At 47.4% G+C, this 129,211-nt stretch overlaps 1 protein-coding gene and 2 pseudogenes across 1 annotated transcript; all 3 read left to right on the forward strand.

Moving 5' to 3' along the window:
• The first annotated feature begins 8,463 nt into the window (after positions 1-8,463).
• Positions 8,464-96,665, forward strand: ATP11A (ATPase, class VI, type 11A). The gene is made up of 29 exons (XM_012637928.1): positions 8,464-8,475; positions 28,891-29,013; positions 37,196-37,285; positions 38,127-38,207; positions 40,541-40,648; positions 41,925-42,053; positions 44,726-44,829; positions 45,331-45,381; positions 48,107-48,171; positions 49,372-49,453; positions 50,865-51,015; positions 51,861-52,058; positions 54,819-54,992; positions 56,207-56,370; positions 57,986-58,057; positions 59,496-59,569; positions 65,839-65,942; positions 72,579-72,760; positions 75,436-75,687; positions 76,780-76,954; positions 78,668-78,770; positions 78,951-79,096; positions 80,634-80,693; positions 81,507-81,634; positions 83,282-83,417; positions 89,343-89,408; positions 90,169-90,272; positions 92,291-92,456; positions 96,467-96,665. The coding sequence occupies exons 1-29, from the start codon at positions 8,464-8,466 to the stop codon at positions 96,557-96,559; spliced, it is 3,393 nt and encodes a 1,130-aa protein (XP_012493382.1). The 3' UTR covers positions 96,560-96,665.
• On the forward strand, positions 59,805-61,140 carry LOC105805117 (annotated as a pseudogene).
• Positions 96,666-120,351: 23,686 nt separating the features above from the next.
• The window catches only part of LOC105805112, a 34,004-nt pseudogene continuing 25,144 nt past the window's right edge, over positions 120,352-129,211 (forward strand).

A 129,211-nucleotide genomic window follows, 5' to 3' on the forward strand; every position in this document is an offset into this window, starting at 1 on the left:
AGTTGTCCGATTAATTTCTTTCTATTTTTAGTAGAGACAGGGTCTTGCTCTTGCTCAGGCTGGTTTCGAACTCCTGAGCTCAAACAATCCGCCCACCTTGGCCTCCCAGAGTGCTAGGATTAGAGGCGTGAGCCACCGCGCCCGGCCTGGTTTTCCACTTTTGACACTTACAAACAGGCGGCTCCGGGATCGCCTGTGGAAAGGTTTCATGTCTGCTCTGAGCTTCAGTTTCTTGTTAGTAAAATCCAAACAAGAAGTATCTGCCCATCAGAGTTGTTGCAAAGGTCAGAATTCGAGGTTTCAGGCTACCTACCAGGCATTCAAACATGGCAGCTAGGTTGTTACTGTTTTAGATTTTGTTCTGGGTTTTTAAAGCTGGGCTAAAAACGGATGTGTTGTCCACACATGCAACTGCTGTGGCATCCACTCCAGACACCCAGCTGGACACACGTGTGTCAAGGCGACCAGAACACTCCCTGGTGTGCAAGACTGTGGAACTTGTATGGTTAGTTTATGATAATAAAGGCTACTGGCTACCCTTCCTGGACTGTTTCTCAGTTTCCTCTCGGTGAAGCAAAGTGACATCTGTCAGGGCTGTCACAGGTGCAGATGTGGCAGTGGGCATGAAGGAGCCACCGAGGCTTTTGTCAGCGTGTGGGGTAGTTATCGTCGGTGTTGCTCGTGAACACCCCTCGTGTAAACCTGGAGCTAGTACCTCCCTTAAGACCCCATTACTCTCTCAAATACTCCATTTCCACCGTGGGATAATTGTCCAGTTTAGTTAAGGCATTAATTTACCTATATTGAGGCAGCATACGTGTATTTATTCATTCAGAAAATAATAATTGTGCACCTACATATGCCAAGCATTATGCTAGACACCTCAACTGTTCTATACCTCGGGGTTCCTTTCTTTCTAAGTGCAAGGGATTAAAAAATGTACAAGCTGCAGATCGACCTTCAAGGTAACCAAGCATATGTATTGTCACAGAATTTGGCAGTCATCAGTAACAATACTCCCAGAGTTATTTCCAACCGGGGAAGCATTGTCTAGAGCAGCACAAACTTCTCAGACACCCCCAGTATCGACTTGTTTATTGTCGTGACACTGATATCTTTATAACATAAAGCTGTCCTTATGCCATAAAACCAAAAACAAATACAAATTAAATAAAACTTAACCTTTAAGACAGTTAAATTGTAGATGAGGCCCAGGATTTTGGCTGTCTGTACAAACGGACACCTGACCGAAAGACAAAGCGAGGACTTTGAAGGACATTCCTAGAACAGGAGCTGGGACCGAGCACTGTGGTGTGGTTGTGCCTTAGGCAGGCACCCTGGAGGCACCAGCTGCGCCAGGCCGGTGCCCTGTGTGTTTAGGTCAGAGAGGAATTTCATGTCGAGGCTCCTGCTATGTGCTGCTGTTCTTCAATGGCGTCCTCATTTTTGCACATGGGCTCGTGGAGGCCCAGTGGGGAGGCCCACGTTCTGTTCCTGAAGACTCGGAGAGATTCCTGCGTGTGGTGTCGTGTGACAGATCTGCAAACATTTCCTCAGAGTAGCTTTCACCTGGATTGCGCTTGGCGCACGGGCTCTGTTCCCAGAGGACCTGCAGGGATTTAGTCCATGGCCGGCGCATGTGTCCACCGTCTGTTATCCTTTGCAGAGTAACAGCTCGCTTCCCATGGAAAGCCCCTGTGTCTGTCATCTCAATTCCCGTGGGCCAGGAGTCCGAGCCATGTTAGTGGGGGCCTCTGCTCAGGGCTGCTTTCAGGGTTAATTTCTTATTTTAGTAGCTTTGACATTTAATAATTTACTGGTTTAAATTATTACATACTAGTTACATTGTTTATAAAATGGTCATATTTCAAAAATTAGCTTTATGTGGATTTATTCCACAACCACACAGGCACCTGCTGTATGTGACATAGTATATTCAATGGCTATTGTTTAAGCAAAAGGTAAACAGTTATTTATTGCAGTGGAGCTGTGCACGCTCACGGAGTTCAGCGAGTCTGGCCTCTGGGGGCTGTGCCCCTTACAGAGAGCAGGCGCGGGGAGTCTGGCAGTAGAACTGTACTCGTTACAGAACAATGAAGTTGTGTTTTTCTGGTCTTTGTGTCCTCTGCAGTGGTGAGCAAACATAGCAAGCTTTCATTTTCAGAGAATAAACAAGGTAAAAAAATTCCTAACTCATCCCATGCAGCTTTTTCTTGACGGAATGTGTTTACTCCTCCTTGTTTTCTGAGCGTATTACTATCTTGTTGACTCTCTCTTATGTCTACTTTAATTGTCTTCTCAGATATTTGTAAAAACAAGAAGGTTTATTCAGAACAAGACTACTTTCTTGATTCTTTCACATTTTAATTTGGTGTTTACAAAAACCAGCTGATTCTAGCACTCTGAGAGGCCGGGGCGGGATGGATTGCTCAAGGTCAGGGGTTCGAGACTAGCCTGAGCAAGAATGAGACCCCCGTCTCTACTAAAAAATAGAAGGAAATGATCTGGACAACTAAAAATATATATATAGAAAAAACTAGCCGGGCATGGTGGCACATGCCTGTAGTCCCAGCTACTTGGGAGGCTGAAGCAGAAGGATCCCTTGAGCCCAGGAGTTTGAGGTTGCTGTGAACTAGGCTGACACCATGGCACTCTAGCCCAGGCAACAGAGTGAGACTCTGTCTCAAAAAAAAAAAAAAAAAAACAAAAAAAAACCAGCTGATTTTTTTAGACCCCTGGAGAGAACTGATGAGTCAGGAAAGCTACAGAGCTGGATGAGACACCACCCTGTTCCTTGGATGGGACCCTCCAGCCCACATACTCCACAGCCTGCAGCCCCTGTGGGAAGAGCCAGTGGTGCTGACCAGCAACCAGTTGGTAGCTGTTCGGGAACCTTACAAGCCATTTTAAAAATTAAATTATATAGGTGAATAACTAAATAAGTTATGTTACAAACAAGGTAATGAATACTCAAAACTTATTACTTCCTAAATGTTTACTACCTCTCACCATAATCCGTGCTTCTGTGGATGTCCGTCAGATCCGTACAGTAGAAACGATACAAGGGTGTGTGGCTGCAGGTCCCACACAGCTCGTGTCCGGGCAGCTGGAAACCAGCATGGAGGGTTTTCCAGAGAACGGTTCTGAACCTTCCCACATAGCCCCCGTACGAGAGTGTCCGGCAGGAAGCCCACGTCATGGGCCCGTTTCTGGGTTAGCGCCGGTCAGAGGCAGTGCACACACTACTTAGATTTCATTCAAGTCTCACTAAAGGTATTTGCTTTTTACGCTAAAGATATTTTAATAAAAGGAGTTGCTCAATACACAGTTCACATTTCTTAAATCTGTCATGCTAGCTCCTCTCACACATGAAATCAAACGCTAATAACTAACACTCGTGGTGCAGTTTAAGTTTTCACATACGGTGTATCAGCTCTGTTGGTTCCTTGCTGTAGGGTGTGTGCTCTTCATAAATGCACACCGACCCAGGTGCAGCAGTCAGTGTAGAAACTGGCGTTAGAATTTTCAGTTTTGCAGGAGGGGAGGGTAAAGAAGCAAAAGAAAAATTTTAAAAAAGAAAAAGAATTTTCAGTTTTGTAGTTTTCATTTCATAGTTTACATTTTCAGCTAAAATGTAAACCAGTCATTGAACAAATTCATTTAATAAAAAAATTGAGCAACACTTATGCTTTATCACTTCCACGAGTACACGTAATACCAAAAGCTTTTTGTTGTAAAAATGACAACCAACGTGAGCAGGGTACGGAAATTCATCCTTTCACTGCTTTGTTTCCTCCTTGCCCCGTGTGAGGTCTGAGTCAGAGCCGAGGATTTGTTGGAGGGAGTCAGAGCTAGGCCCTGCCTCAAGGAGCTGGTAGTCAGTGGCAACACTGAGAAGCAGGGCTCAGTGATGGGGCAGGAGCAGGTGATGTGTGTTACAAAGAGGAGGCGAGAGCTGCCCCCGGAGAGACGAATTCGAGACTGAGATGCCGGCAGCTTTGGGAGCAGGTGCCCTCGGCTGGGCCTCGCAGGTGAGGAGGAGAGACTCCTTACATTTGAGAGGCAATGACCACCCTCCTCTCTGCCAGAATGTTCACTGATTCTACACAATTTAAAAGGATATGGTGAGAAATTTACATATAATGTTAAGTTTGGATACACTGTAAAACACAAGAATGGATTTTCAATTCACATACTATAAAAGTCACTCTTTTAAAGTATACAGGTCAGTGTTTTTTAGGATATTCACAGAGACATGCAAAGGTCACAGCTTCCTAATTTTAGAACATTTTCATCACCCCAAAGAGAAGCCCTTCGGTGGAGCAGTCACTCCCCATCCCCTCCCCACAGTAGCCCTGGCAGCCTCGGACGTGCTGTCTCTGTGGACTTGCCTGTTCTGACGTTTCATACATGTGGATCACTCACTATGTGGCCTTCTGGGTCTAGCGTGATGTCCTCGAGGTCCATCCATGTAGCTCGGATGCTGTGGAAGTCAGTGCTGCGTTCTTTGTCACAGCTACTAATACTCCACTCTGTGGACAGTGCCACGTTTTGTTTGTCCATTCGTCAGTTGGTAGATATTTGAAAGACTTATACTTTTTGGCCACAGTGAATAATGCAGCTGTGAACATTGGTGTGTAGGGTTTTTTGTGGGTCTATGTTTCAGTTCTTTAGGGTGAGTATCTAGGAGTAGAAATCATACAGTAACTCTTACGTTTTGTTTAAGTTTTTAAGGAACCACTAACTGTTTCCCAAAGTGACTCTACCATTTTACATTCCTGCTAACAAAGAGTGAGGGTCCCGGTGTCTCCACAGCACCCAGCACTTAAACTATCTTGATTTTTGTAGCCATGTATGTGGCATGTCGTGAGTCCCTCTGGCGATGTACTCAGGAGACCTACAGTGATATGACTCAGCTGATAAAAATTTATTAAAATTGTTGAAATTCTAACTTTAATATATTAATAGTTAGAGTGTCCCTAATCTGAACTTCCAAAATCCCAAATGCTCTAAAATCTAAAGTTTTTGAGCACTGACATGACACTAAAAGGAAAGGCTCTTTGGAGCATTTTGGATTTCAGATTTTTAGATTAGGGATGCTCAGCTGGTAAGTATGTAATGCAAATATTCAAAATCTGAAAAAATCCGAAGTCCAAAGCACTTCTGGTCCAAAACACCTTAGATAAGGAGTATTCGACCTATACGTGTACATGATGCCTATTTTAAAAAGCTTTTTTATCAATAAGTGAATAGGTGTGTGGAAAGCACAGAGTTTTATATAAGAAATGGGATTGCATTTGGACCCCTGGAACACATCTGGGGAGAACGTTGCTTATTGAAACTAGGGTGAAGAGGTTTCTCTAGAATGGACACAAGTGAACAGAGGCGATGTCTAGACCAGTGTGTGCTGCGGTGCTGATGTGCAGAGAGGGTGCGGCGGAGCTTGTCCCGGTGGACAGGGCTTTCCCTGTTTTCTGAGAGAATCCCATGGGATGGCACAGTGCTCATTTCAGGCCTTGGGGGGTGACGCTCCTGTGGGTCAGCCTCTCTCTCTCTCTCACTCTCGTGCTCTCTGTCTGCTAAGCCCGTCCTCACAGGCTCTGCGCTCACCCAGCAGCTCTGAGGACACTTTCCCCCAGCTGAGGTACCAGGTCTGTTCCTGCCGCGGAGCAAGGCTCTGACTCTCTTGTCGTCTCCTACTTCTCTCCCTGTCAGTCCTTGAGAAATCAACATGGGGAGAAAATCGTGTGTACACCAGCACAATTAACCAGTTTCATTAATAGCGGCTTGCACCATATGACCAGTCACACACACAGGAATCTTCTCCACTGTACTGCCTTCAGAGTAATGGTATTGTAAGAATTCGTAAGAATGGAAGGTACATCAGGTGTGTTGGTCATCCTGAAGGCTCTTTGAGGGGTGTAGACGTGTCCATACACAGAGTACACACAGCTGGCTGTGTAGGCGTCTTCTCTCTGGTGACCGTGGCTTTAGCTGATTCTGTAGAGCCTGGAGTCAGGAGCAGAGATGGGCGTCTGCAGCACCTTGAGAGGGTCTCCTCTCAGTGCCTCAGTTTCCTCACTGGTAACGGGCTAGAGCCCCGCCTCACAGGGCAGCTGCGAGAACTAAATATGTTAGCATAGATGCAGTGCTCAGAGTAGTTGCTATGTGAGTGCCAGGTATTGTGTGAAACTGCAGTTCTTACTCACTTTGAAACTGGAAGGTTCTTGCAGGGGACCCAGACCTGCCATGGAGCGTTGAGTGAGGCTGTGTGAGTGCTGGTTATTGTGCCGTGGAACCCCAGCTCTTGTTCAGCATGAAGCTGGAAGGCCGTTGTGATGAGTAAAGCCATAACGTTCCTGAGTGCCCTGTGGGGCCACTGCCCTGAACCCCTGGCTTTCTGGAGGAAGGACTTTCAGCCCAGCCGGCTATGAGCATGTCTGGTGTAGGGATTTGCAAAAGAGGACAAGGGTGACTCACTAGAGGTGAACTAGAACCGTGCAGGATGCCTGAGCTGTGGGGTCTGGACTCATCCCGGTCCTGCCTTCAGGGAGGATGGCTGGGGTGGAGGGGAGGCCAGAGCAGCACGATTCCTGCTGGATAGCAGCCCACCCCATAGCCCACCCGAGGGTTCTTCCTGGCTGGGTGCTAAGACTCAAGCTTGGGTCTGAGGCAGAGGTTCTCCTTGAGCAGTTTTGTCACCCCGCCACGTCCCCAGGACACTTGTCACCATGAGAGCTCAGGATGCCCCCACTGCGGAGGATGGGCCCCCCAAATGTTGAGGGCACTGAAGCCAAGACCCTCCCCGAAGACTGTTTTCAGCCTCTCTCAACGAATCATGCGGACATATTTTAACCTGATCCATGTAACACAGGCTGGGACGCTGCTCTTCCATCTGTGTCAACAGGTCCTTGAACTTACACACCAATAAGGCTTCTCTGTCATCAGGAGGGCTCAGCAAATTCACTTTCCCTTACTGATGCAGAAATTGGAGGTGAGCATTCTTTATCTTTTGTTTGCTGTGTTAAAGATGTTTCCAAGATTATCTGGAAGGTTTTCAGTGACTGTTTTGTAAACTTTTGATTTTTTTAACATTCCTTTTAAAAAAGATTATATCTCGGTATAAACATATTGGCCTAATTTTTTTCAGCTAGTTCACACAGATATTAAATCCATGTTCCAAACTGCAACTCTTCTCTCTCCTTGCCCAGAGACTGAAGAACTTTCACTCCACTAAATTGCATTTGTGTAAACATGGTTACGCGTGTAGTTGTGACAGTAGCCAGTATTTATTGCATTGGTCTGAGTTTGATAATCAAGCTGAGGTTGAAAATGCAGCGGTCCGGAAGGACAAGAGGTGTCTTTTAGCAGTACATTTTGTATGTGTTCATCTGCAGGTCTTCTGTGGTCACTGGCCGCTGGTGTTGGGGTGACACAGTGGTCCCCTCATCCACAATTTTGCTTTCCACAGTTTCAGCTACCTATGGTCAACCTTGGTCTGAAAATATTAAAAAGAAAGTTCCAGAAATAAGCCATTCCTAAGTTCAGTGGCATGCCTTTCTAAGGAGCCTGATGAGATCTTGCACTTCCCACTCCATCCCGCTGTCCATGGCTCCCACCCGAGAATCACTCAGGAGCTGTCTGGGTTACCAGATCCCCTGTCTCGGGGTCCTGTGCTTGTGTTCAACGAACCCTTGGTTGACTTCATAATGGCCCCAGAGCACAAGAGCAGTGATGCTGGCAATTTGTGTACCCCAGAGAGAAGCTGTAAATTGTTCCCATTGAATCAAACAGTGAAAGTTTTCAACTTAATAAGGAAAGGAAAAAAATCACATGCTGAGGTTGCTAAGATGTAGGGTAAGAAAAATATTTTTCCATGAAATCGTGACCAGTATATTGTTATATTGTTCCATTTTATTATTGTTAATTTCTTACTGTACCTGATTTATAAAGTAAAATTTATCAAAGTTATGTTTGCATAAGAAAAAACATAGTGTGCATAGGGTTCAGTACGGTCTGTGGGTTCAGGCATCCGCTGGGGGTCTTGGGACAAATTCCAGTGGGTAAGTGGGGACTGCTGTGCCCACACCAGCACACACCTTACACCACCTGTTGGCACCTCAGCCAGACCTGGCCCAAGGGCCAGATGCCATGGCTTATTTTAGTTCTGTTTTCAGAAAAGCCTTGAAACTCACCTGCTAGGCTAAGCTGCCCTGTGGACCTACAGCTGGGGTGGGGGACTCCCCAGGGACACAGCCTGGTGGGGCTGCAGGGTGTAAGAGGTCTGCCCTTCACTGCCCTGGGAAAGCTTCCCACACAGCATTTACTTTTTAAAAAACCCGTATACTTTTCATAGGTGTGAGTTTTCAACTAAACCCCCTTGGTAACAGGGATGCTGTTTACTGCTACTGTCTGTCCTCTATCAGTTACAAGGTCAGACATCTGCAGGACAAGGTGGGGACCATGGGGGAGGCGGTGAGTGTGATTTAAAAGGCCACTGTTGGAAAGAATGCAACAAACTGCTAGATCTTCATGGGAAGGGACTACATAACAGAGCCAGGAAACTGGTCTGCACTTGACTTGGAGACATTTATTGGGAGGATGTTTCTTCACCCTGTAGCTTAGTTGAACGTAGATCATGATAAGCTCTTTCAGAATGTCCCTCAGTGGTTTTCCTCACCTGAGGATAAGAGAAAGCTACCGACAGGCCTTTTGGGTGTGACACAGGCCAGAAATGGCCCTGAGTGGTTAGTCTTACTTAACTCCTGCGTCCTTGCAGTAAAATTCCATCGAGGTAAAGTAGTGACCTCCAAACCCTGTTATGCCCCAATGATAAAGTCCATGAAATAATCTGACTCAAGATCATAAAACTTAAAACATCAGAAACAAAAAATACCTGTTTAGAAACGCTCACGTGTGATGGGATCTGCAGGCTGAAGGAAGCTGATGGGTGATGGGCCAGGAGCCGCCCAGGCTGGGGCAGAGCTGTCCCCAAACCCGGCTTGCCCCTCTCCAGCCTCCTCCCTGCCCACTTGGCTGCAAGTGGCTTTGTCTTGAGGGGAAGCTGTTGTTTGCCCATTTCCCAAGCTCTTGCTCATTTCCTGCTTGTGTTTTTCCTCCTGCCTTCCAAGCCCAGCTCCCACTGGGCAGAGGCGGGGAGGGAGTGGAAGGCTGGGCTCCCGGTGGCGTGTGTGGCGTGGTGTGTTGCACAATCCCTATCCTCACCAGGGTGCTGCTTGTGAGCCAGGAGTTAGGCAGGAGGGGATGGTGACCCATCCCTTCCTGATAGCTTCTTACAGGAGAATAAAAACATGCTTCACTTTGCTCCATTTTACACCTATAAAAGTCTTTGACACATAGCAGAAAAAAGCTGTGCATACTTTTAATCGAAGATGTGTTCTGTGTGCAGAAACCATGATTATCGTTATAGGGGAGATGCTGAAAAGTAGGAGCTACAGCCAACCGCTCCCCTTGAGGGAGTCCTAAATTAAATGCAGAGACCCTTACAATGAGCATCACTTTGGGACAGGAGCTGTGTCTAAGATCTGTGCTCACCTATCTGTGCCAGCCAGTCCTGTGACCTCTGTAAGTCTCTGGGTTCCTGTGTCCTCTGCTATAAAAGAAAGGGTTTGGAGGTGCCACAGCTCTGGACCAACAGGTTCAGGTTGAACAGGGCCCCACGCTGGGGTCCTGGACACCGCAAGGTGGAGTGGGAGCTGCTGGGTCTAGTGTTTCCTTTGCCAAGAACGCTGCACCCATTCTAGGCTCCCAGGTAGTCTATCCAGATTGTAAAACATTCTAGTGTTTATCAGAAGACACGACAGAAAACTCTTGGCCTTGAGAGTGATTCTAATCTTGAGGCTGTATTTGCTGTTTTAGTTAAAACATTTCCTAATAACTCTTCGGTAGCATAAACAAATGTGAGTCCACACACATGTGCAGGCCATTTGCACTAAGCGCAGCATTCAACTGTACCCCCTCTCCTAGGGCTTCCTCGAGAAGAAAGCTTTGCAGGCGTGACCCTTTCTAGAGGGAGCAGCTCCTTGTGCCTAGAGGCCAGTCACAATGGGAGGCCACTGGAGGCATCCCATGTGGCCTTCGTGGGGTGCCTGGGTCAGGCCCACTCTCAGCCCGGGCTGTGAAGTGGGGAAGGTACCTGGGCAGGCTGTGGGCTCCACGTTCACTAGAGTCTGGGGAGGAGGAAGCAGGAACAGAAATGCCTTTGGGTCGGGCACCTGCCCAGGGAGGCTTGGGGATTTGGGGTGTTTGGGTTGTTCAGTGGTTGGGGTACTGCTGGCATTTGATGGCAGAGCAGAGAGGTGTGGCGTCCTACAGTGTGTGGGGCAGGCTCGGGGGCCCGTCATCCTAAGTTGTGGCTGACTTAGCCTTTCCACATACAGATGCAAAGTTGTATCCAACTCGTTTTAATACAGCTGGTTTTAGTACATGCAGGAACGCGGCTGTACAGATCACACTTTCGATATTCTGTGTTCTGATGCTTTGACGTGGAGTCCCCGCTGAGCTCGGAGGATGGCCTTTCCTGTGCTCCTGCCGTCCACAGCCCACACCCTCCTCCTCCTTCATGGGGTTCTCACACTCGGGCCACTGTCTCCCGGCCCGGATCTCCCTAGGGCCAGGTCCCCAATAGCCAGGGACAGCCAGTGACAGCCCAGTGCCCCTGAACCCCCTGAAATCTCCGCCTGCACCTTCTCTTGCACCCACTGCCTCCTGGCTCCCTGCTGCTCCCCCAGTGACCTGAGTGGCAGCTGTGCCTCCTGCTTCTAAGGAGCTGTGAGTATGAATCTTCCTTCATGATAATTTCTGTGTCTGCGTGTCTTACCTACCTGATACGACAAATCCAGATACATTTTAAACAATAGCTGTTAAATGGATTGTGGGGAGATGGCACACACTTTCCTGGTGCTACCTACCGTCTTGGGAGGTCACAGCCTGCACAGCACGACGTGGCCTCTGCCCAGTGAGAGCAGGAGCGTCTGTGTTGGGTGCAGCAGCCCAGACCTGGGTGTCCCTGTGCGGCTGAGCCCTGTGCTCACACAACTCTGCTCCTGGGACACTTTGCCTCCTGCCATCTTTGGGGGAGCTGTGTGCTCCTTGCAGGGCAAAATGCAGGTGTGTTGATTGCATCGTAGCTTCCTTATGTCTGTCTTCACACACAGCACATGCAGGGGGGAAATAGTTAGGAAACAGTTGCTTCCTGATAAGGGAGTGCTGGGTCTGGTGGAGTCAGGGTGGGGCACAGGGAAGTCTGCCTGGGGGGCCTGGCCGAGCTGGGGCTCCCACCCAGACGGGCCCCAGGTGGGCTTCCTGCAGCTGCTGGCTGTCACGGGCCCTGCTGCCCTGTGACCAGCTTCACTCTGTCCCCACGAGCAGAGTCTGTGGGACTGAGCCACTGACAGTCCAGACAGCTTTCCCCGACCTGAGGACAGCAGTGGGCTGTGGTGGGGGCCTGATAGCTACTGCTGATCTTCCGGGTTGAGTAACCAGGCTTTGAAGCTACCATGTGAAGGAAACGCTCCCGGAATCTCTTTTAACATAAACATAAGACTCTTCTTTGGGGCCCAGAGAGGAAGCCCCAAAGCTGGGTGTGAAGTTGTGGCTTTTGCGGTTCAGAAGACTGGTTAGGTGTCCAGGGCTGTGTGGGAAGTGCCTCCCTCCAGCCTTGTCAGGAGGCCTGCGACATGCTACCCCTCCTACGCAAACAGAATGCCTGCAAGTGGCAAAGGTGACAGTGGCTGGCCCCCTCCTAGCTCTGGAAGGTCTCTGCCTGGATGCAGACCTGACAGGGAGCCTGCCACTGCCCCGGGGAGAGGGAGCCACCAGGGCCTGGGCCGTTGTGTGGCCCGAACATGGGGCTCTGACAGCCAGCCGGGCCACCACAGGATGTTGTCTGGGGACATCTGCTCCCCTGTTGCCAGCCAGGCACTGCCATGGGGGCTCCTGGGCCTCCCCTTCCCCCTACTTTGGTCCTCTCCTTGTTTACTGGGTGTTCTACGCATACTTGCAACAGTTAAGATTAAGAAATGGCCTGAAGAACAAGGAAGAAAACACTGAAAGTTCTTAAGTGAAATTCAAACACAGGAAGAAGCATTGATTATATTTTTAAGGTGAGAACAGGGTCGATCTTTTGAGTGAGTCATGGGCTTTGAGAGAGAGCTGAGAACCATTCGTTTGAAGAGTAGATTCACTTTGAAAAATCTTGGGTGCAAAACACTCGAGTTGGTGTCAAGAAATGCCTTTGAGAACGGAAGCCGACTGGTGAGGAGGAGCCTGTGGTAGCTGGTAGCAGTAGAGCTGATGGATTTCTCATTCCTGCTTCCTGGTGCTGAGTTTAATTAACCAATAACACAATTTATTTCATTTAACAGACCAACGTACTGCTGCCTGCGTAGCTCACAGGATCGAGGGGGTGTGACCACAAAGGCCTTTGCCATCCTGGAGCGATGGTTTTTGGTGTTGAGCCCTGAGCTTACAGTGGTTTTGGTTCACGGATGTGGGTTTTAGCAATGTGGTCCGAGCCCCGTTTCTGGGGAGGAGTGGTGGGACAGTAGGAAAGGTAGGGCAGGCGCACAGGTGGGTTGCTCTGTGATCCTTAGAGGGAAGCTGTCCCCGGGGCATCCTGGGACCTTCTTCCTGCAGACGCTCCTTCCTACAGAACAACGGGTGTCCTGGCAGAATATCCTCGTGTGTGGGGTCACAGACTGCCTGGCGTGGCATCCAGAGGCCAGGGTGCAAGTGGGGAGGCCACCATGTTTGCGTCAGCTCCCTGCCACGGATGCGGGGCGTGGGCTTGAGGGAGCCCAGTGCTGAGAGCAGGTGACAGTTCTGTGGACAGACGCTGTGGGAGCCCCTGTGGGGTTGAGGGAGGATAGTGGGGTGCTCATGCAGTCGCCATGGAAGCAGGGCCCAGTCACCCTCACATGGAGGCAGCGCCCAGCCTTCAGACTCGCCCTCAGCACAGGGGAGCATTGGTGGCTGGATGCCCGGGTGGGGAATGTGTAGCCAAAGTGGGCTGGTCCCCTCAAGGGAGGCAAGTCCATAGTCCCAGAAGGAGAGAGTGGACAAAGAGCCACCCCTGCCACCACTGAGGGGACCTGGGGGCACCCACACTATCCACTGCAGGGCGTCCCAGCAGCCAGGGCCACGTCCCTGCTCAGCAGAGCCACAGTAAAAAGCAAAAAGAAACATGCAAAATTAGTTTCAATACTATACTTTAACACAATATATTGAAAATATTATTTCAGGATGTTATCAGCATAAAAATTATTAATGGATAATTTATGTTCTTATTTTCATCTGAGTCTTCAAAACCAGTGTGTGTTTCACACTCTGGCGCATCTTAGCTTGGCTACTCGCCGTGGGCAGCTCCTGTGGCCTCTTCATGGACACAGAGGACAGACAGACAAACGAGCGAGCAGAGATGGTGCTGTGAACCCTGCAAAGGGGACATAGTGCAGTGAGAGACATCAGTGGCAGGGAGGCTGCTTGGCTGTAGGGCTTGGGGCTCAACCAGTGGTCCCCGAAGTGCCGCCTGTCTCTGCAGTGTCAGCCAGTCTGTGGGACATCTCCCTCCAGTGCTCATCACAGCCCGCCACCTCCCCACGGGATTCCCACGTTCCCGTTCCAGCCACCTCTGTGGAACCAGCCTTCCCAAGACGCACATGAGAGCGGCTGTCTTCTCTTGCTCTGAAGAGGGGTCTGCCCTGTGTCCAGTCTCGTCACGGAAAGTGGGCACCTTTCCTCCCCTGCACGGCCCATGACGTCCACAGCGACACTGCAGAGTCTGAAATCCTTCAAGAGCACGGGTGAACCTGCAGCAAGAGGGCTGGATGTCACACTTCTGTCTGTCAGCTGTGTGTGGGGGGCACTTGTGTGTGGAGCCCACTTCTGGCACTCAGGTGTGAGCTCTAGGGGTTGCGGTTTCCTGCTGGGCTGGGTGACTCGCCAGCTCCTCGCCTCCCAGCAAGTATTGGTTCTTTGGGCATCCTGAGGATGAGCGTGTTCCCTCGGGTGTGGGGGCACAGAACTGGGTCACTGAGGGGCAGGTCCTCGGCGAGGGCCGGGGTCCAGCTGTCTGTGCCTCTGGTGCACTCACATGGGCATCCTGTCCAGTCTGTGTCTCTGGCTGGACTGAAAGGTTTGCCGTGTGCAGGGTGGAGACCAGATTTCAAAGCAGACTCCCCATCTTCAGGAATAACAGCGAAGGGGACAAGAGAGTGGAAAACGGCCGTGTGTCCCACAGAGCAAGCACCAGCCCTGTCCAGGGATGGAAGGTCGCGGCAGACGTGGTTGTGTTTTTAAGACAAGGGAAGGCTGGTGAAGCTCGAAGGACAGTTGTGGGTCATAAAATGCAAACTGCAGAGTGAACCGAATGTGCACATGCACAGGAACCCAGCACTGAGGACAGTGGAGAAACAGGATCCGGAAAGTGCTGGCACCATTTCTGCCGTAGCAGCAGCCACAGGCTGTCTGGTTGATGTCCCTTGGAGGTCCATGGAGCACCGGTCTGAGCAGGCCTCACATGTCATAAGCAGTGTGAGCGTGAGCCTGGGCATCGTGTGGCTGTCACTTGCCCGCCACGCTGGTCACACTCTGTGGCCTGGCTCCGTGCTGACTTCAGGAGCAGCCCCTCCACCCCTGGATCTGCGCTCTGGGATTTCTTTCCTTTCTTCTGGAGGGTTTTCTAAGCACATGTTCGCTTTTGGGAACATCCCTCTCCACTTTCATCCTGGGTCCCCGTATCTTGTCAATTCTGGTCGCCAAGATGGCGAGTGGCCCAACCACTGTTCGCACAGCCTGTGTTAAATAGCTTCACTGACCCGCCTCTGGCAGGCGGCATCTTCCCTTCTCACCTTTGGTCTCTGCAGCCTGTGGTGTGGCCACAGGTCTGAGCTTCATGGACATGGTCTTGTCTGACTCTCACGGGCCAGGTGCACAAACCTTGGGGCCAGCTTCAGCCTCTTGCCCAACAGAGTCGTGTCTCCAAGAGGGAGTCACAGCACCGGGGTTGGTGATCCATGCGGGACTGCAGCAGCTTCTGTTCTGACTGCAGCCAGGTGAACCGTGATTTCTGATGTTGTTCTGTGTATGTTGTTACCCAATTTGCCAGTATTTTCACTAAACAGTGTGCCGTAATTACTGACTCAGTCCTGCAATTGTCTGCATTAGATATATAGTCAATATTTTGAAAATATGCCTCCAAAGCAGTTGGAAGGTATATAATTTCAGCTTTTTAAAGGCCTGCATGTATACTAGCATTTTTTGTCTGTGAATTGGGATAAGTTTGCTTAGTTTTCTGGCTAATTCGTCTTTCGAAGAAGGGACTCGGTGGTGGGAAATAAATGTAGCAATCACTTGGTTTTCATGCCAGGCTCCTGGGTAACTTAGGAAGAATTTGGAGGGTAGATGTATGATCATCTGAGCATCTCTCCACAGACTGGTTTCTTAATGACAGTCTTCTGTCAGCGTTTTCTGCTGATCCGTGCTCTGGGGCTCATTTTCTTTGAGTGTTGGTGTTCGGCTGCCTTTATCCACGTTTTACTATGGAGAAGTGATTGAGGTAGCATTGTAATTTTAATAAATGAGTACCTACCTCGGTTCACTCTGTCTTGGTGAGCGGGCATAAATGGGAGGTGTCTGTGGTCGGGAGCTGGACAGCTTTGGGTGCAGGTTCACCAGTTGGGCTAGTGGCAGGGCCCACCGGCTGTCATCCCAGCCCTCCTCCCCAGCCCTCCTCCCCTGCTCCTTCCTCTCTTGCTCCCTCCTCCCCTACGCCCTCCTCCCCCCTCCCCAGCTCCAACCTCCCCAGCTCCCTCTTTTCCATCTCCTTCCTCCCTGGCCCTCCTTCCCAGCCCTCCTCCCCAACTCCCTCCTCCCCTGCTGTCTTCCCCAGCTTCCTCCTCCAACCCTCCTCCCAGCTCCCTCATCCCCAGCCCCCTCCTGCTCGGAGTCTGGGCTTCCCCTCATGCCTTTGTCATCTTCTTGAGGTGGCACCATCATCCACACTGCCTGGGGAGCACACTGCAGCTGCAGTGCCCACCCTGACCCACAGCATGGCACGGGGGCTGTCCCCCAGTGCCCACCTCCTGGACTCCAGACTCCATTTTGAGGCCCGGCGGCACAGCTGTCAGTCCTGGTGTATATGGCTTTTGCCACAGTACTCACAGGACAGGCACCAGGTGTCAGTGGCTCTCCATCCTCTGCCTTTCTGTGTTTGAGGGTGAACTAAGGAGCCCAACAGCTATGACCCCCCTCCTGGGCCACTGTGGCCAGAGGCCAGGCAATGTGGCCTCCATGCTGTGCTTTCCTCTTTGGCACGGCCAGAACTAGGTTCTCTTCTGAATGCTGGAGGGGGAGCTTGTCTTTACATTCTAGCGCCTGAGTTTGCAGTTCTCACACCCCAGAGCCAGAATGAGGCTCATAACGTGAATGTCAAATATCGTTGTTGCCCTGGCTTTTCAGGTGTGTCGAGCCTCTGTGTTGTGCACAGAAACACGTGTCCAAAAGTTCATCTACACCAGTTTGGGGGGAAGTGGTCAGTTTCCAGCACCTGTGTCCGCAGCTTGCAGTGCAAGCCCCCAGCGCCCCGTGGTAAAGGTGCCACATCTCCATCCCACAGTGGTGATGAAACACAGCTGGTATGGACAGCCAGGCCATTTGGTTACTTCCTGCATCATTGCACGTTTTTCTACATGAAATTAAGCCAAAGAGCATCAAAGATGACTGCTTCTTCGCAGGTAGCCTGGTCAGGAACGACTTTATGTCAAAAATGTGCGATGGATTGGATGAAATCAGTTCTTCTTTCTGCTCCTGCTACCTTTCACAAGAACTGGGGAGTCTGTTTTAAATGCATCCTCCCCATCCAAGACCCACTTCCGGCTCTGTGCGGCTCTGGCCACGGCTCCTCCCTCAGGACTCAGCCCGAATCTCAACTTTTCCATGAAGCTGTGTTTCTTTTTTGTTGCTGTGAACTGTCAGGATTAGGCAAGTCCAGAGTAAGCCAAAAGTCATTTGGGGTTAGAATTTGTATTTGTATTTTGGTTCAGGTCAGTTGGCATTTAGCATTATCCAGATTGACAGTTCCCAAATCAAGTGGACTGTCACTGTGCTTTTGTGGATCTTTGCGATCCAGGTGACTTTGTGTTTTAAAAGTATGTGCACAACAGATAAACACCCACAGGAGCCTCGAAAATACCCAGGATTTGTCTGGGAAGGAAAAACCCCAGTCATGACAGTGAGTATGGCAAGAGTAGCGAGATGGTGGTGAAGGTTTGATCCTGTGCTCCCGGCAGACACAGAAGGCCCAGACCCGGGGTGGGGGTGGTCCCCACGTCCCACATGAGGCTCTGGGGCCTGGTCCAGACCCTGCCTACTGGGCCCTGGAAAAGCCGGTACGATTCACGAGAGAGGAGGTCCAGTCTCATCAGAACAGTTGAATAATTACAGTCACTTAGGAATATCTGTTTTTATTTATTATACCTGAACAAGGCTGACAGCACAAGAATGGAAACCACCTCATGCCGGCAGACGGAGAGAAGGTGCTTTCTGGGGGCTGGAGGTACAGATGCGGGCATGGTGGTCCTGCCATTGGAATGCGGAGCTGCTCGGGAATAAGGTACAGGAGGAAGCCTAATTTTAGAAACGCTAAGTGCACACTGTCTCCTGACCCATTGAACAAGACATTTTGCTGTTTAAAACTATAAACAGACACAGAACAAGAAATCACTGTGTCACTGGATACCTGTAAACTTGAAAATGGCCATTAGGAATAACCACTGCTGTGGACATCGATCTGGTGTTTCAAGGCTGGTGACATGCTCCTGTCTGTCCCCATCGCGTAATTCGGCTAATAGGCTTTGTTCGTGTCAGCTGAAATCTGAAACTTCCATTAGGCGACTAACACTGGCTAAAGCTGGTTTTCAGAGTATTGAAGAACATCTCCTTGTCCTTATGTTTTCTGACCTTATGCTAACTGACTCTGGCAGCTGTAACCCAAATCCTTTATAAGGATGATGAAGGTGGTGAAGGCTTGACCCACCGTAGAGACCCAGTTCTTTCTGGTAATTGGGCCATTTTCTGATTGAATTTTTAATTCAGAAACATCTTGCCCTTCCTGGTGTAGCAGGGAAAGAATTGTGTGGGTAAGACAGAGACACCTGCCAAGTCCCCCTGCCTTGCCTGGGTTTGTCCTCACAGTCCTGGGAGGGACACAGACACCTGAGACAACAGTGCGCCTCCACACAGCCCCTTTGGATTGAGTTCATTTCCTTGGTTACTTCCAGGGCGCGCTGCTGCATGGTGGTTACCCTCCGCAGTTTGTCCTGTCTTACTTTGGGTACAATCTCTCTCTATTTTTGGCTTCTCCTCTGTTAGGCATACTCCTGTTGAAACTCACTGGACTTGATTTTACTCACCATGAAATGTTATGTATTAAAAACTAAACTTTAAAAATGTTTGCCTTTTTTTACAAAATCGAGAGAATTCTACAGTTAAGGGAGGTAAAAGGTAGGTTTAGCAGAGTGAGGGGCTGAAGCGAAGCAGGCCGAGGTGGGGGCTGCGTTGATGTAGAAGGAGAACAGCGAGCACTGTTTAAACTCTCATGGATTTGTGGGGAGGAAGCTTTATTAAGATATAACTTACTCATCATAAAACCCACCTGTTTAAAGAGTGCAATGTAAGGATTTGTAGAGTATTTACCAAGTTATGCAACTGTTACCATGATGTAATTTTAAAACGTTTTTGTCACTCGAAAAGAAACCTTGTGCCCAGGACAGTCACTCCCTGTGCCCTTCTGCTCTGGCCCCTGCTCCAGCGCCTGGGCAACCTCTGATTGACGTCTGTCTCTGAGAGAGTGTGTGGCCCTGTGTGACTGGCTCTCCCACCTGGCCGAGTTCGATCTGCATTTCCCAATGACGAAGGGGCAGCACATCTTTTCACGTTCCTATGGGACGTTTGTAGATCTTCAGAGGAATGGCTCTTCAAACCCTCATATTTGTCCTTTTATGTTTGAGTTGTCATCATTCTTTATACATTCCAGGCACCAACCTCTTATTAGGGATGTGATTAGCCAGTGTTTTCGTAGAGGACGGCTCCACCGTCAAACCCGGGGGACCTCGGCTGTGTCCAGTGGCCGTGCACGCAAAGGCTTGACCCGTGGTGGACCAAGTATGGGCAGGACAGATCTTACCCAGGAGCCCTGGGGATAGCAGCCTGTGAGGTGCTGTCCGGGGCCACCCCCACAGGCTCCCTCCCTCAGGGCACCCTGAAAGCTCCTCATCGCCACAGGGTCCTGACTAGCAGGGGCTTCCAGCCCGCACCCCCTACCCCCAGAATGGCGCTGTGGGCTGTAAACTGCTCCATCTGGACTGGCTTCTGACAGTCTGCCTGGTGTCACCTGTGCTTTTATTTCAGTGCATTTTATTTACTCACTGATTAACCTGAGCAAAGGAAACATCACCACCCTCTGTACTTAGGACTGATCCCCTCTTGTGGCATGCCGTTCTCCCCTGGTGCATAGTCTTGTTTTCCTGAACCCAAAGGGATCTGGAGCCCAGGAGACCATACCTGGCATTTAGCAGGTGACAGGAAGTTTCCACTCACTCTCCCCTCTCCCCTCTCCCCTCTGAAAAAAGCAAACAAAGGGCATCTTTCACTCCTGGCAAACTGCAGCACCTTTGTATATTTGCTGCCTGAGGCTGACTTGTGACCCTGGGAAGGGCCAGGATTTGTCTGCAGCAATGGTCCCTGGTGCGTTGTGAGAGACAGACACCATTTGGGCTTCCCTGGGCCTTCTGCAGCCGTAATCTGTGGTGTACATCCTGCTCAGCCCGAGTGGGAGTGAGTGTACTTTCCACGTGGCCAAGCCCTCTGTGTGGCAGTGCCGATGCTTCTGTGTAGACGCACTCCCACCCACCCGCCAGGGCCCCTGCTGTGGGTTTGTGAGCTCCTTGGCTGCCTTGGGAGAAGGGGTCCCGCAGGAGCGCATGAGTCGGGGGAGGAAGACCCGGGGTTATCAGTGCCTGGGGGCCGGGGTTCCCCAGGTCAGCCCCTGTCATGGGTTCTGTGGTCAACCAGCCTGGCCTTCCCAGGTGAACCCCACTTCTTTCCTGGTTCTGTCCCCTATCCATGAAGAGGAATAGCAGAAGCTGCGTCCCCTCTCCCACCCATGGCTTGTGACGAATTGCCCAGTCTCAGGGGTCTTGTGCGCCCACCTCCTGTAAGGTGAGGGGGGCTCAGCACAGCCCTGGCTTCCCCTAAAGCCTGGCTAGTCTCCACACCTCATCTGTTAAGGTTTCTGCCTGGTTTAGGACACTAAACTCCCCAAACTCTTGTTTGGGGGAAACGAGTAGGTAGGTTTATTTATTTTTGATAGTTTGTGGATTTAAAATTAGCTGCAACAGCTCCCCATTAGTAATTAGAACACATTATCTGTTATTTGGACTCACCATCAGGATGTATTATAAATACCCTGGAAATATTGAAATTTATAAAAAACATTAAAAAAGTCTCTTGGGAAGACGTGACTAATTGTCTTAATTGCAGGTTAGGTGGACGGTGCACTAGGGAAATCAGATTGTCACAGGTGATGCCTGTGGTTCATTCTTCCCGTTGATCTCTGAAGAGGACAGAGCCTGCCCTAGCAGCTGCCAGAAAATGCCCAGTGCAAAAAACAGGCCACACGCATTTTGATTTTATTCATTTTTTTTTTTAACAGAACTTTTATGAAAGCGAGTTTGTCTTGGGTCTGATTCTAGGATTTTCCTTTATTTTTAAAAACTACTGATACTCCCAAGGTCCCATGTGTCATCTGCCATAAACTAGATACCAGATGTCTTAAGCTCAGAGCTTCTGGTATCTCTAGGCACAGAAATGAAACCACAGCTGGGGACCGTCTTCCTGAGGGATGACTTGTGGAGACCTGGATGCCTGGCTCCCCTCTTGTTACATGTGGAGAATTGGGGATGATGATACTTTGGCAGAAAGGGGATCCCATTCCAGGAATTGTTTTAATCAGGGACTCTCAGGGGAGGCTGGATTCTGACTTATACCTCTCAGACACGAGCACACACTGCATCCCTCACAGAGACACTCGGGCCTGCAGAGGACGCTGCGGCCGAGCTAGCCTCTTCCAGATCCCAGGCTGCAGCTCATTTTGTGGTAACCACATGAAAAGAAACACATGACAGAGCAGGAACTGGGAGTGCAGACACTCTCGTACCTTGTACCCCAGGTCACAGTCAGAGTTTGAAAACCCCTGGGTTTCTGGGTAAGGTCTAAGTGAATGTTGTTTTCTCTTCCGTTTAAACTTTTCCTCATCACTGCCCTGTTCCCAGGAGACTGGCCAAACAGCATGCAAGGCGGTTGGAATCCATGGAGAGGCTGGCTTGGTGTGAGGCCGTGGGTTGTGAGCAGCTCTTTTGTCTCTTCTGTTACGCGAGTTGCAGAGTAGCTAGACCCGTGGGGGCACTGGTGACTTTCCCGTTTGGTGGGTCCTGCTCTTCACTGGGGTGCAGAGTCGCTAGGCGAGAAGGTTGTAGCATTTGCCTAGGAATTAGAAATCCAAGGAGACCCAAGTGAACTGTCCAGAGGACTCTTTGCTTACTCTGAATTTAGAGATCTAACAACATGTGGTGTGATCAGTTTATCCGTCTATAAACTTCAAGGCAGGTTCTTGGCTTGCGTGTTACGTACTCCTGGGCTAGTCCCATAGCTTTGAGGTTTTCGTTCTTTTAGTGCGCTTAACAGAACATACCGCAAAGGGTTGTTATTTAATACGAAGACAGAAAAGCTCATTATTAGTGGGTATGTTGTCATTTAATGTTATTATTGTATTATTCATGCTAATTTATGGCATGACGCATTCCAAAAAGGCCCCTTCCAGCCCTGTAATTTAATTGACAGGAGAAGCAAGTCTGACATGTCATGAATCAGGATCTGCATTTATTCTATTAGAATTATTTCCTGTCCATGATTCTTTTCCAGAATAAGAGGTGTGTGTTGGAGGGGGTCGCATTTATTAGCTGTCCATGGAGCTGAAGAGATCGCATGGGCTCCTGTGCACTAGGCGTCCCGCTTGGGCGATTCTTAGCCGCTTAGAGGTGTTGTGAATACTTGGGTTTTGTGTGGACTTGAAGTTTGGGGCTGCCAGAGGAAAGCGGATGGTAATCTGTATATTCTTCCACAACAAGAAAGAGCCTGTGAGAAATTGCCTGTTTCTGTCGTCCAGGCTGATTAAATAGAGCCCAGCAGGCCCTGTGGTAGATGCTGCCATCCCTGGTCTAGCATTGGGACAGTGTCGATTCAAGTTTGCATTTTAGAGCTTCGCTCACATCTTTCCTTTGAGGGCCTGGCGTGCCCTCAGTCTGATGAAATCCACCTTCTCAAACGCTGACCAGGCTGTCGCTGGAACTGCCCGGAACCCGTGAGGGCCGACACGCACTGCACGTGGGCAGCAGCCGAGGGACGATGAAGGTGTTGACGCCGGCAGCACAGTGTAGACGCCGGTTTGCAGCATCTGCAGGACAGAGGCGTTCGCCTCCTGAGGGGCAGAGCAGCTCTATCATCCCTTACTGTCGTGCGTGGTGAGAAGAGAAGCCAAGTCGTGCTTTGCTGGGGAAGTGTTACCGAAAGCTCGGCTCTGGTCCCCGAGGCCGCATCACAAGAGCAGAAACAAGTGGTTTGAGGAGAAGGAAAGAGAAGTTTATTACTTTGCTGGCAAAACAGTAAAAATGGCAGACTCTATGGTCTCAAAATCCAAATTTCCTGAGCATAAGCAGAAATACAGAGCTTTTTGAAGGGAAGGCCCTCAGTTCTAGGCTACTGTGTTAATGATTCTAATCATCCCATCTCTGCCAAAGGCAAAGCCTGTAACCTCCTCCCACCTGGGCCTACCTGGGAGGCTGGCACCGAGGCCTGGCTGAGCTATCTCCTGTAACACAAAGAACAAAAGACATTTTCCCTGCTCAAGGCAGAGGTGCAGGCTAGGTTGCAGTTCCCCAAAAGAGTGGGGAAAGTTTTAAAGAGACAGAAAATATTTTTGCTGGTGTTTTTCAGGCCATTCCCTCTGTTACATATTCCCCACTCTCAATTTTATGCTTCCATATCTGCGGGAGGAGAGACAACTACTCTGTTGCAGAAGGTCTGCCCCGGTGTTGAGATCCCTGAGCTTGCGTGGGTCCCAGCAGCTGCGAGGAGAGCAGCATCTCGGGAACCGGCACTGAACAGGCCTTGAGGACAGAAAACCTAGCAAAGTGAGGGAGGAAAGTGATCGAGGTTTGCAGGAAGATTACAAGTGGAATTCTGTTTTTTTTCTTACAGTTTCTTTGGTATGGCAACATAAATGAGCTGTTGGAGTGGTTTATAGTTGCCGTGTTCTGGAACATTCACAGTCCTGCCTATTTGGGCTGCCCTGGGAGTCTGAGGCTGCCTCAGGCAAAGCACAAATCTGGTCATTCAAATCGCAGGACTGTGCGCCATCTTCATTTAATGTCAGGGGTCCAAACGGTGGAATATTCCCCCATTAAAAGATAATGTTCATAAAGGTAAAACCAGGACTCTCATGCAGATATAAAAGTGAATATCTGTTTAAGATTTTATTTTACTTATAATGAGATAACCAGGTGTTATAACTGACTCAAAGGAAAAGTGAAAAAAAGCACAAATTTATATCGTGTAAAGGCATGTTGACATGCACATGCAGATTGGTGGAGAGCTGGGGTTTCCTCTGCGGGAGAGAAGCAGAGGGGCTTCCCCCGGCAGCACGGCCCCCATGTCTACAGGACATTGACCTGCCAAACAGTTGTCGGTGGTAGGAAGAGGACACATGGCTGGGCACCATGTGCACAGGGGCCGAGCCCTCCCCCAAGGGCAGTTTTCTGACCACCTCAGCGTCACCTACCAGTGCATAAGGTGTGGGGTGCAAATGGGATGGTTTTCACTGGTTGATGTGTTCTTAGGTTTGGGGGGCAATGGGCCTGCACTCCTGACTGCAAAGTTGCGTTTAGCCTAGTAGTTTAGGACTTGTATTTGCCCAGGAGTAAAATGCATCCAGGGACGCCCATTCCCCTAAGGAGTGTTAGGTAACTGGGTCTTTTTTCTCTCCTACTCACCTGCTGCCCACATTTTTAAAAAGAGGGAAGAGGTAAATACTTTCAAATGACTTACTTTAAAAATGTGAATTTTAAGGCTATTTCTGTTTTTAAGAAAATTGGTCTGGTACAAATATGGAAAAATGTGAACATTTGTTAAATCCAGGTGATTTATTTCTATACTCTAGTGTTCTGTATGTTGGAATTATTTCATAATGCCCCACTAAATATGAATGAAAGTGTCCTTAGCAAAGAGGGACGATGGCCAGCCCCCTTGTGACCGTGGGGCTCTGACGCCTGCCTCTGCACTCGGCCAGGACCCATAGGGCTTAGCGAATGACTCCCTGAATTTGCCCTCACTTCCAACTTGGGACCAGTCAGAGAAAACCAAATGTGCTCCCCTGGCCAGTCCCCAAGAGTGCTCTTCCTCTCAGGGGCCTGCAGCCATGAACCTGTGTCCTCAGATGCCTCACTGGCAGTTCCATCAACACCCTTTTTGACAATTCCTCGGGTCCCCTTTGCTGCTTAGTCAAAGTGCAGGACAGATGCTTGATCCCTCGACGTGTCCACCAAGATCAAGCGCAGGAAAGCAATGTCCTTAGGGCTGTCTGCTTTGTGATTCCCTTAGAACTATCATTTGCTCCTTCTAGCAGTTTCATTAGTAATTGTGGAGAGGGTCACATGATCAGCCTGGACAAGTATTGTCACTAATTAAAAAAAGCATATTTGTGCTGGATGACACTGAACTCCGTTAAACCACTTTGCTAGTCGGTGGTTTGTGACGTTTTCATGCTCTAATCCAGGCCCCCTTGGTGCTATTCCTCGGTTTGGTATAACTGTCAAGTGGGAAGTGATGCCAAATTGCATTTAGAGGGAGCAAGTCAGTCAAATGACCTGCAGGTGAGCAGTCCAGCTCCTGGCCTTGGAGTAGAAGAGCAGGAACTCGTCTCTCACTGCCTGCGTTAGCACACAGTGGCGGCATCACGCCATAGACCTTGCGAAATTGAGCGTCTCGGGCCGGTGCCTTCTCGAGAGCACTGCCCTGCAGTCAGCTGGTGCTGTGGCTTCAGGAGTTTCAGCTCCTTGAGGGATTTTTGCTCAACCACCAAACACAAGCACTTGGTGCCTGTCAGAAAGCCACAGCGCCATGTGTGAGGACAAAGATTTTGCGTTTTTCAGGCAGCACTTGATCAATCCCAAATGTCAAAAGTATCTTCAGAGACAGAATTGAGAGAAGGAGCCGTGAAGGATGTTCAGGTAGTTGAGTCTCGGTGATTCACAGCAACGTGTCCCCTTTGACTCCCGTTTCTGGAATTGCAGCTGCAAAGTTACTGACTAGTTGAGCCAAAGGCAAGCTGAAAAGAGAGCAAATGATACGGTAGTCGTACAGATGAGTCATGTACTCTGTTGATGTAAACATTACCTCTTACTTTCCTAGAATAAGAAATTATAGAAATAATGATCTTATGTGTGTGTGCAAACTGCCTATGCCTTTCATTTTCGAAAAAATATTTATGATATTTTTATTGAAGTATAATTCACATACCATAAAGTTCACCCTTTTAAAGTGGACAATCATTGGTTCAAGTTGGAATATATTCAGAGTTGTGCAAGCATCACCACCCTCCAACCTGTAATATTTTCACACCCCGAAGGAACCATTATCGGTTACTCACCAGCCCCCTGGGACCACTATCTCTGTGAATTTGCCTATTCTGGACATTTTGTGTAAATGGAACCACATAGTATATGTTGTTCTTTCACTTACAGAATGTTTTCAGGTGCATCCATGTTCTATCACTTATCAGTACTTCATTCCTTTTGATGAATGCTCCACTGTGTGCAAATATCTGGATTCGTTCATCCAGTCATCAGCTGATGGTCGTTTGAAAGGCTTGCACTTTGGCTACCCTAAGTAATGCAACGGTGAACATTTGTGTACAGTTTTGTATGTCCCCTCTGGGAACAGCTCAGGATGTTCTGGTTTGTAACTTTGTGTCTTGTGCTCAGCCCCATTCACCGCTGTACAGATTTTTGCCTCAGCTTGGAGTTTACAGCAGCCTTCAAGTGGACGTGCCAGGTGGCTTTCTTGTTGTGGTTGGACCGCTGGATTGTTCTTCAGGAAACCTGGATGAATAGACAGTTGAGTGCCTGGTTTTGGGTTTGTGTAGGTGATGAGAAGCTCCGGCAGTCTCTCAGGCTCTGTGGGGTGAGTCCACAGGGCTTGCTGAGCAGTACCTAGAAGGACACCGAGAACTGAGGTTGGTGTCCCACTTCCCTGCCTTGCCAAGTCATGACTGCCCATGTCATTCTGTCTCGGAAGCGGCTCCCTGCAGCGTAACTAACTCCCACCTTGTCTGTGCTCCAGTTTGTGAACAGTCTGGCAACCTTGGGTTCAAGACTGGCTAAGTTAGTTGGCTAAGAAGTTATACAATCAGAGCTCATAGGATTGTTTTCATTGCAACTGTACAAAGAAGCAGAATCTTAGAGCTGGAAGGATGACATAGGAATGAGAAGCATCATTTTGGCTATGTTCCAAGAAAAGAAAGGAAAATCAGGGACTTTCCTTAGCTTTTGTATGTCATAATTTATTTATGAGGCTCTTAAGAAGGTCTGTAAGTCACTGTCCCTTATACCTGCAGGACTCACCACAAAATAGGAAGGCGGCAGAGAAGGCACTGGGGAGAAGGCCCGGCCTTTCTGGGCTGGGGTAACTGGGCTATGGCACGGCTGAGGAGCAGGGCCGAGCTGCCACCTGCCTGGAGTCTGAGACAACAGTTAATCACAGAGCTAGCGGCGGCTTAGAGGATCTACACCACAAGTTCCTGCTGAGGAAAGTGCCTATGGCTCACCTGCCATGCCAGGCCCCTAACTGTAGATGCAACCCAGCCATGTCTACACCTGTCTGCAGGGTCTCAGGGTCCCTGGCTCCCTGCAGGAATGCCTCTGACAACACAGGTTGGGTTTATGGGACAGATTCCGTCTTTTCCCTTTAGTTTACCTCGGCTGTTTTGCAAAGCTGGGTCCTAATGGAAGTGATTACAGGTGAATGTATGCTCACTGTTGGAATTTGTAAGGGAAATGTGCAAACGCCCTGCAGCTAATGCAAGATGTGCTGGGGCACAGCATGAACTGACTTGCCATTCCTATGAGGTTGACATCATAGATGAGCAAAGGAGAGGATGGTGTGAACAACACTGAAAAAAGGATCAGCGTAAGACATGCATATAGGAGTATCAGACACAGAAATGCTGGATTGCTTAGGTCACTGGGTTATCTGGCTTTAAAAAGCAAGAGAACTCAAAGCGGCAGGGGCTGTGGTGGCAGGAGGAGTCGGGCTGGGCCCCTGCTGTGCACCCTTCCCATTGCCTTGTTCCCTTCTCCTGGCAATGCTGGGTGAGGTGCTGCCCCCTCCCAGGGAGGACGAACTTCCAAGATGCTGCTGTGCCTGAGCCTAGCGACTGGCTTAGAGCCTCGGCCAGTGCTTCTGACTCTAGCCTGCGCCACTGTCTTCCTGTTACACCCGCTGGCTTTTGTCCAGCTGAGAATCTCCGCCTCCTTTCCAGCTCTGTGTGTTACACCCCCGAAAAGCTGACACCTTCAAGTTCCTTTGGGGCAGCAGTCCCCAACCTTTTTGGCACCAGGGACAGGTTTCATGGAAGACAATTTTTCCATGGACCAGGGAGCAGGGGGATGGTTTCGGGATGATTTCAGCACATTACACTTACTGTGTAGTCAAACGTCTCTGTTCACAATAATCTGTACTTGCAGCCACTCCCCAGCGCTAGCATCACCGCCTCAGCTCCACCTCAGATCACCAGGCATTAGATTCTCATAGGGAGCGCGCAACCTAAATCCTTTGCACGTGCAGTTTACAGTAGGGTTTGAGCTCCTATGAGAATCTTATGCCGCCGCTAATCTGACAGGAGGCGGAGCTCAGGCGGTGATGCCAGCGGTCAGGAGCAGCTGTAAGTACAACTGAAGCTTCCGTTGCTTGCCTCCTGCTGTGTGGCCCTATTGCTAACAGGGTTAGGGACCCTTACCGGTCCGCGGCCCCCCCGGGGTTGGGGACTGCAGCTTTGGAGAATTGAGGTGTGGGACCCAGAGCCACATGCTAGGGCCGCGTATTCTGAGTGGACCCGGGGCCACATGCCAGGGCTGTGTGTTCTGAGATGGGTCCTGAATCATGTGGCAGGGCTATGTGTTCTGAGGTTGTATTTTGCTTCACTCACTGAAGTATCTTTGTCACTTTAGTGCTGACCCCATACAGCACAGATGAGTGTGTCTGAAAGAAAACAGTTGTTTACCTGAGGCCTCTGAGTACAGCACTATAACACAAAGCTGAGTCAGACTCAGGTCCTCTCTCCTCCTGGGAAGCCTTATTGAGTTTAGATACCTGATCAGTTAGATAATTCTTACATATTGTACCATAACGTAACTGTCTTCTTTCATTAAAGACCTTCCCCAATATCACTGCCTTTCTGTCTTGGAAGCCCTGAGATTTTGCCGTGCAATATGTTCTTACACGAATCCTCTCTGTGCCTCTCGTGGGGGCACAGACAGCCTGCTCCCACCGCTCATCTGAGGATCTGGCCCCCCAGGGCTGAAGAGGGCAGGTGGCCGGGCATGGAGCTGGGGACTAGGCCTCCCTACAGCCCAGAACGAGGGCCTCAGTCAGCAGGTGCAGGTTTCTGTTCAGAGGAGCAACCATTTAAAGCAACACCTTGGGTAGGAGTGTTATGTGCAGATTCTGAGTCAACTGCTGACATCGTCCTCCTCTCCGCAGTGTGCAGGGGAAGAGAACTGGGTAGACAGCCGGACCATCTACGTGGGGCACAGGGAGCCCCCTCCTGGCACAGAGGCCTACATCCCGCAGAGATACCCGGACAACAGGATAGTCTCCTCCAAGGTAATTGTGGTCTGAGTGTTTACTCTGCATCTAAAGATACTGCCCAGGAGGACATTGGGACTCTACACAGCCCCGAGCCATGCTGCTCCCAGCCGAGGGCATGGGACGGAGGCTGTGTCTGGCGTCTTTATCCCTCTGATTATCCCCAGACACTTGGAGACTGTGGAGATGTCTCAACACGTTGTCTGTATTCTCTTTTAATCGAATCACAGATATAGTGTGCAGTCTGAGGTCCAGGACATTCAGTCCTACCACCGTGCTTACTTCCTTGCTCTCTGCCATGTGCTTGTCATTCACTGCCCCGGGCCGGAGCTTCCTCATGTGTGAAATAGAAATAGTACTCGTTGCCCCCAGCAAAAACCACCCTGAAAGATAAAACATGGAAGAATCTAAGATTGTCGATTAGGTGCAACCAATGCAAATAGGAAGAAATGTGAATTGAATGCCATGATTTAAATGAGGTGTGTTTTTTCTTCAGTGACTGGAAAAGGAAATGCAAAGCTGTGTATTACACAGTTAGAGAGACCTGAAAAGTGGGTGTTAGGAATAGGGCGGAAAATTTAGTTCCTGGCATTGAACTTGGGAAAAGTGACGGCTTCCAGATAACAGAGAACTTTCTCCTTCAGATGCATAAAGAGATGAGCCCGAGAAGACACACACACACATACACACACACGCGCGCGCGTGCACACACAGACACACACTCACGGGGGTGCTGATGATGTACCCCCTGAGATAGGCCTCCTTAGTTCACACTTGTGTGTGTCACACGTGAGCTTGTAGGGGCAGGATTCAGGGACACAGGTGGACAGGAGGGAAACCTGTGCTGTGCGATGCAGCGTCTGGTCCACACAGGGCATGTGCGAAGGCACCTCGTCCTCGGCACAAACTCCAGGCACAGAACTCAACCCTGACGGTCCCAAGTGCCTGGACCTTCCCGTCTGTACGGAAAGTTTCATACACATGCTGGTTGATGAGAGCAGTCAGGATATTCTTGCCTGTGGGATATGGCAGGAATCTGAGGGATGCTTCCTGTAAAAGCCCTCCTCACGGTTTTGGAGGCAGCAATGGAGGGCAGCTATTTCTCTATGTACTCTGGCCCTTTGCTGTCTAATTCACGTTTCAGGGCCTGTTAACCATTTCTATAGTTTTCTCCCCAGACATCCCTGCAGACAGTGGCCCAGGATGATTCTGAGCTACCTGCCCCCGCCCCGTCTTCCGTGGCCCCTTCTTCTCCACAGCCCCCTGCAGTCCCAGCCCCCAGACACCCCTGTGTCTCAGACCAAGGAAGCGTGCACCACCACGGTGGGTTTTGCTCGTTTATTGTGGGCTCCCAGGGACTCCTAGAAGTGGTTTCCTTGGGAGGGCTCCTTTAGACCAGGAACTAGCAGCGTCAGCTCGACAGGCCTCTAGGAGAGCGTCGGGGCTCGCTGCCTCCCAGCCAAGCAGAGGATGGCTCAGGGTTAAAGCCCTTGAACAACTTTCATCGCAGCTTCCGCAGGGACTGTGCTCTCAGAGGTATGTGTGGAATTCTCTTCATTCTTCAGACAGCCAGGATCTGTGGCTTGATCTCAGTTTCAAGTGGATGATAACGTGTAATTTCAAGGGAAAATTACCTGTGATGTAACCTGTTTGCTAAGGAAGCCCAGGAGGGAAAGGCTTCAGACAGGTGTGGGTTTAGACTCCACGCTGGGAGTGGGGTTGGTGGGGGTGCAGACGTGGACGGACTGAGGTGGGATTCTAGAACACGTAATTGAGAACTCTTAATATTATTTGTTTAACATCTCAGGATGTATGAAAAGTACTATTTAATTTTTTAAATATCAGTTTACAACTGATTTTGGAAAGTACATGTGTGGTAATGTATCTGTGTTAAGAAAATTTTTGTTTTTACTTTTTAAAAAAAAACTGACAGTGAAGCCTTTTTAAGTGTCATAGAAGCCTGTACTCAGCAAGTTTACTTTATTAAATCAAAAGGTGTGAAAGCACTTGTTACGTGAAAAGTGTATGAAAATGCCAATGTAATTACTTTAAACTTCTAATCTCTTTGATAGAAGTGCAGTTGTTGGTGATCAGTGACTGATTAGAGCTCCATTTCCTTTTTGAGGGAGAGACGTTGGGCAGTGTCTGGTAGGAGAAGGAAAATCCAGAAATTACCACCCAGCACAACCCCTTTCCTGCGTCCTGTCCGCATGCAGACCCCCCAGGCCGGCTTGGCTCCCCGTCTGGGACCCAAGGAAATGATCCTGAACCCAAGGAAAGGTAGCTGCCAGCTGACTTACAGAATTGTACTTCAGGGCACAAAGTCCACGTGGTTCCCAGCTTTGCCCTCAGGAGGCTGGAGAAGGAAATATTGGCATAGTCTATACTGTCACTCTGTGCCTTCAACAAAGTTGAATTACTTCTCATTATTGTTGGGGGAATATTCCCTCTACCAAGTAGGAGATAGAAACAGCATCTTGATGACTCCTTTGTATAAGTGACTTCCATGTTCATCACATCCTTTAAGCTCTAAAACAACCCTGTGAGGCCACTATCACTTACTATTCCCAACTTACTCAGGAGGAAACTGAGGCTTGGGGCACAGTAATGTGCCCGTGGCTATAGGAAGCGGGTGAGCCGGTCCTCAGCCACCACCATCTGACCCCGCCGTCGGGGAGCCTGCCATAGCCCCAGCATCGCCCGTCCTGATGCTCATTCATTTTCTAACATCAGTAACCCAGAATTTTGGCATAATTTTCCATATTTTCCATTCCCAGTTTGTAATTATAAATGGAAGAGAAACCTCAACTCTGTGCAAGTTGATTGTAATCCAAGTAGGCCAGTGCCCAGTCTCCAGGTCGTTTTTAGGACAGTCACATGCGCACCTGTGGTGCTGGATCCATTTTTCAGGTAAATAATAGCTGAAGCTTCAGGGCAGTTTCCAGATGCTTCATCTTATGTCCTGGTTGCTGGCAAGGCAGCTCCCGCCCAGGGTGTTTCTCTTAGGGGTTGTCTCATTGCCACGTGACTGAAGATACCAGGTGAGGCTGCACTCATTCTAACTCCAGGCAGGTGACACAAAGCCAGGGATTGGCTTACACAGAAGAATGGGAGGCACAGAAACATGATGCTCAAGTACTGATGAGGTGTTCTCAGCTCAGGATTAAAACTACAGGAAGCCTGTGTAGACTAGGCATGAAGTCCTTTGCAAGTGAGAGAAATGCAAGGGGTGATTAATTGTGTATTACCATTCAGCAAACCGCGCAGTGTCTGTTGAGCGCAGGGAGCTGCTGAGGTGCACGCACTTTTACCAGTTTCCCGGTAGAAGGAAAAGCCACTTGGTTCTGGGCTGTGGCTTTGATACCAGGAATTTCCAGGATTAAGTACTTCTACTGATTGTATCACAGTGGGAGGTTTTAATATTAATAGTACTTGATACTACCTCAGTTGTGGTCACGTATCCAGGCAAATATTTAGATGGTTACGATTTAACAAAGATGAACAGTGTGTAAGAAGTGCACCACTGTGGGCTTGCCAGCTCTTACATGTGCAGTGAAATGCTGGTTTTGTTTATTTTGTCCACGTATTACTGACATATCAGTAATGAAAGTTTAAATTATTTCATTGGGTTTCACTTTTCTTATTGTACATGATCAGGAGTTAATAACCTTCTGTTTGAGGATACTAATGATCAGCACTAGTAACTTTGTAGAACATGGTGAGTATAGAGTGTCATATTGACCACATTCATTATGGTCTTAGCTGCAGCAGGGCCAGCGGTGCCTGATTAAATAAAGTAACCGCTTAGCGGTTTTAAATTCCAAAGCTGTGCAGTAACATTCAAGTAGAGCAAGTCCAGATACTTGCATAGCCTTCTAGGGTTAATAAAACTTGATTTGCACGTTTGGAAGGTTCATAGAAGATGATAATTTGTTTTATTTTATCTTATCTCATGTATATTATCAAAACTTCCTAATACAGAAACTTGTCAAAACTGTATAAAAGTAAAGAGAGTGTATCATAAATCTCTACTGCTTATCACCCCAACCTGTGGCCAGCCTGTCTCCTATGCATCCAATTTTATAAAAGTTCAAGGATTATTTCAAAGGAAATCCTAGGTAGCATGTAATTTTCACCTATAAATATTGAAATGAAAGATGGAATTTTGAGTAGAAACTTTTTTCATTAATGTAGCTTTGTTACTGAGTGATGTGTTATAGAAATTTGGGGAAATATTTTGGTTAATTAATAGAAAATATGTTGGCCTGGGTGCTAGAAAGTAAGGTTGGTTTCATGGGGTGGGGCCTTAAAGACAATTTCAAGGAATTATGTGAAAATATGTGAAGAATATCATTCCATGTTCATCACAGAAACATGAAAAGTAGATGTAAATGATGTGATTACATAATAAATTTTATATTCCTTTTCTATTTCCTTTTAAAAGTTAATGGAAAGTAACTGACATTGTTGTTATGTCCCATTTAAGATCAAATATATGTTTCTTAAAAATTAAGAAAAAATTGATTGCTTGGGGAAAAATGAGATGAGTGACAGCAGTGTCCCAGGGCAGGGAGGAATTGGGGGTTCCCTGTCATAGACATCTATACTGCATGTGAAGTGGAGTGTCATTTGAAAGTGGACTTAGATTACTTGGAAGTGTATATCACAACCTCTAGGGCAACCACTAAGTAACTCTTTTAAAAAGAAGTATAATTGATATTCTGAGAGAGAAGACAAAATAGTCATATAAAATGCTCAATTAAAACCAGAGAAGGCAGGAAAAGAGTAGAAGAAACAAAAGAAAGAATAGAAAGAAAGGAATAGAAAACAGTTATATATGGTCAATATTAATCCAGCTATACCAGTAATCACTTTATTATTCTTTTTTGTAGAGATGGGATCTCACTGTGTTGCCCAGGCTGGTCTCAAATTCCTGGCCTCAAGTGATCCTTCTGCCTCAGCCTCCCAAAGTTCTGGGATTATAGGCATGAGCCACAATGCCCAGCCTCAATAATCACTTTAAATATGAATTGTCTAAATATACCAATTAAAAGACAGGAACTATCAGGATAAACAGACAAAACCACCTAACTGTATGTTGTCTATAAGAAAGCCATTTTAAATATAAAAACACAGTTAGATTAAAAGTAAATGATAGCAAAAGACAGTATAGTATACCATGCTAATCCTACCCAAAAGACCACAAGATTAGCTATATTAATTTCGGTCAAAGTAGACTTAAGAATAAGAAAAGTTATCAGGGGTGAAGAGGGTCATTGCACAACAATAAAGGGGTCAGTTCTCCAGGACAACCCGACAATCCTTAATATGTATGTACAACAGAGAGTCAAAATGTGTGGGGCAAACACTGACAGAACTAGAAGGAGAACTAGGAAAATCCACTGTTATCATTGAAGGCTTCATCACCCCTATCCATCAGACAGAAAATCAGTACAGACATAATTGAACTGAATTTCACCATCAGGCTGTTGGAGCTAATTGACATTTATAGAATATTCCATCCAACAATGGCAGAATACACACTCTTTCCAAGCTCTCAGGGGATATTTACTATGAGAGGTGACATTCTGGGTCATAAAATACACCTTAACATTTCAAAGAATAGAAATCACATGAAGTATTCTTTCAGCCTAGAATTGAATTAAATTAGAAATGAATCAGTGATAGAAAGGTAACTGAAAAATCCCCAGATATTTGGAGATTAAACAGTACACTCATAAATAACACATAGATCAAAGAAGAAGTCTTGAGATATAAAAATATTTCAAGCTAAACAAAAAATGAAAATACACCTCACTAAATCTTGTGGGATGAAGGAAAAGCAGTGCTTAGAGGGAAATTCATAGTATTAGATGCATAGGTTATAAAAGACAAAGGATAAAAAATCAACAAGCTAAACTTACACTTTAGGAAACTGGTGTGGGGGGGGAAGCAATTAAATCCAAAGTAAGCAGAAGGAAAGAAATAATTAAAAAATTATAGCAGAAATCAATGAAATTGGAAACAGATCAGTAGGGAAAATCAACGAAATCAAAAGCTGGTTCTTTGAAAAGATCAATCAAGTTGATGATCCTTTAGCCAGGCTAAACAAGGGAAAAAGAGAAATTACACATTCCTAATATCAGAAAAGAAAGAGGGGTATTACTACTGACAACATGGATAACAAAAAGATTATAAAAGAATATTATGCAAATACTGACCAGGCCCGACCCTGCTTAGCTTCCGAGGTCAGACGGGATCGGGCGTGTTCAGGGTGGTGTGGCCGTAGAAAAAATGCTCAGCGTCTCTAATCATCAGAGAAATGCAAATCAAAACCACAATGAGATATCACCTATCTCTAGTGAGACTGGCCTTTATCAAAAAGTCCCAAAACAATAAATGTTGGCGTGGATGCGGAGAGGTAGGAACACTCATACACTGCTGGTGGGACTGCAAACTAGTGCAACCTCTGTGGAAAGCAATATGGAGATACCTTAAAGAGATACAAGTAGAACTACCATTTGACCCAGCAATCCCATTACCGGGCATCTACCCAAAAGAGCAAAAGTGGCTCTATGAAAAAGACACCTGCACTCGAATGTTCATAGCAGCACAACTCACAATTGCAAAGATGTGGAAACAACCCAAGTGTCTATCAATACATGAGTGGATTAATAAACTGTGGTATATGTATACTATGGAGTACTATTCAGCTTTAAGAAACAATGGTGATATAGCACCTCTTATATACTCCTGGAAAGCGCTGGAACACATTCCACTAAGCGAGGTATCCCAAGAATGGAAAAACAAGCACCACATGTACTCACCATCAAACTGGTATTAGCTGATCAACATTTAAGTGCACATATAAGAATAACATGTATTGGATGTTGGGCAGGGGGAGGGGGAGGGGGAAGGAGGGGACAGGTGTATGCACAAACAATGAGTGCGATGCGTACCTCCGGGGGAATGGACACACTTGAAGCTCGGACTTGGGGGGGAGGGACGGTAAGGGCATCATACGTAACCTAATCATCTGTACCCCCATAACATGCTGAAATAAAAAAATAAATTAAAAAAAAAAAGAATATTATGAACAACTCTCTGCCCATAAAGTTGATAATTTAGATGAAATTGACCAATTCCTTGAAAGACACCATCTACCAAAACTCAAACAAGGAGAAAGATAATCTGAGTAGGCCTACATCAATTAAAGAAATGGAATCAATGGCTAACAACCAAATTTAGGATATGTTGGATAGTTTAGGACCATACCAGGCTTTGGTTATTATGTTAAGTTGTAAAGAACTTACGGTTGTGATCCTGGCCTTAAAGGAGTTCTTGGGATGAGAGTTTGACAGCTCACATCTGGATTCTGCCAATGCCTACACCTTCCTCCCATTGGGAATTTGAAATATGCACTGTTGAAAAGGCAGACCCATGGTGGAGGGCCCCAGCACAGGCCATGCAGGGCACTCCTTCAGTTTTTAGTAGATGGTCTTCATTAAAAGGCAAAAGCGTGTCAAATGGAATTTTAAAAACCGTTTCAAACTCAGTGTTCACTACAGGTTCATGATATCTGGCACATTGTTTTCAACATAGAGTTAAGTGAAAACTCTCCTCCCAAAGCAAAATGAAAACTCTGGAGAGTGTGTGGTGGCGGGACACGCCTCTCTCCTTCCCTTCCATTCCCTGGGATGGCTCGGGCTGGCAGGCATGGCCAGGGACACAGGATACAGGACATGGCTGCAGAGAAGCTGCCTCCACGCTGGGTTGAGACTTCCATGTCAGTGTGCTGTCGTCACCTGGTCATACTGTCACAAAAAGGACAGATTATGAAGAAATTAATGAAATAAACATGCTAATTTTTTGAGTTAATGATTACAGGTTTATATTTTATGAAAGACATCTTAATAATAAAACTGTCGTTGAATTACTTTGCATTTTATTTAGAGTTCTCCAGAATTGGGTAAGGTACGTATGCTAGTTTTGGAGTAAACACTTTGTTTTAGCAGTTTGTTTTTGTGGTCAACTAATTGATAAAATGTCAACAAACACCCTAAATTATGCATTATGAGTTTTGTATCTAAAGCTAAACATTTGAACTTTGAAATCTAGTGCTTCTTAGTATGTGGTGGAGTAACGCTGCACAAACCAGAATATGATCTAAATGACACATTTTTGTTTTTCTTTTATGCAGTACACATTTTGGAACTTCATACCCAAGAACTTGTTTGAACAATTCAGAAGAATAGCCAACTTTTATTTCCTTATCATATTTCTGGTACAGGTAAGGCATCTCATCAAACTCAAAGCTAGTAAGTGACATTTTATTCTCAGGTAGTTGCACGCAGTTTGATAATAAAAGAGCGAGGATTTTGTTGCCCTTCATCTATTAATACAATTCGTTCATTTATTTTCTTAAGGACAACGTACGTCAGTTCTGTGAGACCCCAAGGAGCTAAAAGACACAGGAGGTCACTTTGCATTTATGTTGGTGATGGCCACCTTTCTCCACTCTCCTTCCAGTACTGGAGGGGAAATGGGAGCTTTGTAATCTAGAAGTTCAAAGCCGAGCTACACATTGTTACACTAATTTGTACTGTTCCTAAATACATGTGGATGTGCCAAAGAAAATCCAAAGAAGTTAAGGAAGGAAGGAAGGAAGAAAGAGTAAAAAACCCAGCCAGGGCATGAATTAGGGAGTGATATGTCAGGTGGATTGTAAGAACAGCAATCTAATTTTTCTAAATCATACAAACTACAGTTGAAGGACTTTTAAAATTTCCCCAACATTAAATTATCCCAATGATGTAATTAAAGTAAGACATCAGGGCAGAGGAGTGAACAGACACAAGTGTGTGCAGCACCAGACCATGTCTGCCGCTGGCTAAATGTGGTTTCTTAAGCACCCCACTTAATTAAAGAAAGCTGCCCCCAGTTTTAAAGTCAGTAAAATGGGATGATATATTTCCTGTCTAATTTATCTCTAGCAGTGGATGAAGTGGGGTGCCTGCAAAGTGTTTTAAATAAGTGAAAGCAAAGGCTAAATGGTGGCTGGGGCAAACCAACCTGTAGCAGCCACTGGTTTGTGCTCATGAAACAATTTCGCAATTATCTTTTCGCTGCAGTTGATCATCGACACACCCACAAGTCCCGTCACGAGTGGACTTCCATTGTTCTTCGTCATTACTGTCACAGCTATCAAACAGGTAAACATTTTACAGACAAAAAAGAAGAAAGTCGCCATCTTTCCTATGTGAATGGGCTTGCATTCAAAGCAAGGGAATCTGGCTTGTTTTAGCTGTTCATGTAAAATTTAATTAAGATCTAGAGATTCACTTTTGTGGCTGTTTTAGATTGATACTTGAGTTGAAATAAGAGAGGTCTTAGAATCTAGTTCCTGGTTTGGTGCTCTTTGAGTTTGAGAAGAAAACTATGGTTTTCACATCCTGAATCCACCAGAGATGATTCCTGGTTTCAATGAGTCGCATGGCCTTTCTGTATCCTAGTGGCCTTGACCACCGAACATGCTCACAGCCCTCTGATCTGGATCACGGTACCACCTGCCAGCCCGTCGGACTCACGCAGGTGCAATCCTGCTTCTTTCTAGTGCTGACAGATAAAGCCAGTGTCTGACATGGAGAAGAGCGTGTCTCAGTTTTTCCCACTGTTTATCCAGTTTAGTGGCTTAACCTCACTATCTAGTTCCAGAAAATTTTTATCACTCCAAGAAGAAACTCCACACCTGTGAGCAGTCATTCTCCACCCCTCCTCCCGCAGCCCCTGGCAAGGACTAATCTACTTTCTGTCCCTGTGGATTTGCCTGTTCTAGACATTCCATACTCATATTTCTTTTGTGGTCTTTTGTGGCTGGCATCTTTCACTTAGCAAAATGTTTTCAGGGTTTGTCCACATGTTAGCATGTGCCAGTATTTCATTCCATCTTATTAATGAGTAATGTTACATTGTGTGGATGTACCACCTTTGTTTATCCATTCAGCTGTTGATGTACATTTGGGGTGCTTCTACTTTTTGGCTGTTACGAATAACGCTGCTGTGAATATTTGTGTCAAAGTTTTGTGTGGACATGGGTTTTCTTTTTCCCCTCAGGTATTTATTTTTAATGGACAAGTCATAATATATAATTATGGGTGGGCATAGATTTTCAATTCTTGTGGGCTCATACCTAGGAGTAGAACTGCTCTAGTGTTTTGAGGAACCAGCAAAGTGTTTTCCAAAGTGACTGCACCACTTTATATTCCCACAAGTGGTAGTTGAGGGTTCCAGGTTCTCCACGTTCTTGCGGATGCTTGTTATTACCCTTCTTTTTATTACAGCCATCCCGTGTGTGTGAACTGGTATCACAGTTTGTATCTCTCTGGTTACTAAGGATGTTGAGCATCCTTTCTTGTGCTTATTGGCCATTTATACATCTTCCTTAGAGGAATGTCTTCAAATCCTGTGCCCATTTTTAATTTGGGTTATTTGTCTTTTTATAGATGAGCTTTAAGAGTTCTTCATATGTTCTAGAGACAAGCCCTTTATCTGCCACAAACTTTGAACCAATGGTATTTGCATTTCATTGCAGTAGACACTGTTAGATGCTGTGTTTTCATTCTTTCACGTGCTGGGAGATGTTGGAGACAGCCCGTGATCCACCACCCTTAAGTTAAAGGGACCTTCACATCTGACAAAACCTAAATGCAAAGGCACTGTAATCAATCTAGAAAACTTCCACATTCTGTATCTTCTGTTCTCTTCTTTCAGTATATTACCCCAAACTCTTTGACCAGGGTGTGTGTTTTTGTCTCTGAGGAAGAATTTGAATGTATGCGTCTGTGCGTATTTGAGGCAAAAGGGTCCGGCAGGGCTTTTGGCTGTGAGAACCCAGTTGGGCTGCCTCTCCAGCACCTCAGCTGATGTCTGAGTTTACGCCAGAGCAGCCCCAATGCTTGCTTCTTAATACAATGCTCACGTGCAAGGAGAACTATACAGCTTCTGTGGGTGTCACAGAGTGGTTCGGTGGCTCACTATGAGTCTGGGTCACCAGACCTAATAAAAGGCTTAGTTTTTAAATCGAAGAGTAGTATGGTCAGCTTGTCCTTCTCCAAGTAGGATGTTTATATTCAGCTGGTAGAAATATAATTGGTGCTAAGTTTCTTGAGGACTTTTTTGGCATTTTATATTAAGAGCCTAAAAGTCTTGGTTATCTTTTGACTCAGATGTTTCCTTTTTAGGAAGTTATCCTAAGGTCATAACATGCACAAAAATATAGTTATATAGTATTTAGATATACTTTGATAAACATCTTTATCAAACAACTTTGCAGTTACAAAACTGCAGAAATTTAAAGCAATCTAAATTGCCATGGAAAAATGCCCATGCTATATCAAGGGTACAAAGTAGACTAGTATATGTAGTGTGATCCTAATTTTGAAAAAAATACACTTCCTACAGGCTTGAATTATGCTTATACATAATTAAACATGAGATTTCTTTTTCTCCCTCCCTCCTTCCCTGCCACCCTCCCTTTCCTTTCTAGGGTTATGAAGACTGGCTTCGCCATAAAGCAGACAATGCCATGAACCAGTGTCCTGTGCATTTCATTCAGCATGGCAAGCTTGTTCGAAAGCAAAGTCGAAAGCTAAGAGTAAGTAACAACTGACACATTCACCTGGTTTAAAAGCAATTAACAATCTAAAAAAATAAGTTTTAGCTAGATGTGGTGCATGTGCCTGTAGTCCCAGGTGCTCAGGAGGCTGAGGCAGGAGGATTCCTTGAGCCCAGGAGTTGGAGGCTGCAGTGAGCTATGATTGCACCTGTGAATAACCATGGCACTCCAGCCTGGGAAATATAGAGAGATCTTGGCTGTAAAAAATTTTTTTTTAATTAAAAAAAATAAATTTAAAAAGTAATGATGAGTTTCATTTTCTATGGCAAAACAAACTGTCTGAAAATTATTTTATTGAGTATATACCTCCTCCTCAAATACTTCTCCAGTGTGACAGAGAACCCCCTTTGCAATGTGGACAGAGCACAGCGATGCCCTTATCCCAGGAGCGCCTTCCATCGGCAGCAAGACTGTCTACACAACCAGAGGGACTAGCACTTGTGGGGCTGGGAGGTTGTGTACCTTCCAGACACACAGTCTAAGGCACTGAGACGCCTTCCTTGGTGATGAAATAAAAAAGATGCCGATATAAAACTAGATGTTTACATTTTGTTTGAAACCCATATGACAGGCTGGTCCGAAGGTAGTGAATTATCTCACTTGATTGTTCACAGTCAGTTACAGATTGAACTCCTTGTTCTACTACTTCCTCCTCTCCTCACTACTACACTTGAGTAGTCTTTAAAAAAAACAAAAAACCCATATGACAAACATTCTGTGATTCATTTTTTTACTTTATTTTAGTGCCACTTTTGCTTTATTTGTAGTTCTGCTTTGGTAACCTGTGCGATATCTTGGTTCTGTTGATCAGGAAGCTCTTGGAACTCTAGTGCCTGGGTTATAAAACACCTAGATTTAGAACAAAGCCTTCCTGCAGGAATCCTTCCCACTCAGCCACTCTAACAGAACAGTTGAACTCACTCCCCCTGCTTGCTGTGAATCAAACATAATCTTGTTACGGGTGTTTGTCTGCATTTTCATTGCACAACATCTAGTCGCAACATACCTGGGGACTCCTCTGCTCTGCCATTGCTGCATTGAAACCTGGCCTGGTCTCCCCTTGGTTCCAGCAGAATGTCTGGAAAGGATCTTTTTCTAGAATTGCATTGTTATCTGCATGTCTTGCTGTCGGTAAACTCCGTGATGATACCTGGGTACAGACTGAACGCTTTAGGAAGAGACACTCAGACACAATGGGTGCACCATCTCACCAACGTGGGACTTTGAGTGCATCCTCTTTCTGTCTGCCGTGCAGGTTGGGGACATCGTCATGGTCAAGGAGAACGAGACCTTTCCCTGCGATCTGATCTTCCTTTCCAGCAGCCGGGGAGACGGGACATGCCACGTCACGACCGCCAGCTTAGACGGAGAATCAAGTCACAAAGTACGCACCTGTTACGTGAGATTCCAGGGCAGGATCTTGGATTTGTCCTCAGACGGTTCCCGTGTGGCCACAGAAACTAGCATCCTGTTTGAATGTGCATGTTTTGGTACCACAGTGAAGATTCGGGGAGTTGTTGTGCTGCCCACATTTTTCTTCTTCCTTTTCAAACTCAATTTTCATTGTGTATATTTAAAATCTATGACATGTTATAAGATACATATATATAGTAAAATGGTTATGGTAGTGGAACAAATTAACATATCGATCATCCCACAGAGTTACACATCTCCCTTGGCCAAGGCAAGAGCAGCTGTAATGCACTCATTTAACAAAAATCCTGAATATGATACACTGTTATTAACTATGTCCTCATTGTGGATTGGAGCTCTTGCCGCTCATCCCACGTATTTGCTTCTTTGTATCCTTTGACCCACATCTCCCCTTTTCCTTCCCACTTTTTTCTTTCCTCTCAATGTTTGTAACAAACAACCATCTCAGGTTCACAGAAAGAACTTCAGAGTTAGCCTGTGTCATTTAGCTCATGTTCCAAATTAAGGATTTAATAAATAGATTGTTGGAATTTTAAAGGTTTTCATTTTAATAGTCAAAATTAGTGTCTTTATGAGCCTAGAATTATGTGAAGTTACACACAATTCTGGATGTTTTTCCTGTTACTTCAATGACTGTCTTTTTGTGAAAATGTCTTAATAAGGATTTTCTGAAATTACTGGATAATTATTTTCTTGCACTTAGTATAGAATTCTGCACGGGCAGTTGATGCTACAAAAATTTTAATTAAAATCATAAAAATATATAGCACTATCAATTTTAAGGTGTTTATTAATTTAAAAATCTGGAAGTTTCTAAGGAATTATGAAAGTGAGCATAGCTTAGTGGATTCAACCATTTCTAAGTCATTAGCTCATAAAATTGGAATTGTAAAATGGTATTAATATTTAAACAATACCTATAGACATAGGCAATGTTCACTATGAATTATAGATTTTCTTTACAAAATCACCAAAGGATGTGCCAATCTTTCATGGATAACTAACTCATGATATTGTATAAGGCCCTGTAGAGTTTTTTTTCAGCTAAATTTATTTTCACTATTTCTATGTGGCATATCCCAGGAGAGTTAATATGCACCATAATAGATTATAAGCACAGAGCTTGTGGGAGTGGGAATCCTGCACGAGTCAGGTGTGTGCTGTAAGGGCTGCTGGTCACTCCGCAGCCAGGGAGGACATCACGAGCCAGTCACACCTCTGCTGGCAGCGCTGGCCTTCTGGACCCCGTCGTGGAGAAGAATATGGCCGGTCAGGCCCAGATGAGTCCCAGCATAACTAGAGACCAGAGGCTATCGGTCTCTGGTGTGACATATTTTTCAGATGAATTGTCGCAACAGTTGTGGAAAATACTAGAATAGCTGTTGCGTGTTGGCCTTCTGGACTTTTGCACTTTGCATTTTAATTTTGTGTTCTTTGTGTATATTTTGTTTGGCTTGGGGGACTGGAATATGAACCCTTTCCTTAAAAGCAGAGTGGGGGCATGGGAAAGGTCCACCTACCTCTGTTGGATCCTGCAGGGCTCACGTGGCCTGGGCAGATTTGTTAGCCCTCTGGACCTTTCACATCTGAAAATGGGGACAAACATATCTTGTAAGGATGTAATTAGAACATTTCCTGAAGTGCTGGATGTACAACGAGTGCCCCTGAATGGGTGCCCTTTGTGATGAAGGTACAGTCATCACATCTCCTGTGTATTCTGACTCCCTGCACATTTTATTTGTCCAGCACTTGGTTATTAGAAAGAAATATTAGAGAGGATTCAGAGTCGCCATTGCCTCCTCCCCAGCCCTTGTGAGTGGTCTGTCTTCTCTCCCTCCCAGGGCAGGGCAGGTGCAGCCCTCTCGCCCACCTGTTGGTGCTCACAGGTGCTGTCTAGGCCAGTGGACGTCAGAATGTGCTCCTGGACCAGCAGTACCACAGCACCTGGGGTCATCCTGGAAATGTAATTCTCAGGCCCCTCTTCAGACCCGCTGCACAGAATCTCTGGGCTGGGGCCCAGGAACAGGGGCAGAACAAACCCTGGGGTGACTGTGCTGCACACACCCAGGTGTGAGGAGCCCCCACCGAGGCCGTGTGAGCAGTTAGGCAGAAGGCGTGTGCCACCCAGCAGTGATGGGCGAGGCAGCTTCCTGCAGGGCAGTGGGAGCGCAGTGGGGTGATGCTCTGGCTGCTCCCAGTACGCAGTAGGCGATTAGATAAGAGAAGAGGAATATTCTAGCTCCTGAGTTTGTTTCCTATTTGATGGCTACTACGACAGATAAATCAAAGTGTCCAATTTTGAAGAATGCCCAGCAGCACTGCTATTTGTTCTATTATTATTAATTTTAAAGTGAGGACACTGGGTAAGAAAGGAAGAATTAGATGTTTCTGGCACCTAATAGACATGGAAGTCTCAGTGATACTGTATCTTTCTGTAAGTGTTTTAACAGGTACAAACTCTTAAAGTGCATCTTCTCTCATGCAGTTAAGCCAGGCTTTGTAATTGGGCTTATTTACATGCGCAGAAAGTTGAACCCCGCGCTGCCTTTGTGTTGGAGGCACCAGCTGTGAGGCTTGTGTTGGTCATTTTGGTTGTGAGTCACACGTCTTTTCAATTTGCAGACGCACTATGCAGTCCAGGACACCAAGGGGTTCCACACTGAGGAGGAGATCGACGGGCTGCACGCCACTGTGGAATGTGAGCAGCCCCAGCCCGATCTGTACAAGTAAGCGGGGTCCCCAGGCCCCTCACCTGCCACTTTCGTGCTCTGAACGTGTTCTTGCATTTCACCTGCAGTAGTGCAGCAATATGGTTGGGTGGAAATAGAATGTAAATCACTGCTTAAAAAGTAAGACTGAGTCAAAAATACTTTACTTTTCACCAACTGGCACCATTCAGATCTGTAGCTTTTTATGCAAACATTTGAAGTGGCTTCATGGAACAAAATTTATTGCAGAAAAATTAAGTTTTCTTAATTTTGAGGAAGTCATTTGTGGATTAAGGAAAATCATTGAAGCCATGGCTAATAGGGGACAGAAAGTGCAACAGGAAAGGTGGGAATGGAGCCAGGTGGTACAGCTGCAGGCAGTGGCTTCTCAGCAAGGACCACAGCTCACCTCACGGCTTCCTCACTGGGACAGGCAGGTGGCCAAGGGCAGGTGGACCTGTATGCTTAGGGACAGGACCATGGGCATCACAGTCAGTAACTTGCCTTTTCTGTTGCCAGGTTTGTTGGTCGCATAAATGTTTACAATGATCTGAATGACGCTGTGGTAAGGTGAGTGCTTCTTGCAAACGCTTTGGCCATTTTCATCTTTGTCATTATGTTAGAAATTCATTCTTTTATTGACAGGAGTTTTTCATGCTCGCTGCTTCGTTAGATTTTGAAAGTACAACTCTGCTTTGCAAAAGGAGCAGGTTCCACTGTCTTGTCTCATCCATTCCCTTGAACACACATTTGTGCATGTTAAATAAATGATACTTGTGAAAAAGGTCCTCCTGCAAGACTCCTGTGTGTGCCCGTCTCTCGCACGGGTAGCATAGAATCCCACATTCTCAGGATTTATGTACCAATATGTCTTCAGATAGGCAGTTGAAAGACATCTAATTTGGAGACCACTTTCTTGGAATGTGTTAATCTGCTCATAATCACCACTGTGGTGCGTGGTTGGCTCAAGGCCTATCTCAGGCTCACAACCACCTGGGAAGAGGGGATCCTGTTGCCAGGGTCAAGTCCGTGACAGGGCAGCTTGCAGTCGGGTGAGCTTACCGACCGCATCCCTACGACTCAGTGGTGGTCGGGCAGTGCCTGTTCACAGGAGAGAGTGGCCCTCAGACGCTTGGCCTGGAGGCCTGAGATGGCCGCACCTGAGAGCCAGCCTCCTTACGGAGGGTGGCGCCTGCCTCGTGGGCCTGGCATATTTTATCTGACATTGTTTCAAGGTCCACCAGTAGTTGCTATTGAGGTATTTGACTGTTACAGTTTAGAAAATTGGCTTTCAGTAGTTTTTGACGTTGTTCCTTTTCCATAAACTCTGCTTGTTAGAGAATCTTTCTTCCAATTTAAGCAGTCTCCAAGCTGTGGATACACTGGTATGTCATCGTGTATTAAAACATTTTCCCGGAAGTGGAAATAAACTCAATGGGAAATTAGTGCAAAATAAATGGTTCTGAAATGTAAGTCCCAGGGGCTCATCTCCTAGTAAGGTTCCTAATGTTATTGTTTTAAGGAAATAATTTGTGCACTTCTTAGCATGTTTTTATCGTCATTATCTGTCCACTGGTTAGTTTGTGCTTTTCAGAGATGATGGAGGCATTGCCTTGTTTTTCCTAAATATGTATTATTCTAAAGGTAAATTCCTAGTTACTTTGGAGAAATAAGCTGTAGTTCTGTGTGTTGTAAGAATTACTTTGTGTTTGGGTGAATAGAATTAGGCTTATTCATGATGCCTGTGGGACACATCTGAAACTGTAAACATCACAGGTTTTTCTGCTTTTTATTCAGGTGACGTTTATTACTGAGCAGCTTAGGAAAATAATTACTAATGTATTTTGATGCTAAGTCTAGTTGTACTTTTTAGTATTTATACTCTTCAGTAGACTTTTAATATTTGAGTTTTTAAAGATGTTTATGAATCTCTGGTATGACGGTTATGAATTATACATTCAAATTCTCAATTTATTCAGAGTGATAACTATTCTTCTTTCTGTCCAAACTAGAAGCAAAGTACTTTTTCAAGTAAATTATTTTTAGACTTCCAGAGTCTCTTTTCAAAAGGGCTGTTTGTTTTCATAAACACTTATGACATGAATTATTATAAGAGTTTGCTAACAGAAGCCAACAGTCTGGTGACAACTGGCTGGTCTGCAGCCCAGTGACTCCGTCTTCAGTGACCGTCAGGTGGTAGCAACACTGAGCCCCGAGGTGGCCCGTCCAGGGCGGCTCTGTCCTCCCTCCCTGCCGTCAGCAGATGCAGTTCTGAGCTGTGTCGACCAAATACACTGAAAGCATTTTAAGTTCACAATACTCAGTAGGTTCTCAATGCTCCACAGCAAAAGGATTCATCATGCAGAGTATGAAGTACACAAATTAAAAGCAAACTTCAACAAATACTTCCAACCTTTCCTCCACCCGAAGACATGGTGAGGATGTTGTCAATAGCAAGATTTGCACATTGGAATTTTTCTGCTCATTTCTCCTTTACTGCTTCGAAAATGAGAAGAGATTATGTTTCCATCAATCAGGGAACCGCTGGGTTATGATGCCCCTCGTGGCAGAGACTCGAGTCTCTGCGTGTTCACTGCTGAGAGTGCAGCCTGCTCTTCAGCGCGTGATTTTGAGCTGCTTGGTGTTGCTCGCTGCCCACAGCAGACGGGCACAACTGCCGGCTTGTTGTCCCTGCGTGAGTGAATCTCTGCAGCTGGGCTGCCCCATTCTTAGAGCCCTGCTAGTATCCTCACCTTCGTATTTAGAATGTGACTGTGTGAAAGGAGACCCCCGAGTCCCAGTGGGGACATGACAGAAACACATGAAAGTTGTGTGAGTCACATAGCCCAGTCTGCAGCTTTCGCAGAACCTTCTGGGACCCTCCAGTGCAGGTGTCCTCAGACTTGAGGCGTGTTGGGTGCGGGCTGCTGGGCCCCAGCCCAGAGTTTCTGACTCTGGCCCCCTGCCCTTGTGGGCTCCCGTGGGAGTGCTGGGGCGCTGCTGGGCACCTGGGCTCCAGCTCAGCAGTGGGGGGCCTGGGACCCTGAGACCCCAAGTCCCACAGCCCACATGGTGAGCGAGGAAGGGTCCCGCTGAGCAGCGTCCCTGCCCCATAGACAGAGACCGCACCGTCACAGGGCCTGGGCCGACCTTGGCACCCTGCTAGAAGCACATCCACGTGCCATCCATTCCCTCTTGGGACCCCATCTGGGAAGCGGATGTGTGGCTTTGCCATCTCTGTCTTGCTGTCCTCTGTCTGCTCTGTGGTCGTGCCTGATCATCCTTCTCTTTGTAGGCCACTGGGATCAGAGAACTTGCTTCTTAGAGGAGCCACACTCAAGAACACCGAGAAAATCTTTGGTAAATATTTCATTAGTAAATTATTAATAATGGCTTCTTAAATTAAGAATACCTTACAGAAAGCTAAAATCCGCAGGGGTGGCCTGAGGGCATTTCCCTGGCATGAGGTGCTGCAGACTTGTGGCAACGATAACTGGGCCTCACTAAGACTTAGGTCAGTGTTGAGGGGTAACCGAAAGCCACAAAGCAGTGGCATCGGATAATACAGCTCTCCTATTAGGTGCCTTTAGTTTTTGACTCAAAAACGTACAGTTGTATCCAAGAAGAAGTCACAAAACGTAGTTCTGTAGGACATTCCTCTTAACCTGTGCCTGTCTGTGCTAGTGTCTCTCACTATGGTGGGTTATTTCCTGTGTTTGAATTAAATGAGAAAACTTTTGAAAATACACAAGTGTGCCCTCCTGACAGAAAGCCCACTACATATGTCCCTCGGTATCCGGGGGGAGGAGAGCGTTGGTTTCAGGACCCCTTGCAGAGACCAAAGTCCAGGAATGCTCAGAGCCCTTATATAAAACAGTGTAGTGTTTGCACATAACCTTCATGCATCCTCCCGTGTACTTTAAATCATCTCTGTTATGTACAATCCCAATGCAATGTGAATGCTATGGAAATAATTGTTATGCTGTGTTGTTTTAATTTATATATTTTTATTGTTGTTACTTTATCGGATTGTTATTTTATTTAGTGGAATATTTTCCATCCCCAGTTGGTAGATGGAATATTTCCTTTCAGAGCAGTCACTTTTCCTTCCCTCCCTCCCTCCCACCCTCCTTCCTTCCTTCTTTCAGAAATAGAGATTAGAAAATAAAACCTTCACGAGATCTGCTGAGACCTTTGTTAAGGATCAGCCATTTTCCTCTACTGAGGATGTTTCCTTTCAGAGCAGTCACTTTTCCTTCCCTCCCTCCCTCCCACCCTCCTTCCTTCCTTCCTTCTTTCCCTGGAATATTTTCCCCAGATGTGGAGGGCCCACGATATATTAAAATGTGAACTTTAGAAAAAATAAAGTACAAATTGCTCTCTATACTTGAAAAAAGTCCTTATTCTAAAGAATGCCATTGTTGGACTAGGAGTAGGTGGCTTGCCTAGTGAAATTAAAAATACGATTCGTTTTACCCGAGAACCCACTTTCACCACAGCTGTGTGTAACATACCGGGAAGGCACTTGCATCATTGTCATCACACTCTTCCTCTTTGCAGGTGTAGCTATCTACACGGGCATGGAAACCAAAATGGCATTGAATTACCAGTCGAAATCCCAGAAGCGATCTGCTGTAGAAAAGTAAGGCTCTACCTCTCGTTTCACGTGGGTGTAAAATCTGTGGTTTAAAACGGTCGTCACGGTCCACTGTAGGCATGAAAACATGTTCCTCGTGGTCTCATTAGCGGTCCCTGTGCCTGGCTGCACCACAGCTTGGCCGCTGCAGAGCTGGATGTCAGGCTGACTGTCTCGTTTCCTGGTGAGGTGACAGCCACACACCTTCCTGCCTGAGCTTCCCATGGTCAATGCCAGGTCAGCAGCGCTGCCTCTTGAGGACACTCCATCTTGTGAGTGCCACAGTCCCTCAGATGCCTAACAGCTCCTCCTCCATTTCATGAGAAAGTCAAGAAGCCACGGGCTCCCTTTCAACTCTGGGGTTTGCTGGAAACCACGTATTTTCTGATACGGTTTTACTAAGAAAAGCATTCACAGAGAGAACCGAGTCTTCATTAGACAGTCAAGTCCTTATGATGATATATCAAGATGATGGTTGAATTTGTAAGAAAATGCGGCCTGGAATTTTGTCTTCTTTGCCCCTTGTTAAAGCATTTTCTTGCTTGGTGTGGACAACTGAGTGGTCACCAAACCGTTTAGTAAAGAGCCGTGTGCTGTTTATTGACTGTCTAGGCGACTGGGGGTGTGTGTCCTGCCTGCTCTGTGCAAGTCCACCTGGAAACGCGTCAGGGTTTCTGGGCACCTGTGGCTGTACCAGTTGGAAAGAGGGAGATTGGCTTCTGATAAGCAAAAATGCTGTGTTCCAGATGTCCACATGTGAAAAATAGGTTTCAGAAATAGAGATTAGAAAATAAAACCTTCACGAGATCTGCTGAGACCTTTGTTAAGGATCAGCCATTTTCCTCTACTGAGGATGTTTCCTTTCAGAGCAGTCACTTTTCCTTCCCTCCCTCCCTCCCACCCTCCTTCCTTCCTTCTTTCCCTCCCTCCCTCCTTCCCCCTCCTTCTTTCCTTCCTTCCTTCCTTCCTTCCTTCCTTCCTTCCCTCCCTCCTTCCCTCCTTCCCTCCTTCCCGTCCAGTGTTTATCAGTAAATTTCAAACTCATTTTTTGTTGCTTAACAAAATTGATTTTGGGAGTTCTTTTAAATTATAGAACTCTAGACTGCACAGAAATCCTTGTCAACCATATGGTCTGTGCAGTTTTCCCTCCTGTTTACAAACTGTCCTTTTACTTGGTTCTTTGCCTCGAGGCCTCTGGAATTACCTGCCAGCGACCCTGGAGTGAACGCAGGCAGGCGTGGACGAGCTTGTGCCTTCATTTTTCCTGCGTGGGCCAAGGACACTTGCCGCGGCACACGCCGCTGTACTTTTCCTGTTGTGTCCCTCAGCATTGTCTCTGTGTTCGTGGGAAAGTAGACGCAGAGCTCGTTCCTTCAGAGAATGATACCTCAGTAACTGTTAAGTCCTTTTGTTCCAGATCCATGAATGTGTTCCTCATCGTGTACCTCTGCATCCTGATCAGTAAAGCTTTGATCAACACTGTGCTGAAGTATGTGTGGCAGAGTGAACCATTTCGAGATGAGCCGTGGTATAATCAGAAAACCGAGTCAGAAAGACAGAGGAATCTGGTATGGAAAACGACTCCCTTTCTGTGACTAAGGATGTCCCTGTGTTCTTTGTTGAGGGGGTGCCCAGTAAATACTTAGTAATGATTATGAGTTACCTGGCACGTTTGTGATGAGTACATGGAAAAAAGGCACTGGGTCCAGAGCAGGGCTGTGTGCAAACTCAGACCTGTGTCCACTGAGTCTGGGGCAGGGCCATGCACAAACCCCAGCCCCGGTGCACTGAGTCTAGGGCAGAGCTGTGTGCAAACCCAGGCCCGTGTGCACTGAGCTCTCAGCAGAGGCGTTTGCAAACCCAAGCCTGTGTGCACGGAGCTCCGAGCAGGCCAGGCCCATGTGCACTGAGTCTGGGGCAGGGCCATCTGTGTGTCAGCCCATCCTGTCCCTCCCACAAAACCATCATGGCTTCAAACATCAAAATAAACGTATGCACAAAAGTCATTCTTACCAGGCTTATTTTATTAACTTTTATAGGCTATTACCTAGTAAGTTTGGTTATATAAGAGTTGCAAAGAAATCTCATGAATGCTCAAAAGTAAACTTCCCCATTGGCTCTCAGTCAGTGTGGTCTCCCATCACTGGCAGACAACTGTCTTAACACATGGTTTAATCTGTCCCCTGGTGGCATGACACTGGCAGGGATGGCACCAGCAGGTCCCAGCCCAGAAATCGGGTGGCAGCGAATGAGCAACAGCGGCACCGCCCCTGAGGAATCCTCATCTGTGGACTGTGAAATCTTGTGTTTGATAACAGCCTTGTGCAGCACGTGCCTGCATTTAGGTCTTAGATCAGCCGCTGCGACCTAGCCGCTCCCTGGCGGAGGGCTGACAGCCGCGGCGCTCTCTCAGTTCCTCAGGGCGTTCACCGACTTCCTCGCCTTCATGGTCCTGTTCAACTACATCATCCCCGTGTCCATGTACGTCACTGTCGAGATGCAGAAGTTCCTGGGCTCCTACTTCATCACCTGGGATGAGGACATGTTTGACGAGGACACCGGTGAGGGACCGCTGGTGAACACATCCGACCTGAACGAGGAGCTGGGGCAGGTCAGTGTCTGTGGGTTGTCCCCTGTGATGTGCCGGCCCGAGCCGCCCTCCCATCCCCGGTCTGCAGGTTCTGAATGGCCAGTAATGATTGAGTGTGTCACTGGGCCATCCTCTGAATGGTCGAGTGACACTTTTCCATTTTAATTCATGCGCAGAGATGTGACCCATAACTGGTGAAAGATGGTAGCAAAGTTGTTGTTTGGACTTTATTTGCATAACAATTGATAGTGCTTTTATGTGTGTAACTTAATGCAAAATTAATCACATTAACCGATTAACATAGTCGCCTGTGGGTGGCACCCGGCACCCCTCTGCCTTGATGGTGTGAACTGGGGTGATGGGCGAAAGGTGAGCGCCAGGTGGCTGAGCGCCCTCCCAGGCGTCTGTCTTATGGGTAGTGGTGAATGTCATCTCTGCTCTAAAGATGAGCAAGCCCAGACCTGGGCAGTTTCTGGCACTTGGCTTCTTGCAGAATTCCCACATGGCATTCAAATCTCGCCGTTAGTGACAGCTGTGTGGGCTCAGGCAGGCGGCTTCCCCACTCCACACCATGAGTACCTCGGTCAGTGAGAGGAGGGTGATGACAGATACCTGCCCAGGGCAGCATCTGGTGTGACTGCGCAGGTGTATGTGGCTGTGGCCCTGCAGCGCCCCCACCTGCACCAGGGCCCCGCAAAGGTCTGGATTTGCAGGGGCACATCTGCTGCCCTGGGCCGGGACCGGGAGAGACCTTCTCACTTTTCCCCACCCCAGAGGAGTGGCCTCCCCACCTTTCCCAGGCTGAATGTTGTAGGAAAGGCAGTTTGGGAAATGGTAATTCTTCCGTCTTGTCTTTTCTTTTTTTCAAAAAAAAAGGAAAAACTTTTTTTTTTTTTCTTTAAAGGAAAAACTTTTGAGGAGCATTTTTGCAAACAGAGCGGTTTCATACTGGTAGCCAAAACCTCCATCATCGCCCCCAAACAACAGTTTGTCAATAGAACCAAACTCTAGATACAAACTGCCTTTATCTGCCTCCTGTGAGGAGCATTCCTTGATGAATGATAGCCTTTCCTTTGTTGATGAGTTTGGCTTTTTCAGTGTGTTTATCTAGGGCATTCTATACCCATGTGGTGGCTTACTGTTCCAGTCAGCAGTGCACAAATCATAATTTAGTTGCTCAGTAGTAAGATATTTTTATCTTAGAGTATTTCATATCCTTTGCAAAAATCGATGGTATATTTTGTGTATTCCTGAGAACTTCACTGGGAAAGAACTTTTTCAGTAACAGAAATATCCAGCAGTATTGAGTGGGGCAAATTCCTTCTCTTCCCCACCGGTTCCATTTCCCTGGAGTCCATCAAAGCAGGAATTGATGTCTGTCTTGCTGATCAAAGCCTGGCTCCAGCCAGGAGGCTGACCTGGCCCCTGGACACAGAACTGAGGTTAGGACTAATGGACCAGCCCAGAAAATACAGGTTTCAGCTGACTACCAGGTCAATGTGGGTGAAATTCGCTGCTGTCGTTTATGTAGTAGAGTAAGACAACTGCTCTTGTATGTGAAGGAGAAACTCACCTGCCACTCCAGTGTCTGAGTCCGCAACTAAAGCACTGTCTCCCTTCGAGACACTGTGCTACGTGCTCTGTGCACATCTTCTTACGTGATCATGTCCATGCCATATGTGGTCAGTATCATCACGTTTCTCAAATGAGACACTGAGGCTCCGAAGATTATCCCAACAGCCTCAGTGAGTCAGGGAAGGGCCTGTTCCATCCGTGAGCATAAGTCCCTTGGAAGGCGTCTCTGGTGAGATCAGGTTAAGCAAGCCGATCGACCACGTTGCAGCGAAAGCTGCCTTTGTTCTGATGGCAAAGATGACAGTAGCATTGATTAGCACTTGACTTAGGATTGGCTGTCTGCCTATGAGAAAAGAAAATTATAGGCTAGTATCCATGATGAGTATAGTAGCAAAGATTCTCAACAAAATACTAGTAAACCAAATTCAATAGCACATTAAAAGAATCGTGTGCCATGATCAAGTGGAATCTATCCCTGGGATACAAGTATGATCCAACATACACAAATCAATAAATGTGATATGCTACATTAACAAAATGAAGAATAAAAATGATACAATCATCTATTGATGCAGAAAAGGCACTCAGCAAAATTCAACATCCTTTCATGATAAAATCTCTCAACAAATTAGCTATAGAAGGAATGTACCTCAATTTAATAAAGGCTGTATATGACAAATGTACAGCTGATGTCATAGTCAATGGAGGAAAGTTGAGAGCTTTTTCTTTAAAATCAAGAACAAGACAAGGATGCCCCTCTCACCACTTTTATTCAACATAGTACTCAATGTCCTAGGCAGAGCAAATAGGCAAGAAAAAGGAGTAAAAGGCATCCATGCAGGACAGAAAGAAGTTAAATTGTTTGCTGATGACACGATCGTATATCTTGAAAAGCCTAAAGATTCCATGAAAAAACTGTTAGAACTAATAAATTCAGTAAATGTGTAGGATACGAAATTAACATACAAAAACCATAGCATTTCTGTACACCAGCAACAAATTATCTGAAAAAGAAATCAAAGACTTTCATAAACTTGTTTAATGTGACAAAGAAATAATCTCCTGCAGTTTGTAGGCAGTGAACCCCTAGAAATCCACTCCTGTTGAAGCTATAACTGGTGCTGGGGAGGAAACCGGCTGCCACGAGTGTGAGCTGGAGAGCCCCAGCACCTCGCCCCTGTGTCCTAATTCGTGCGGTGCCCACAGGTGGAGTACGTCTTCACAGACAAGACGGGCACCCTCACGGAGAACAACATGGAGTTCAAGGAGTGCTGCATTGAAGGCCACGTCTATGTGCCCCACGTCGTCTGCAACGGGCAGGTCCTCCCTGACTCCTCGGGCATTGACATGATCGATTCCTCCCCTGGCGTCAGCAGCAGGGTAGGTGCCACACCCCCCTTTCTTCTGGGGTCCAGGAAAGTCCGACTCCTGCAGGCTCCAGTGAGGACAGTCACCTGTCACAGTGTGTGCCGGCTGCCTGTGGAGTGAACCTGGTCAGTGATACCCCTGCTAGAATCACCTGTTAGAACCTGGATAAGCAGGGCAGATGGCACCCTGAAAGTAAAGTGAGCACACACAGCACCTGTATGTGCAAACACACTCGCACACAGACATGCACGTGCACACCCCTGAGCACTGTGGCTCCAGATCCCCGCACCCTGGGCAGGGCTGGGGTCCTCAGTGTTGGCCTGGAGACGGTTCCTAGATGGGTGACGACTGTGGAGCCCTGTGGGGTGTGCCAAGGAGTGGGTGGGTTCATGTCAGGGGTGTGCAGTTGTCCCCTCTCGCTGCGAGGGCACTGTGTCGCCCTCTCACGTGCCCAGGTGGATTGTGGTACAGCAACCACCATCTTACTGCAGAGTCTCGTGGCTGTGGGGATGTGTCAGGGTGGAGCCTGTCCCCCTGCCCCCACCTGTCCCTCCCCGCCGCACAGGTGCGGTGTCAGCACAGCCCTCCTGGCCTTGGCCACACGCGAGAGTCCCGGGAACCTTCAAGCTCCTGGGAATGCAGCGTGCAGCCAGGGCAGAGGGAGCCTCAGCCTGCTGTGTCCTCAAACATACCAGTTCACCTTCCTAAACTTTCATTTCTGCAGCTACAAAATCAGGAGAATAGCTTCCTCTTCATCGGTTATTTTTAGATTGCAGTTTACTGTGCGAGTGCACACAGCGCTCCGTGAGCCACGTCTGGTATAAAGTGCATAGCCGTCAGGAGAGTGTTGCTGTCACACGGGCATCAGGGCTCAGGGTGTTGGCTGCACTCCTGTGACACGAAGGTGCCCTTTGCTGCTGTTTTCCTGGACGCTTCGCGGTTGTTGGCCTTTCTGAGCATGTTGAAGCCCCTGCAGTGTCTGACAGTGTCACTGCCGGGCACAGCACCTCTCAGTTGTCTGCGTTGATGCGAATCACCGTGCAAGTGTCCCAGAGCCAGGAAGAGCCCCAGTCAGATTCCACTTTATATCAGCAAAGGCAGAGCTGATAAGCCCTCAGCTGGCAGCCACACGCCTGCCACTCTCCCTCAACCCCTGCATCCGCTGTCTTTTGGTTCTTCCCATATGTCTTAAGCAGAGATGTACTTTTGGACTTTAATTTTAACAGGAACGTGAGGAGCTGTTTTTCCGGGCTCTCTGCCTCTGCCACACCGTCCAGGTGAAAGACAGTGATAACGTGGATGGCCCCAGGATGTCACCTGACTCTGGGAAGTCCTGCGTGTACATCTCGTCCTCTCCCGATGAGGTGGCGCTGGTCGAGGGCGTGCAGAGGTGGGTCAGAATGAGCGTATGTCTGTGGTCAGGCTCCACCTGTTTCCAGCCCCAGTCATGGCCTCATCTTGGGAATGGCATCGATGCCACCCCGATGCCACATGTCTCCTGAGCAGTCATGGCCTTTATGCTCGGGGCCCCCAGCTCCGTGTGAGGAGGCCCTTCATGGTGAGTGCAGACCATGCCCTGGTGCACGAGCCTCTACTGCTGTTTTGTGCGGGTGGCTTGCCCTCCTCACATCCGTAGTGAGTCTGCAACAACCACAGGCTTTTGAAGGTGGAAGAAACCCACACTTCCTTTAACACGAATCTCCTTCCTACATCTTAGAAAACTGAAGCCCACATGTGAAGCAGCGCTCCCAGGGTCACGGCTTGGAGAGAGAGCAGGGCCGGGGTGTGGGTCTCCTATTCCCTGCTTTTTCCCTGGGCCCACATCACATTAACATTAGCACTGTGCACCCTCCTTGAAGAGCCTTTTACTGGAAGTTCTTGCTGCCTCATGAGATACGGCATTTTAAGCAAACACTTGGGAAGATACGTTAAACATTCCAGATGTGTGGCATAATGTCAAGTCAGGGAAATCTTTTTCAAATTCTCAGGGCTCACGATTCTTATGCACAGTAAAGGCGCTAAATCTCCCCTCCACCTGCCAGTAGTGTGGGTGTCACCTTCAAGGACTGACTGATTGGGAGGAATGACACGTTAGTGCCTCCTATCTAATCAGAACAGTGTTTTGTTGTGTGTTTTCCTCACGCAATTGGATTAATGGCCCAGATGCACAAATGATATCACCACGGACCTTTATTGTATAAACCCACACGTGCCTGGGCAAGGCTTCCCAAAGCTAGACATGTCTCTTCCTGGAAAGCCAGCGCTTAGGAATTGAGCTGCACGCAGTCACAGGTGTCAGAGGTCGGGGCAGACTGTCCCGGCCTGGCCTTCAGATGCACCAGTGCTGAGCTTCCCTTGGGCTTCCCCACGTTCCCACAGTGCTACGGCCTCACAGCTGCACATTGTGTTGGGAGGTACGTCCCTCTCCCTGTCCTCTGTGAGCCTCTCTCACCCGCCCGAAGCTGTGCCTTTGTCCCTTTGCCCAGCTGGCAGGTGCCCACAAGCCCTGAGGGGCACTGGGCTCAGATGTGCAGGATGGGGTGCTGCACGGATGGGGAACTGCCTGCTGGGCTTGACGCCCTGTCAGGACAGGATCGGCCTGGAGAATGACAGTCTCTGACTTGATTCTGACCTTGAATTCTCTGCTAAACAGCAAGGTAAAAAGCCCATTCATCAGAAAGTCAAAACACTGATAGAAACAGGGCTTGTGAGTCACAGAGCTGCTGCTGCCTTTCTGAAAAGGGTTGGCAAAATGAAAACCCACCTTGCTGTGGTGCTAGCGGGGGTCGGGTAAGGTGGAAATTCTGTTGCTCTGGGAGAATTTTTTGAATTGGTGAGTAAATTCAATATTATAATTTCCTGACTTTATAATGCAGTTTAGAACTTCAGTTTTATGGAAAGTGTTTGTTTTTCAAAAAGAAAGCTTTTCCAAAATGTAAAACAAATACTCCATGAAAGAGATACCAGAATTTTGAGTTAACCCTGGATTTGCCTTCTCATTGCAGACTGGGCTTTACATATCTGAGGCTCAAAGACAGTTACATGGAGATACTCAACAGGGACAGTGACATCGAGAGGTGTGTACCACACAACGTTAAAATACGCTCACTTTGAAGAGTGGTCTTTACAAGGTTTTCCAAGGTCTCTGTGTTCTTGGCACAACTCGCTCCCTCCCCTTCCTGTAACGTCCGCAAGAATGATGTGAGAACCTTCTGGAGACTGCCTGGCTGTCAGAGGAGAGGTTTGATGGTACTGAGGGCCACCTGGCCCGGACAGTTCTCCTTGGAGCTGTAAATTGGTGTTCAGTGAAAAAGCGTTTCGCCATCAAATCCCTGTGGGGTTAAGCCACCTAAGTCAGGTTTTACCGCAGCTCCTCAGGGTGTCTGTTGTGTTGACTCCACAAGGGGAGCAGTTGAGCAGCTGCCCCGAGGCAGAGCACAGCCTGCGTGTTCAGGAGCATGTCGCGCCACTGAGGACAGTTCGAGCACCGATGCCTTGAGTGGCCAATTTCACAGTGGAGTGTTTTACTTTTCCTGTCTTTAAAGATCTTTTGATTCTCGGGGACTGTGTTGGTCTCTGGGACTGTGTTGGTCTCCAGTTGCCTGTCCCTGAGACACATGACCCACCTTGTTCTGACGCAGGAGGTTGGGCGGCGCATGTCTCCTTTGTCATGGCAGGAATCTACCGTGATGAGAGGAGCAGAGACGGGTGGCCAACGACATAGGATTTGGTGGTGATGGCCTCAAAAGAACTGGATTTTAAACATTTCATTCTTAAGGAAAATAAATTCCCAGGTCAAAGAGTAGAAGCTCCTTGACTTCAGGACTGGCTCCTGAACCCCCAGACCCCAGCTGGGCACCTCTCCACAGGGGCATCCCAGGTGGTGACTTGTGGTCGGGACTTCTTGTTTCCAATGGCAAAGGTGGCGAGGTCGCTGCTGGGACTAGAGCGCAGGTCTGGGCCCTGCGGAAGGATGCCCAGCTCCAGGCTGGCGCCAGTGCAGGGAGACCCTGCTGGGGTCTTCAGCCCCAGGGAGTTTTCAGAGGTAGCTGTAGGGGTTGCTGAGTTGTTTTTGATGTTCCAAATGACACACAGATATTACAAGTTTTCTGGTAATAATACTGCACAAACGAACTAGAACATCAGTATTCTTAGCTTTTTTTATGGTTTCTATCAACTTAAAGGTTTGTTATTGGGGATCCCAAAACTCGATACCACTTTCCGGGTCTGTGTCCTGCAGCTTTAGCGAAGTGCATCAGTGTGTGAGAAAGGCAGCCGCTCCGTATTGAAACTAGGGGCTGCGACTGGCTTGGCCTGGGGCATGGTGAGGTCGGGGCCTCCCTTCAGGGGCTGCCGCCGTGCCTGTGAAATCCAGGCTCCTCTGGGCACAGAGGCCTCTCGGAGGGACCCGGGCACGGTGGGCTGCTGGCCATCCTTTGGGGGGTTGGCGTTTACACGGATTCGATACCGCATAGACCCAGGCAGATTCCCCAACTGTCCACATTTCTTTTTCAGGTTTGAATTGCTGGAAATTTTGAGCTTTGATTCAGTAAGAAGAAGAATGAGTGTAATTGTAAAGTCTGCTACAGGTAGAAATTTCTTTTTCTCTTGATTTCTTAGATTATACATGGTGATTGTGTTTTACTCTGATGCTCACTTCTAGGAACTTCACTTTTAGGAACTTCAAAGATTTAGGATTTAAGAAACATTTATTCTTGTTTTTTTTTTCTAATGTAGATAAATCCTTTCATAATACTTATTTTTTTATTTAAAAATATAAAAGTTTTTTTTTTTTTTTGCAATGGGTTTGCTGCCGGAACCAAAATGGGAAAGGAAAAGACTCACATGAACATCGTCATCATTGGTTAGACGTGCAGACTGGGGCATGTCCACCACCTCTGGCCGTCTGAGCCACAGATGTGGGATTGACAGAAGAACCATCGAGAAATTGGAGGAAGAGGCTATGGCGATGGGAACACCCTTTCCAGGGTGCCCGGGTTTGGATATGCTGAAAGCTGAGCGTAACGTGGTGTCACCACTGATCTCTCCTTTGGAAATGTGAGACCAGCAAATACTACTACTGTCCTTGATGCCCCAGGACACATGGTTACAGGCACGGCTCGGGCTGTCCTGGATGTTGCTGCTGGTGTTGGAGAATGTGAAGCTGGGATCTCCGGGAACGGGCAGACCATGAACACACCCTTCTGGCCCACACGCTGGGTGTGAAACGACTAACTGTTGGTGTTAGCAAAATGGCTTCCACGGAGCTGCCCCACAGCCAGAAGAGATATGAGCAAATTGTTAAAGACATCAGACTCACATTAAGAAAATCAGCCACAACCACGACACAGTAGCATTTGTGCCAATTTCTGGTTAAAATGGTGAGATTACGCTGTAGCCTAGTGCTAACATGCCCTGGTTCAAGGGATGGAAAGTCACCTGTAAAGACGGCACTGCCCCTGGAGCCACGTTGCTTGGAGCTCTGCATCACATCCTGCCACCAGCTCGTCCGGCTGACAAGCCCTGGCATCTGCCACTCAGGATGTCCACAGAATTGGTGGTTGGTGCTGGCCCATGGGCCGAGTGGAGACTAGAGTTCTTACTCCTGGCACAGTGGTCGCCTTTGCTCCAGTCATGTTACAAGTGACATAGAGTCTGTGGAAATGCACGAGGAAGCTTTGAGCGAAGCTCTTCTAGGGGAAAACGTGGGCTTCACCATAAAGAATGTGTCTGTCAGAGGTGTTCATCGTGGCAACATTGCTGGTGACAGCAAAAATTCCCCCCCAGCCCTCCCAGGAAGCAGCTGTTTCACTGCTCGGGTGATTGTCCTGAACCATGGCCAAGTCAGCACTGGCCATGCCCTGGACTGGACTGTCACACAGCTCGTGGTGCCTGCATGTCTGCTGTGCTGAAGGAAAAGGTTGGTCGCCTCTCTGGTAAGAAGCTGGAGGGTGGCCCTAAATTCTTGAAATCTGGAGACACTACCATCATCGATATGGTTCCTGGCAAGCCCTTGTGTGTAGAGAGCTTCTAGACTGTCCTCTGCTGTTCATGACATGAGACAGATGGTTGCTGTGGGTGTTGTCAAAGCAGGGGACAAGAAGCCTGCAGCGATGATATGGCCGCCAAATCTGCCCAGGAAACTCAGAAGGCTGAATGATGATCCCTAACGCTGCCACCCCCATCTCAATCAGCAGTGGAGGATGTCCCAGACCCTTTGTCTCAATCGACCATTTAACTTTAATAGATTAGTTAATGATAATGATGCATCATAAAACCTGCCAAAGGAAAGGAGAACGTTTTGTGGACTATTTTTATTTCTTTTTGTGTGACTGTTTTATTCGTTTTTAAAATCAGTATTTTTTAATGTAAACAACTTGACCAAAAATCTGACACAGAATTTTGAGACCCATTAAAACAAACATTTTTAATGAGAAAAGAAATAATAAAGTAAAACTGTTTTAAATGTTTAGCAATGAGCGCTGTGCTAAACCCCCACAGCCTTGTTTTGTGTGTCTTCCTTAGTATTGAGTTGGCGTTGTTTCACTACTGAAAATTGCAGGTTTAACCCTGTTGATGAGCACCCTGGCTTTCCTCCACACATATCTAAATAACAGCATGTTTTCAAATCATTTTTTAAGGAAAAGTAATATAGGCCTGCAAATATATCTGTAATAATGTTCACAATACTAAATGAAGTGAGCTCTGTTGCTTGTCCAGTTGCCGTAACAATGCATCTTTATTTGAGGAGAACAGACTTTGTCTGTGCCTTGGAGGCGGGAATGGTAAACAGTGTGGGCTGCGCAGTCAACCCCCCCACCCACTTCAGGGACTTTTCAGCAGCCTCTGCGCATGAGCTGTCACAGGTGGGTGGTCTTAAGTCCACTGGGCTCTGGGCTGTCCCTGAATCCGCACAGCCAGCTCCTCAGGATCCCTGTGGCTCCCTCTTGGCCTTGGCTGCCTCTCCTGGCCAGACTGGCTCCACTGAGGCCCTCCCAGGAGATCCCACCCACCATGGTGTCCCATTTGCGCTAGCAGACATCCGGCCTTGTCCCCGTCCTCACCCCGTCAACGCCTACCATGAGAGGGACCACACGCCCCACAGCAATGCAGCCCTGCACCTCTATTCCCTGGCACTCAAAGCTCAGCTATCCTGGCTCTTGGTCCTTGGCTGGCCCCACAGACCCAGCTTCCTGGGGGCTCCCCCGTGGCTCTTCATGGGCTTCTCAGGACCTCGCTGTGGTCACTGCCCAGTGCGTCAGGCCTCTGGTCACCGCAGCAGGCACCGCTCCCCCAGCATCCTCCTAGAGATTCCTGCCTGGCTTTCCTCCCAAGGAAGCCCCTAGGGTCTGCAGAGGTGACTGCCTATTGCTCAAGGCAGTCCAAGCTTTCCTCCCACCTGGCATGGACTGTCCACATGGAAGGCCTTTGCAAGGTAACCCAGAGCATGCTGATGCAGAACTCACACTTTTCTGCGTGGTGCTCTCACCACAGCACTGCCCGCCACTGAGTGTGCAGTAAATGCTGGTAAATTCAGTTTGCTCAGTGCAACTTAAAATGGCATTTTACCAAGAGACGCAGGATCTTGCTCTTCGCTGTTTCCGAAAATGAGACGATGCCAGGCTGTGTTTATCTCTTTGGAAAGATGCCTGGTAAGCAACCAAGTGCAGCCGCCACCCTGGAGCTAAGAGCTTCATGTCAGCGGTTTCCTGATACTCGCCCTGAGAGGATCCCATTGCAGCGTGAATGACAGAATGTGGAGCCTTTTCAACAGCCACACTGACCTTCCAACTAGGACGTTTGTTTCTCTTCTGAGGCCAGCGAGGGTGGGGCAGGACGCCACAACACAGCTCTTCACAGCATCATGCGAGTGGCTGTTCCTGGAGTGCACCACCGTGTCACACCGCACTCTCGTGCATGCAAGCCCCCATGGCATCCACAGCATCACCGCCGAGTCAGTCCGCAAACGTTAGGGACAAAAGCAGGTGCCAACTAGACTTCCAATGACAGTCACAGGACACAATAACAATCTGAGTACCATGGTGCCCATAACTCCTAGAGAGAGAGAGATCTTGTCAGCCGGACAAAGGGTCCTGTTAGGACAGTGTCTGGGGACAATTCCAGGTGTGCTGAGATGCAGGAGGCTGCTCCATCCTGCACTGAGAGTTTGAGCCATTCTCAATTGCCAGAATAAAGGCATCGAATGGTGGGATTACCGTATCAATCTGCTTGTCACGTGGCTTTCCCTGTAAACATGTGGAGCCGAGTTGAGCTGTGCGGGAGATTCTGCTCAAGGCCGTGGTGAGGACCACGGTGCTCAGGAAGGGACGCACCTGCCACCCTTGGAGCTGCCTCTCGTCACACTCACAAACGGTCTCTGCCATGTCTGAACTATCAAGACCTTGGTGTTGATATCATGGGCTACACCATGGAATCTTCGTAAATAACTTCAGTTTCTGTCAAAAAGCTTTGAAAAGGAGTTAGATCACATTAAAAATTTGGGTCTGAGGCATTCTCACCATTAGAATGTTCTCATCCACCAGGAGACGTCTGTAAATTTCCCAGGGCATCTCTGAGGAACTGCGTGGCCTGTCCTCTGAAACCAGCCACTCCCTCAATTAATTTTAAGGAAGGTTTGAATATTTAATTAAACAAGTTGTTCTCCCCAGAGGTGTGCACTAATTGCACTGGTTCCACCTCCTGATGGGCAGGTGGGGGTGGTGCAGCCGTCAGAGCTGGGTCGCAGCCCTGACCGTCGAGAGCTCGCAGCACTGGCAGCCACCACACCTTCCGGGAGACCTACTTCTGACGCCTGTGTCCCCGCGGTACATGCTTTCACATGATTCACTGCGGCTGATTTTGAGGAAGGACTTGGGAAGTCCAAGCCGTGGAGCTGCTCCTGCTTGCAGAGAGACATGAAACCTGGCTTTCTAGGACGTTCTCTGCCAATGCTATCTCCACCTCAGGTGAAATGTTAAGCAATCTGTGTAGCACCTCGCTGGGGAAGGAAAAACGGAAAGCACTAGCTTCGCACTGTCTTGGAGCTGCTTGCCAGGCATCCTGTTTTCTACCACAAGGCAGCCACTTCTGAGACCTTTGCTGTCACGCGTGGTTTTCCATGTCCTTGAGCTGGTGTGTGTGGGACACAGCAAGAGCCAAGCCCACAGGGAGCTTGGGCCTTGGTTTTGCATCCCTGGCCCTTCTCCAGATGGTTCCAAAGAGCCCCCTCGATGCTGGAGTGGACTGTCCACAGTCACTCACCAGGCACGCACAGCCACACAACGGACCTGATCCCTGTGTGCTGGTCTTGTCACCCGAGTGTTAGCTGCCATGGGTCAGGGACCACATGCTCGTCCACAGAGCTGCACAAGCAGGTGCCAAACTCCTGTAGATGAAGTTTGGCTCCGTCCTCCGGATATTTTATTCAAAGGCTCTCCCTGACCAAGTCTTCAGGCCGAAGGTGTCCTGTGTCCTCAGTGGGTATAAAGGATCTGACAAGTCAAGACGGTGGGGAAGTTAAACCATTCACAAGTCACTTGCACGCACCCTGAGACATAAAACATGATTTTTCTGGGGAAAAATGCCATTTTTTAAGAATGTGTCACTGCGTTATCTAGACTACAGTTCTTGCTCTAGGACATATCTAATGAGGCACGAGCATTGGTGGAATTGTGTGTGGCAGTCGGGGATGGTTCTGGAATCAGGCTGGTGGTATGACCAGCCCAGCACCTGCTTTCCTAAGCTGAGCAACCGGGAATCTCGGCCATAAACCCGCAGGGTCTCGTGGGCATGTCTGTGAGGGACTCCCTGTGCCAGCAGGTTCCTGCTCAGCCTGTTCTCGCAGCTCCCTGTACTCGCCGTTCAGCATTCCTGCCGCCGTCCTTTCTTGCCCCAGGTTGGCGCTGACCCTGATTGTAGACTTCTGTGAGCATGAGTCATGTCCACGTCCCATCCAGTGCTCTCAGGATTTGGGGCCTGAGATACTTCCTGTGGGCCATCAGCATCCAGCAAGGCATATGGCTCTGTCCTGGTCAGAGAGCCGGGCATTCGAGCTTCGTAGGAACGTAGCTCAGGCTACAGCCAGGCCCCAAACGGCCCTGTGGGTGCTGTGACGGAATACAACGGAGTTGCCATGAGCCATGGCACAAACAGGCTGCCTGGCAGAGCACTGCATGGTTCCCAGGCCAGCGGAGTCTTTACTCGAGGACCATGGGTCTCTGGCTGTCACATGGAAGCTGGCATCTGCGTCTCTACCACATGCCAGAGTATTATCCTCGACTCAGCTGGAGGAGAAACTCCCTGTCTTGAGGAATGAGAAGCATTCGCAGCACAAACGTGGTCCAAGTAGTCCGACACTACTGGGGGTGTGAGGAAAATAATAATGAGTCCTGTGACCCTGATAAAGCCAAGGGGGACCTAGACATCTCGTTCTGTGTCAGGATGATGGTTTTCTGAGGGGATTTGTTGTTTGCCTTCCAGTATTTCGGCAAACTGTGGTCCCCTTCTGAGTCAGCCACACCCAGCCCCGTCTCAGGACGACTCATTGCTCCTTTGCTTCTGCACCAGAGAGAAGACAGAAGGGTTAGGAGGCTGAACGCCCGGGAGACAGTTTCTCTTCCTGGTTCCTAACTTTCCCATGCAATTTCTAGGGTTGTAGGAATAAAATGAGCCTTTGGGATAATCTGTATTTTTAGTTTTTTTCCTGACTGTAGCATGTTAACTGGTCCATGAACATCTTCTTTCCAATGGTCTCAGCACTGATATCTCTAGTTTTGTTTTTAAGAATAGCATACCTTGAAAAATAACTTAATCTTCTCCATATTGTGATTAAATCCCTTTTGTCCCCCTCATTTTATAGGCGAAATTTATCTGTTTTGCAAAGGAGCGGACTCATCAATATTCCCCAGAGTGATCGAAGGCAAAGTCGATCAGATCCGATCCAGGGTGGAGCGGAACGCAGTGGTAAGATGGGACTGGGGCGGCCACCTTGTTCTCCTGCATCAGGGAGGGATTTCCATGCACAAAGCTCCTGGCTGAGAAGGTCATATCATGTCCCCTAAGAGAACATTTCGAAGGCAGAATGGGCCACATGTGAACAAGACAGGAAGACCCTGCTGACCTCTGCTCCGGGGCGCACAGGCCACCTGCTCTGCAGACCACGTGTGTGTCTTCATTTTGAGGTGGGGGCTGAGTGGATTGGTGTTTTGGGGGGTCAGATCTATAAGCACATTTGTGGCTACTGTATTGGCACAGGTAGATCTGTGTCCTGAAGGAGTTCCAGTGATTCACTTCAGACATGAGTTAGCACTTTCTTCACCTACTTGGTTTTCTTTCTGCATCTGGTTCTTAAGCCTGTGGCTTGGTCAGTTCCGTAATGTGAATACCACTGTTCAGCTGGTTGACAACGCTGAGCTTCTTACCATCATTCTGGCTTTCTCTCTCTGGGGATTGCTGTGGGTGTAGGGCTGGCCTGGGTCTCTCACCTGGGGACCGCCCCATCTCCAGCAGAGCCCTCAAGCCAGGTGATCCTTGGTTCTCAGAGGCCTCCCTCTCCTGTCCTCATGGCTACCTTGTCCTGCGGCATCTACACCCGTCGTTCTCCTCACCCCCAGTGGTCGTCATCGAGGATGTCCTCTGGGGGTTTTGTCTCCAACTCCGGCCAGGTCCTCTTACACCTGCCGTCACCCTCTGTGCAGGTAATGACAAGCTCCTCCCAGAGGTCCAAGAGGATGTGAACTAAAGTGCCTGCGTAGCACACAATTTGAGTTCAAACAGTTGCTCTGGACCGAGGAGGGTTAGCCAAGATAATCTTGGAACAGAGGCCGTGAATATTCAACGTTGCTTTCACTTACAGAGTTTCCATTTGTCATCAGTTTTGTCCTCACTGTCAGCCTCAATATTTGATTGCTTTACTATAGATATAGCATTAAGAATTTCTTGAGTGGACAGGAGCCCTGTTAGTCCTGAGAGCATGACTGCAGCGGCTAATGCAGGTTGAACCTCTGTTAAATGCTTCTGTCGGTGTCACTTGGCTTTAAGTCCCTACTAAAACCACTCGTAGCACCTGCTGATCACACAGAGTAGCTGCCATTGAACTAACAGGAATCCGTAAAGCAGCTGCAGGACTGAGATTGTCAAGCTTTTCTGCAGGATCCTTAAATGACAACATCCCTAAGTTCCCCCAGCTGCAGAGGTGCGGCAGCTCTGTGCATGGATGATGCACGAGAGCTGACAAGCACTGGCGGGGCACTCGTGCACACACGAACAGCCCATGGACACACAACAGATTTTAGTGCGACGGTGCATGAGGGTGTGTCCTGAGGAAGTGGCTCCATCTGCAGTTCACTTTCAGGGCCACGGGGAGGTCATGTTCCATCGTGACCAGGTTGAGGTGTGACGCTCGGTGCACCCATAGCCATATGTGCAATGTGACTGGTCTTGACGGAGAGTCTTGATGCGTAACCCAAGTCCCAAATGCTTCCTCATCTGCCAGATCCTCACTGCTTGCGTCCTGGAGAGAGTGGAGCATGCACTGTGTTGACTGTGGTGATTTTAAAGTCCATCCACTTCTTGTTTTAAGAAGCTTTATTGAGATATATTGAACGTACACTAATCTATACATATGAACAGAGGTAAGTTTTGGCATATGTACACATGTGAAAGCATGACCATGGTCAGCTTAGGGAATGCATCCAACACCCCAAAATTGTCCTCATGCCTCAGTACCCTCCCTGCCAAGCCTCCCCACCACCACAAACCACTGCCCTGCTGGCATCACTGCAGATTAGCGCCCACCTTCTAGACGTTCATACCGATGGAATCACAAAATATGTGCCATTTTATCTGGCTTCTTTCATCGTGCATAACTATGTTGACATTCGTGAGCATGTACCAATGGCTCACTTCTTTTTATTGCCAAGTAATAGTCTGTTGTGTGGACGGACCACTGTTTGTTTACACATTCACCCACTAATGGATGTTGGGTTATTTCCAGTTTGGGGCTGTTGTGGAAAAAGAGCTGATGTCTGGTGGGCATGTCTGGGATGAACAGCTGTTTCCTTTCTCCTGAGAAATTTGATGTCATTCCTGGCTGCCTTTTGGATTTTTGGTTATGATCTGCCCCAGTGAAGTGGTTCTAAGTTTCTTCTGCTCAGGGATCTTGAGCGCCTTGGATCTGTGGGCTTTTTTCAAGTCTGGAAAATTTTCAGTGATTATTCTACAGACAGTTTTTCTGTTATCATATCTCCTTTCAGCAGTTGTGATGAGTGGTGTACTCAACTGCTGATGTTATTCCACAGCTTACTGAAGCCTCTTCTTTTTAAAGAATGTTTCCATGTGTTTCATTTTAGACAGTGGCTGTCGCTGTGTCTCAAGTTTGCTGATCTTTCCTAGGCGGCGTGGAATCTGCCAAGGGTCCGTCCAGGTGTTCTTCTCCAGACGTGGGAGCTTTCGTGCCCAGAAATTCCACAGGGTCATTTTGTACTCTCATGCCCCACTTAAGTTTGTACGTGTGTATGCAGTTGTGGTGACTTACTTCTTCCCTGCCGACTCTGCTGTTGGTGTCAGCTGCAGCGGAGGGATTGTCCTCATCTGGGGCATGGACTCAGCCTCTGCGTGTGGTGGCCTCTGGCGGAATGCCTGCCTGGGAACTAGGCTGTTCCTACGATCTCAGATTTTGTTCCCAGATGTGGCTGAGTTCCTCGGAGACAGTTTGTTCCTTTCGGGCAGTGCCTTTATGGTGTGTCTGGTGGATCCAGAGCAGAGCCTGCCCCAGCGCTCTGTCTGCTGAGTGCCCTTTGAACCCCTGGCAGTAAGCTGCCCCCCGTCCTCCTAATAGCTTGTTCTGGCCTCTGGCCATTTCCTCACACATGCACGCTCCTCTGTCCTCTGCTGGACACTCGGGGGACCATCTGCTGCCTCTGGCACCTCCTGCTGTCTGGTGGCCAGTCCTGGGAACTCCGGTACTTATTCTCCCAACTCTCAGCTCCACCTAAGTTCCCCTTGCTGTGCCTCAGCCTGGAAGCTTGCCAGAGAGTGAGTGGGATGCTTGCAGGGCCCCCCGTAGCATTTTATTTTGAAATAATTGCAGATTTACAAGAAGTCAAAACACTTGTAAAGTGAATACAGAGAAGGCTTGGCACAGTGGCTCACACCTGTAATCCCAGCACTTCGGGAGGCTGAGGTGAGAGGATCACCTGAGGCCAGGAATTCAAGACCAGCCTGAGCAACATAGCCAGGCCCTGTCTCTACAAAAAATAAACTAAAAATTAGCCAGGTATAGTGGCACCTGCCTGTAGTCCTAGCTACTCAGGAGGCTGAGGCAGGTGGATCACGTGAGCCCAGAAGTTCGAGGCTACAGTGAGCTGTGATGACACCACTGTGCTACTGCCTGTGCGACAGAGCGAGACCCTGTCTCTAAAGGAAAGAAAAGCATAGAGGGGTTCTTTTTGTCCTTCAAGTCTGTTTATTTTTCCTTTCGTTGCCTATGCTTTTGGTGTCATATCTAAGAAACCATTATCAAATCCGAGATTATGAAGATTTGCCCCTATGTTTTTCCCTAAGAGTTTTATAGTTTTAGCTCTTAAATTTAGGATTTTGGTCCGTTTTGAGCTAAATGTTGTATGTTTTGTAATGTAAGGGCCCAACTTTAATCTTTTGCCTGTGAATGTCCAGTTCCCCCAGCACCATTTATTGGAGAGACTGTTCTTTCCCAATGAATGGTCTTGCCACTCTTATTGGAAATCAGTTGGCCTTATGTGCAAGAATTTATTTTGGGGCTCTCAGTTCTATCCCATTCTTCTCTGTGTCTGTCCTTATACCAGTTCCACACTGTTTTGATTACTGTCACTACATAGTAAGTTTTAAAACCAGGAAGTGTGAGTCCTCTAACTTTGTTCTTCTTTCACAAGATTGTTTGGCTATTCTGAGATTCCATATGAATTTCAGGATGAGTTTTTCCATTCCTGCAAAAAGTGCCATTGGGATTTTGAAAGGGATTGCATTTGACTCTGTAGATAGATTCTTTGGGAAGTGTTCTTATCTTGGCAATATTAAGTTTTCCAATCCATGAACATAGGATGTCTTTCCATTATCTAGGTCTTCTATAATTTCCTACAGCAAGGTTTTGTAGTTTTCAATCTGTAAGTCTTTCACCTCCTTAATTATTCCCAAATATTTTACTCTTTTTGATGCTATCATAAATGGAATTTTTAAAAAATTTCTTTGCAGGTTGTTCAGTGGTAATATACAGAAGTGCCTCTGATTTCCGTGTGTCAATTTCATACCCTGCATCTTGGCTGAATTCCATTAGCTCTAAAAGTTTATGGGGGAAGATGCGCACTCTTCATGGTTTTCCAGATACAGGATCATGTCATCTGCAAATAGAGAGGCCTTAGAAAGGTCTCCTTTCTAATTTGGATCCTTTTTTTCTCTTTTTATTGCCTAATTGCTCTGGCTAGAACTTCTTACACTGTGGTGAATGAGAATGGCAAAGGTGGGCATCCTGGTCTCGCTCCTGACCCTGGGGGAAAAGCTTTCAGTCTTTCGCCGTTGTGTGTGGTGTTAGCTGTGGGCTTTCCATATGTGGTTTTTATCATGTGGAGGAGGTTCTTTCTCTTCCTAGTTTATTAAGTAGTTTTATCATAAAAAGGTGTTGGATTTTTGTTAGATGCTTTTTCTACACCAGTTGAGATGATCATATGGTTTTTTTCCCATCATTCTATTAACATCATATATTAATATTACATTGATTTTCATATGTGGGAATCACACTTGCATTTCTGGGACAGATGCCACTTGGCCATGGTGTATCATCCTTCCAATCTGCTATTGGATTCATTTTGCTAGTATTTTAGGAGTTGAGGATTTTTGCATGTATATTCATAGGGGATATTGTTCTATAGTTTCCTTGGGCTGCATTTGTCTGGCTTTGTTGTATATGCGTCAGTCCTGTTTGATATGCAGTGCCCGAGGTTTTAATGGTACTTGGCAGGAGGAATAGGGAGAGTACTTCTCTGTGCTTCCACAAGAGGGAGTCCCCTGTCTACTCCTCCTCAAACTAGAGCACCTTTATTCCTGAAACTTCTGCTTCCCGTTCATACCAACCCGAAGTTCCAGGACAGCTCGGAGTTATTATCCACATAAAATGGTTTTCTTGTCATGCAGTTTTTCTGGCTTGACACTGAAGCCACGTATCTTGTCTGTGTTATTACCTCTTAGAGGACGTCAGAGAATGGATTCTGCAGTTCACATTCATATCCCTGCTTTATCAATGGGTACACAAAAGATCTCATTTCAACCATATAATATATTCAGCAAAAGTTGTTGAGTTTTACTGGGTACTAGGGATTTGTTGATGAAGTAAGACAGGGCTGGCAGCCAGAGACCCACAGCCGGGAGGAGACCAGCAGCCCCAGCAAGCCCCGGGGCCACTGAGTCAAACAGGAGCTGGGGAACGGGGTGGAGCCGCATCTCCTTCAGCTGCAGGGCTCAGTCTTGGGGAGAGCAGTGTTTTCCTCTGAGGCAGGTCCATGGGCTTCTTGACTGCTCCTGTCTGATAAGGAGACAATGTCTGAGGGTGGAGAGCCAGGATTTCCAGAACATTTCTGGAGAGTAGCACTTGAGACACGCAGAGCACCTCTTGCAGCCCTACTCTGTCATCAACTTCCTGTTCTCAATGTGGCTTTCGGGAGCCCCAGGGCCCACGGAGCTTTGAACCAGCAGTGATGGCATCCTTTGGACAAACCTGGAGGTCTGAGAGAGAAATGAGGAGAAGTGTGAAGTGTTCCCTGAGAGTTATGGGGAGTCGCAATGCATATAATGGAAAATCTTTTTTAAAATCTTAAAAACCAGTATTGTCCCAGGTTTTGAAGTGGTTATTAAGGAGAATTATGGTTCTTTTACTATTGTTAGTGGATCTGGGGCTGAGGGAACAGGGAAAGCAGAAGGGGACACCCAGGATCACAGCTGAACCCTTGTGATGTTCTGGTTCATCTGGCCAGGAATGACACTTTGTGACCAGGTGAAGAAATCTGTGTCTGCAAAGTGCTCCTCGTGTCGACCCTGCAGTCTCTGGGAGAGACTCACCTGCACCTGCTCTGGGTGGCACCATCAGAATTATGATTGCAGTAAAGAATTTGTGATTCTTAAATTCTTATTTTACTTTCCTGTTCGCCCAGTGATTTTGGTAAATAACCTATCCATCTGCCTTCATGGAGTAAGATCAAACTCCCTCATAAACTCCCAGTGCAAAACCTGTTTACTTTATAAATATCGCTTAACATTGTCCATAAAACTGAAAATTAATATCTTAAAAAAGGTTTAAATGTAACTGTGCACTGTCAAAATAAAGGAACAAAGTCTGCCTTTTGGTGCCATGGCCCTGATTTGTATTATTTATCTCCAGGCTTGCCAGTCTGACAATGTTACCATCCGTAATGATTATCCATATTTAATGTGCATGTGAATAATTCAGGTCACTTGAATTATAATTCTTTGGTTAGTCATTCTAATTAGAAAAAGGGGATATTGAGAAAGTTATTGAAAATAATGTCTGAGTGACACTTTGCATTTACATTAAATGCTACATTGTATTCTTAGGAGGGGCTCCGAACTTTGTGTGTTGCCTACAAAAGGCTCATCCCAGAAGAATATGAAGGCATTTGCAAACTGCTGCAGGCTACCAAAGTGGCCCTCCAAGATCGAGAAAAAAAATTAGCAGAAGCCTATGAGCAAATAGAGAAAGATCTTATTCTGCTCGGTGCTACAGCTGTTGAGGACAGGTAAAGTAAACACATGCACCTTATCTTCAGAGAGGAATAATGGTGCCACTTGCCAGCGGGGGCTGTGGAGGGGGCTGAGGAAAAGTTGTCAGCACTTCTGTCTCAGTCATCTGTGTTGCTAGAAAGGAATACCTGAGACTGGGTAATTTATAAAGAACGGAGGTTTGTTTGACTCACGGTTCTGCAGGCTGTACAGGAAGCACAGTGCCAGCGTCTCGTGGTGGTAGGTGGAGGGAGCCCACACATCGAGGTTGCATGGAGAGGCAGGAAGCAGGAGAGGAGTGAGGTGCCAGGCTCTTCAACAGCCAGCTCTCTTGGGAGTTAAGAGTGAGGACTCATCACACCCGGGAAGAGAGCACCAAGCCCTTCTGAGGGGTCTCCCACCAGGCCCCACCTCCAACACTGGGGATCCGATGTCGACCTGAGACCTGGCTGAGCCAAACAAACCATCTCCAAACCATAGAACATCCGATGTGGATATTGGTCCTTCAGGAAGAGGCTAATCTGTCCCCTGCATGTGTGGAGTCATGTCACGGCACCATCCACGAATAAGATGTCTGAAATCACACTTTCCCAGAAAATAGTGACAATAGCATTTTCACATCATGTTATAAATAGTCAAGATATAGGGGTTTTTAAAATTATTCTTTAGAATGGAATCAGTAACTCATTCTGTTTCTAATTTTGTTCCTAGTTCTTTTCAAATATAGGTGTTACTTTTTAGATCTTAACATACTCAATGTATTTCTCATCACTTATTGAAGAAGCGTAAAATAATAAAGTAGTACTTTGTAAAAACTAATAATAATCGTAACTGGTAAAATTACCAATTACAGTTTTTCAAGCACCTCCAGAGAAAGCGCGTCTAATCGGTTCTACAGTGAGGACTGAGAGTCGAAGCTTAGTTTATTGAGAAATGGTCCCCTTTTCTGCTGTGTTCTCTTGAGAGCAGAGTAGAGGCATGGATTCCAATTTGTTTTGAAGGAATGGAGAAGAGAAAAAAATACCCTAATTTAGAAACAGAAACTTCAGGAAATTTACTGAGAGTTTATCTGTTGGAAGTGGTAAAAGCATAAAGTTTGAACATCTTAAAGATCCATTTTGGTCCCAAATTTGAATTCTTATCTCTAACCCTCCATTTTCCCAATATCTTTAATAAATATTTCCTGAGTTCCTAATCTGAATGGAGTATTAGGCAATACAGGAAGTTGTGGTTTGGTAGTTTTGTCCTTTGTTCTGTTAAGTTACATACCCTCCGAGTGAAAACATAAAGCACCCACGTGACATGCCACCTTGTACGTAGGGGTGGGCTTCAAAAAGCGAAACCCCAAGGCCCCGAGTAGGACAGGCTTGGTTGCTGGTGGGTGCTGGGACCCCAGGCATTGTCCTACTGCTGACAGCTCTCTGCCTCGTTCTTAGGGAGAAGAGGGATGTCCCATGGGACAGTCTTTGCCGAGGGGACAGCTGGTCCTTGAAGGCAGGGTTGGGGGAGGGTGGAGGCTGCTGGAGGTGGGGGAGCTGTCTGCAGAGCAGACATGCTTGGGCGTGGTGGGGCAGATGGACTTGGCTGGATTGGGGACATGGAGAATTGGAGAGTTAGTGCCTGGAGGGGGGCATTACAAAGTGATGATATTTGGTTACAAATTACTTTTTTAAAATCTCTAGCCAGCGTATTTACAAATGTCTATGGGCCTCAGTTTCCTTTTGAAGAAAAATTATAAAATTAGAGTGGTTTTTTCATCTCTAGAGTACTTGCACCTAGGATATTCTTCCCAGAATCTAGCCAGATCATTCCAGTTAGAATTTAAATCCATTCCTTTGATTCAGTCCTTTATAGAAACGTGACACTTTACTTCACATGCGTATTGAATGTAAAGACTCTAAAATATAAGAAAAAAATGGCAGACCTCCAACATGAGGCAAACATGGTTTTGATACAAGACCTTCCAAGGACAGCGACACAGCCTGGCCAGTGTCAGGAAAGCCCTTTATCCTTGGACACGTTTTCCAACCTCTGCAAGCTTTGGGTTTTCCACACATACGACGGGGGTGATAAAGTGCTTACCCCACCGGCTGTTGTAAGGAGGAAAGATCACCTGTAAGATGCTTCACGCAGGCTCTCGTATGCAGTAAGCCCATGGTACCTATTAGTTAGTCACAGAACCACTAGTATTATTATCAGTATTTTATATTATTTAGAGGAATCTGGACTCCAGCTTGATCAGTGGCAAACAGAACAGCTTATACCAAAAGAAAAGATAATGAATGTTACCACCTTGGTTTCAGATCCCATTTTTCCATTGGCGAGGTTTTTTTGTTGTTGGTTATGATGGTCCATATAATTTCCTAAAATCCTCTCCAAGTAGCAAGTCTCAGCTAGACAGAAAACTGCCATGCTTGTCAAACGCAGATCATACAGAACAACTATTTTACTTATTTTATCCGTATTTATGTACCAGATCTTAGGAACTGTTTCTTGAAAAAGGTTAATTCATCACTTTAAAAGCAGGTTCAGGTACTTTATGGTAAGATCATGAGCAAGCAGCATTGTGTTTTTTAATTTTGAGAGGCTAAAATATTTTAACAGCCTCAAAAGTTTCTGAAATCCTTTATTTTCATTGGCCTTTGTTGGTGTTGATTTTCATTTGTGTTTTGTTTCGTTCTTTCTTCCTCAGGCTCCAGGAGAAAGCCGCTGACACCATCGAAGCACTACAGAAAGCCGGGATCAAGGTTTGGGTTCTCACCGGAGACAAAATGGAGACAGCTGCGGCCACCTGCTACGCCTGCAAGCTCTTCCGGAGGAACACACAGCTGCTCGAGCTGACCACCAAGAAGATCGAGGAGCAGAGTTTGCACGATGTGCTGTTCGAGCTGAGCAAGACTGTCCTCCGCTGCAGTGGGAGCCTGACCAGAGACAACTTCTCAGGGTAGATGGTCCCCTCCTGCCTACCACAGAAGGGGGTTTGGACAGAAGGACCCCCATTTGCAAATCAGAGAACCTCATTATCCTTCCTGGGAATTCATTTCTCTCCTTGGGCATCAATACCAGGACCATCATGAGTCAAATAAACACCAGAACAAGATAGGAGCTATTTCTTTTCAGCAATCATGACATGTCTTTTTGCATACACTCGTGCACGTGTGTATGTTCAGTCCCAAACTGCTGAGTAACAGATGCAAAAAGACATGATTGATCAATTGATTGATAAAATATTTTGAATGGGATAATTCTCATCTGCTTCTAAGACTTAGGGGCTCTGTCATCAATGCTGCAGAGCGTCTGCCAGAGGAGGTCAGGAAATAATGATGCACAGTTGTTTAAGACAGAACGGTGTATGCCCAAGACTTGTTCACCAGTTTATTCAGATGTGTTTTATCCATGCTGTCCTTGATGGTATTATACTCATTGTCTGTGATTAGACTTTATTTGAATCATTTTAGATTTTCACTAATGTGAGCAAAGCAAAAGCATCTCTCTAATCATTTGCAAATTTTAATGTATTCATAAAAATATATTTCCCTTCACCTGATCTACAGAATTCCTCTTAGGGATTAGACATGTTCCTTATAGTTTTGAAACTCAGCAAAGTGGAAATTATGACCACGTTCTTATCAACTCGGGTCATCTGGATAGAAAACCACGGAGACGATAGCTGTGCAGATAAGACTTAGGTTAGCCACGGAGCCCAGGAAGTTTGGGATAATGACAGACCTCTCTAGACTGCAAGATACTCTCCTTGTGTTGTTCTAGAAATTCTGGAAATTACACATGAACGAACCCACAAGGAGAAGTGAGCATTTGCTTTACCTAAGTGAAATCAGCATGTTTCATTAAGACACATGTTAAAATGTAGTCAAAGGTATCACACCCAATAATGTAAAGGCCTTATCGATAAACAGGAATATTAGTTTCTTAATCCCATGGATTCCTAGCATCTGTAGATATCCAAAATATATAGTTTTCTAAAATCTACCGATTCAGTTATTGAGCAATCTTTCTGATTTGTATACTCTAACAGACTTTCAGCAGACATGCAGGACTACGGTTTAATTATTGATGGAGCTGCACTGTCTCTAATAATGAAGCCCCGAGAAGACGGGAGTTCCAGCAACTACAGAGAGCTCTTCCTGGAAATCTGCCGGAACTGCAGCGCGGTGCTGTGCTGCCGCATGGCGCCCCTGCAGAAGGCCCAGGTCCTGTCCCTGCTGTCCTTTAGCCAGTGGTCGGACGTATGAGATACTGACAATGTTTCATTAGGTCTCACAATCCCTGATTTCTTAAAAATCTAGCAGGGTACCGCCTTTTTAAAATAGAGACATGATTGATATAGAGGCCAAAATGCTTTTTTAAAATAGAGGCCAAAACGATAGAAATTTGAAACATGGATCTTATTTTGCTTGTCGGATCAGCCTCAGTGACTAGTGAGCGTTGCCCGAGTCAGATGTGTGAGCCTTCCAGATGGAAGGCCAGCAGAGCTGTCCTGGCCGCCTTCTGCAAAATAGAATCGTGTCTAAATCATTTGTAGTCTACACTGTAGTTGGAAGGGATGGGAACCAACATGTACTGAATACCTACTGTGTGCCGCCTGCAGAATGACATGTTAGAGAGAGGAGGGATCCTCATTTTACAAACTGAAATGACTTGTCCAAAAGGACGTGGCTGGAAAACAGCAGTAGAATTTGATTGCTTATCTGTCAGACTCCAGACTTCTCACTCTGCCCTGTTCTTGTGGGAAACACACACTCGAAGCATTTTTCAAAATACTGTTAAAAGCATTGTGAAAATATACATGGGTATCTTTCTGATGTCAGTAAACCTAGAACAGTTCCAACTTTGTTATACCACATTTTAGGTAAAATAGGCCAATTTATCTTGAATTGTTTATTAAAGAAATCCTAACTTCTCAGATTAACCCAGTGGTTAAGGTAAAACGCATTTTGCACAAACTTCAAACCCCAGGTGTAAGGAGGTGCTGTTAGCATTTGTGCATGTGTGCGACACCTGTCTGCCAATGCCACTAACAGCACGGAACTAGCTCTCCCCTGGGTAATTCGGGAGCAAAGGCTGACAACCTATACCTGAATTCACAAACATTCCGTTTGGGATAAAAATGATTTTATTTCCTACTGTCGCGCTTACACGTTTGACTCTACATAAACCTCAGACAGTTACTTCTTGAAAGGCCGCTAAGGATTTCCTCTTTGCTTTCCATGTATTCCATGGGGTTTTTTTTGTTTTTTTTTTTTTAAGTAATCAGTCAAATGACTTTGAAACGTTTCATATAAATTAATTTGTGTTTCAGTCTCTCGTCTTAAAACAAGAAGACAATGCACACATTTCCCGTATCTTTTCAGTCTTGTATCTTGAACCATTACACATAGGCACATAAATGAAAAAAGAAACTATAGAGAAAACTTGGAAATAATTCATCGTATTAAATTGTCAGATTTTATTTTGCACACAAGACAAATTTGAAAATTAAAAAAGCATTAGGAATGTCTTATTTTAAAAAATAGATGCTTTATACCAAATAGCTTGGGCTACCTTAGAAGAGCAATCTCTAACCGAATTCAGTGTTCACATTTGTCCCTATATATTTAAATATATCTCCCTAGTATATTTAAATACAGGAACAGTAACCAAAAGCTACATCATGTATTTCATGTCTCTACTGTCAAAGCCTTTTCAGCTCATGTTATTTTAATCATACCGTGTTACTTTTGCTTTACTTTGTTTTGCTTTCAACACGAAAAAGATTTTACCATGTGGATGAAGTAAATTAGCTCGAAGTGAACAGTTTTTTATTCCCTAGACTAACTACATCTTTGTTATTTCTACCTAGTTAATGAATAACTTGAGCAGAAATAAAACAGGGAAGATAAATTTTGCATTTCTTTCTTTCACAGATCGTGAAATTAATCAAACTTTCGAAAGAGCATCCTATTACTTTAGCAATCGGCGATGGTGCGAACGATGTCAGCATGATCCTGGAAGCCCACGTGGGCATAGGTAAGCCAGCGCTTGTCATGGTGGGCACACCTGGCAACTAGGTTACCCTGTCAGCTAGACACAGGCGATATCAGAACATGCAGGTGGCCCATGTAGGACACCCTCCGTGGACCAGTCATTGACTCCTGGGGACACTCACAACAGTGGCTTCAACATTCCTGTTTTGCTGTCCCCTCCTAGGTGTCATTGGGAAGGAAGGCCGGCAGGCCGCCAGGAACAGTGACTATGCAATACCGAAGTTCAAGCATTTAAAGAAGATGCTGCTTGTTCACGGGCATTTTTACTATATCAGGATATCTGAGCTTGTGCAATACTTCTTTTACAAGGTAGGAAGGGTCTCCTTGCCCTCCCCGTGCATGAAGTCGTGACGTGTCAGAATGACTCTGTGCTCCAAGGGGTCATTCATCTAAAAACAAGTAACTGTCAGAGAGGAAGGGGTTAATCTGATTACAGTAGCCCCCCCGTAATCACCCATGGTCAACTGAGGTCTAAAAATGCTAAATGGAAAATTCCAGAAATAAACAATTTATAAGTTTTAAACTGCGCACTGTTCTGAGGAGTGTGATGAAATCTGTCCCTCTCTGTCCCAACGGGACATGACTCCTCCTTTTGCCCTGTGTTTCTATGCTGTTTGTGCTCCCTATCTGTAAGCCACCTAGGAGCTGTCTTCGTGGTCCGGTCAGATCGCAAAAGAAGGGTGAAGACATTCTGAGAGAAAGAGAGAGACTATTCATATAACTTTAGTTATAATACATTGTCATAATGGTTCTATTTTATGTTGTTGTTAATCTCTGACTATGCCTAATTTATAAATTAAACTTTTTTTTTTTTTCAGCATATTATGGGGTACAGATGTTTAGGTTACATGTGTTGCCCTTGGTTCCCCCCACCAAGTCCTTGTTTCAAATATGTCCATCCTTCGGGTAGTGCGCATTGCACTCCTTGTGTATACAAATACCCATCCCCTCCTCCCTCCTCCCCCCTCCTCCCGCCGCCCTCCCCCTTCCCCAGCATCCAATAGATGTTGTTCTGGTATGTGCATTTATGTGTTGATTAGTTAATACCAATTTGATGGTGAGTACAAATGGATCCCGTTCTTCTGCTCTTGTGGTGCCCCACTTTGGATAATGGGCTTAAGTTTAATCCAGGAAAGTGTAAGTGGTGCTAGATCACTGTCATTTCTTATGATTGAGTAACTCATCTAAGAGACTCCTAGAACTGATAAATGAATTCAGCAAAGTCTCAGGCTACAAAATCAATACACACAAATCTGAGGCATTCATATATGCCAACAACAGTCAAGCAGAAGATCAAATCAAAAACGCAATTCCTTTTATAAATTAAACTTTATCCCAGGTATGTGTGTATAGGAAAAGGCAGTGTGTATAGGGTTTGGCACCATGTGCAGTGTCGGCCTCCACCGGGGTCTTGGGACGTACCCCCTGCTGAGGAGTGGGCTGCCGAGCCTCGAGAGGAGCCGGCACTTTCTCACCATCACAGAATGGAGTGTAGAACCAATAAGAGCATAGCAGTTGTAAAATAGCCAAGGATGGGGCATTCTTTTATAATCCCTTTGAATAATTCCTTATTCACTGTGCAGTTTAATCCTTTCCTGTTTATTCTGACACCTACCTGCCCTTCTGGTTTCTCTTCAAGCTATCAAATTTCCCCTTTGCACTATGTCCTCAGAGTGGCCAGAACTTAGTGGCTTCCATGTTGTCATTGCTGTTGAAATGAGAGGAATGTCCAAAGCCCATTTCATGCTGTTTCGAGGCACACAGGCCCCGTGGGGAGTGGGTTAGCTGTGCCTTCCTCGTGAGCGGTGGCTGCCCTTGAACTAACAGGCTGTGACTTCTCTTTCAGAATGTCTGCTTCATTTTCCCTCAGTTTTTGTACCAGTTCTTCTGTGGGTTTTCACAACAGGTCAGTCCTAACGTCTCATGTTGGAATCTGTCTGGGTCTCACTGGGCCTCATCCCCCTTCCTGGGTGGGTGGCCGTGGCAGGGAGAGGGGACTTGGGGAATGTGCGGGCGAAGCCTCCACAGGGAGGTGATGAGGAAGCCGGCGTGCCCCGTCAGCAGGCGGGAGGGAGGGTCAGGCGCAGAGCAGGTCTGCAGGCTCCATGTTCTCTGGTGCTGATGCATCTCGCAGACACAGGCCAGGGAGCCATGTGCCAAGACCTGCCTCCTCCAGGCCCAGGCGAGGCTGTGCTAGGTTTTCTGACCCTAACTGCAAGGACCAGCCTAAACCTGGGGTCCTCCAGGGTGTCTGGGCCATCCCGGGATCTGGCTGGTGGAGTGTGCTGCACGTGCGAGGTGCAGGCAGTTCTGCCCTGGGAGGGGCGGGGGCTCCCAGCACCTCCTCCCGTCACACCTGTGTACAGAGGGATGGCAGCCACCTCTTTTCGTCGGAAGTGACCAGGACTGGAGTAATCAAAGCTTGAAGATGCTGAGCAGAGCTGCAAACTTGCTATGCAGCTTTTTTCCCAGTGGCAGAGGGGGCAGGCCAAGGCGAGGCCTCTGCCACTGTGATTTTAATCCTAGTTCATAACCTCAAGCTTTGGAAGTCATCCTGGTCCTTCTACATCTGGAGAGATGGCTCTTTATGCATTTTAGATGTGCTTTGTGCATGTTTGTGGTTCTTTACGTATTGAAATATATATATTTAATCAAAATATCAAAAAGTTGATAAAACTGCAGTGCAGTGTTATTTCAGTTAATTTTTTCCTTTCTCCAGACTTTGTATGATACTGCGTATCTGACGCTGTACAACATCAGCTTCACCTCCCTCCCGATCCTCCTGTACAGCCTGATGGAGCAGCACGTTAGCATAGACACGCTCAAGAGAGACCCATCCCTGTACAGGTACCGTCCTCGGAACAGCCGTCCTCTAGAGCATGGAGAGCAACAAGCGAGTGGTATAGAGTTTCCCGAAAATAAATGTCTGACAAGCATCGGCTAACACATTTGCTTCTAGGAGATTCTTTAAACAGGAAGCAATGTGATTTAAGTGAATACACTCCAAGTGTCGCTAGGTGATTTACGTTGCATTCAAGATGAGCATGAAACCGGTTTGCACTTGACTGGGCTTTGTGGTGGTTGTGAAGGAACCAGGGTAAAAGCATCCATCCCATTGGGATCCCAGTGAGTTTATGGCCCAAACCATCCTTTATAAACTATTATGTTCCATCCAGTGAGGAAAAAAAAAGAGTTAACAGGCCTGATTTCAGTGTGTTCTTTTCTTCTAAAAAGTTTTTTGTTTTTTGTTTTTTTTTAACAGTAAGGTAAAGATGTTTTTCTGCCGTTTCAGAACTGCCCTCTGGAATCTCTAGCAGATTCCATGTGTTACCATTTTTTGTGGTCTTTTTAATTAAACACTTATTTTTCAGATAATTTTAGTTCCACATGTAGTTGTAGGAAATAATACAGCTGGATTCTGTGTGCCTGATTGGTCCAGTGTCCCCCAGTCAGAAACCGTGATATGCTGTCACATTCACCAATCTCGTTCAGATTGCCGGGCTTCGCTCCTGCTTGTGTGTGTGCATGTGTTCTTGTGTGTGTGTGTGTGCTTGTGTGTGTCCAAGCATGCGTGCATGTGTGCTTGTGTGTGCTCGTTTCTGTGCATGTGTGTGTACTTGTGTACAGGTGCAAGTGTACACATGTGCTAATGTAGTGTGTGCATGCATGTATGCCTGTGTGTGTGTGCGTGTGTGTGCTCTTGTGTGTATGCATGTATGGTCGTGTGTGCTCGTATGCACATGTGTGCATGCACATGCTATGCAGGTTTAGTTCTGTGCAGTCTTCCCATGTGTGTAATTCCTGTACCCAGCCCCGCAGTCATAGGCTGTTTGCTTTATCTGCCGGGGTCCGCAGGAGTCCACTGCATGGGCTTTGCTGCCCTCAGCAGAACATTTAGCCATTATACGGGATCTTGAAATCTTGGAGCCCAAAACAATCATTGTAGGTGACTAAGGATGACAATGAAAAGGCACAGTTCTGAGTTTGTCGTGTATATTGGATAGTCAAAAATAAATCTAAGAAGATAGGAGAGTGTACTCTGTTTTAGACATGCTCCCAGAGGGAACTCTGCAAATTCTGTCGTACTGAACTAGCAGGCATAAGACATCACACCATGAATTGGGGAGTGAATGTGAAGCCTTCAGTCTACATTAATTGGAGAATGTCGGGCATGTGCATTGTACTCTATGTTAGTTATTTTCAGAAGCAAAAGTGTGCATCTCTGCCTGTAAGGACATTACAGTTAAGAATGAGAGAGGAAATACTCAAACAAAATCAGCCAAAGGACATTGTGTATAGTGAAACTATGTCCAAAGAACAGTTTGCATTTGCTGCCAGAGAACACAAACGTGCTGTCTATTGGGCACACGTGGTTTGCCATGTCGAGACACAGAGGGACAGCCACTCCAAAGTGTGGCGGAGGTGGCCTCGCGGCCAGGGAGGCCGTGTGCTGACATCACCAGAACACAGTTTTCCCCCATCTTCCTTGTGCAGAGACATCGCCAAGAACGCACTACTCCGCTGGCGAGTGTTCATCTACTGGACATGCTTAGGACTGTTTGATGCTCTCGTATTCTTCTTTGGTGCTTATTTCATGTTTGAAAATACAACAGTGACCAACAACGGACAGGTCAGTATGGGACTCAGTTTTGCTGACTTAGCTATTTGGGAATTAGCCCTTCAAAACCCTCCATCCTTGTGTCGCAGCGGGAATGCAGTACAGCCTGATGGGTTAGATAAACACATCTGTGTATCTACCTATCGAATCGCTGTGAAGGACACAAGCTATTAGTGCTATGTGTTGGTAAATGCTGCGCTCTGCGGAGCCTTCCACCAACTGAAAGGAAATATCCTTCTAAGGGTTTTAGGCTTTTATTTGTGTAACTTACAGTTCATCATTAGCTAACTATCTAGGGGGTCAATTATATCATTCAGGCATTATATGGGAATTAATTTCATATTTAGCACGTTGTAGTATTTCTCCCCGAGCACTGTACTGAAGTATCTGTTTCCTTTGCAATGAGTAGATGTATAGTTTTCTAATGGTCGTTCATCTCTCTGGTTGTTGCATAATTTCTGGGGGTTTGTTTTATTTGTATCTTGCTTTTTTTCTTTTTGCTACTTGCTTCCCTTCCCACTCTCAGATAATGACTACCAGCACACACATGGTAAGACGATTGTGGGTTTGTCCTTTCTCTGTGTTTTTGGAGTGCATTACAAATGAAATATTTCTCGAAAATATTTTCAAATGTGACTTCTGTGTGCTTTGTCAGTAGAAATACTGTTAGCTGCTATGCCCTCTACTCACGTTAGAGCTCAAGTTGCGCCAGAGAGGTGTGTGCACCTTTTGATCATTTGCACTTGGTGTTTTCTCTCTGGCTTTTTGTGTCAGGGTCGCCAGTTGAGTCAGGGATGTTTTCTGAACTGACTAGATCTGTTTGAACTTCCCTCAACTTTAAGTAAAAGGCAGTATACGCAGGTATGTGAGGCCATTGCAGACGTGGATTTGAGCACAGCACACCTGTGCTACCTGAGAGAGCCAGGAGAGGTGTGGGGAGACTTCAAAGTCCTGTCCTTACTTACATGTCACAAGCATTCAACTGGCTGTTCAGATAGACACCCCGCTGACAGCGGAGAAAACTTCTATTTAGCAACCCCTGTAGCGTAACCTACAATCAGAAATTTATTTCATTTTCTGTTTAACCTAACACCTCTCTTTTCCTCTTGTTGTTTATTCCTCAGACTGTTGGGTTGAAATACAATAGTCTCGCCACATGTCCTGTGTGATTTGTTTACCTATTTATTTCATTGTTTCTATTTCCTCTTCACTAGAAGGTGCTGTCATCTATTATTATAACTTAAATCAATTTTTACTAAATTGACCTTGACAATTTATTAAAATCTTATTTGACTATTGTAAAATCTTTACATTTTCTAATATCTGTTCTTTGTCTTACTTGAATAACTCCTGAATGCCACCAGGCCACTAAATGTAGTGAAACAGAGCTATGTTCCAATTCTTACGTATCTTTTATAAGATTTCTCTGTGGATCAGGCTCTAAGTAAGCATCTTCCTGTGTCTTAAGAAGAACTAAGGTGCTGTGTCCTAAGAAGCGGGATCCAGGACCCGGTGGCCTGCCCATAACTGTGGTGCGCGCCACTAGTCCAGCACACATCGGCCTTTCTCACTGTCAGGCTTAACGCCACGTGAAGGTTGGGGACATTGAAGTTCATACACATTAAGTGACTAGCACGAGGTCAGGTAACGAACTCACACTGGAAATTTGGTGCAGGATTCTGTAGGGTTAGGGTTAGGTCCTCCCCTGCTGCTTCTCAATCCTTTCTGTCTCAGAGTGAGAGTGACAGGGACTTCCCAGGAATGCCCCAAGGAGAGCGATTTCAGGGAGGGGACACAGGCAGCCCCTGTTCTAGAGAGCATGCTTGGGGCCTTCCCGCAGGTGCCTCCACAGTGCCTCCCCCCTCCCGGGTCCCTGGGTCCCTGGAGCCCTAGTGTGTGGTTGGCCCTTCCTAGGGCTGATGATTCCCACCAGCTTGTGTCCCGGGCCGTGGATGTTCTGCTCCCCAACTGTCCTGCAGGTGCCTAGAGGCCCCATAAATCCTGCACTGAGCCCAGGGTGATGCTTTTCTGTGGTGCTCTGTCCTCACCCTCACTTGCGCTCCTGTGGTCAGACACCAGTGGGCAGAATGGCTAATAGAATCTGACCCGACAACAGGAAGAGAGGCCAGGACAGGAAACACAGTGGTCAGCGCTGCCCACACCAGGGAGCCCTCACAGCCTGGCCGCTCCTCAGCAGGAGCTTGGCAGCCCTCGCTGAGAGCTCAAGCCCCAGGGGGCCTGACATGGCTGCCACACAACCTTCTGTGGTCCGTGGGAGCGACAGGAGCCGGTGCGCAGGGCTGTGGGGGCCAGCTGGCAGGAGATGTTGGTCCCTGGTTACATAGTTGAGAGGACACATGTGTTCTGATGCACCAAAGCCGCAGACAGGGTTGGGCCCCAGGACTTACAGCTGTGTGCTCAGGACAAAACATAGTCATGGCACCTCATCATAGTGACGACTCGCAGACTGGACACTTGTTTGCATCACATATGAGGAAAGAGTTCAGAGGACGGGATGACTGTGGCGCTTCATGGCCAGCACGAGGCCGAGGGAGCAGCTGGTTTCCTGCTGTGCCCTGGTGTCTCCAAGAGAGTTGGTCTCTGTGGGTTACTGATGTTTTGGTTTCTGTTTTGGGGAGGGTGTCAGTTCACACCACTAATCCAGAAACGGTGTCAGAGGCTGGTTCTGTAGGAGGACAGCCATAGGCGACTGATGACCCTCTCGGTCCTGAAGTAGCGGTTGGGTGGTTGCAGCACCCACCTCTTTCCGACAGCTCCCTTGGCACCAGCACGCACCTCGTGAGGCTGGGGTCTGGGTTTTCTTTTCTAGTGACTGTCAGTAGGTGAAGACTCTTTTCTTTAGGATCTAAATCATTCCATAGGAATCTTATAGATCATGTGAACTCCTGGAGGAACAAGAGAACTCTTGACAGCTTTTTTTAAAAGAAAAATTCACTCATGGAGCATTTTCCGCAGAGATATAATAAGCCATAATTATTTCTCAGTTCGATGCCACAAATGAGAATCCTAAGACAATAGTTATTTTATTATTGTTGAACATCAGGGTATTCCTGGATGAACACTTAAAAGTTTGGAACATGCTATCAAAGAAGTCAGGAAATGACAAGAGAATAGCTGCAATGTGGGCCATCAACGGCGTGGGCAAAACAAACAGAGCAGCAGCCCTGATGGGACTTTGCGATCCTCGCAGAAAGGGAACTTAGGACATGCCATGACCATGACCTTGACAAAACACAACTTGTGTTTGTCATGGAATATTTTTACACATAAAATTGGCCTGGGTTTGACGGCATTTTTAGCAGGATTCTTCCTACAAGAATACTCATTCTCCGGGTGGGATTAGACTTGCACCCAGTGGAAGGTGACCCAGGCTGAACAACGATTCTACTGGGACGCTTATTACGACGGGAACAAGGCCATCAACTCGGTCACGTCCTCAGCTGAGTCGTGTTGTCACGCAGGACTGGGTCCCGAGGAAATCAGAACCAGGAGTATCACTGGGGTGGGGCTGATGTCACTTGGAAAGAAACTGTCTCTCTGTACCCCGCTTTGAGAAAGACAATGGCTGTGCAGGGGCTCATCCCACCTCCCCAGGTCCTGATAACTAACATCCAGCAATTGCAATGATAAATGTACTACTGGCAACTAACCTGCGGGCTCCCACTTGAAACAAATAAGGAAATTAAGAGGACGTTACAGAGACAGTTGCAGGGTGACTGTCCCCAGTGAGTGAACTTGCAGAGGACGGGGCGATGGCAGAGGAGATGGGTCCACATTCCCCAGGGCTCCTGACAGAATTCCCGATTCTGGGCCCAAGACAGTAGGGCTTGCTGTTATTTTCCCGTAAAAACTGTACCTGTGGCCCACGTGTCCTGCTGCACCAGGCACCAGGAGGCATGCCTGCTCGTTCCAGGCGGGCTAAAGTCCACCCAGTCCAGGGCGCTGCAGAGGCAGGGCTGCACCTCACAGGCAGAGCGGGAGGGAGACAAGGGAGCCGGTCAAGTGGCACCACTGCCCCAGACTTGGGTGCTTCCAGTGGCACCTTGTTCCTTGTTACGGACACTTGACGTCCACATTTTGCTTTTATCTCCTTTTTCTTTTTTGAGTTCTGTTTTGGGATGGCCAGTGAGGGGACTTGGGGAGGAAGCAGGGAGCCAGGCTGGGGGCTGGCATTCCCATCTAGGTGCAGAGCCGCCCTCACCTGACTATAGGTTCTCCCTTTGGCAAAAACGTCAGCTTCCAATCAGACAAGACAGCCACATGCTCCCGACACCTATTGTCCGAACATTCTTGTAGTTTGCTGCCAAGCTGCCACCAGTCTTAGAGTTACAGAGTTTTCCTGCTCCAAAAGTTAAGCACTGAAGAGGGACACGTTTCAGTGGGCGCACGACAGGGTTTCTAACCCTGGCTCTGTTGACATTTGGAGCCCGATGATTCTTCCATGGGCCACTGTCCCGGGTGTTCAGCAGCACCCCTGCCTCTCCACTGGCTGCCGGTGGCACCTCCCCCAGCTGTGACAGCAGAAATGTCCCCAGACGTGGCAAATGTCTCCTGGAGCAGAGTGGCTGTGTCCTCCTGATGTTTCCAAGCAAAAAGAAAGGGCCTAGTTTTGCTGCTGACAAGGCAACGAAGAATGAGGTAGGAAGGAGGTGTTCCTGGGGACCCCGGGTCAGTGTTCGCTGCAAAACGTCCTGCACTTGCTCTGTAGAATTCTGCACATAACGTTTTACCCCAGTAAATACATCAAAGGACTCAGATCCACTTTCACCTGGGTTGAATTATGGGGTGTAGTTGTGGGCATATTTCTTTGGTTGAAAACTAACGATAAAGAAAAGCCATTTGTATTCGCTTTGTAAACTAAAACTTAATTTTGCTTTAAAGCAGTAATAGGGATGTTCTCTGAGGGGCACAGTTGACAGAATCTGACAAACTAGAAACCAGTCGATTCTTACGTAGTGTAAAAATCTCCTCAAAGAAAACAATTCCTGTAGAGCAAAATTTCTAATCAATTGGTTTTCTCTAAGAGAAGGAAGTGTGAAGGAGCAGCCCCTTTACTTTGCTTGTGTCTTTGTCTGTGGTTGAGAAATGTGTCGTTTCCATGGGTTTCATTCGTGTCTGTTCCCACAAACTGCCAGTTTCCACTGCGTCCGGCCAGGCAGGTGCAGGGGTCTGGCTGGGTACTGGCTGGGTACTTCCTCTGCCCGCGGCTTCTCTGCAGGTTGCTGTCGAGTCGTGGTTCTGGCTGGGCTGGCAGCAGGAGGGCGGCCTCTGTCCTGTGTGTCTGCACGTCTTCCCTTCCCGAGGCTTCCCAAGGAAAGTCCCATTCCTGCGTTTCCCCTGTCCATGCCCTGGTGTCTTCTCTAGCTGTCTACTCACAGAATGTTCTAGCAGTTGTTCCCCGTCAACAACAGTCGGCAGGTGTTTGAGTTCAAAAGGAGATTGACACAAACTCTACTGAGTTTAAGCCTGAAACATGCAGGATAGTGAGATAATCAGATAAATGCCTCTTCCATATAAAACCTGAAAAGAAAAAGAGGTTTGAATGTACCGAGTTTCCGAGTGTATTTAAAGGTGGGTGTTTTTCATGCTCTGACTTTGAGACCGACATTTGTTGCGGTTGAGAGCATCGAGTAGGCCCAGGACCGAGGGCGGCAGAAAGCTCAGAGTAGGTGGCCTGTGAGCCGGTCACCCGGGCGCAGAATTTGCGGTGGGAAACGCTGCCAGGAAGCCGGGCCTTGCTGGGCTCCTGGTGTTACTGCCAACTTCTACTTAGTAAGAAGGAAACACAGTTTCTGTATTTTTGGGGTTTAAAGTGTTGGTCTCAAGAACGATGAGGTGTATTTTCTAAAACTTGTTTTGACTGTGAAAGAGAGAAAATACATAATAACAAGAGATGACGTGGACTGTTTTTCCCAGATATTTGGAAACTGGACCTTTGGGATGCTCGTGTTCACGGTGATGGTGTTCACAGTCACGCTGAAGGTAATTGACATCGAGTCCACGTTTCTCTGCTACGTGTGGGTCTCACCCCTCTGAACCCCTTGAATCGCAATCCACACCAAGGCCAGAGACTTCCTGCCCCTTCTAGGCCAGCCTGGGCTGTCCGGCTGTCCTCAGTGTCACCTACTATGTTTAAACAGCCAGTGGTGGCTCAGGTCACCTGGGGAGCCAGATGCAAACTTCGAGAATCACACCAAAGGTGGATTGAGGAATGGGTCCCTGCGTTAGTAAAGAATTCAGGTTAGAATTGTCTTAAATGGCCACTGGTCCTACCCCCCTAGTATAATCAAAATGCATCTTAATTGAAACAGATTCATGTATTTTGGAAGACTGAGCTCTTTTTAAAGTTGAGTCAAATTCTATTTAGAGTCTCATTACGAAAGTCTCCAAAGCTATCAGACTGAGTCTTAAAAAGTGATACAGAAAAATTCCTGAAGGAACTCTCTTGGGCAGTAATATGGACCCATGCCTTATTCTACGGCCCTGCGGCCTCCCCGGGGTCCAGGTGAGGGTTACTGGGAAAGCTGTTACTACAAGGGCCACCACGTCACAGCATTCCTCTCCTCCGCTGACGGCAGAAGGTTCTGTTTGTTTTCCTGAGTAGTTTCCTGTAGGCATTCAGTCGTCCTCGTGGGTTTTGTGTTTGTTTTGTTGTTCATTCCTCTGGCTCATCCTCTCTGTCCTGGCTCACACTGGCTGCTCAGGGAATTCCACTGCTCACCACCTCCTTCTTCTCTCTTAGCTTGCATTAGACACACACTACTGGACCTGGATAAACCACTTTGTCATCTGGGGCTCACTGCTATTCTACATCGTCTTTTCCCTGCTCTGGGGAGGAATTATCTGGTAAGAATTTGCTAAGCATTACATGATTGTTTGCACCTTCCTAGTCCTGCCCTGTTTCACTGGGGGTCAAGCATGTGTCCTGTACAGCCTCGATTGCTGTGATCGCGTTTGGTGAACGTCTCCGGTGTGCTGGGTGTCCTGCCTGTCCCTGGGGAGCAGTGGGGGCCAGACCCGAAGCTGCTCCTGTGACCAACACGCTTGGGGGAAGACACATGAGCCAAACAGCACCACGTACGAGTGAGCAGTTGCAGACAGATGGCACACCGTGCCAAGGGGACTATTTCATAATGACAGGCTCAAAAAAGTTGTCTTTTAAACTGAAACCTGAAGAAAATCACCATCATCACAATAGCTGACACTTACTAAAATGCCTCCTGGAATGAGGCACTGTGCCGAGTGCTTTCCAGGCCATATCTTGATGAGACCAGCCTCAGTGCCAGTGGGCTGGACTGGGCCTCAGCAGCCTGGCTCCGGGGGTGGGGCCTCTGGCCCTGGGGGTGGGGTCCCTGGCTCCGGGGGTGGGGTCTCTTGCTGCAGGGTGGGGTCTCTGGCCCAGCAGAAGGTTCAGGACCAGGCTGGTGGCCACAGGAGTGAACAACAGCAGTCAGCGGGAGGGTCCTGGCTCTGGTCTGATGTGGCGGTTAGCTGACCAGTCACAGGAGGATGCCATAGGCCCAGCAGCATCAGGTTGCTCTTTTACAAAGACCGGGGTAGGTGCGCGTAAGGATGGCTGGCGAGTGCCACGCAGACAGGGCGGTGAGTTCGGAGATGGTGGTGCTAAACCGGTCAGGAAGTGAGGCTGCTGTGATCAGTCTGGGAGAATCCAGCATCCATCTCAGTGCCAGCACAGCAGCCTCTGCACAGCCTGTGAACTCCTACGCTTCCTGCGAGAGCCCGGGCTCATACTTCCGTGGCAGCACTGGCTGTGTCCCCATGACACCCCTGTGCATGGGGGCTGCTAGAAACCGGATCGCCTGAGCAGGGCTGGAGCTGGGGCCTCAATCCGGGCACAAGTCGCCTCCCACTGGGCAAGCTGGCTTCACCCTGGTCCTGCCTGGCCGCGGGCCAGTCCAGCGTCCCCTCCACTCCATGTCTCCAACATTGAGCACGGCACCCAGGAGAGAGGGCTGCCTCTGGACATGGCATGAAAACGCCCCCAACCCACAGGGCCCTGACCTGGGGCTGCGCTGCTCTCCCTTCCCCTGGTCAGCTGGTGACCCCCAGTGGCCAGGGGATGCATCACACGGTTCCTCCAGCCAAGATACTGAGAAAGACAGTTGGTGGGTCCCAGCCAGCCTGCCTGTCCTCTGGGCACTTGTGCCTTGTCCCTCACCGTGCTGTGCCCGAATGTCCTCTTTCCTTGTCCACTCCAGTCTAGCTGTGTGTCCTTGGAGGGAGGGGCTTTGTCTCCGCACCTCCAGAGCTGTGCAGAAGTGTCCGTGACGACGTGTAAGGACGGGGCTGTGTGGCTCGGGTCTGCACTGAGCCCACAGTTCCACGTCCTGCCGGCTTCCTTCACAGAGCCCCGCGTGGGAGTTTTTTGGAGTCGTCAGTGCTCCTGGTCGGAACGTCGTCCCGAGCTCTGAGCTCTGTGTTTGATGGCACGAGCTCCAGGTAGCCGCCGCTGTGTGAGTCATGGCACTGCATGTCTTTTCCGTGTTAATAAGCATCGATCAGATCAAGACTCCGAGATAAAGGAAAGCTGCTGTTTTAATCATTTTTCTTTTGCTGCTCAGAAACCAAACGTCAGGACCTTATCTTTGCCTTGGAGATGACTTGGTGGAATCCCTTCCTCCCGTTCCATCCGTAGTACTCCAGCGTCACAGGGGAGGGTCCACATCCCGTTTCTCATGTGGTCAATTTGGAGCAGGTGGCTACGCAGCTTCCCGGTGACTGTCAGTGACAAATATCGTGACTCCCAGAACAAAAGGCTGCCTTGAGTGAGCAGGGAACAGGTGTCAGGGCCGAGTCTCTCCTGCTGACCTGCCGTCTGTGTTCCATCTCCCTCCACCCCACAGGCCATTCCTCAACTACCAAAGGATGTACTACGTGTTCATACAGATGCTGTCCAGCGGGCCTGCCTGGCTGGCCGTCGTGCTGCTGGTGACGGTCAGCCTCCTCCCTGACGTCCTCAAGAAAGTGCTGTGCAGGCAGCTGTGGCCAACGGCGACAGAGAGAGTCCAGGTACGGAGGCGCTTGCCCCTGCTGGGGCCGTGCACACTCTACTTTCCTAGCTTTAAGATTGGGAAATGATAATTATAAAAGTAGAAAAGGTTTGAATTTTATGAAAATGTGATCAGTCCAAGTATGACTAGTAAATTTCATAATGATATATGATTTTAACCATTAAACTGGGTAAAGTTCAAGATGACCAACGTTTAATTTTAAGTTTAGACCTGAACAGTCATCTTAAATGATAAAAAGAATGAGAAGAAGGATTAATACAAAAAACAATTTACATCCAAATTTTTAAAATTAATAATTACTTTATAAAAGTTAAATTACATAATTTTTAAGGATGGTGAATTTGGCCGCAAACGTTAGCATCTGCATTAGGAAACACTGGGCGTTGGTGGGGCTGCTTGTTTTCCACACTCCCGAGTTTGGCCACAAGCTGAATTCTGGCACAGGAAGGAAGTGACCCGTGCAAAGTGCGCCCGGTGCAGGGCCCTGGGGAGGCGAGGACCCAGCCTTGCTGTCCCTCCCTGTCTCTGGAGCAGCCCCAGCTCTGGCTTTGAGCTCTGTGGGGGCTGAGGGCGGGTGGGATAGGAACCCACCCCAACAGTCAGTGGCCGGGACCCACTCACTGCCCTTTCTGCTGACTGTCTACTGACGACACAATGGGGAAGTTCTCACCTGGTGGTCCAGGGCACACCTGTGTCACAGTCCCTCAGGACTTTATTAAAAATGCAGATTTTCAAGTTCGATCCCCAGAAATCTCCAATCATTCTGTGAGATGGGGCCTCGCTCCCTGTGGCTCCGACTCAGCAGGGGTTCATTCTCCATGGGGCACTGGCTGGTGTTTGGGGTAGAAAACAGGTAGCCCTGCCTTGGGGTTGGCACTGCCCCGCCTACCCCATGCCCAGCACTTGGAAGGGGACCCTGGCCGTAGCCCTTCCTGGGGCTTTGAGGCTAGTTTAGACGGTGGAAGCCCCAGCCCCAGCCCTGGCACCGGCACCCCCCACACCTCCAGGAAACAAAACCTCCGGACAGAAAGACTCCTCAGCGACAGTGAGAACATCCACACACGATCCCACTGCACCTTGTCTAATCAAAGGGCTGTAGGACAGGAATGCTTTTGGGGTTGGAGGCCTCCCCTCCACCCGCAGGCAGGAGCAGGGACACAGGCGTCTCAGTGCCTCGAGACAGTCCCGCTAAAGGTCCCCGCCTGAGCAGGGTGCAGTTAAACTCTGCAGGTGTTAAGAGGACGTTTCGCTCAGGGCTCCCTGAGGCTCTCAGGGGCTACCACAGAACCTCTGGTCCCAGGATGGCATGTGGGACGGCGCCCTGCAGAGCCACTTTGGAAGTGCCAGGGAGGACCCCTCCTGTCCCACCTTCGCTTAGGAGTCCCTGTGTCTCTGTGTCCCCTGAGAGTCCAGCAGCCCTCGCTAGAAACCGACCAGAACCGAAGCCCAGGAGGTGTACAGCGGGGACGGCCGGGCCCTCCTGGGGGAGGAAGAGCCAATGCGTGCCAGGGTGTGGGAGCCTTTAACCAACTCACCACCTCTTTGTTTCTCTTTTCCTTCCTCGTTTCCCTTCGCCTTCCAACCTGCTTTGCCTAAATAACCGCCTTGTTCCCACGCCCGGGACTGGCAGGCTAAGAACCAGTGCCTTTCTGTGGAGCAGTCAACCATCTTTATGCTCTCTCAGACTTCCAGCAGTCTGAGTTTCTAACGGAACCAGGTGATGCTTCTCTGCCTTTTTGCATGTTTGGGACGATGGTCACAGGACAATAGAGGGCTGACATGTGTCACCCGGAGCGGCCGAATAACACGCTCTGGTGTCATTGGTTATAAGAGCCCCGTTAAGAAATGCCGTGACCGCTTGTCTCTTGAGGTCTACACAGCGGCTGTGGGCTGTGTTTTCTACCCGCAGCAACGTTTCTCTCTCGGTGCCCCTGAGAACACCAGGTCCCACCTGTGACGCCTCAGTGTCATGTCCCGCGGGCTCTCACGTCGCCAGGTCGGTCCTGTATACGAAGGTGTGGATGTTTGCGGTTCGTGAGTCACACGAGCCCTGCACAGTTCTCAGTGCACCCGGTTCTCCGCAGGCGGCGAAGACGAGTCGCGAGACCCCTCGCTACATGCTCCGCTCTGGGCGCCGCTTCTGCAGGTGGGGAAACAGCACGGCGGACGAGGGGTGTGCTCGGGGCCACACAGCACCGCAGGGAAGGCGGCCAGGCTCAGCCTCGCAACTGTACACAGAGAGGGGACAAAACTGTCCTGTCAAATGTTTTACCAAGTTCCCCTTTCACTTTTTTTAAAGAAAGACTTCATTGTTTTCAGAAAAGCTTCTAATTTCCTTTAAATGGCTGTAGAGTGTTCCTCGGCGACGTAGCACCATCTGCGGAGCACGGAGCATTTTTCTGAGGCAGCTGCTCAGGATCGAAGCCACCTCGCCCAGAGCCAAGATTTCAGAGGATGAGCGTTGTCTAGAGGTGGCGTTCTGCCTGCCTTTCAGCTGTTTGTTCGTGCACCTAAATGCCTCATTTGTGTAGCCTCAAGATTAGTGTGTTTGATGTTACTGTTTCACCAACGCAGCACAGGAAAATGCGTACCGCAAGAAAAAGGCCTGTTTTCCTTTTAACAAGAGTTCATCTTCTATGTATTTTAAACACTATTTTTAAACTGATAAGATGGTACGTTTTTTAAGTCCCAGTAAGTAATGGCAATCAAAATTTTTCTAATTTGGTGTCATCAGAATTTGTTAGAATAAATTATACAATTTCATCAATTTACGTACTTGAAAACATTTAGGATGAAATTATTAAGAACACTTGAATAAGTCACAAGAGGTCCTTAAGAAACTGATTAAATCATGCCCACTCTGGGCTAAAAAAAATATTGTAAATACTGATGCAGTTTGTGAAGAGCTGATCTGCTTCTGGATATATGCAGACAGACACTGGGCGCCAGCTGCTTGGAGAAGTCGCTGAGGTTTCCAGGGCCCTGATTCTGGCGTGACACCGCGGGCACGGCCAGCACCCACACCTTACCACAGGGTACCTGCTGCCAGCAGGCTCCCGGCACACACAAGGATTTGCTGTGTTGCTGCAAAACCACTTGGAGTTCTGCAAAACTTTGGAGGAATAAACATTTCATGAGTCCTTATGTTGAACATATTTTACTTCAAATGGATGGGGTTTTTCTTGTAACCTATTCCTATTTTTTTTAAAAAAGTCACAGGCATCAGGTATATTACATATATGTAACATATATGTTATATGTATGTGTACTTGCATCTCTGTCTGTCTACACTTCTATTCATATACATATTAATTCTACATCATGCTACCCTGAGTTTGGTTTAGCCTTGGCCTCACCGGACATTGGCCAGTTCACACCTGCAGTTGTGTGATTCAACCTTCTTCAGCTCTCAAAATTCCCTTGTTCCTTGCTACTGAGAAACTAGGAAGGCTCGACTGAAAAAATCTCAGTGCCCAGACGCCCGGCCCGCCCACCTGCAGCCCGTTGAGTGCATTGGCCTTAGGATGTGGGGCTGGTGGGGATGCTTCCACCTGGCAGGATGGGACAGCGGCTGTCCCTGGGGCACGCTGGCCACCTGTGCTGAGGAAGCTTGGGCCTGTGGCAGGACGTGTGGCTTTGGGATTCTGGAAGTGCCCAGTGGACCTTCCAGCTGACGGACCTTGAATGCCCTGCCTCTCCCATGGGGGCTGAAACCTGTTCCATGAACCCTGTGCCACCTGTTAGTCCTTGGGTGTAGGTTCTTCTTGGGAGCAGTCCTGTTAAGAAAGTGGACAATTGCCCGGTAGAGGCCCTGCCGCCCTTGCTGATGGGCAGCTCCATGAGAGCCCCGTGCAGAGTCCTGGCCGTGGGGCCACAGATGGTGCAGGTCAGTGCCATCATGGCCTGGGGCAGGGCCCAGGAACGTGCTTCTGGTGCAAGTGGGCACTGGCCCGACAGCCCCACTGCATCCTGCCACAGCCGTCTCAGTGTCTTTCCTCGTCCTTGCAGAAGAGCTTGCAACACAAGGCACCGGTTAGTGCCACACCGAGCAGCGACGGGCCACTTCTGAAGGACCTCTTACCACGGCCGGGGTGCGACTAGCTCGACGCTAGGTAACGGTATGGCCACTGCTGCGCTGGGTGCTCAGGCTGGTGTGCTGTGACTCTTTCAGACTGTTTTTCCTCCAAAGTTTTGCTGTGTTGTGCTGTTTTTGATAACTAAGTTTCATGATGAGAAAAGGACAAACTCTTTACACACATGCGCCTTTGCTGTCCCAGGTAAGTCATTGGCCTGAGGGTGACGTGCCCACATGTGGAGCACACTTCGAGCACACACATACGTGCACAGACACCCCCACACGCACGTACGGCCAGCACCCCTCAGACCAGGCATGCGCACGATACAGCCTGACTGGCTGTGTCCAGACAGGCTCCCGCCTGGTCCTTCGAGGGGGTTGCAGCTTCGCTTGGCAGGCTGTGGGCACAGATCCTGTTTTGAAATCTGAATTGGAATATGGCGTGGTTTGCACTGAACACGGGCCGCTGCGGGCATGGGTGTGAGTTCACTGTCTGCCAGCCGTGTCCCTGGAGATACGTGCGCCCGTGCGGTGTTGCTGACCCAGGCTCCCAGTCTGGCCAGACATTCTCGTGCCCCACACGGACCTGGCCCGCTGCCCCCGTCCAGTTAAATCTGACGGTGCTCCCAAGAGCTCTTGACCCCACGGGGCTATTCATAAGGATCCGTGCAGCCCGCCCATCTGTGGTGACATGAAAGGTAACAGGCAGGGACATGAGCGGGCGTGGTCAGTGCGACATTCATCACTCCCGGGAGCCCTGTCCCTCCTGCCCTGGGTGGTGGGTTAGCATTTCAAGTCCAAGGGTCTTTGGGGCCTGTGAGCATTCGCTGCACATCACAACAGTTGTGGGGAGAAGACTCGTGTGCACTGTCCATCCTTCACCCTTCCTGGCCCGCTCTGCTCTTCCCTGGGACCGTGACCGGTCACTTGAAGGCACCGTGAAAGACAGGTGCTTAACACCTGTGTGCAGAGTCACAGCGCCTCTGTGTGGCCTTTGTGGTGGGGGGGCCTGAGCCTGACCCCACCTGTCCTGCCCTGAAGATGAAGTCCGGTCACTCCTGCAGAAGCCGTGGCAGGTGCTGCCTCTGGAAGTGGCTCGGGTCAGTGTAGGTGCCCACGGAGCTTCCTGGGACTGACTGTGTCTCGTTCTCTCAACAGAACCCTGTGCACAGCGTTGGGACCGCATTTCAGAACTGACCCCTCTTGTCTCTCCACAGAGGCCCTGTCCCTCGGCCGCCCACCGGGGCCCCCACCCTCAGGAGGTGGCGTTCACGTTCTGGAAGAGCGAGGAATACGCCACGCTACCTCCCACCATGGGGCCTGCCCAGGACTCTTGTGGTTCCAGCCTGAGACGCAGCTGCCCTGGGTCCAGCCTGGAAATGCCAGTGTGATGGACGCTTCTCAGTCCCGGCCCTCACGAGCTGTGCTCCAAGTGTTGTGTGTGCGTGAGGTTCTCCTGGTCACCAGGAGGCGAAGGAGGGGTCACAGACCTTGCCCTTGGGCACAGCATGCTGGCTGTCACTCGTCCCAAGCCCAGCGGCCTCCCGGCCTTCAGCTCAACTTTGAAAGGGACTGAGGCTCTGCCCGGCCATCCTTCCTGCAGCTGTGGAGGCTGCCCCCGCCTGCATGTCTGCACCCTCCTCAGCGTCGCTGCCACCTGAAGAGAAGGGCTGGCCAGTGGCCCGTGGCTGCAACACAGGGACACTCCCCACTGTGGCGTCTAGCTCACACGTCACGCCTGCGCTGTCATAGAGCCTGGTGGAGCTGCCACTGTAATGCCTGTGGTGTGGGAGCAGCCAGAGCAGACCCGCAGGTGGTCATGTCCCTCCCCACAGACACATGGACTGGACTTCCTTGCTCATCTGAGACTCGGGTTTTCCCATGGGTCACGTCTAAGCCACCTGACCCCATGTGCTGGGGCTGTCTGAGGGTCTCCCTCCCCGTTCGACCGCTGCCACCGTGGAGAAAACCTCAATAAGGTTCAGCGAGGCTGCCCGGCTCAGGCTTCACAGCAGAAGTGCGGGGAGACCATCTGCCACACGTGACGACGGAGTCGCCAGTCGCTTCGCCCTGGGACCTGTTCGCTGCAGGGGTGTCAGGCAGGGTGATGGTTTGGGATGCTTGGCTGTGATGGGAAGACACCCTCTGTCTCCATGGAGAGGTGGCCACAGGGGTGGCGTTCACGTCTAGGAACCTGCATCCGGCTGACGGGGCAGCCCCAGGATGGCCGACAGGTTCTGATAAGCAGTGTCACCTGGAGACCGTGACCTGCAGCTTCACCACGCCTGGGTCTGTGTTTCCCACGGGGCTCTCTGTGTCTCGGGACTGTGTCCGGTGTGTATTTGGGGTGGGTCAGCAGTCAGAAGGCTGCTGTGTCATGAAGTTCCTGTCCCTTTCTGTGCCGCTGTCTCCGTTTCTGGAAGTGATCTCTTTGACGTAGCCTTAATGGTCTAAAGAAGACATTTCAGTGTGAGATTCAGACTCCAGACATTGAAACTGTTGCTTTCTGGAAGAGCATCAGCCAGACACCGACAGAAGGTCAGCGCCTCGCCCACAGCCAGACGTCCTGCCCTGAAGCCGGGGCTCCGGCGCTTGAGCTGGGTCCGTTTCTAAGGACTTGTAGTAGGCGTTTTTGGAAGTTCAGATTTCACCATTTGATTGTTTAATATTTCACTGAGAAAATATTTATTTGAAGAGGGGACAAATCGATAGCTGGAACCGTGAACACACTAGTTGGGGTATATCGAGGTGACGTACGAGCACCACACCAAAGATTAGGATGGTGAGTGCGGCTTAGCACAGACAAGGGGCCGCCCACACCCACTTGCCCCAGGGTCCCTGGCATCACCTCCGCCTGCGTGTGTTGCCGTGCTTGGCGCCCCGGCCCACGCTGACCCCACCAACAATGGTGTATGCGTTTTTACAGCCCTTTTTAAGAACCCAATGTGGGTATAAACGTAATACCTGTTGGGGGACAGATTCTCTGTATGTTCAGTTAACAAATTATTTGTAATGTATTTTTTTAGAAATCTTAAAATTGCCTTTGCACTGAAGTATTTTCATAGCTGTTTCTATCTCTTTTATTCATTTATTTGTTAACATATTGTCTAATTTTTAAAGTATGTTTTTAAAGCTTTCATTTTTAAGTTTATGAAATTTTGGGCCACTTCACATTTAAATTCTGGTGTGAGTTTTGGCTGAATGTTTCATTCTCATGAATGTGAATTTTCAGATCTGATTTTATTCTCCACATACACCTCTTTGTTTCATGGTTTCTGGGGCAGTGATTAGTTGAGCAGCATGTTTGGAATCCACTAATTTGCTATGGTTTTTCTTCGCGGTTTGCTATAATTTCATCAGCTTTTTTTTTTTAAAACTTAATCCCCAATGTGATTAGCTTTTTGGTTTTTGTTTTTAATGTCCATCCTTTAGCCTTAAAAATAGAAGATTCTTGCTTGACAGTTCAGTGAGCTGTACCCCAGTCCTGCTTGTGTGGAGACAGTACCATTTACCTCTGATGACACACGTCTCAGTGTCAAACTCACTAAACTTCACATGCTCCGAAATGTCTTTCTGAAAATTGTTTGGGCAATTATTAAATGAATATGCCTGATAGTTTGAAATGGACAAGTGGCACAAGATAGAAATAAAAATATTAGAACCACCTCAGTGAAGTGACATTTCAGATATGATTTAATGCAATTTTCCACCTCATAGATGTTAGTATTTACTTGCCTTAAACTAACTTTGAAGCAAGTAGTGTCAACGTTAAGCACTTTTCGTAGTTTTGAAACTCTCACTCGCTACTGCACATGTGGATAAACCGCCAGCTGTAATGCCCTGTCGTCAGGACGGGCGGTCCCTGATTCACACTGGGCGCCTGACGCAGACCGCCCCACACATGCGTGAGGGGCCTGCTGCATCCATGCTCCCTGGCTGTCAGCTCCACATTCGCTCATGCACACACCCGCACACACTCATGAAGCTCCTTCACACATACGCACATGCACACACGTGCACGTGCCATGTCCACACGCCACAAACTCACGTGTGCATGCTCCATGTCCTTCACGGCATCCTGCCTCCTTCAGGCCCTGTGAGGAGCCTCTGGTCGGGCGGGGGAGGTAGGGCTTCCCGGATCCCCATCCCGGGCCTCCATGGAATAAAGAGGTCCCTCCTGGCAGGACGCCCAGGTCTGTGCAGAGCAGGCCAGGGGCTGCTCTAGGGTGAGACTCGGCGCCCTGGATGAGGCCCCTTCCTCAAGGGGAGGTCCAGCTCCCCTGAGCTGAGCCCCGAGGTGAGGTGGCCACAGCAGTGTCTGGCCACCTGGGCAAGGGCATCCCTGGGACCCCAGTCAGCCTGTTCCTGAGTGTCTGAATGGATGGAGTGAGCAAGCTGGCCACAACACCCAGGGCCTGGCCCCCCTGCCATCCTGGGATGTGGTGCCGGCATCTTCAGGAGAAGGACCGGCAGGGTTTGGCTTGCTGGGGTGGTGTGGCTGTGACTATAGGCACGGCAGCTGCTCCGAGCTGCCGCACACAGGCCGGGTGTCCAGGGTGTCTGAAGGAGGCTCCCAGCCACGTTCCCTGAAACACAAAGTGCATGTGTTTTGCTCTGACTAGTGTTGAACTACTGCAACCACTTTCATTTCATCTTAAAATTATTATTTATTTGATGACTCGGTATAACAGTCTGGTATACAGGCCCTCGCATCCTATGTTGCTTTTCCAAGTTACCCATTTGATATTTTCAAAACAGGAAAAATATCAGTTGGCAAATGCAATCTTTTTTTAAGCTAGAGGTGGGTGAACAGGAATGAAAATCTTTCTGATACTGTGTCTATAAACAGCTTTAATGGAGGTGTGTTGGAAGCGTCAGGAAAGTGTCTACTTTTGCAGGAAAATATCTAAAGATCAGTTTATATAGCTTTATTTTTTACCTTATCAAAAGAATACAGAATTTTAATATGCATATATTGTCTGTGACTTAAAATTATGTGTCTGCATTACCATTTAAAATGTCTATTCATTGTGTAATATAATAGGAGAGAATCTTCAAAAATGTATTTAACATGAATGGTATCTGTAGTTGTCATTATCATACGTCCTGGAATTTATTTTTAAATTATTAAATATAGTAGGTGCATTTAACATAAGTCATCCTCCAAATAGCAATGTTTAACTGATAATTCATTAACCTGCTTTGAAAAATTAAATTGTGAATTAAACCAAATCTAACATTTCTGTAAAGTTTATTTTGTTTGCTTCTGTTTTTAACATTTATTTCTGTAGATAAACTATGACTTGGTAACATTAATTATATTGGACTTTTCCGTAGATTGTCTAAGAGACCTGAGTCTGCTTGCAGTAAAGAAACAAACCTGCTCCAGCTTCTTTATAAACAAATAAACTCACCTAACTGCACAAGCATTTCCCGCTAATACAAACCATGGGGTGAGAACACGGTCAAGTGTGTCTGTTTGGGGTGAACGTGAAGAGTCCTGTGTGGTGGGGTGGCCTCCCTGGCTTCCCGGAGCTGGGGGCAGGGGTGAGTCCCAGACACTGACTGCCCCACTCGGAGGCCAGGGGTCAGGAAGCCCCAGATGGGGTTTCTCCACTTACGGGGTTGTCCCACGACAAGCTCCTCCTGCCAAGACCCAGGTCTGGGTGCACTTCCTGCCACTCTTCTCCCTTCCTCTCATCCAGACTCCTACGAGCCCAGCAGCCTCTGGGCTCTGTTGGCCAAGCCGCACCTTTCCCACTGAGAACTGCCACCACTCCCACCCAGGGAGGGCTCTGGGTGCTGCCTGAGCCCAGGAGGCCCCTGTCCACCCCAGGCCTCCTGAGGGTCTGGCCGTGTCCCCACACCAGCTCCCCACTCAGCCTGGCCAGGGCTGCACTCCCCACTCAGCCTGGCCAGGGCTGCACTTTACAGCCTCATGTCCTGTAGGAAAACTGCCAGTCCGATTCCTGGGGTCCCGGCTCAGTTGGGTGCCTGGGGGGCCAGGCCGAAGACCCCATTTGAATCAGCTTCATCGTGCCTCGGGGTTTGGGCCCCCACTCAGTGCACTCAATCCTGACTTCCCTAAGCTCAGCTGCCACCTGGGAGCATGGAGGGAGGGACCTGACCAGGTCCTGGCGCCACAGCTGGGATTCTGGATGTGGGGCTTGTCCTGGCCCTGGAGCGCCGCAAAGTCCGAGGCTCCTTTTGGTCCTTTGAGCAGCTCACAGTGCACGGAGATACTCTGGAACTGTGTTCAGGGAACAAACCTTCAAGTCTTACGTGCTTTGCTCTCCACTGTTTTCTTATAGTTGTTCTTTTTCTTACCCTTTTGAGGTAGGTTTACCATCACCTTTCTGCCCACATTCTGAGTGCGTCCTCTAGCACAGCCGTCTTTTCCGTTGGTAGCAGGAAAAAACACTACTGTGCCTGTGTCTTGGGGAGGGGCTGGTCCCCAGAAGTGGCCGCACTTGGGTGAGACCAGGCCCAGCCTTAGCCCAGTGCACGCAGCCATGGCCGTAGTGAGGGCCGCCCGGGGAGGCAGGGAGCCTGGCCCGCTGGCCCAGCCAGCGCCTGCCCAGCAGCAAGGCGGGAAAGATGCTCTCCAGCCACTGGGAAATCCTGCTGGAGCCAAGGACCTTCTGCTCACCGCAGCTGCTGAGCCTCTGGGGACCATGCTCTGTGGAGACAGGACCTCTCATGACCTGGAAGGGGAGGTGCCATGTGGGCACCTAGGACCCCGAGGCAGACCAGGAGCCAAATCCTTTGTGCTCAAGGCTCATCCCAGGACAAGTCCCCAGAATAACAAAGGTGTGAGGCTTTGGGTGGCGAGGCTGTGTCCGCTACACTGGCGCTAGGACTTCCCAGAGCCTCTGTGGCCGCCACATGACGCCTCCGCTCAGCTACCTGCAAGCAGCTCCAGGGCAGGTGTTACAACTCGAATGAGAAATAAGGGCTCCTGGACAGAACAGTAATTAAGGGTATATATTACCCTTCAAGTTTGTTATTTGAAACCAAAATTTGAAAAAATTCACTTACCAATGCTCTTATTCACTTGGTTTTTTTTTTACAAGATTCAAAGACAGTGAAAGGGTTTTAAGATCACTAAGAATACACATGCCCTCTTGAGAATCTCAGATAATTTTAATACCATTAGAATTTTGAAAAGCCCTACTATAAAGTCTCAGAATAGTACTTAACAGATATCAAGATTAACATCATACTTTAGCTAAGATTTCATTTTGTTTCCAAATGATCACTGTTCCCTGAATCTTTATAAGCTAGTTGAGCAAAAAATATATATGTCATTAGGAGAAAATGAAGATTAAAATATCTATCAGTGATATTGGATGTATCAAGACACTAGACCTTGCTATTATTGTGAGCATTTGAGGGCTGCTGTGAGATGCCAAGAGAGGAGGACTACGAATTGGACAGTATGGTATAAGATAGTCCTGGCAGCACAGAGATGGCCCTTCTGGGAAATAAGCCTGAATCTCCTATTACACAGGCACTCGGTGGAAAAGCAACATGAAACCAGCTACCTGCTCGCTCTCTGCCTGTCTCCTGGGGCTACTGTAGAGAAAACCATGGAAATTCATTCCTTCCAAGTCGAGGAGTGCAGAAGTCGGAGAGCAGGTGTCGGCAGGGCCGAGATCCCTTGAAGCCCCAGGGAATAATCTCTCCCCAAGTCTCTCCAGCTGGTGGCACCTGCTTCCTTGGTGCTCTTGGCAAATGAGTGTGTCACTTTGATCTCTGCCTCCAGCATCATCCGGCACCCTCCCTCTATGTCTGTCTCCTCATAGGAGGACACCAGGCGTGTTGGGCTGGGGCTAATGTCAACAGCCTCATCTTAAGATGATTGCACCTGCAAACCCAAGTTCTCTGGTCCTTGTCCCAGCTGCACACTGTGGCATCTCCAGACCTCTCCCAGTTATTTCTAGGAGACTCATGGGGTGGCTGAACCCAGGCAGCCATCCAGTGTCCTGTGACTTCATTCCCTCTCCACCCAAGGGGTCTGCTCCTAACCACCCCCCCTCCAGCTTGCATGGAGTCACAGCACTGTCCCACCCTGAGGGCACTGAACTCAGGTGCTCTGAGAGCTGTGACCTGCCCAGGTGAGGGGCTGCACCCAGTCTGTGCACTGGCAGGTAGAGCCCCTTTCCCCAGGTAAGTTCTCGGCTTGGTCAGTGGACACCACCGTAAGCCTCCTGCTCTCAGAGGGCTCAGATGTGAGCTTTCAGGTGTGGGCGGAGAGCCAACATCTGGGACAGACATCATGCAGCTTACGGCTTCCTCACAAGAGCATCAAAAATCCATTCCCACTATTGTCTGCAAAATAAAAATTTTAAAAATCAGAAACCTAACTTCCTGCATTGGGCTCCTGCTGGTTTCCCTGCGCAGCTCTGCAGACACGAATGTGTCTGAGCCCCACAAAGTGTTGAGTCTGCACTGCGCTTGCTCTGCCTAATGGTACCCAGGACGCATGAACGCATCCAGCCCAACAGACCCGCAAGAGACTTTGCAATCCAGGGTGCTGCACAGTGATTTCTGGCCCCTATGGCGATACTACAGATGCAGTGATCTATGGACATACACGAGGCAAGGCTGAGTCACCCTTTGCCCCCAAGAACAGTGTGATCCGCCCAAGCATATGGCCAGAGACATGCACAACAGTGATAGCCACCCTTTCCATGGTGATTGGTGGTTCCAGGCACCATCCTGAGTGCTTTGCAGAGAGAGGAACACAGTCCCTCAGCTACTATTCCGAAATCCAAAAACCTCTGGAAACCAAGTTTCATTGATACCTCACTTGGCGGCAACACTGGCGCTGAGCCGAAGCGAGACCATGTTCTCTGTTATCCCACTTGCTGTAAGCGCACACAGTGTTCATGCTTTTTTATTGCAGTCATGGCCGTAGGCTTGGTTACAAGATGCTACACTTTCTAAAATCCAAACATTTCTGAATTCGCAAGCACGTTTGGCCGTGATATATCTGGATAAAGAATCACAGGCCTGTATTAGCTCTTTTAAGTAAGAGAGACCTAAATAACATGCAAAGTATAGAAATGACCCCATTCCTTCTGCCCAGAGTGGGATAGCCCGTCCTGGCCCAGGTGCACTTCCTCTGGGGTGGGCGTAGCTTTGATGCAAACCACTTGCCCTTTGGGGCAGAGCTGGGAGGAGAGTGGGCTGTGGTGGCTGGTGGCCGCCTGTTCCTCCTTGGGGAGCAGTGGATGCTGGCTGCAGGGCCTGCCTCTGGGTACCGAGGGAAATTTGGTTTTCAGGACAGTGAAGGGACGTCCGGAGGTGGTGGTGTGAGGGGCAGAGGGAGGGAGGAGAGGCTGGAGCGGGAGGAGAAATGAGAATTGTGGGACTCAAAAGTTGTGTGCTGGAGAGGAAGACCGGTATGCTTGTTCTCCTCAAGAACCCTAGTAAATAGCCATTTCTTGTGAATGCGTCGTAAAGGTTCTGTGAATTAAGTCCCTGTGGCTGCTGTACCAGAACACTGCAGACTGGGTGGCTCGAGCAACAGAAACATGTCCTCTCCCAATCCTGCAGGCTGGAATCTGCGTGCAGGACGTCGCCGGGCTGGTTCCGTCCAGGCTACGAGGGAGAATCTGCCCCAGCATCTCTCCGGCTTCTGCTCTGCTGATCTTGGGTTTCCTTGGCCTGTAGAAGCATCACCCTGGTCTCTGCCTCCACCATGTGTTTCTCACATAGACATCTGCGGCGTTGCATCAGGGCCCACCCTAGAAACCCTGGCTTAACTTGGTCATCTCTGTAAAGACCCTCTCTCCAAACAAGGCCACATTCCAAGGTACTGGGCATTAGAGCTTCAGCAAATCTTTTGGGGGATCCCATTCAGCCCCCCACACTGTGCTTTGAGGGGTCCCTGGCAGTATCTGGTCCTGCTGCAGGACAGTCACGACCATGAGCAGAGGCCGCCCATCTGTTGGCTGGATCTGGAGCCCAGGAGCAGGGCTGGTCGGTGGGTGTTTTAGGGCCTTGCTTGGCTGCCCCCTGGGCCACAGCCCAGAGCTACTGGGTGCTCAGGCACCATCACTTCCTGGGGGCTTCCCCTGGAGTCATATGGAGGGACTGCCACAGGCCAAGAGGGTCCTGGGACACCCCATCCTCCAAGACAATCGGAGAGCCAGACTGGGCAGCCCTTGCTGGGAATAGGGTTGTGAACCACGCAGCCAGAGGGCACAGCAGCCCGAGAGCGTCCCCACCCAGAAAGAGTGAAACTGCAGCGCTGTTTGTGAAAACGAGCTGGACATTCATATTTGACCCATGTCTCCTGCTCCATAATTTCTTAAGACATTGGTCATTCTCCCAAAAGAGAAGAGGCGACCCGCAGCCGGTCACCATCTCCCACTTTCTGCTGCGGCATCAGCACCTCCCCGCCCACCCCTCGCCCCCCACCCGGTAGCCTCAGACAGGAAGCCTTGGCCCCAGCCCTACAGCTGTCCACACATTTCCACTCCTCCATGCAGCAAAATTCTCCCAAAAGGTGCCTGTATTTTTTGTCTCTGTCTCTGAAGTCACCCTTGTCTTCTCAACCCACCCAAATTGGGCTTTGCCTCCCTCTCATGGGATGGCTCCTGGACCTAGGACTGTGTCCTGTCAGCCTCTGCATCCCAGCAGCCCCCCGCAGGGAGGACACCCTCCCCTCCCTTCCATCCCTGCATTACTTGTGGTCAGAACACTAATCACAAGCCAACATGAGACTGTGTGTCTGTGTTATTGACCTATTTCCTGTGCTTTTCACTAAGGCGTGAGCTCCATGGAATCAGGGACTCTGTCCTGTCCCAGCTGAGCCCATGTGCAGCCAGGGCCTGGAGCTCAGAAAGGCTCTGTGAACGCGTTCCTGGCTGTCCAGGGCAGATGCTGCAGGGCCTGGCCCCACCTGTCTCCCCTGCCCAGTGAGTCCCGGGTGCTGGTGCCTGCCGTGGGCTGTGGTGTCGGGTTTATAAGGGGGACTCGTGGCTTTTCTTTGATGCAAGGAGGATGCTGTCACCCTGTTTCCCTTGGCTGTGTAAGGAGAGCACGAAGGTGGCTGCCACCTACAGTATGATTCCTTCTTTCCAATACCGACTTCTTTGTGAGAGCAATGCTTTCACGTAGGGGTTTACTCTCTAATGGTAAAGTATCAAACAGTAAGTCAGAGAAATTGGAAAAATTTGGAAGCAGACGAACCTTCCTAAACTGTTTGTTGGACACAACACTGAAATGTAGATGGCCTTGAAGGGTTCCTACAAACAGGGGTCACAGATGCTGCTCTCACAGCCCCCAGGTCCCTGCTGTAAGTCTGTCACAACCTTACCTGGAATCCACAGCATGCAAACCGCAAGCCACAATTCTCTCCACACGGAGCCCAGACGCTCGTGTGCCAAGTCACTGAGCACATGGTCGAGTGTGGGCCAATGGCCGGATGTGGTATCCTTTCTGCTTTCCTGCTACAGACTTACTGTGAGCCACCTACTGGTAGCAAATGGTACTGTGGTGAGTTATCCCGGAGATTGAGATTTCTGCTCCTCCTGCTGCACTTTCTGGAAACCCATTTGTGAGGGCAATGTCCCTGTGCCTCGCTGTGGCTTCTGTGGCTGTGAAAGCCAGTTGGGGCACAAAGGGCTTGCCCGGCCATGACAAGCCAGATCCCAGTAGACGCTGGGTGTGTGTGATAAGCTGCCTTGGATCTTTGTACTTGGCTGAATTAATTTTCTCTTGAATTACCTCAACTTTAAAACTAGTCCTAACCTTTTCTGAACAGCACAGAAATCCTGGAGTTTTGTCCTGTATATTTTCTCTGCCTTGGTTACTACATCCTCAAGCAGAAAACTTGCATGGAGAAGAAAAGATGCTCTGAGTGTCTGTTTGTCCCCAGTGGACTTCTGTGCCAGTCTGTGGCATGTATAACTGAGAGGAGTTATTCAGGACATAAGGTGGGAGTGTTGCATGTGGCAAAGTACATTCCAGCTTGGAGCCTATGCCTGCGGGGAACTTGGCCAGTGTTCCCTGCAAAAAACCAGGTCCCTTTGGTAGAGTTGCAAGGGATAAGAAAATAATAGAGAGAAATGGAAAATGGAAGAAATAAAAGAATACACTGAGACAGATATAGTTTTATAAGTTTATAAAGATTATAGGCAAAGCGGGAACTCAGGGGGCTTAGACCTCTCCGTTGGTCTCAAAAAGCCCCGAATGAGGTCTTACATGGTAACTTATAGGAAATAGTGAACAATTGTCAGGGGTAACAGATTTACGTAACAACAGGTAGTACCTCTCAGGTTAACAGATTTTCAAAAGGCTTTTACAGAAGGCTTCTACAGATTCTTTAACTAATTCTATTTACGTGAGCAAATGGTTACAAAGTCTTTCAAAGGTTAATTTCTAAATTCTAAGGTAAGTTTATCATTTAAACAGAGGGGTTAAACAGAGATATGTAAGCTCCATGTTTATTAGGTTATTGTGAATGGAGACAAGTAGTCTAGAGTGGTTTAAACAAAAGCTTTGCTTTTAGCCATTCGGGAAGTTGTCGTTTTTGGGAAGCCGTTTGTTCCAGAGGGCACTCCATTGTCAGCTCTCAGCCTATAGTTTTTAACAGATTCGCTTGTGCTTTACAAAGCAAATACAATTCTTTAGGTCTGAGAAACGCGGCGCCTCGTGGGATACAGCCGCTACTGCCTTTCAGAGACGCCCTTCTCAGTATAACAGCATTCGAAATGCAAACCAACACGTTCACATATTCTTTTAGGGCAAAGCTCTGTAAAACTCTTAAGACAAATCCTGTCCCAAAACACGTTTAATACTAATTCATGGAGTGACATATGCCACACCACCTGTGAATTTGAGCCTGCAGCCTGCACAATTGTTGCCTGAGCAGGGTTGCAGCCAAGGTCGCTGGCCATTTCCCCTCATTTTCTGCAGCAGTGGCACTGTGTGTTTGTACCTCCTGAAGGAACTCCTCACGGTGGGTTCCGACGGGCTGCCTCCCTTGGGAGTTTTATTGCTCAATTAAATGACATTTAATACAGAGAGTCTGGAAGAAGTGTGCTATCAGAAAGTTTTGATGCTGGCATGGGAAATGGTGTGTTGGTCTTAAAAAAGCAGGTAAGGAACATCCCATGTTCCCCTCTGACCTTTGAAATTGTGGGTGCCTTTGAGAAGGGAAGCCTGTTCCAGGTCTGACTCTCAAAAGCTTCTGGAAGCATTGCCAGTGACACATCCTTCCTGTCTCTTTGGCAAATTATGTGAAGAGACATATTGGATTGAGGAGAGTACCCTTTCAGTTTCATTTCCTGTCTTCAAATCATCCCTCCCTCCTTCCCCAGCTCAGCTGCCCTTTCCTGCTCCTCCCATTGGATTCTGTCTATTCCTGAATGCCCTTTCTCCCTGGGGACCTAATCACCTCATGCGGCGGTGAGGGGCTGGGCCTCTCTAAGGTTCTGCAGCCCTGGTGAGCAGGAGTCCCCAGCGGCTGTAGCTGCAGGGTCGCTGGTATGGGTGGGCCCAGAGTCTGCACCTCTGACATGTCCAGGCTGCTGCTGCTGTGCTCCGAGTGATGCTCTCTCTGAATGCACGTGCACTCCGCCTGGGAGGAAATTCTGCAGCAGGGCATTGTCCTCCAGACCTCTATGTGCCTCTGCCCACCTCACATGTGCCACGATCAGCACAGCAATTAGGCTCGCCTGAAGGGCTGCACCTCCCTGGTTTATGTTTATTTCCCTCCTGCCAGAGCTCTGTTTTCACTTTATTCAAATGGGCTCCACCTACATGGAGACATTTTATAGCCCCAACTAAAAGTTAAAAGTCTGTGTCTGGGCCCACATTCTCCATGCTCTTGTCTTTTTATTCCACTTCACTTCTCGTAGTTTTCAATCAATGAACTTTTACCACCCTGGAAACTTGGAAGACAAGAATTAAATGGTAGGGTCTTTTATTGTCTTCTTGCAAACAACTTCTGTTGCAGGATTAGGTACCAAAATGAGCCTGTCCAACAGCAGTTCAACATTCTGTTATTGACACTAAGGAGACAGATGGGTTTTTTCCCTCCTTACCCTGGGACTTCAAAACGGGAAGCCTTAGCCCTTCTGATGTGAGGCGTGGGAAGTTGAGGGGCGGTTTCCCATTTTCCATCCACATTTGCTGATGATTTGCTCTGCCGTACCCTTCAAAGCTCTCTGCAGGAAAGTGTAAGAGGTGCTAGATCACTGTCGTTTCTTATAATTGAGTAATATTCCATTGTAAACATATACCAAATTTTAATAATCCACTCATGGATTGACGGGCACTTGTTTGTACCCTCACAAAACCCTGGAATAATAAATAAATAAATAAATAAATAAATAAAAGCTCTCTGCATACCAACCCACTGAACCCGGGAACAGCCCTGTGAGGACAGGAGGCGGGAAGGGTGTGTTAGTGACTTGTCTGGTGTCACCCAATGGCCCCAGCTCAGTCCCAACTACAGCAGAGTCTTCTTGGGGTCGCAGGGAAGGGTCTTGTGGAGCTAGGGGTTCCCAGCAGGTCCCCGGTGGGGCTTCAGATTGGACACAACTTCCCTACTGGCCGGCTCTGTTCCGACGGCCCCTCAAGAGTGCAGGTGGGACCCCGTTTTACAGGTGAGCCTGGCAAAGTGTGCCTGGGCCCCGGGACAAATCTCTTCCCGCCCTCTCCCCTCTGCTCGGGGTGAGGGTGACCCCAGGTGGCCAGAGCAGGGAGTGCTCTCCTGTCGCGCGATCCCGACCCTCCCCTGGGCAAGCGTTGTGGGGCTCAGGACGGCTCCTCCCTCCGCCCTCCGGATCTCGCCCCTCCCCTTCTTCCTCCTGCCCCGCCCCATCCCCGCCCAGTGTTAGCGGCCGACCGGGAGGCGGCATCAGGATGCACGAACACCTGGGGGGCATCGAGCTTGGGGAGTGGGCTAGGAGGGTCCCATGGCTGGCAGATGTGTGCGGGGCGGCCATTGGGGGGCTAGAGGAGGCCGGGACAAGGAGGGGTGCGCAGGGCGGGAGGCGTTGATGGCAGGGTGGAGGGGCAGGGATGGGGCAGGAGGCTCGGGATTCTGCGAATAGAGCCTACCCATGTCACTGGTTCTCCTCCCACCCCATCCAGGTGCGCCGACGGACGCTGGGCCCTGGTCTGGGTATGGAGGTAGCGGTTCGGCTCCTCAGCTCCAGTCTAGCGTCTGGCCTCTGGGAATCTCGGGACCCCAGCCAGGCGGGCTCAGAGTGGGGGAGACTCCTGCGGTGTCCACGTGCTGAGGCCCCACCCTATTGTCACCGTGGGGGATCCTCATACCACCAGGGTAACCCTGGGGGAAGGGACTTCTGCTGGGTCCTCGTGGGTACCTGGTAGATCCACACCCTAAGCTCTCCCAACCTCTGCCAGGGCTCTTGGAACAGGTGTCCGCGACAGATGTCCGGGACAGGTGCCTGGGGATAGGACTGCCTGGAGAGGGTAGGCTGGGGTGGAGTCCACCACCTGAATCTTTAATTTCCTTGCTTGTTTTGGCCAGAGTCCTCTTGGCTTCAGTGGCCCCACAGTCTTAGCTACTTTGCTTTCCAACTGAAAAGTAGACTTCTGCTAGGAGTTAGCTTTAATCTGTCCACCCTCTTTGGTGCTTCTTGGAGCCAGCTGTTGGCTGCCAGCTGCAGCATCAGAGCTTAAGTAGAAGCCTGGGGGAGGCTTGCCAGGAGGAGGCTGTCTCCAGAGCAAGTGCAGCTTCTAAGTTTTGCTGGGCACCTCCCATCCCAGGGCACATAACCAGTGCTGTCCCTAACAGGGCTGGAAGAGCCCCTGGACCATTGGGGGGGGTAGTTAAGGTGACCCCTGGCTTCAGAGGCAGATGACCATGGGAGGCCTCAGATTGTGCAGCCAAAGGGAGGCTGGAGCTGCTCACACTGCAGGTCTAGTTATGGCCAAGATCCACCTCTGTCTTCTGTGAAGTGATGGCAAGGCCTAGCCTGGCTGCCTCACAGATTTGCTGTGGAACATCACACGGGGTGCAAGGCTGTGGAGTGTGAGGGTGAGCAGTGTGAGAGGAGGGCTCGGGAAGAAGCATCCTCACAGATGTCTCAATGCTCAGCCCATCTAGACGGAGGACACGGTCTGGGAGTCACTGAACTCGTAAAGGGGATCAGATTTGCAGCATGCAGTGGAGACAGGAAGCTGCAAGCTGAAAGGATTCTGTGTAGCTTGAATTCAGGTGTCTCCAGCACCCAGCTGCCTGCTAAGGCTGGGGTTTTAATTGGTCCCAGACTGGGTGGTCCAAGATCAGCTCCCCGGTTGAGACACACCTATACTGACTTGAAGGTCCCCTGAGTGGAGACTTTCACAAGAATCTGGACATTTATCTTGGAAAGGCAGCATCTCGGTGACTTGGGGCTGTCATCACCGTCACTTGAAAAGGAGAGGTCCCTGTCTCTAAGATTATTTAGTTAACTTTTATAAAATGGAGGGAAAATACGTGAGCAGAGGTCACTGCCATAGATGTGTGGTGGAGACAGCATTTTGTCACCAGTTTAGCTGAGTTAGCATTATTTAAAGAGGCTCTTGGGGAAGCAACTGTTAGAAATGTGATAGTAAAAGCAACAGAAATTGAACATTCTGGGTGCAGCTCGGCTCCCATAGAAGGGTGTGATCTTGTTGTCTTCTTGCCTGGGGCCTTTTTCAGTAACTGTCTCTGGAAAAACTCCTTTACAGGGGCAGACACTATTTGAAAAGCTTTTTTCTGTTTTGTGGGGCTATTGTCAGTCCCACTCTCTTTTTCCTTCACTTCTCCCCATCTAGGTTATCAAAGACCTTAAAGGCCAGGTTTAAAGTTCTGCTTGTGGAGTCTGAGGCCCCTTTTTAAGTTTTTGGAGTTTACGCTGAATGTTGGGGCTGACTGGGAGGTGGAGTACATTGCTGAGATGGATTGTCCCTCCTTAGTGTCAGGATCTAGGTTAGTAAAGAGGAGAATGACTTCAGGAATGAAAAGGACTGGCATTCCATCCTGGCTTCATCCATTTGAGCACCTGACTTACAATGCCTTCTGACCCTGCAACCTCCCAGAAAGGGAGTTGGTGTGCGCTGGAGCGAGTTCTGGAATGGCCAACCAGAGCAGCTGCGGCCAGGTGGGAAAAACAGAGACTGATCAGAGGAAGGAGGAGCAGGGGTTCCAAAAGAGAACATCATCTAGAAAGTGAGGGCAGTGAGAGAGAGGCAGGGGTCACAAGTAACAAAGGAAGGCAGAGTGAAGACCGGAAAGACGAGCAAGCTTAAAGAAAGCTTGAAAGTAGAGGACTTCACTGGCCATCAGTGAGAAAATCTCGAGTAGTAGAGTAGTAATGAGGAGATCCATTCTTGGGCCAAATTTCCTGGTCATCTAATTTACTGAACGTTTGGGACGGGGGTGGGAGGGGTGTCAATGAGTCCCAAAGTTCCAACCCAATGTTGCCCGTGTTGGCAACTAGGAGAAAGAAAAGGATGTTTTAGGGAAGGTCAGATGTGCCAAAAATCTGAGAGGACGTCCCCACCTTGGATGACCAAAAGGTCTGATCAGACATCAGGCATCCCAAATAATCTGACATCAGACTGAATCCTAACAATCTGGCCAGCGGAAGGGCCTCCCCAGACTCCGACTCAGATTGTGACCCTGAAGTCTTCCCCATAGCCAGGCATCCCTGCGTCTGGGTGAAGACTTAAGGGGGGCAGAGCCCACCCTGGGAAAGTGTGGTTAGGAAGCGCCTCTCCAAGCCACCCTCCCACGTGGTAGACCCAGCACCAGGTTTTTCCTTGACCAAACCAGAAAGCTGCCACCCTCCACCTCGTGTGTATGACTGTTGCCAAAGTCTCCAGAGACCAAGTAACTCACCCAATTCCTAATGATTTGAAGGCACCAAGAGGGATATCCTAGGAATTGCAGAGGAGGAAGCAGTTTCAAGACAAGCATCTCTCCATCCAGAGGTAGAAAAATGAGAGTATGAGACGGTCCCCTCACAGGGGAGAAAAGTGGCTTCTCCCTGTGTGGAGGCAGAGAAAAGCCCCCAGGCAGGCCACCAAAAGTTAGGCGGGGGGAACCTAAGTATGTGATCAAGGCACAGGTGGAGAAAGATTTCTCACACAGAGATTAAGATATATAAAAGCAAAAGTTTATTTGTCCTTTAGAAGGACAGAGAAAATGAGAGAGAGAGAGAGAGAGAGAGAGAGAGAGGGAAGGAAAGGGGGTGGGGGGAAGAGAGCAGGGAGATAGCCTGGCATCCAAAAGAAAGAGAAGGGAGATGCCAGCAGCTAGGCCAAGTGGTTCACTGCTTTCATGGGGATGAAAAGAAAAATAGTTAATCATTGCAGATTGCTGTATCCTACTCCTTCTCTTCTTCTTACCTGCAAGCAGATAATGGAATCTGCTGTGTGAAATTGCTGCATCCGTTCCCTTTGCTTTAGGGATAAAGTGACCTTGCCCTCAAGGTATCTCTAGAGATTGTCCCCCATATTGTCATCCAGGAACTTTTCCAGGCTGTAGAGATAGATGTTAAAAAGCAGTTTTAGTCACTAGGTCTAGCACTGTAAAAAAAATTTACATTTCCTTTTGTCTACTGGGCTCCTTTGAGATGTCCAGAGCTCTGCAGGGCACCTGTCAGCTAGGTGGAGAGGGCGCAGAGCTGATTTATTTCACTCGCAAGATCCACTGTCCTTTCACTCCCATTTATTAATATTTCATATGTCCTTAGCACGGATAAATAATACAGAAGTCATATATATATATATCAAGAGATATAGATATGTTAATGGAAAAAACCAATCTCTGTGAAATTATTGAGACAGGTTTATCTCAGCCAAATATGAGTGATCACTACCCAAAACTTCACAATATCAAGAGTTCTTCAAAAAGTACACACAAGGGGGTTGAGTAGTTTGGTTTTATACATTCATTGCAATCACAAGAAAGGAATGTTTTAAGATTAAGATGTATCTTAATCATAGAGCAAGACACAGACTCAATATGTCTGTTAAGTGTTGATGGCCTCCAGTGATGACTTAACCTTTGCCTTGCATGGTCTTGGGTCCTCTTTGTAATTTAGTATCTTATTGTCACAAAAAAATCTCCTTTGTCAGTTTTATAATCTCTAACATTAATGCTGGTTGAAACTCCAAAAGGAAGAATGTATGAGGGAGTGTGTCCAATCTCTCTTTCCTTTGAGAAATAAAAATAAAATTCTAAGACTCTCAAGTAACTGAATGGATCCCCCTCTTGGCCAAAGAGACCCCAGAGAAACCTTAAAACTGATATACCAGACATAACAGGATGGGAGATCAGACATGCTTCATTATAACGTCTCTTGTTAAACACCATTATCTTTTTTCCACCAGGGTTAAACACAAGCAGCTCTTTCTGATTCCACTCAACCACCTAATGCTGCTCCTTCTTTTTTGTGACTTCGGCACAGCAACTGGCCAGCATTCCTTCCTGACATCTTGTCCACCAATCATGAAGTGGTTCTCAGCAGTCCACAGAGAATGCACAGTGAGGGATTTGTGTCTTCTGCTTCAGCTTTTGACATCAGAGAGCTGAAAACTCTACCCTTGAATCATGACAAACCTGCCACTTTCTGAGCATGGGACCCATGAAGTAACCTAAAGATTAATTGTGTGTGGTCATGTTTCTCCTTTCTTCAATATTCATGGCTCCTCCTATAGTCTATTAAATATGTGTTAATATATTTGGCCACCCTCTTCAGCATAAATTTCTGTACCTTTGCTGCTCTCTTGAAGTGCTTGCTTTTCAGTGTCAGCTGGAGGCTCTGCTCTGTATAAATTCTATGATTTTTTTTTCTCAATGGAAATCTGCCACATGGTTGTCTTATTGTGGGAACTCATTTGGGCAAACATTTTTTAAAAACCTTTACATATAAAATTTTGGAACATATCCAACCAGAAAAAAATGTTTATAGCAAAATATTAAAAATCAGTTGTCTGTTGAGTGTAAAACACTTTAGATAATATTTTGAGCGATCCAATGTTTTCAAAGTGTATTTGAAAAAAAAATACTTTTAAAAACATTGAATTTAAACAGTGCATTTTAATAAGAGGGAAATATAAGCACTTAAAGGTGAGGTGGATTCATAGAAAACACACAATATAATCATAACAAGAGAATCTACTCTCCTAATGCAGTTATAATCTGCTTCATTACTTCATGTGAATCATAATTTCTTTTGTGTGTCATCACATATGCATCAAGGCATCAATGTTAAAGGCCCCATCACACATTATGAACCATGCTCCACTTTCTCATATGCTGATTTTCAAACAAAGCTGGTGTAAAGACACATTTATGCTCACAATGTAATAATTCCTGATGAAACATCCTGAGATATATCAAAAGAAAGGGGAATTGTTTGTTGTGCTGAGATTTCTGACACTGAGACCAAGTGTGTGCAGTGAGTGACCTGGCAGAGCTGAGGATAACTGGGATCTCACTTGTGAATCTCACCCTGGGTGGGTCAGGAAGACCTGAGCTGAAGGGAGTCTCCAGGTGTCTCGGGAAAGAGAGTTTCCATTCTCTTGCACACAAGCTATCAAATCACACATTGTTCCATATCTACTCCTGGGGTCAGTGAGGACTGACGACACAGAGGGGAGGAGTTATGGGGTCAAGTCTCCTCCAGAACCCTGCTATCACCATGTGATTCCTGCCCATTTGTGCACACGCACACTAGGCAATGACATGGCCACCTTACTAGGGAGGTTGCCACCCTCAGGAATTCCATCTCCAGCATCTCTGTTTCAAAAGTTTTCCATCCAACACCCACACAGCTGTCTAGAGGACTGGATGAGCCATGCCACACCCAGGGCAGGGCTCTACGTTCAGGAATCAAGATTAGTACATCTTTGTCCTAGAGTTACTGTTGAAAACTCACACAGGTGCCTAGAGGACTCCTGCCATATCCCCACCCTGCCATGTCCCCACCCCAGACCCTGAATCTGCAGCAGCAACCTGGTCCTTTCACTAAATTGTTTCTGGACCACTTGATCATGATTTCGTCTGTCTGCATGCACACAGGAATAAGCCAGAAAATAGCCCTGCCTCAGCCAGTGTGTGTAGAACACACCAGGCCTTCCACCAACCTTGCACTGTTGTTCACCCATGCAGATGAGTCCTTGATATCGCCTTTCCCTTTCTGCATTCCCACCACAAACCAAACCCTCTTTCATGTGCACAGTGTACCCAAGGCCACTCGTCAGGTGCTTGAATCAGGCACCCACATATTCAAGACAAAATCCATGGACCTGCCTGTTCTAAGTATAAATACAAATTGGAAATAAGAGGCATAATTTTCCAACTTGAAAACAAGGAAAGATATTTTTCTCCTGCCCACTTTTGTAGAATATTTCATTTAGAAAATATTTAATTATTAATTCTTTTTTCCCCCTTTGAAATGTGTGTAAATACTTCTAAAAGCCAATAAAGACTTATGCCATCAGAAAAGTTTTTTTCTGGACCTGGGAGACATTTTCTCAGATGAAATATCAAAGCTGATAGTGCCCAGTTTCCATGAGGGTGGGATCCTAACTTCAGTTAACACTTAGGTTTAAATTGAAAAGCTACATCCTGTTATATAGACTTGTCATGTGTATTTTTAATTGAATAAAACAAATTAGCAAACACAGATGGTCTCCCCAATTGCCAGATGAATTTAGGGTATAAACTCTGTATGAAAAATAGTGTTGTCAAGTCTTCTTACTTGAAAACTATTATCTATCTTGAGAACATGTATGTAAATGTTTGGGTTTACTTAGTTATATAAAGAAGTGAATTTTTTTGTGTGTCTTTGGAATCAGTGGATTGCCTATTAGGAACATCACATTCTGGTTTAACTGGATAATAAAATATTTTTTCTCTTTAAACATTGTGGACAGATTTTCTGGACTGGGGCACTTTTATCTTTAAATCATATTTCCTCAATACTTTCCAGAATTAAAAAATGCAAAATAAAAATTTAAAGGTACTCAACAGGATTCACACTAGAGGGGTTTTCCCCACCAGATTCCTTATTCAGCTTCCATCCCCTCACCCACAATGGTGGAACACAGACTGATCTCCCAAAACCTGCCCACAGGAAGGTCTCTAGTCTATTTGGGGTCTGCTGTCTCATCTACAGCATAGTTAGAGCATATTCCTAGGAAAGCACTCTAGCAAGGTGGCAATCAGCAGTTCCAGCCTGTCTCTCAATGCACCTGAAATCCTCAGACCTGAAGCTGATTCAGAGACTATGGAGCTCCAACACAAACTGGAAAGAGTGAATGTTCATGGAGTTGGATTGATAAACTCCACTTTGCCTCCTCTTCTTACCCAAATGCCAGGGAATGTGCAGTGGGTGCTACTGAATCCATGTCTCTCTAGAGACTGAAGTCTGCAGCTCTGAATTCTGAATCCAAGGCCTGAGGTTCTTCAGGATGCATTAGAGCAGGCTCCATAGGGGAATCCCTCCTCCTGTTTTCCTTGCCTCACTATAAGACCCCCAAATATAAGGTCCATTGGATAAATCTGGAATCTTCACACATCACCTGTCTTCTACCTGGGATTCACGAAACAGGGCCAGACTTTGGACTGAAGATGAACAAAAACACAGAGGAGACATTTTCTGCTGTGTGAAACATGAACATGGACTTTGTAAATCTAAAAGACCTTTTGGGGGTGGGGACCCAGAATTGTCCGGACCTTGTCCAGGGACCTACTATAACTGTGTAAGAAGAAAAATAGAAAGAGTGGACATTACTTCTAAATTTTTCTGTAAATTATGGGACAATTAGTGCCCACCTTTTAGGGTATTATGAGGATTAACTCACACAATGTGAGGGACACAGAACAATGCACTGTACCATATTTGTGAGCATATACTACTTGCTCCATAAACACTACATTAATGCATGTGTACATACTGTTTTCCAAATGCAGATGTATTCAGATATCTCTGTCTTCTCTGGCCTCAGTAAAACTTAAAGAGCTAACAGAGAATGTAATGCTACAGAATGGTGATCTGTGGTCTTCACTTTGGACCAAAAGTATTTGTGTTTGAGGATAAGAGGATAAGAGGATTTGTGTTTGTGATAAGAGGATTGTGTGTAAGGCACTGTGTGTGCTGTGCCTGCTGTCTCTAGCTGAGTGCTACTGATAATGGGTCTAAAGGGAGCAACATCAACACTAACAGGGAACTTGTTAAAGAAGCCAATTCATGGACCCTTCCCACGCCTGCAGTTCACATTTCTTAGAGTGGGTCCCAGAGTACCACATGATTTATATGCACATTGAAGCTTCAGGGGCAATTTTTACCCAAGTATCTCACAGCCCAGTCTTCTGATTATGCTCACATGGCCAGTTTGAAGAATTACCACCACCTGTGCCCTCCCCACAGTCTCTGTCTATTGGTCTGGGTGGGAGCATCAATGTGGTTTTAATTAAGTAACACACGTGATTCTAAGGTGAGGCTACAACCAACCACAAGGACTCTGAGATATATTTATGAGAGTTCAGTTCAGCCTTTGCTTTAGAGACAGGTCACGGAGCTTGTTCTGCTTGACTTTTATGGGGGCAGGACAGTGTGGCCCATATCCACATTGCTGTAACAGAAATTGCTGGTGTGCGTGGAGGGGAGGGCGTCTGAGGGCAGGAAGGGAGAAAATCACATTGTTATCTCCATGAAGGAGCTCATCATATCTGATTCTTTCCTGTGACAAGGGACAAGGGAGTGTCACCTTTTCTGTACTTCAAGGTCCTCCTACCTGTGGATGTTGTGGAAACAAGTGGAGAGATTGTGCTGACTTCTTTCAGGGGATGGTTTCAAGATGCAATTCTAATTTGTCAACACAATCTCACCTGAAAAGAAATCCCAGCATAGGAGGAGGAGAAGAAGAAATGGATGGTGCTCAGGTAAGGGCGTCTCAGGTTAAAGGCTGTGCCCACTATTCCTCCTGGAATGACATGTAGAACTTATGCGGTTAGAACTTGCAAACTTCTTTACTGTTGAAATTTATGCTTAATGAGTGTATTTTAGCTACCATTTTCCGTTTCTTCTTATGATAGTCAAGGAGCTCTTTACAAATCCTTTCCCCTATATACCAGAGCCATCTCTCCATTCTCTGCATCCAAGGGTCTTACATGCTCTGGCCGAGTTTCATAACACATTTATAACGTGTAATATTGAAAATGTTCCTTTTGTGACAGGTCAACATAGAATAGTGTGAATATCCAAGATTCCTACAGGGGATGGGGTCAGGGCTTTGGATATGAGTGAATAAGGGGAACATGTACTCTTGAGGTTCCATTTGGATTTTCCCTCAGCTCTATCCATAACAGGATTAAGAAAAAGCACAAAGAAACAATGGTGATATAGCACCTCTTGTATACTCCTGGATAGAACTGGAATGCATTCTACTAAGTGAGGTATCTCAAGAATGGAAAGACAAGCACCACATGTATTCACCATCAAATTTGTATTAACTGATCAACACATAAGTGTACATATAAAAATAACATCTATTGGATGTTGGGCAGGGGGGGAGGAGGGAGGAGGGGACGGGTATATGCATGCACAAAGAGTGCAATGCGCACCACCCAAAGAATGGACATATTTGAAACTCAGACTTGGGGGGGAGGGGGGCTAAGGGCAACATACATAACCTAATCATCTGTACCCCCATAATATGCTGAAATAAAAAAAAACACAAAGAGAATGGCATTAATTGGCCAGGATAACTCAGAAAATTCTGAAAAAGATAAAACTTAGAAGAGACTTGCTCTGTAGGATGCTAAAGAAAAACTATTTAAATACACTGTTAGATATTACAGAACATGGGAGATATCTTTAGTTTGAACTTTGTATAAAACTGATGTTTCTTCATGATAACTTTTTTTTTTTTTTGGTCACTGATAAGAGAGTAGTGATGTTGTATCTTCCTGTGTGGAATAGGACCTGATACCAGTTTGTCCCAGTAAAGTTATTGTTAATTTCATTTACTTGGTTAACATGCTCTCTGACAGAATCCTCTATTATAAACTACATTATTTTCATTAATAAGTGTATTGGGAAGATTTACTGACTGATGTGCACAAGCCATCATGTTTAATCTGAAAGCTTCCCTGTCTTCTCAATTTTTCTTTACTTATAGATTCCTTTGAAAAATGAAGGTTCTCCACTTTGTTTACTGGTCAGATGAACTGTGATAAACCCAAAGTCTACCACTTAGTGGATATTTGACCAAATATTTTCCCTCAGTCAGAAGCATTGGCTTCACTGGTGAACTTGGTAAAAATGTAGAAACTCAGACCTCACCCCAGATCTCCTGAATCAAAATCTGCATTTTAACAAGGTCTCCAGTTTATTGTTGTACACATTTAAATTTGGAAGATATCTTCTAACTCACCATATCTCTGTATAATGAGAAATATAGACAACCTATCCTATATGATGTAAATATAGCACTCAAATCTATATACCTGTGTTGATCCCTTTAATTTTATGCATTATCATCCAGAAAGGTATCATATATACAATAGTTTCACATATAGTATGCATCCTCCCTCCTCTGACTTTAAACATAATTTCAATAATATCACTGTGTTTTTTGAAAAATTGTATTGGATAATTATAGTCACTTATACATCAGAAATAGTTCTTGTAACTTTCATTTCTTCTGAAGTCAAATTAGAACTCCACTCATGGCCACTTGGTAAATATGTATTTTTTTTCAGGAAGAGTTGACATTCATGGATGTGGCAATAGAATTCTCTCCAGAAGAGTGGGCATGCCTTGACAATGCTCAGCGGAAATTGTATAGGGATGTGATGTTAGAGAACTACAGAAAGCTGGTCTCTCTGGGTAAGGATAACTTCAATACACAATTACTATTTCACACTAAGGGCTTCATTTTCTTCCTTTGTAGACTGTTTCTTGGGAGTTTCTATATCACAGGAATTAGATTTAGATCCCTGCTTTCAAAAAAAGAAAATTTGGAGAATTTTTGGTGTAGCATAGAAAATCTCTAGATGTGTCACTTTAATTTAAACATTCCCCTTTTTTGAGCTGATCTGTATCCTTCATTTTCAATTATTGGTAACTCCAGAAATACAGACAACAGAAATTGTTGCCTGCATCTTAGGATCCAATTTCTACAACTTACTTTTTATTTCTTGGTAGTGGGAAGTGGTGCTCAGGAGCCATAAATTTGAAATATTTTCTTCTCATTCTGAAGGGACTGTCAGGAAACAATATTTTGAGAAATAATTTTCTAGACTCTTCTATAATGTTCTCTCTACTAAGGGAAGTACTAGATTAGTAACTGAAGAATCCCCAGCAAGAGTAATATGAATTATTTCTAATAAAATAGGTCTTGCTGCCTCTAAACCAGACCTGATCACATGTCTGGAGCAAAGGAAAGAGCCCTGGAATGTGAAGAGAGAGGACACAACAGCTCAACACCCAGGTAGGTGAGATTGAGTGAAGGAGATAACATGGGTGGGAGGACCGAAGGTCAAGAAAGAAGCCAAACTTTTAAAAGTGGCTTGGGAAGCTCTGCTCCATTAGACATGTTTATTTTTAGAAGCCTGAATATGTTTCTCATCCTCTCATAGAGGGACATCATCTGTCCCATGCTCTTAAATCCTCTAAGAATTCTACTGCCCCTGTAGTGATATTTCTTAGAGTTTAGTGAGAGCCAATGGTCTTTTCATAGCTTATGTGAGAATAGTGACTTGGGGGTTATGCGAATATCTGTACATTTATTAGAGAGGTCTATGTTAAACCATTTTTTAAGACAATGTCTTGTTCTGTTGTATCAAGTAGAATGCAGTGCCTGATAATAATTGACAGTAGCATCAAATTCCTGTGCTCAAGTGATCCTCCCACTTCAGCCTCCAAAGTAGTTAAGACTACAGGCATGCACCACCAAAACCAAAGGTAATTTTTTTTTGTAGAGGTAGCATGTCATTAGGTTACTGAGGCTGACTTCAAAACCTGATTATTGCTTTTGTTGAATACCTTTTTTAGGTTGGCTTAGGGTGCAAACCCAAAAAGTATGTATAGCATGTAATACTTAGTGATCATAAAGCCTCTGAAACAAAAGCCTCAGGAGTCTTGAGAATCCAAAGTTGTAAATGTATCTTTGACTACAGATAGCTGCAGGAACACAGACAGCTGCAGCAGCACCGGCATTCCTATCCCCTCTGATAGGGACGCAGCTACCCCCCTCCCCTATCTCTGCAAGTGTTGCTCACTTTCCCTGAAAAAACTCTCTATCAAACCCAAGGCTTTCGCCTCCCTCAGGGTGAATGCTCTTTTGATCTCCACCCATCTGCACCCAGATGCTCAAAATAAACAGCATTTTGCTGCACTTCAGGCTTCATGTATCTCCTTCTCGGCTCCAGACTTAATATCTGGTACCAAAAACCTGGAGGGCACACTGGGTGGACATGACCTCCAGGACTTTAGCAGGCAAGGCTTGCAACTCAGGAAGCAGTGGGTAGTGGCAGCTTGTCCTGGGCTAACTCACAAATCCTGCCTTCCTCTGAGGCCGTGGGTCACTGATAAGGTTTCCACAGGTCTTTCACTAAACTGAAAAAGGCCATCTCCTTGGTAGATCAAAAGTCCCCTGGAGCCAGTAACCTCCCTTGTCTCTGATGAGGTGGCTGGGAGAAGTCCTGAGCCATGCAGGGGCCTCTCTCTAACTTGTCTCTGATCCTCAAGTGTAGACAGCGTGTTCTAGCTTCACTGAGGTAAGGTAATTATCCACCTGGCCCCTCCTGAACCAAGCTGTGAGGCAGACACTGGACTGGGATTCAGATCTTCCTTGCTGACCTTTAAAATCTACACCCTGAGATATCCTGCTCCTGGTGAGTGGGGAGCTCACAAACTTGTTCTCATTTCTCTATCCCTCTTGTTCTTATTTACTCATCTTTACTCAAAATTCCTACCACTAAGCTGGAAAACTCTTGGCTCCTGGGGCCTTCGTTGGACACGATGGTTGTTCCGACCCCCCACTTGTGCTCATTGTTCACCCGTCACTCCCCTGCCATTCCCTCATTCTAGGGACACCTAGAATTGAGTAGAATTGGCCCCGTGCAATCCCTACTCTTTAGAGGAACATGGGAAGCTCTCAGTCCATTCCTCCTAAAATTACCACTTTGGAATGTCCTCTCTGAAGCCTCAAAACACTAGGTCTCACTGATAAAATTTGGCCAAAATGACTTATCTGTTAGTGTAATACAGCTTGGCTGCACTAGAAGTTAAATAATAACTCTCAGTGGCCTGAACATGGAACTTTTGACTTTAACATACTACAAGATATGGATAATTATAGTCACTGTAATGGCAAATGGTCCAAAATCCCTTATATCCAAGCCTTCTTTACTGTCCACTCGTGATCCTCTCTCTGTCAAAATTAAAACCTGGCACGAGTCTTTCTACTACAACCTAGACCTTCTTCCCAACTTCCCCCCTCCACCCTAAACCACCAGAAACTCCAGATGCTAATCCCTCAGATCTCAGTCCTCCTCCATATAAAATTCCTCTACTGCTACCTAAGCCCACTCCACAACCCCTCTTTACCCCCTTAATACCTGCCGTTTCTCTGCCCAAATGTCAGGAACCACAGATTCTACCACACAAGGCTTGTACCCACTCAGGGAAGTGGTTGGGGCAGAAGGCATCATGTGGGTACATGTTCCCTACTCTCTTTCCAACCTCTCCCAGATAGAGAAAAGACTAGGTTACTTCTGAACCGATCTTCATGCTTTTATCAAAGAATTTCAATATCTATCTCAATCTTATCATCTCTACATAATTCTTTCCTCTGCTTTATCTCCTGAGGAGAAGGAGAGGGTCTGGCTCAATGCCCAGGCACATGGTGTTGAAATTCATAGACACACCAACACCCAACCAGTAGAGATGACTGCCATTCACAGAAGAGACCTATTATGGGATTATCAAACAGAAACCCAAGAGGAGACAGAAGAATGGGCTAAGAGAGATCCTATGATCACATGCCTGGTAACGGGCCAGAAAAGGTCTGCCCACAGGGCAGTGAATTATAAAAAAACTAGAAGAAATCACACAGGGACAGGATAAAAATCCAACTCTTTTCCTGTCCAGACTCACTGGGGCCTTACAAAAATATACAACTCTAGACCCTACTACGTCTGAGGAAATTTTACTTCTCAATATACTTTTTATCTCCCAAGCCACACCTGACATTAGACATGAGCTTAAAAAGTTAGAGGATGGTCCTCAAACCCCACAAAGAGATCTTTTACAAACCACCTTTATGGTATTTAATAAAAGGGATGAGTAGCAAGAACTTCAAAAACAAAATAGAGACCACACTGAATATCAGATGTTGACACCCTCTATCAACAGACCTTCAGAACATCTTCAGTTAGACTGGAAAAAGGGGCTAACAATGCCACCAGGCCCATTTTTAAACGTAATCAAACCGGCCACTGGGTAAGACAATGTCCTAATCCTCGACTGCCCCTAGGACTTTGTCACCTCTGTGGAACAGGTGCCCACTGGAAGTTCGACTGCAACTTAGCCCTTCATGGCAAAGCCACATCCCTTCCTCCCAACAAACTGGAAAATCCTATTCTCGTACTAGTGAACCTCTTAGGCCTGGCCACAAAAGACTGACAGTGCCTGGGACTGACAGCCCTCAAACCAATCGTTACATCAGATCCCCAGGTAAATCTGTTGGTGGCAGGTAAGTCAATTTCTTTCCTCATCAACAGAGGGATAACATTCTCGGCCCTGCCAGAATTCCATGGAACTACCCAACTCCCCTCACTCTCTATTGTGCAAGTAGACAGCCTTATTACCCACCCCCTAATAACCCTCCCTTCAACCTGCCAGCTAGACAAAAATATCTTCACTCATTCATTTTTAATTCTCCCTCGATTCCCAACCCCACTGTTAGGAAGAGATATCCTCTCAAAATTGCTTGCTATTTAGCACCTGTTGTTCATAAGCCACAGAGAAACTCCACCCTTCTTATCCTCACAAGCTCCCCTTCATCTCCTATAGCTTTTTATGAACCTGAAGTCAACCCCAAAGTCTGGGTCATTTTTATAAATGGAACTTTGAATAAATGAGCTCCATAAAAACTTCTGTTCATTCCTTCTCACCCTGAAGTAGCTACAGAAGAAAGATCTCCACATTTTCCCAACTTCTGAGTTCATTGTACATAGAAATTTAATTTTAACAACAAAAAGGGGGCAATATTAGGGTAGACTTGAAACTCCCAGTTTTATAATAACAGCTAAAAATCAATTCTGAGCTCTCCCTACTCTTTGCTATCTCTCTCCCAAAGTAGCAGAGAAATTGCTTAGACTGTTTTCACAAACACATAAAAGAGCCCAGAAAAGAAATGTAAATCTTTACATTTCCCCCACTCACAGCTTTTAAAATTTGCTTGAAAACCTCAAGGTATTCCTGAGAAACTCCTAGACAGACAGCAGGGAATTAACCTCCAAGCCTTTATTTCCTGCTCCAAACCATAACTCAGGGGCAAAATTCACATCCCCTGCAATAGGCTTGACTACATTTCAGAGATAATCAAGTCTCCAGGAACAAAGGAAACAAGAAAACAGTCAGAAAAACAACAGCACTCACTTCCCAATCTTTCTAATTTTTAATTTTTTCCCTTTCCCATAACTTACCCTTCCTTTTCTTATATGTATGTCATAAAAAATGTGGAATGTTAGTTTGGCTTAGGGTGGGAACACGAAAAGTATGTATAGGATGTAATACTTAGATAGTGATCATAAAGCCTGTGAAACAAAAGCCTCAGGAGTCTGGAAATCCAAGGTTGTAAATCTGACTTCAATCACAGAGACCTGCAGGACCACAGACAGCTACTGCAATGCCAGCATTCCTATCCCCCCTGATAAAGATGAAGCAACCCCTCTCCCCTATCTCTGCAGGTGTTGTTCACTTTCTCTGAAACAACCCTCTATAAAATCCAAGGCTTTCCCATCCCTCAGAGTGGATGTTCTTTGGCCTCCACACATCTGTATCCACGTGCTCAAGCAGCATTTTGCTACGCTACAGGCTTTGTGTGTCTCCCTCTAGGCTCTGAATCTAAAACGTTTTACATACCTGTTGTTGTTGTTTACTTATGTGTTTTCTTTGAAAAGAATCTACTCAGTCTTTGCCTATTTTTCAATTCTCTGATGATGATGATTACTTTTTCCTTTAAATTATATCAGTTCCTGTATATTTAAAACTTAAACTCTTATGAGATATATAATTTGCAAATATTTTCTCCCTTGCTGTAGGTTTTCTTGTCTTGTTTGTTTCCTTTACTGTGTAGATACTTTTTTTATTATTATTATTTCAGCATGTTATGGGGTACAGATGATTAGGTTACATATGATGCCCTTACCCTCCCTCGCCCCCAAGTCCGAGCTTCAAGTGTGTCCATTCCCCCGGAGGTACGCATCGCACTCATTGTTTGTGCATACGCCCGTCCCCTCCTCCCCCCTCACCCCTTCCCCTGCCCAACATCTAATACATGTTATTCTTATATGTACACTTAAATGTTGGTCAGCTAATACCAATTTGATGGTGAGTACATGTGGTGCTTGTTTTTCCATTCTTGGGATACCTCGCTTAGTAGAATGTGTGCCAGCGCTTTCCAAGAGTATATTAGAGCTATGCAGATACTTTTTAGTTTGATGCTGTACAACTTGTTTATATTTTCCTTTGTTCCAGTGCTTATTGTGTCATGTTCAAAAAAATCATTACAAGACTTATATCAAAAGATCTCTATTTATAGATAAGGTTTTTCTATATGATTTCTTTTAGAATTCTTTTTTAAATTTTTTTTTAATTTCAGCATATTACAGGGATACAAATGTTTAGGTTACATATACTGCCTTTGCCCCACCTGAGTCAGAGCTTCAAGCATGTCCCTGCCCCAGACAGTGCACACCACACCCATTAGGTGTGTATATATCCGTCCCTTCCTACCCCCTCCCATCTTCCCAACACCTGATGAATGTTAACACTATATGTGCATTTATGGGTTGGTCAGTTAAGTCAGTTCATCCCAATTCGATTGTGAGTACATGTTGTCCTTGTTTTTCCATTCTTGTGATTCTTCACTTAGAAGAATGGGTTCCAGCTCTATCAAGGATAATACAAAAGGTGCTATATCAACATTGTTTTTTGTGGCTGAGTAGAACTCCATGGTATACATACATCACATTTTATTAATTCACTCATGTATCAATGGGCACTTCGGTTGTTTCAAAATCTTTGCAATTGTGAATTGTGTTGCCGTAAACATTCTAGTGCAGATGTCTTTTTTATAGAATGTCTTTTGTTCCTTTGGGTAGATGCCCAGTAATGGAATTGCTGGATAAAATGGTAGTTCTATTTGTAGATCTTTGAGGTATGTCCATATTGCTTTCCACAGAGGTTGCACTAATTTTCAGTTCCACCAGCAAGGTATTTCTGTTAATATCTCCCCACATTGATGCCAACATTTATTGTTTTGGGACTTTTTGATGAAAGCCATTCTGACTGGAGTTAAGTGATATCTCATTGTGGTTTTTTTTTTTTTTAATTTCAGCATATTATGGGGGTACAGATGTTTAGGTTAAGTATGTTCCCCTTGCCCCCCTCCCCCCCAAGTCCAAGATTCAA

Source organism: Propithecus coquereli, unplaced genomic scaffold (assembly GCF_000956105.1).
Source record: "Propithecus coquereli isolate 6110/MARCELLA unplaced genomic scaffold, Pcoq_1.0 Scaffold125, whole genome shotgun sequence".
NCBI classification, from domain to species: domain Eukaryota; kingdom Metazoa; phylum Chordata; class Mammalia; order Primates; family Indriidae; genus Propithecus; species Propithecus coquereli.

Excerpts from the sequence above, each read along its gene's own strand:
- ATP11A (XM_012637928.1), top strand. Across the intron at positions 49,454-50,864 it reads AAGCGATCTGCTGTAGAAAA|ATCCATGAATGTGTTCCTCA; the intron begins GTAAGGCTCTAC and ends CTTTTGTTCCAG. Across the intron at positions 90,273-92,290 it reads CTCTGGGGAGGAATTATCTG|GCCATTCCTCAACTACCAAA; the intron begins GTAAGAATTTGC and ends TCCACCCCACAG.